The sequence below is a fragment of the Elephas maximus genome, chromosome 20, assembly GCF_024166365.1.
Source record: "Elephas maximus indicus isolate mEleMax1 chromosome 20, mEleMax1 primary haplotype, whole genome shotgun sequence".
NCBI lineage: Eukaryota > Metazoa > Chordata > Mammalia > Proboscidea > Elephantidae > Elephas > Elephas maximus.
The window spans coordinates 56293657-56396249 of record NC_064838.1 but is presented as its reverse complement, the minus strand read 5'-3'; the positions used below and the strand labels follow the sequence as shown (position 1 = coordinate 56396249).

The 102593-nt window shown below is 51.5% G+C and overlaps 1 protein-coding gene across 5 annotated transcripts; it reads left to right on the top strand.

The window, feature by feature from the left end:
- Nucleotides 1-22004: 22004 nt before the first annotated feature.
- Nucleotides 22005-101685, top strand: POC1A (POC1 centriolar protein A). Of its 5 annotated transcripts, none has more exons than XM_049862867.1 (11): nt 22005-22068; nt 36306-36390; nt 37248-37419; nt 37834-38013; nt 39413-39520; nt 39861-39976; nt 46671-46804; nt 57507-57575; nt 60627-60725; nt 83675-83818; nt 96219-97500. In XM_049862867.1, the coding sequence occupies exons 3-11, from the start codon at nt 37274-37276 to the stop codon at nt 96507-96509; spliced, it is 1287 nt and encodes a 428-aa protein (XP_049718824.1). In that variant the 5' UTR covers nt 22005-22068; nt 36306-36390; nt 37248-37273; the 3' UTR covers nt 96510-97500. The 5 variants fall into 5 exon arrangements, with proteins under 5 accessions (XP_049718824.1, XP_049718820.1, XP_049718823.1 ...); XM_049862863.1 differs by lacking the exon at nt 22005-22068 and adding an exon at nt 22098-22421; XM_049862864.1 differs by lacking the exons at nt 22005-22068; nt 96219-97500 and adding exons at nt 22101-22421; nt 100688-101685.
- Nucleotides 101686-102593: the final 908 nt, after the last annotated feature.

The window sequence follows — 102593 nt, the reverse complement described above, 5'->3', positions numbered from 1 at the left end:
GAGGAAAATCAGCACCTAAACTCAAACCCAAGTGTAGCTAGAAGTAGGAATAGGCAAGGATGGTGCTGAGCGCTTTGCCCATCTCTGGGCCTCACTTTCCTCATCTGTGCAGTAGAATCTAATCCCCATTGTGCTGGTCTCACAGGGCTGTTTGGGTGATCAAAGGCAAAGTGGAAGCAGAAAGAACTGGACTTAGGAACTGGACATGGGTTCCATACCTGTCTCTGAATTACACTTGGTGGTAGCCTTAGTTTCCTCATTTATAAAGCTCTCCCACCCCTGTTATTTAATGGTTGGCCACAGGGTTAGGTGAAGTCATGGGTTTCAGAGTCTTATTTTTAAAGCAACAAGGCTCCAGCCCTTTGGGAGTTTCCTGTTTAATAGAGAGAATGGTTGGGAAACAAGGCATACTCACACGGAAAGTGAAATAGAATTTCTAAACAATTCCAGATGGAGGAGGCGGGTATTACTCCAGCAGGCTCTGAAGGAAGGGAGATCACCAGGAAGGCTTCCAGAGGAGAGGCAGGTGCTGGCTGGAAGGGTGGGTCTACTTGAGACTGGGAGGCTGGTAGGTGAAGTCTCTAGTGGGGAAGGCCCAGGCCTGTCAGAGTGAGTGGGGGGCAGTGTGAGTCAGCCCAAATAGCTGGGCTGTGGGGAGGAAGGCAGCTGGAACATGGGGCTGGAAAGTTGGATTAGAAAGGTTACAAACAAGCTGTGGGGCTTCCCGGCATCAGAGCTTAAGACCCACCACCGGGATGCTATTTAAAACACAGATACTGGTCTTGCCCCTTTGATTCTGTCCCATGAATCTGCATTTTAACCAAGCCGCCCTCCTGGTGATGCAGGGGTGGGGTGTCTTCGGGCCACATTTTGGGAAATACTGCCTGAGTGGTTTCCAGTTTGAGACCTAAAAGGACAAGGGCTAAAGCCATGAGTTCTAATCCTGGTTCTGCCACTTTCTGACCCTGGGATCTGGGCAAATTGCTCTGTACCCTAAGCCTCAGCTTTTATACCTGTGAAGTAGAAGCTACTCCACCTGCCTGAGTGATGATCCCTCTCCTGAGTTCAGCCTTCTTCCTCCTTTCTCCCTAATCACTTCCTTTTCTTTCCCTTCCCTTTTTTCCCCTCCCTTTCTCACTTCCCTCTCTCCTTCCTCCCTTTCTCTCTCCCTCATTCCCTGTCCCCAGCCTCAGAGCAGCCTACAAACCTATCTTATCGCCCTGGCCCTGGGCAGAGGAGCCCAAGCGGTTGAAATTTGGGCAAGGTCAGGCCCCCAGTCTGCGTCATCACCAGCAAGGGCTGCTGCACACAGCATCAGCCCAGCAGTCACGGCAGAAGAAAAATGTCAACGCCAGCCCCAGTATTCACCCATTCACCTTGGGCAAGCTTACTGTTATCGTCTGGGTCTCAGTTTCCCCATCTGTTAGCCAGACAAGAAATCCGGCCAGCCTTCCCATCAAGGAGACCCAGGGTAGGAATGAGAAAGCCTTGAAGAGAGACAAAACCTGCAACCCGTGCAGCTCATGCTCGGCATGACCTTGGTTGGGCTCGCTGTTCTCCTCAGGTGTCAGTGCCTGTGTACATAGCACTGGGTTGGTGCCAGGAGACAAGTGCTTAGCCCTGCAGAGTGGCTAGAGGTTCTAGAAACACCTCAGCTCAGCTGTGCCCTGGAGGGTTGGAGTCATAAGCTTCAGGGTTTGAGGTGGCAGGCCAAGGGGTCGTTAGGTTATATGGAGTGTAGAGGTTGGGCAGGGCTGGAGGGTTCTGAGGCCCCCCACATCTGCCTTGTCCTGGCCCGGCCTTTGGAACCCCCTCAGGCTCTAGCTGGCCTGGGACAGCCTGAGAGGGCAGGGCAGGCCTGGGCCTGGGTTTGTGAAGCTAGCTCCTAGAGCAAGGGCTAGGCTCTGGTTGGTTGCGGGAGAAAGGGGCTGGAGTGGAGGAAAACATCAAGGAGGCAGGTCTAGGGTACAGAGAACAGATGCCCCCCAGAAAGCAGGAAATGCCCAGAGAACAAACACTGTCCTCCCTCCCCAGGAACCCCAGGAGGACCCCTAACACCCACAACATGAGGCCCAGACATGTTCTGTTTGGCCCACAGAGTACTTTTTAAAAATGCAAATTAGTTGTCAACATTTAACAATGTTGACAGAGCAGGACATGCTTTCTCCAGTTCTCCACAGGCCCCCTCTTTAGTAGGTCCAAACTCTGAGGGCAAGTGACCGCCAAGCCATGACACCTGCCTGGCCCTGTAGGCATCTGAGTGTATGTCTCCTGCCCTAACCCATTTTAGAGCCAGGGAGACTGAGACCCAGAAAGGAAGAAAACTTGCTCAAGGTCGCATAGCAAGTGAGGTGTGGGCTGCTGTGGGGCACAGTTATCCTGCTTTCTAATCCCCACATTGGGCTCTTCTGCCCTCAGAGCCCCTGGAGGGGGCAGTCCTTGGGAGGGACTGGGAGTTGGGTAGGGAAAGGGTCAGGCTGGCTGTGAGGGGCTCTCTAGGAGGAACTGGCCCAGAGGTGGGGTCCCAAATGCTTGTCCCGTCCCCTCCAGACCTTGCATGCTATCAGGTCAGAGCAGGGCCTCTTGAGGTAAGAGGGTCAAGGCAGGAGACAGGAGCTGGCTGAGCCCATTCTCTGGCTGGGTGCCGGAGGCACAGTGAGAAGGAGCCTTGCCCCTGGCCTCTCAGGCTGCTGGGGAGACAGACATCAGGACAGGAGCCATTACAGACTGTGACCAGTGTTGGAAAGGGCGCCGGGAAAGAGAATGGCGGAAGGGGACCACCTTGGGGCTGGGACATGGTACAAGAAGCTGTTGTCCGGGACAAACCAGGCAAGGCTGAGGAGCCCAGTGTCGGGGAGGAGACAGAGGGGGCCAGGGAGGCTGGAGCAGAGAAAGCAAGGGGAGAAGGGACAAGGAGGGGTGGGGCAGAAGGCCAAAAACCCAGCCAACTGCTACCATAAATCCCAACATTTTCAATGTGATTAACAACCTTTGCCTGGAGACTTCGTTTCTCTCTGGCTCTGAAGGGATTTGAAGACCTACCCAGCAACCCTTCTGCCTAAATATGGAGGGAGTGATGGAGGCTCAGAGGAGGAGGAGTGCTGGGTAGGCAGGGGCAAGGAGGAGTAAGTCAGGGAGGATGGTAATACAACCGACAGGTAATGACAACAATAGTGGCTCTATTCAGATATTCCTTTGAGCACCTACTATAGGGCCTGATGCTTGGGATGACCTTGGGCCAGCTGTTCTCCTCAGGTATCGGTAGTGCTGGGTTGGTGTCCATTGTCAGGTCCCTCAAATCAGCCCTACAGGTCGATGCAATGATTAGCCCCATAGGTGCGATTAGCCCCATAGGTACGACATAAGTTCAGAACGGTTAAGTAACTTGTACGATGTCACACAGCTAGCAAGTGGGAAACGTGGCTGACCTGCTGGTCTTCTGCCCTGCAGCCTAATGCTCCACCCCAGGGAGGTTGGGGAAACTGAAAGGGCTGGAGCTGCTGGGAGAGCCTCAGGGTCTCGGTGGAAGCATTTCTCTACTTTTGGGTGGGAGGTTCAGTTCAGGCAGGGAGATCGGAGTGCCTACCCCAGCCAAGGGCCAGGCTGACCCTTAGGGGAAGTCAGCCATTTCCGGGAACCTCTGGATAGCCAGCCACAGCCTCAGGAGGCAAGGCTCCTTGCAGACTGATGCACTAAGGACACTGTGCTCATTCTCTCTCTCCTGCACCCATCCAGTGGTTAGGGACCTCTTCCCTGCCTTCTTTCTCCTCTGGGGCCCCTAGAAGGAGGGAAGGGGGCTCTGGGGGCTGTAGATTTTCTGCGCTATACCCCAGAACTCATCTCCAAGGGCCAGGGAGCAGCAGCCACCTCCTCCCTGCCTCCTCTCCCCATTTCCACAGCCACTTCCCCCCAGGTTCAGTGTTAAAAGTATTAACAGTAGTACTATTAAAGTTCATCTCCACTGTAGGTGCCCTCCCAGGCACTTACTATGCGTGTGTGTTTGTTTTGTTTTTGTCTATGTGTTTTAATATTCTAACCACCACCCTGTGGAGTAGCTATCCACAGTCCCATTTTCAGAGAGTGGAGGCAGGATGCTACCTGGGTTCACACCCCAGCTCCATCCTCTGTATGCTCTGTGCCCTTAAGCAGTTGGCACCGTCTCTCTGTGCCTCAGTGTCCTCCTGCGCAGAAATGGAGTAATACTCCTCCCCGTGATGTTGAAGCGAGGATGAGACACTGCCTCCATGCTTGGTGCAGGACGAGCACCTGAAGACAGCCCATACTTGGTGCTAGCTGTTGGCTACAGATGAGCAAACTGAGGTCCGGAAAAGTGACCTGTCCCAAGTTTCGGATCTAGAGTCAGATTTCCTGAAGCCACGCCTTTCTCACCGTGTCCTCACCTCCCTGTCAAGACCCTCAGTCAAGGTGCTCAAGGGACCACATGTGGCTCCCCCGCTCCAGGGGTTCTCTTGGGGTTTAATTACAGCCTCAGGCCCTGGTGGAGGAGGTGGGACCACAGGCACCATTGGGGTCGGACTGGTACTGATTAAAGGCTCTTCTGTGACCAGTAGGCTTGTGACACACTAACGTTCGCCTGCCCTGCAACTGCCACAGCCCTGTTGTGGCCTTTGAGGTTGTTGTAACTGAAGCTGAGAGGGAGGTAACAGCTAAATAACAACTTCCTGGCCTTGGGGAAGTCCACTGAGCCCCACTCCTCACCTTGCAGGCCTAGCAAGCAGGCACATCATTGCACTAATCACTTTGCAGCATAAACCTGGAACCAGCAGAGCAGAGGCCAATGGGGGCAGACATGAGAGGGCGGTGGGGGTTCTGGGCCTCCCTGGGCCGACGGGCAGCCACAACTCAGCTCCCAGGAACTTCGCTCAGTGTGGCCAGGCCTTCTTCCCATTCTCCAAGAAAAGCCTCAAGTCTAGGTTTTTATGTGAGCACGTAGATTTATTATTGTAAAAACAGAGTCACTAGGATGGCTAAGATTAAAAAAAAAAACAAAATGGAAAATAAAGTTGGTGAGGATGTGGAGAACTCAGAACCCTCATTCATTGCTGGTGGGAATGTAAAATGGTTCAGCTGCTGTGATTTCTTATCTTTTAATAACAAAAATTTATTTGAATAGATAATACTTGTATATAATAAGAATGCAAATAGTATAACAGAAGTAACTAAAGAAATCTCCTTCCTCCAAGTCTCTCCCTACATACAACCACTGCTTCCAGAAAGTGAATCTTTCCAGAAAGATCCCACTCATCCATTCGACAACCACCCAGGGATTGCCTACTACAATGCCCAGCATGGCGCTTTGCAAAAATACTCCTCCTTGTTTGCACTTTGCTCTTTATACTTAATGCTATAGTTTGGAGAGGGCTCCATATCTGAACAGACCATCTACCCCTTTTTATGGCTGCATAGTACTCTACTGTACCAATGCACTGTGATCCACTTGCCTCACCCCCTACTAGTTGTTTGATGGCTTCCAATATACTGCTTCTATAAATATCCTTGAACATGCCTTTTTGTATGGGGTGAGGCCTTCTGTGGGATAAACCCCTCGACAAAATCACTGTGTTAAAAGGTTCATCTTTTATTGAACTTCCTTATTTTTTTTCTCATAATGAATTGTATGTTTTCTTGTAAGTGACCTTAGATCCTTGAATGGAGTGAGGCAGCTTTCAGGAAATGGGTAAATTGGCTGATTCATTCAGCAAATATTTATTAGGCATCTACTCTTTGTCAGGCGTTGAACTGGTTCCTGGGATGGCAACATAAACAAGACAGATGTAGTCCCTTCTCTTGTGGAGCCGACAGTCTAGTGGGGAAGACTGATGTTCAGTAAATACAAGTCCACCCACACACACACTCTCACTAGGGTGAGAGCTCACTTGGGTGGTCTGAGTGACAAGAACAGGGCCCTCTTTATTTGGGACATTGGAGAGGCCTCTCTGAGGAGGGGATGTTCAGGGTGAGTTCTGAAGGACGAGAAGGAGCCCACCGTGTGAGGACTGGGGTGGTGTGGGCCAGGCTGGATCCAGAGGCTGTAGTCTTGGCTGCCTCCACCTCTGACCACTAGGCCTTGTAACATGAGAGGGTTGGAAATACCACTCAGAAGTGCCCAGTGCCAAGGAGGTACTGGATACAGGTAATGATTACTATTATTATGACTAAAATGTTAGGCAGGAGGCATGGAGGGAAGTTGGGGGTAGTGGGCGGCCCGTAGAAAAGGGCTCTGGGACTTCTGGGCCTCTGGAAGACCCACAGGAGGGGAGTGGGGAAGAGTTGAAAAGCCACTGTCCTCCTAGTCTTGGTGAAGTCACAGAGTCTGGTGTAGCTGAGGGTTGGGAGAGAGAGGGGTAGCAAAGGCACTTCAGGGGGTGGGGGGACTGAAGTGGGCCTTGTTCTGTGGAGTTTGTGGTTGGGAACAGCTCTGAAGCCTCAGAGTTGAGCCCTAGCTGAGGCAGACCTCAGGTTCCGGTCAGATGATTGTGCCAGACCCAGCCCTCGGGAGCCTCGGGTGGGGACAGGGCAGCCACAATGCTTTCCCAACCTCCAGAACCCATCTGACTTAATGCGGGACCTGGCTGTGACATTGGCTTGAGGCTTCACCTCAGTAACTGCAACCAGACCACCCAACTCCTAGGTTCCTCTTTGCTAATTCGCCCACACCGAGGTCCATTGGGACTGCACTTCCATGGCTCCAACCTGGGGGCTGGAGGCAGAGGAGGTCAGTAGCACCAGTGGCCCACAGGAGATATTCAGTGAGTGCTTGTTGAACGGATGAATGAGTGAATGAATAAATGGGGTGGGTGGCTGTGGCCTGTGTGCAAATGGGGCTGTGTGGGTAAGCCCTCGGGCCCCACAGATGTGGCAGTTTGTGGGCAGGTTGTGTCAGAAACAGAAGCAAAAATGAAAGCTGGAAGCAGATGGTGGGTCAGCAGATAGCCCAGGCGGTGGGAGGACTGAGCAAGGCTGTCTACCAGGGACGGGTGCCCACATCCCCAGCACCTGCCACCGCACCAGCACTCCTGCACATATAGGCTCCCTTGGTCCACCAGGGGTCCGTACAGTCCCCCTCAATGCCTCTCCTGCGCCCCCCTGTGGTAGATACCTCCAGTCCTGGGCCCGGCCTGTGGGCCATGGTGTCGTCAGAACTCCACTAAAGCCCCTTAGAGCTGAATGAACTGTGGTGGGGGCTGCGGGACAGAAAACAGGGCAGGTGGCAAGTCAGCCCCCTTCCCTGGCTCCTGTCTCACCCTCCTCATGGCTCTGCAGCGGGGGTGGGGGATCTTTCACTTCATATTTGTGTTGCTACATTTAGAAAATCATATTTTGCACAGCCTGCTCATGTCTTAGCAGACACCGCTGGCAGCTCTAAAGTGACAATTCAGGTTTGGGAACCCTTAGGGCCAAGGTACTTTGGACATGTTATCACGAGGGATCAGTCCCTGGGGAAGGACATCACGCTTGGTAGAGAGTCAGCGAAAAAGAGGAAGACCTTCAATGGGATGGATTGATAACGGTGGCTGTAACCATGGGCTTAAGCATAACAACGATTGTGAGAATGGCACAGAACTAGGCAGTGTTTCGTTCTGTTGTACGTAGGGTCACTATGAGTAGGAACTGACCCTATGGCACCTAACAACAATAACAAGGGCCAAGTTTTCCACGAGGGCAGCCCGCTGGTCATATTCATAGGGACACAAGCTGGATATCTATCAAATATACACACGCTGTCCCAGGCCCAGAGGCTCCCAGAATCACAGACACCCTCTCCCACACAGCCACATGCCTGGTCACTCACTTTATTACAGTGACAGCAACCCACACATACACATACAGCCATATATAACTGCAAAGGAACATTGTTACAGTGGACACACCTTTAGCCCTGGGTTATGACATTGTCACAGAGACACACAAGGACAGCCGATGTACACCCATGGCTGTGATACTCTCACAGAGACACACCAGCACAGCCACGGTGTACCCATGCCTGTGACACTGTCACAGAGACACATGAGTACAGCCACAGTGCTCCCATGGATGTGACACTGTCACAGGGACACACGACTGCAGCCACAGAGCACCCATGGCTGTGACAGTGTCACAGAGACACATGAGCACAGCCACAGTGCGCCCGTGGTGGTGACATTGTCATACATGGTGTCATATGCACAGAATAGGTGTGTAGGATCACAGGGTTGTGCATACTGCTTCCCCCTTCCTTCCTGCCCCCTGGAATGTGGCATCATCCTCCCTCCCCCTGCCTACCCCAAGCCCTGTCTGCCCTCCCTCTGCTGCCTCATCTGTGGCCATCCTGCCCTGATGGCCTGTGCCCCCTGAAAACTACGAAACTCACCAGAGTGTGGGCCCCGGGAGGTCTCTGGGGCATTACAGTCAAGCTGTGTGGTCGAGACTGTCCCTTCTCTCTGGGCGTCAGTTTCTCCACCTGTTTAATGGGGGGATGGGACCTGATGATTGTAAGACCCCTTTGTGATGGGGATGGCTACGATCCTGAGGCTGGCATTTCCTGGGCCATGAGCTTCATGAGCAGGGGCCATTTGGTTCCTGAGTCCTTACTGGAACCTGTGGGCTAGATGCCTGTTGCTAACGAAGGGGCCCCCAGAGGAGTTTCCTTGAGAGCAAGGGAGAGCCCAGTTATCTTTGGGACCTCAAAGAGGCCCTTGCAGCAGTCCTGAAGCCCAGTTACCTGCAAGAGCCAGAGGAGTGGCAATCCAGCTTAGAGGCAGAGGGTTGGCTGGATTGACCTCCTGGGGCCCAACAAAGTCTTCTACAAGCAGCACATTACCTGGCTTAGAGGGTGGTTCTCGGGACAAAAAGAGCTTCTAGAGAAGCTGCCTCGTGACTCAACCATAAACTCAAGCAAGTTGAGCGCTTCATTCTGGGAAGGCCAAGATGGCAGCCCCCTGCCTCTTCCCTTTCTTGTTCCCAGATCCTCCTAGACCCCTGGGCACCCAGGGCAGCCCAAGAGGCAGTGTATGAGGGACTGTGGCCAGGTCTCCCCAAAGCCTGGGGAAATTGGTTTGTATACCACCCAAGTCCAATCAGGGTCACATGGAGAGATGTGTGCATTTTTCAAAGGCAGTTATTGAGCAGTCGCTCTGTGCCAGGTTCAGTCGGGGAGCCTAGAGCAAATAAAACAAAGTGCACCCCAAGTGGCATTTTTCAACATGGCAGGATGTTTATAAGGTGTTCTCTGAAATAAGTGTTCCATGGCCAAGTAAGTTAAAAACCAAAAACCAAACCCAGTGCCATCAGGTCAATTCCGACTCATAGCAACCCTATAGGACAGAGTAGAACTGCCCCACGGAGTTTCCAAGGAGCGCCTGGCGGATTTGAATGGCCGACCCCTTGGTTAGCAGCCGTAGCACTTAACCACTACGCCGCCAGGTTTTCCAAGAAGTTAGGAAACCATATTACAGCACCTCATGGGGTTGGACAAAGGTGAGCCAGTGTCCTCTCTGTGGGTCCTGGCAGAGCCTCTCATAGTTGGGTCCATGGAAAGTGTCTGGGGGCTTGCGTGGGGGAGCCAAATAGCAGGTATCTCATTTCCTACACGTGTCTGACCACCCTTTTCTCCTAAACATCTGGTGGGGGGCTGGGGTTCCACAGAACATTTGGGAAATGCTGGCCTGCAGGAGGCTGTTACAACACAGGTCTCTGACCTCACCCCAGAGTGCCTGACTTGGCAGGTCAGGCCCCAGATTTTGCATTTCCAACAAGTTCTCAGATGGTGTTGATGCTACAGCTTAGGGACCACACTTTGAGAACTGATTGTCTAATCTCACAGCAGCCAGAGTGAACTTTTTAAAGCAAAACTTCTGCTCAAAGTCTTTCTGTGGCTCTATTCCACTCAGAGGAAAGGCTGAGTCCTCACTGGAGTCTGTGAGGCCCGCCCACCTCGCTGACACCCCCCAACACACACACACACACACACACACACATTTTTCTGTCCCCTAAACCCACCTACCTGGCCAACTGACTGGGAAAGATCCATATTTGTGCCCATTCCAGAGAAAGGTGATCCAACAGAATACGGAAATTATCGAACACTATCGATAATATCACACACAAGTAAAATTTTGCTGAAGATCATTGAAAAGCGGCTGCAGCAGTACATTGTCAGGGAACTGCCAGAAATTCCAGCTGGATTTGGAAGAGGATGTGGAACCAGGGATATCATTGCTGATGTCAGATGGATCATGGCTGAAAGTAGAGAATACCAGAAAGATGTTTGCCTGTGTTTTACTGATTATGCTGAAGGCATTTGACTGTGGGGATCATAGCAAGTTATGGATAACATTGCGAAGAACGGGAATTCTAGAACATTTAATTACGCTCATGCAGAACCTGTACATAGATCAAGAGGCAGTCGTTTGAACAGAACGAGGGGATACTAAAAAAAAAAAACAAAATCCAGTGCCGTCAAGTCGATTCAGACTCATAGTGACCCTATAGGACAGAGTAGAACTGCCCCATAGAGTTTCCAAGGAGCGCCTGGCGGATTTGAACTGCCAACACTTGGGCTAGCAGCTGTAGCACTTAACCAGTACTCCACCAGGGTTTCCAAAGGGATACTGAAGGCTGTAGTCTTTGATCTTCATCAGTAAGTGCTTTAAGTCCACTTCACTTTCAACAAGCAAGGTCGTGTCATCTGCACATCACAGGTGGTTAATGAGTCTTCCACCAATCCTGATGCTCCATTCTTCTTCGTATAGTCCAGGTTCTTGGTTTATTTGCTCAGCACACAGAGTGAATAGGTGTGGTGAAAGGATGCAACCCAGAAGCACACCTTTCCTGATTTTAAACCGTGTAGTATATGGTTTTAGTACATATACCATGTAGTATATGGTTTTAGTATATATATAAGGGGATACTACATGGTTTAAAATCAGGAAAGGTGTGCTTCTGGGTTGCATCCTTTCACCACACCTATTCACTCTGTGTGCTGAGCAAATAAACCAAGAAGCTGGACTATATGAAGAAGAATGGAGCATCAGGATAGGTGGAAGACTCATTAACCACCTGTGATGTGCAGATGACACGACCTTGCTTGTTGAAAGTGAAGTGGACTTAAAGCACTTACTGATGAAGATCAAAGACTACAGCCTTCAGAATGGATTACACCTCAACATAAAGAAAACAAAAATCCTCATAACTGAACCAACAAGCAATATCATGGTAAATGGAGAAAAGACTGATGTTGTCAAGAATTTCATTTTACTATGATCCACAAAGAACATGCACGAAAGCAGTCAGGAAATCAAATGAAGTATTGCATTGGGAAAATCTGCTGAAAAAGACCTCTTTAAAGCGTTAAAAAGCAAAGATGTCACTTTGAGGACTAATGTGTGCCTGACCCAAGCCATGGTATTTTCAATCACCTTATATGCATGAAAAAGCTGGACAATGAATAAGGAAGACTGAAGAAGAATTGATGCCCTTGAATTATGGTGTTGGTGAAGAATATTGAATATACCATGGACTGCCAGAAGCGCAAACAAGTCTATCTTGGAAGAAATACCACCAGAATTCTCCTGGGAAGCAAGGATGGTGAGATTTGTCTCATGTACCTTGGACATGTTATCAGGAGGGACCAGTCGCTGGAGAAGGACATCATGCTTGGTAAAGTAGAGGGTCAGCAAAAAAGAGGAAAACCCTCAATGGGATGTATTGACACAGTGACTGCAGCAATGGGCTCAAACATAACAATGTTCTTGAGGATGGCACAGGACCAGGCAGTGTTTTGCTCTGTTGTATATAAGGTCACTATGAGTTGGAGCTGACTCAACTGCAACTAATAACAACAAACTCTTTCAGCAAATGCCCTCCTCAGGCCTTAACTGCTGCTATATCTTCTGCCCTGGCCTTGGTGGGGGCGACTCCCCCCAGACCTCACACTCTTGCTCCAGTGTCATTTGTTCCAGGGGGCTCTCCCTAACCACCACAGCTTCCGCAGCACCTCCTGTCAGGGCCCTCTCCCATCTCCCTCTGTTCTACTGTTCTGCACAGCCCTCCTCACACCTAAGGCCATTCCCTCCTTTGCCTCCCCTACCAGTGTGTCAGCTCCACAAGGCCAGAGCCATGCCATCTTGTTCACGACTCCAACCCTGGCACAGGATTTGGCACATGGGGGTGCTCAGAAAGCACCTGTTACATGAACAAACCTGGAACACCAGGTGAGCTCTAGGCAGGCCTGAACAGATGGTAGCCCTCACACGGGAGGACGAGGTGGGGATTTCTGGTCTGCTGCCAGGCTGAGCACCCTGGTGGGGGTAGGGGGAGCAGAGGTGCCTGGACTGGGGCCATGGGGAGTGGCCCTCTGGGCACAGGGTTTGCCAGCACCTCGGTGAACCTTATCAGTGCCCATCCTGGAGCACCCTGTACTCCTGATGCATCTCCCCAGAGGTCAGCGCAGTGCAGGTGAACTTAGCTCACCCAGCTGCCCACAGTGACCCTGATGAGCTGAGAGGCTGTCTTGTGGCAGAAACCAGAAGGCCCTGAGCCAGGACAGGAACCGGGGCCATGCCTGTCCTCTCCCTCTCCTGCTGGTCCTGCTGTAGACTAGGGGAGAGCTGGGTGGGCAGCTGGGGAAGGGGTGTTAGCCTGGGCCGGTCTGCCAGAGGCCTTGGAGTTATGAGGCGGGAGGATGGCAGTCAAGCCCAACCCTGTCGTCCTCCTGCCTCTGGTTTAGGGGCAGAGCTGAGCACAGGCCCCTGCCCCCAGACCACCTCAGTATGAGGTGATGGACCAGTTCTACGAGTCAGGGTCAGGACCTGGAGGAGAGGATTCAGAGAATTGGTGGGCTTTGCCAACATCCCCTCAGAGCCACCCCCAGCCCTCTGCTCTGATGCTGTGTTCCTGCCAGATGGGCCTAACTCAGTCCTCCAAGCACAGTCCCCACTACAGCGCCTTTGCTTATACCAATTACCCCTCTAGAAATTCCCTCCCTACTCATGCCCTTCTCTTACAGGAAGCTTCCCTGCTGCCGCAGCCCCCTTACCTTCCCCAGCACTCTCGAGGATGACACATGTCCCTGGTCCCCCCAGCATGGCCTGGAGCTCCATGCTCAATGTAAATGTTGGCCAGCTGAGACCCGGGATTTGGCAGCGGGAGGTGCAAGCCCAGAGGATGGGAAAACAGGAGACTCTCTCCCGCCCTCCTCTTCTGTGGGTGGCTGCCCAGGTGACTTCACTGGGCTCCCTGGAGCCTGTCTGATTCCTGCCCTAAGTGTGCCAAGCTATGTCAGGGTAGGGGCCGAGATCTAGTGAGCCTCCAAGCTCCTGGGCCTGTGGGATTTCTGCCTGCTTTGGGATGCAGCTGTGCTGGCTATATTCCCAAGGCCCTCCTGCATCCTGCCAAGGCTGTGGGTTTGAAAAGCCTTGGCTGTAGGGTGCTGTCCGTGAATTTGCATACGATATCATGGCCTTGCTCAGGACTTCCAAGGAACTTTCTGACGAGCGAAGCTTTGACTTCGGAGGCCTTCTCCCTACGGAACTGACATCAGACTTTGAGTCTTGCTCTGAGTGGCTCTGCTGGTGAGGTGGGCTGCATGCAGGCTGAGGTGTGCCATGCCCTGAGTCACCTGTTCCAGCCCTCCTGGGTGTGACTTCCTGAGCAGCCTTTTGCTGCCACTGTCCAAAGAGGGTACAGAGCTGTTTGGGCAAATTTGACAGTGGCCTGGCTCGAATTAGCAAATCCTGGCCTCTCCTGGCATGAGATGGCCTGGTCAGGGGAGGGAAAGGGCAAGGCCAGGGCTTGCTTGATGTCGTGCCGACCTTCCCTTGGAGCAGCAGAGGTTTGCACAAGGAGAGGTCACTGGAGTCCCTGTGTCCATGCAGCACGATAGGGCACAGGCACGCACACAGCATCTCTGTGTCCTCATCTACTTAGTGTCTCTGTGCACACAAGCCTGACTTCCGGCTGCCGATACTGGGGACCTGTGCCTGAGGGCGTCTCTGCCCCAATAGCCCCTGCCTGGGTGTAGTGCCAGCTGGAAGTGCCAGGAGTTACTGCTGCCCAAGGCAGCTCTCAGCCATGCCATTGAGAATGGGTGGATAAACCCCTCTGGCCTCCCTCACCCCTCAGGTGGGAGGACTCTCAGGCACCATCAGCTGTTACTCAGAGCTCCCAGTGGGATTGGGCTGGTCACTCACAACGGTAACTTGCTTCATTCCACACCCTTTGGTGGGTGCTGTCTCATCCCTGTCCCACTTCTCTACTGGTGTTTCCCAGAATCACCTCCCAAATAAACCAATTACACTTGAGGTTTTCTTGGGGTCGGCTTTTGGAGAAACCCAAACGATGATGTACAGGCATAGGCACAGGCACAGGGACAGATCGAGTCTCACATAGCATGCACACACACAAACACATGCATGCAGAGGCACAGCCACACACACACACGCTCACACACACATGCTCACATACACACATGCTCACAGACACAGCCAGGCACACACAGTTGTGCACCCATCTTCATCCTTTCCACATGATCAAGAGAGGGGAACAGGAAGAACCCGATAGGACCCTCTGTCCCAGAGCACATGGATCATCAGATAGAATAAGATCTGGCCCCAGCAGCCACTGGGGAGGGAGGATCTGGCCTGAGAAGGCCTGACAGCCTGTACCCTGTGGGGTCCGGAGAAGGCACAGCTATCTCTTCTGCACATATGGTGGGCATGTGAACCAAGGTTGGAGGGTAGGACTTCCTCTGAGCGCCTGAACACAGGGACCTCCCAGGCAGAGGGTAGAGCAGGCCCAAGGGTGGAAAGGTCTAGTTCATGAGGCAGTCCTAGCAGGCCAGAGTCCAAGGAGAGGGTACAGAGGTAGCAGGGGCAGACTGGGTGGGCTGTGAAGGTCACTGCTGGGAGTATGGCCTTATCCCAAGGGCATGGGAAGCCACAGATAAGTTTGAGCATGGGGCCATGTGGCCAGCCCCAGGGAGGCTGACAAATGCCATCACCCCACATCTATGCTAAGCCTTTCCCCTCATCCAGGACTGGAAGGCCTCCTTCCGCTCTGGAACTCAGCTTCCCCCTGCATAGGGTAGCTACCCTGGCCCTGAGGGCGGGTGATTTGGAGATGAGCCTACCTGGGACCCAAGGATGACTCATATGCCGAAGGGAGGCCTTCGTCACCTGGGTGAGCTTCTTGGTTCATTGCAGCTGGCCTGGGAGGGGACAGTCCCTGTGGGGCAGGGGAGCTGATAGTTGGGCTGGCAGTAGGAGAGGTGAGTCCACACCAGCCAGGCCTGTCGCTGCTCGCTTCACCTCAGAAATCTGTCTCCTCATCCCACGCCTTTCTCCTCTGGGGCCTGGGGTGCCCACGTCACTAAGGAACACTTGCTGGTCCTTCAAGCCCCCATAAATGTCTTCTCCTCCTCCTCCCAAAAGTCTCCTAACCCACCAGCAGAGCCCCCCTTCCCCTACCCTACGCTGAGCTTGAACGCCTTCGAGAACATTCAACCTGCTCAGTGGCAGAGCTGGCCTTTTACCTCTCTGGCTTTCCCAGGCAGGACTCAGGTGTTAGCCACCCTGTCTCTCCCACTGAACCAGGCACAGGGGCTAATATACACCTGGCACTCCATAAATACTTCGCAATTCCAGCACAGGACCAGAACATACCCGGGACTTTGCAAATGCTTGTGGAATTGAATTGCCTGCCCCTGACTCCATGGAAGTTGCTTCCTGAGTCGGAGCATCCCTGGGGAACGGTTTGTTAGGGATTTCCTGATGCTTCTCAGACCCAGTGACTCTAGAGATTGGCTTGTCAGACAAGTCTCTGTGGTCTTTCCCTGTGCCAGCCAGGCTGAGTGCCCCGCACCTAGCAGTGACCAGCATGGTGTGGTCCCTGACCTCATGGAGCTCACAGGCCAGGGGGGAGATGGACAGTAAACCAGCAACATGTAAGCAGACACCGTAATTTTAGGTAGAGATAGGAGTGGTAAGGGGGACGGAGGTGTGAGAGGATGGCTGGGGTGGGGTCAGAGGAGGCACTTCTGAGGAAGGGATGTTGAGGCTGAGACTTGGAAGAACACCTGCAAGCGAAGTGATGATTTGGGGGAAGAGCAGGCTGGGCAGAGGGAACAGCTAGTGCAAAGGCCCTGAGGAGGGCCCAGGTATGACACATTGGAGGGGTAGCAAGCAGGTCAGTGTAGTGTGACGAGGATGGGGACAAAGGGAGCCTGGCTGGGTCTGCCTCCAGCCACATCCTCCAGAAGTCCTCTTGACCACCGCCATCGAGACCAGAAAGGTGGTAGAGGTGATCTATAGATGTCCTTGTCGTACAGATGGAGAAATTGAAGCCTGAGATAGGATCACAGAGCAATTTGGGGTCAGAGCTGAAAACTGGTCCAGCCTTGGGTCCCTGGCCAGCACATCGTAGCTGAGTGAGAATGCCCTTGCACCTTGAAGACAGGGCAGGGCTGTCCTGGGCTGGTTCACTGCAGCACAATTCCAGGCTCCCTGGAGGAGGAAAATTGATTTATCCTCTGGGCTTTCAGGTACCTGGCCCTGTCTTCCTACCCTAAACACTTTGGGGATAGCCAGCAAAGCCCTGCTATGGGGCATAAGAGGTGTGGCCTGCATGCTTCTGTCTTGCCCAAGGCCCTGGAGTTGAGCTGGTATCTCCAAACCCACCTCAGCTGGGCAGCAGGGCATAGGGACACAGAATCATCACAGCTACCATGGACTGGGCACCATGCCCCTCATGGCCCCACGAGGAGACTGACACCTGAGAGGCTCAGTGACTTGCCGAAGGCCACAGAGGCTGCCCACGATAGAGAACTGCACTGTAAATGCAGTAGCCACTCATCACACATGGCTACTTAAATTTCACTTAATTAAAATTAAATTAAATGAGAAATTCACTTTCTAATTCATACCGGCCACACTAGTCACATGTGGTAGGTAGTTGTGATAATGCACAGTGCAGATACAAAACATTTCCATCGTTGCAGGAAGTGCTTTTGGACGTTGGTCTAGAGCAGTGGTTCCCAGCCCTGGCTGCCCACTGGATTCACCTGGGGCGCTTTTAAAATACAGCTCCACCCAGGTCCCACCTGCAGAGGTTCCCTACGGCCCTAAGACTGAAAACTCCTGCTCTAAATCTCCATCTACATTATCTGCTGGGAAGGTTCTCTGCACTGAGGTCAGGCCTTTTATGAGCGTTGGCACCTAGCCCACGCTTACAGGGCCAAGGTGGGCGGCAGGGAACTTGGCTTTGGGGGATGTGCACCCTCATCACAGCTGGGCTTCCTTGGTCCTTCCCCCTGCCCCTGGACAGGGTGAAACACTGCCCAGCATCTCTAAGGGGCTATAAGGAGTGGGGGAGGGAGGAGGCTGTGACCCCAGTAGAGTCATGGGATGTGGGTAGAAGGACACAGCACACAGGGCTTCCCCATCTGACTTGAGTGAGTGGCACAGAGTGTGGCTACTGCCAGCTCTGTGTTCCTCACACCTAGAAGCTGATCCCTGTGAGCCCCAGGCCCATTGACATCACTGTCCCCAGGGCAGTTCTGGTCATGCCATCCATTGCCTGCAACATAGAAGGACAGGCCTGAGCTGGATGTTTTCCAGAGGGACCCCCTAATGTCCTCACTAATGTCCCCAGAAGTCCTGTCGGAATTTGTGGCCTCACAATCTGGCCTCATTCCTAACCCTACCTGCTCTGTCCCTGGTCTCCAAACACTCTATGTTCAGTCTTGTCACCAGACTTTTGCCGAGGCTGCTCCCTGCACCTAACTTTCCTTTGTCTCCTCTCCTATCTATGCCTTACCCATGCTCCAAAGCGCAGGTCTCCTGGGCCCCTTAAAAAAGCTTTCTTTGACTACCCTAATCCTTTTGCCTTCTCTCTGTGGAGAACAAGCCCTGCCCAGCACAGACTCTGTTACAATCTATGAGCAATCTTGAAATGGTTCATTTATATATTCAGCAAATATTTATTGATATAAATAAATATCAGTCCAGGCCCTGTGCTGGGTTTGGGGGTACAGTCATGTCTGTCCCTGGAGCTGACATTCTCCTGTGGAGAAGACAAGAAAGAGACAAGTCCAGGATGTCAGATGGCAATAATTCCCCGGAAGAAATACAGACGGGAAAGGGTGAGTGGTGAGCTGACATTTTACATAGGGTAGTCTGGGAAAGCCACGCTGAGAAGATGGCATCTGAATAAAGACCTGATGGAAGGGAGGAACTGAGTTAAGTGGACACTGGGCCAACAGCCAGTTCAAGAGTCCTGAGGTGGGAGTGTGCTTGGCACATTCTCGTTCAAGGAACAGCAGAAAGGCCAATGTGGCTGGGGCAGAGAGAGCCAGGGAGAGTGGTGGGAGCCAACGCAGAGAGAGCCAGGCCAGATCACTGGAGCAATGGAGGGACGTGATGTGACTGAGGTTGTAGTAAGAAGCCACATGTATTAGGTGACAACTCAACATCAAGCTCTGGCATGAATTTATAGCTCACGGAATCCTCTCTCCTCCACTGTGGAAAACATATTATGCCTGTTTTACAAACGACGACACTGAGGCTCAGGGAGGTGAGGTGACTCCTCCTAGGTCACCCAGCTCAGAGGTGGCAGGGTCTGGATTCACCCCCAGATCTGTCTGACCCTGGGACAAGCCCTGGGCTGCTCTGCTTAGAGTTTCCAACAGTAGTGCATCAGTAGTGCGGGGCAGACTTGATGGCCTTGATGGGGCTTTCCAGGCAGGGAGGATTCCAGATCGGGGTTTACCAGGTTGGGCTGGGCTAGGCCAGCGGGGATCACCCTGTCCTTCCTCCTCTTTTCTCTGCCATCCCAGAGTGACCTTGGCCCTTGGGCTGGGGGCTGGGGAGTGATGACAGGGCTAGAGGCTCTTGTAGGAGGCCTGCTGATGGGCTTTGCAACAGGAAGGGCACATCCTTGCCATGAAGGGTCTTGAAAAAGAAGCTCCCTTCTCACCCCCCACCATGGAGCATCCTCAACATTGAGTCCCCCAAACATGAAGGCCACGGTTAGAACTACAGTCTAACCTGATGGAGGTAGCACTTGGGTGGGGGGACACTGCCCTGTCAGAAAGTATAGGCACTGATCTTGGTTTATAAAGGTTGTACCAGTGTAGATCCTGGATTGTCTATGCGGCGTTGGCAAAGTCAGCCTCTTTGCAATTGTTGGCAAAGAAATGAACAAGATGGGGGGTAATAGAATCACGAGCTCCTTCTCCCTGGTAGGTAAGGGTACAAGACAGTGTGGTCTGGAAAGACGAGGGAGGGTGAGGAAAATCTTCCAGTGCCTCTCACTTTGAGCAAACCTGACATTTGAAAATCATTTTACAGAAGAATTTCTTTAAATTCACCTTTCTAATTTATGAGTTCCTATAGGGCATGTGTTATAGGTTGAATTGTGTCCCCCCAAAATATGTGTCAACTTGGCTAAGGCATGATTCCCAATATTGTGTGATTGTCCACTGTTTTGTAATCTGATGTGATTTCCCTACATGTTGTAAATGCTACCTCTGTGATGTTAATGAGGCAGGATTAGAGCCAGTTATGTTAATGAAGCAGAACTTTTGAGATATAAAAGAGAAGAGAGCAGAAAGACATGGGGACCTCATACCACCAAGAAATAAGAACCAGGAGAACATGCAACCTTTGGACCTGGGGTCCCTGCACTGAGAAACTCCTAGACCCAGGGAAAGATTAATGACAAGGACATTTTCCCAGAGCAGCCAGAGAGAGAAAGCCTTCCCCTGAAGCTGGCACCCTGAATTTGGACTTCTAGCCTCCTAGACTGAGAGAATAAATTTCTCTTTGTTAAAGCATCCACTTGTGGTATTTCTGTTGCAGCAGCACTAGGTGACTAAGATAATATGGGTGTGCCACAGGAACAACTGACAAAAACAAGACAAAATACCACCTAACGACAAAAGAACCCTTAAGTTTAACTGATTAGATTTTTTCTGTACTGTATATAGATTTTTTTCTTCCTTAACTTCCCCCCTTAAATGTTTGGCTGGCAGGCAAGAGAACATCTGAATAAGATGCCAATGTTGGTGGGAAGGCTCGAAAACTGTCCTTTGAGCAGCAGTGAACAGTTTTGGGGTGTGTGTGAGTGAACAGGTGTGCGTGTAGTTGTTTTATGGGGAGTTTCATAGTAGCCAAACATTTCTACGCCAAATCACAGGGAAGATGAGATTAAATGTACCTGTACTTCTTATGGAAACCCTGGTGGTGTAGTGGTTAAGGGCTATGGCTGCTAACCAAAGGGTTGGCAGTTTGAATCCGCCAGGCGCTCCTTGGAAACTCTATGGGGCAGTTCTACTCCGTCCTATAGGGTCGCTAGGAGTTGGAATCAACTCGACGGCATTGGGTTTGGGTGCTTCTTATATCTGGCCCCAGATTTTCCAGAGTCGAATGAGATACCTGCTGCTCCACATACAGCTGCCCCCAGTGCAGGTTCTGAGTTTACAGAACCAGGCTCTGGTTTGCAGGGGCAGGGACACCATCTCAGCATGCAGTAATAAACCTAAGGGCGTGCCAGATGCTTATCAGTGGTGGAGTCTGGCCAACCTGATCTGCCCAGAGGAGGTGATGGAAGGTTCCAGAATCTTGTAAAACATCCGGTCCAGGTCAGCTTCAGGTAGGGAATGTGCCCGGAGTGAGGCCTACCCAGAACCCAGGCCCAGTGTCATAGAGTCGAAGGAGTGAGGCCTAGTAAAGGAAAAGTCTGGGCCGGCCTGCCGAAGTAGAAAGTGAGCAGGGGCGGGCTCTGGTGGCAGGCCCCTGGATTGCCTTCTTCCTTCATTTAAACATCAGAAGGGAGAAGGACATCATGCTTGGTAAAATAGTGGGTCCTCGAAAAAGAGCAAGACCCTCAACAAGATGGATTGACACCGTGGCTGCAACAATAAGCTTAGACATAGCAACAATTGTGAGGATGGCACAGGACTGGGCAGTGTTTTGTTCCGTGAGACATAGGGTCGCTATGAGTTGGAACTGACTTGATGACACGTAACAACAGCAACAATAATTTATCATAGCTCCTCAGGTCTGACAGGTTCCTGGGTGGCCCAAACGGTTTGCACTCCGCTTCTAACCTACAGGTTGGTCTGTTAGAATCCACCCAGCGGCGCTGCAGATGAACGGCCTGACAATGAGCTTCTGTAAAAGATTATAGCCAAGAAAATCCTCCGGAACAGTTCTACCCTGAAACACGTGGAATCACCATGAGTTGGAATGGATTTGAGGGCAAGCGGTTTTCTCAGGTCTAAAGGCTCATGAGTCCGAATCGACTCGATGGCAACGGGCTCGCGTTTTGAAAGGCTCCTTAGAGGGTCAGGCCATATCACATGCCCTCATACTACAAATGGGGATACTGAAGCCCAGAGAGCAGATGAGGTTTTCCTAAAGTCACACAACGAAGCAAGAAGTGGAATCGGAACCAGGGCTTCGAACCAGTTCATTCCAGTTCTAACCCCTGCTGAGATTTGCTGTATACAAGTTCCGAGGCCTTGCTACGGCTGCTGGTTAGGGGCCAATTCTGTCCTCAAAATTTATTATACATAAGACTCACCTGGGGATCTTGTTAAAATGTAAATTCTGATTCAGTACATTTGTGGTGGAAATGTAAATTCTTCCAGGGGTTCAAACCGAACAGGTTTTAAGTCCAGATCAGAACCCAAGTCACTCTCATTCCATGGATGTACTTCCGAGGGACTTGTGCTCTTTTAAATCAACCCTTGTTTTACGCGCGTTAGGACAGGCGAACGATTTAAAGAGTTCCGGAGGGGCGAATAATTGGTTCTTTCAAGGGAATCTTGCCGAAAAACCAGCTGCGCCTGTGCGCATTGGTGCTTTAAGACAACACTAACACGGCGGCCACGTGTCCTCCACTTCCGGGACCCTTAAGGCCCTCGCTTGGGGTCTCGAAACCCGGCCCTTACCTCATGGCATCTCGGGAAATGTAGTTCCTCCTTTCTCCAGACAGGATAATGCGGGGCGGCTTGGAACTGCATTTCCCAGAAGACTCTGCTCGCCGGCATGGCAGCAGGGCAACAGGCAGGTGGGGAAAGTTGTCTTCCTGAGCTTTTTTAATTTTTGTGGAGAAATGAGCAACAGCGGACAGAAGCCTCTAGCAGCGCCTTGTGTGGGCTGTCTGGTCTGGCGCAACTGGGCGGAGGGCGCCGAGACCACGGAGCTGGCAATATAGCGCTGCTTCCGGTCGGGGGACAAAAATCTGCGGGCCGCCTCTCCTTTAATTGCAGTAGGCGGGGAGCGGTGGCGCGACCCGCGTTGCTATTGGCGGCGGTTGGGGGCGCGGAAACTGAACGGGCCGCAACGGCTGCTGCCGCTGCTTCTTAGAGCTCTCGGGGCTCCTCGGGCGACCCCAGCCCGGCGATGGCTATACCCTGCCCGGTAAGTCTCTGCTGGCAGCGGCGGGCGCCCGGTCTTAGTCTCCTCGCTGGGGCAGCGGGCGCCTGGCCAGCGTGATGGCTGCGAGAGAAGCGGATGGGGCGCCGGGTTCCGGGCCGATCCTCTCTTACCTCAGTTTACCCATTTGTGCAGGGAGCGCAGAGTCGGGACACTTACTGAGCGCCTCCTTCGTACCAGGCCCTGTGCAGGGCCGCTGGGGCGAAGAAACCAGTCCATGTCCCAGGGTTTGCATTCTAGTGGGGGATAGCCCGACTCGAGGTGTGACCTGGGGCCAGCGTCGGGCTTCACTGGCCTCAGTATCTCCATCTTGAGCAGTGGGTGGCTGGATGGGGGCCTTGTTGAGGACACGTCCAGCTCGACAGGAGGGAACAGCGGGCAGCTGGGATGCCTGGATTGGCCATCCTCTCTGAGTCCCAGGCTCAGAAAAGCCCCCTTCTTTTTGCGGGTTGTTTTGAACCAGCCTGGCCCTTTGTCTGGGTGGAGAGTCAGGGAGGCTGGGTGGCAGCCTGTGGCCTCCTTCGGTGTCTGGGGATTTGGGCAGAGGGCCCAGACTAAGATCCAGGCCTTTTGACCACTAATTTGGTGCCCCCCCCACACTTGAATAAACCACTGGATTGGGGGAGACGAGGCTGGCCTATGGGGAACACAGAACCTGTGGGATTAAGGGAGGGGGGCTTGAGGGAGGCTTCAAGGGCCCCCAAGTCAGCGGTGCACCTGAACTTGCCTCTGTGCACTGAGCCTAGAGGTGGACACTGTCTTGCTCTTGTTCTTCCAAGAAGCTCAGGTGACAGCTCGGTGGTCATGAGGCAGTTACTTACTACTATTTTGTGGGGGCCCCAACTGCCATTGCCTCTTGTTGAAAAGGGACTTAGGCAGGTGTGTTGGGGGTGCAGCTGGGCACAGCTCTGTGGGGTGGTGGCCGCCTTGGTCTACCCCAAGGGCATCCTTTCCCAAGAGGAGGGCTTGCTGAGCTCCCTGGGGACACCCAAGATACTTCTTTGAGGTTTCTGATGTTTGGGGTGGTGGGACATGTTTTGATGGCTGAGTCAGGAGCTCTGTGTCTCTGGAGAAATTCCCCAGAATATTCTCGCCTTTGTCTGCCAAAGCAGTGCCTGAATGGCCCTACTGCTCTCTGATGTTGTTTAAGTGGCGGCGGCGGCGGCAGCTGTGGTGATGTCACTACGGGCCTGTCCAGGCGTAGCTGATGTTATTGATTGAATTGTGTTTCCCCAAAATGTGTGCCAACTGGGCTGGGCCATGTTTCCCAGTATTGAGTGATTGTCCACCATTTTGTCGTCTGATGTGATTTTCCTACATGTTGTAAATCCTACCTCTATGATGTTAATGAGGCAGGGTTAGAGGTAGTTATGTTAATGAGGCAGGACTCACTCTGCAAGATTAGGTTTTATTTATGATTTTTTATTGTGCTTTAAGTGAAAGTTTACAAATCAAGTCAGTCTTTTACACAAAAATTTATATACACCTTTTTATGTACTCCTAGTTGCTCTCCCCCTAATGAGATAGCACACTCCTTTCCATCCTGTATTCCCTGTGTCCATTCAGCCAGCCTCTGTCCTCTGCCTTCTCATCTCCCCTCCACACAGGAACTGCCCACATGATCTCGTGTGTCTACTTGAGCCAAGAAGCTCACTCCTCACCAGTATCATTTTCTATCTTACAGTCTAGTCTAATTCCTGTCTGAAGAGTTGGCTTTGGGAATGGTTCCAGTCTTGGGTTAACATAAGGTCTGGGAACCATGACCTCCGGGGTCCTTCTGGTGTCAGAGCATTAAGTCTGGTCTTTTTACGAGAATTTGAGGTCTGCATCCCACTGCTCTCCTGCTCCATCAGGGATTCTCTATTGTGTTCCCTATCAGGACAGTCATTGGTTGTAGCCGGGGACCATCTAGTTCTTCCGGTCTCAGGCTGATGTAGTCTCTGATTTATGTGGCCCTTTCTGTGTCTTGGGCTCATAGTTAACCTTGTATCTTTGGTGTTCTTCATTCTTCTTTGCTCCAGGTAGGTTGAGACCAAGTGATGCATCTTAGATGGCCGCTTGCTAGCGTTTAAGACCTCAGACGCCACTCACCAAAGTGGGGTGCAGAATGTTTTCTTAGTAGATCTTATTGTGCCACTTGACCTAGCTGTCCCCTGAAACCATGATCCCCAGACCCCTGCCCCTGCTACTCTTGCTTTTGAAGCTTTTGGCTTATTCAGGAAACTTGTCTGCTTTTGGTTTTGTCCAGTTGTGCTGACCTCTCCTATACTCTGTGTTGTCTTTCCCTTCACCTAAAATAGTTCTTGTCTACTATCTAATTAGTGAATACCCTTTCCCTCCCTCCCTCCCCATCAAAGAATATTTTCTTCTGTGTTTAAACTATTTCTTGAGTTCTTATAATAGTGGTCACAAACAATATTTGTCCTTTTGCAACTGACTAATTTCACTCAGCATAATGCCTTCCAGATTCCTCCATGTTGTGAAATGTTTCATGGATTCATCATTGTTCTTTACTGATGCATAGTATTCCACTGTGTGAATATATTAGGTTGTATTTTGAGTCAAACTCTTTTGAGATATAAAAGAAAATCAACTAGAGAGACAGGGGACCTCATACTACCAAGAAAGTAGTGCCAGGAGCAGAGCAGTCCTTTGGACTCGGGGTCCCTGAACTGAGAAGCTCCTAGATTGGGGGAAGATTGATGGCAAGGACCTTGCTCCAGAGCCGACAGAGAGAGAAAGCCTTTCCATGGAGCCGGCATCCTGGATTCGGACTTCTAGCCTCCTAGACTGTAAGAGAATGAACTTCTGTTAAAGCCATCCACTTGTGGTATTCCTGTTACAGCAGCACTAGATGGCTGAGACAGCTGACCTTTGGGTTCACTGGTCAGTCTGTGGTGAGACTGAAGGTATGGGACCTACTTCCTGAGATGGGGGTTCTGAAAGACCCCCTCCCCTTTTTTCTCTTTCTGAACTTTAAAAAATAACTTTATTGAGATGTTATTCACACACCGTAAAATTCTTTTAAAGTATACAATTCAGTGGTTTTAGTATATTCACAGTGTTGTACAGCCATCAGCACTAATTCCAGAACATTTTCATCACCCCAAAGAGAAACCCTGTCTGTACCTGTCTTAGTCACCTAGTGCTGCTGTAACAGAAATACCCCAAGTGGATGGCTTTAACAAAGATAAATTTATTTTCTCACTGTCTAGTAGGCCAGAAGTCTGAATTCAGGGTGCTGGCTCCAGGGGAAGGGTTTCTCTCTCTGTTAGCTCTGGAGGAAGGTCCTTGACATCAGCCTTGCCTCAGTCTGGGAGCATCTCATCGCAGGAACCTCAGGTCCAAAGGACGCACTCTGCTCCCTGTGCTGCTTGGTGATATGAGGTCCCCATGTCTCTCTGCTTGCTTCTGTCTTTTATATCTCAACAGAGCTTGGCTTAAGACACTACGGAATCTTGTAGACCTCGTCAATATAACTGCCGCTAATCTATTTTATTACATCGTAGTGATAGGATTTACAGCATATAGGGAAATCACATCAGAAGATGAAATGGTAGACAATCATACAAGGGAATCATGACCTAGGCAAGTTGACAGATATTTTTGGGGGACACAGTTCAGTCCATAATAAAAAAAAAAAAAACCTTTTTTTTTTTAATAGTACCCATTAAACAGTCTTTCCCCATTCCCCTCCCCACTCCCAGCCCCTGACAACCGCTGTTCTATTTTCTGTCTCTGTGGATTTGCTTATTCTGGATATTTCATATAAATGGGATTATACAGTATGTGGCCTTTTGTTTCTGTTTTCTTTCAGTGAGCACATTGTTTTCAAGGTTCCCCCATGTTGTAGCATATTATCAGTACTTCATTCCTTTTTATGGCTGAATAATATTTCATTGCATAGATATACCACATTTGTTTCTCTCTTCATCAGTTGGGGGACATTTGAGTTGTTTCCAGTTTTGGGGTTTTATGAATAATGTTTCTATGAACATTCACGTGCAAGTTTTTGTGTGAACACGTTTTTGAGTTTTGGCTCTATGCCTAGGAGTGGAATTGCTGGTTCGTTTGGTAACTGCCAAAGTGTTTTCCACAGTGGCCGCACCATTTACATTCCCATCAGCACTGTATGGGGGTTCTGAATTCTCCATACCCTCACCAACACTTGTTCCCTCCCTGCCTTCCTCCTTCCCTTTTTCTTCTTCCTTTCCTTTGCTTTTATTCCAACCACCCTATTGTTGTTGTTGTGTGGGTTTCCCAGAGCAGATCACCAGATCTTTTCTCCTGCAGAACAGCTGGTGGGCCCACAGCACTGACCTTTTGGTTAGGAACCAAGTGCTTAACCATTGTGCAACCAGGGCTCGTTTCTAGCCACTCTAAAAAAAAAAAAAATTTTAAAAAGTGGGTGTGAAATGATAATCTCATTGTAGTTTTGATTTGCATTCCCTGATGACTAATCTTTTCACATGCTTATATATATCTTCCCTGAAGAAATGTCTCCTCAGATCTTTTGCCCACTTTTTAATTGGGTTATTTATCTTTTTGTTATTGAGTTGTAAGAGTTCTTTTAAATATCCTGGATACAAGTTTATTATCAGATATATGATTTGTAAATATTTTCACCCTTCTGTGGGCTGTGTTTTCACTTTTTAAAAACATAGCTTTATTGAGATATAATTCAAGATATACAATCCAGCCACTTAAAGTGTATAATTCAGTGATTTTTAGTGTATTCACAGGTATGTGCAACCATCACCACAATTTTTTTTAATTAATTTTTTTTATTGTGTGTTAGGTGGAAGTTTACAGAGCAAATTAGATTCCCGCTGGAGAGTTTGTACGTAAAGTGTTTCATGGCCTTGGTTTCGTTCCCCACAATGTGTCAGCACTCTCCCCATTTCTGCCCTGGGTTCCCTGTTTCCTTTTGTCCTGATTTTCTACCCTTTTCCTGCCTTCTCATCATTGCTTTTGGGCAAATATTGCCCTTTTGATCTTGTATAATTGATTTTTCCAAGCAGCATGGTCCTCTCAGGTGTTACTGTTTATTTTATGGGTATCACCACAATTCTAGAGCATTTACATCACATCAAAAAGAAACCCCATGCTCTTTAGCTACACCTGCCTATCCCTTCACCCCACCCCAGCCCTTATTGTTAGGTGCCATGGAGTTGATTTCGACTCATAGCAACCCCGTGTGACAGAGTAGAACTGTCCCATAGGGTTTCTATGGCTGTAACCTTTACGGTCTTTTCTCCAGTGGAGCAACTCGACACACCACAGCAACAGTAATCCTTATAGAAGCAGATGACCAGGTCTTTCTCCCGTGGAGCTGCTGGGTGGGTTTGGTTAGCAGCTGAGTGCCTAAGAGGTGTACAACCAGGGCACATACTCCACACCTAAGCAACCATTAATCTACTTACTCTGTAGATTTCTCTGTTCTGGACATTTCATTTGAATAGAACCATATAATATATGGGTTTTGGTGAATGTCCTCTTTCACTAGCATGACGTTTTCGAGGTTCCTGCACATTGTAGCATGTATCGGTGCTTTACTCCTTTTTGTAGTGAAATAATGTCCCATCGTATGGCTACGCCAACTTTGCCTATCCTCTTGCCAGTTGATGAACGTTGGGTTTGTTTCCACCTTTGGCTGTTACGGATAATGCTGTGATAAACACTTGTGTATTAGTTTTTGTGTGGACATATATGTCCAGTAAGGAGCCCTGGTGATGCAAGGCTTAAATGCTCAGCTGTTATCTGAAAGGTTGGCAGTTCAAACCCACCAGCAGCTCTGTGGGAGAAAAGACCTGGCGATCTGCTCCTATAAAGATTACAGCCTAGGAAACCCTATGGGGCAGTTCCACTCTGCCCTAGAGGGTTGCAGTGAGTTGGAATCGACTCGACAGCACACAACAGCAACAACATATATTTAGTTCTCTTGGGTATATTCCTAGGAGTGGGATTGCTGGGTCATACAGGGACTATGTGTAATCCATTTAGGAACAATCAGGCTGTCTTCCACAGTGGCTGCACCATTTTACATTCCCACCAGCGATGTACGAGGGTTCCAATTTCTCCACGTCTTCCTCAACATTTACTATCTGACTTTTTGATTCTAGCCATCCTTCTTTTTGTTGTTATGTGACATCGAATCAGTTCCAACTCATAGCCACCCTGTGTACAACAGAACAAAACACTGCCCGGTCCTGTGCCATCCTCACAATCATTGTTACGCTTGAGCCCATTGCTGTAGCCACTGTGTCAGTCCATTTCCTTGAGGGTCTTCCCCCTTTGACTGACTACTTTATCAAGAATAATGTCTTTCTCCAGGGACTGATAACATGCCCAAAGTATGTGAGACATAGTCTCGCCATCCCTGCTTCTAAGGAACACTCTGGTTACTTCTTCCAAGACAGATTTGTTAATTCTTTAGGCAGTCCATGGTATTTTCAGTATTTTTACCAACACCACAATTCAAAGGCACCAATTCTCCTTCAGTCTTCCTTATTCATAGTGCAGCTTTCACATGCATATGAGGCGATTGAAAACACCATGGCTTGGGCCAGGTGCTCCTTATCCTTAAAGTGACATCTTTGCTTTTCAACACTTTGAAGAGGTCCTTTGCAGCAGATTTGCTCAATACAATGTGTCTTTTGATTTCTTGACTGCTGCTTCCATGGGTGTTGATTGTGGATCCAAGTAAAATGAAATCCTTGACAACTTCAGTCTTTTCTCTGTTTATCATGATGTGGTTTATTGGTCCAGTTGTGAGGATTTTTGTTTTCTTTATGTTGAGGTGTAATCCATACTGAAGGCTGTGGTCTTTAATCTTCATCAGTAAGTGCTTCAAGTCCACTTCACTTTCGACAAGCAAGGTTTGTCATCTGCATAATGCAGGTTGTTAATGAGTCTCCCTCCAATCCTGATATCCCGTTCTGCCTCATATAGTCCAGCTTTTCAGGTTATTTGCTCAGAGTACAGATTAAATAAGTACGGTCACAGAATACAACCCTGATACACACCTTTCCTGACTTTAAACCATGCAGTATCCCCTTGTTCTATTCAAATAAGTGCCTCTTGATCTACGTACAGGTTCCTCATGAGCATAATTAAGTATTTTGGAATTCCTGTTCTTCGCAGCGTTATCCATAATTTGTTGTGATCCACACAGTCAAAATGCCTTTGCGTAGTCAAAGGCAAACATCTTTCTGGTATTCTCTATTTTCAGCCAAGACCCATCTGACATCAACAGTGATATCCCTGTTTCCACATCCTCTTCTGAACCCAGCTGGAATTTCTGGCAGTTCCCTGTTGATCTACTGCTGCAGCCACTTTTGAATGATCTTCAAAAAAATTTTACTTGTGTGTGATATTAGTGATATTATTTGATAATTCCCACATTCGTTTGGATCACCTTTCTTGGGGATAGGCATAAATATGGATCTCTTCCAGTTGGTTGGCCAGGCAGCTGTCTTCCACATTTCTTGGCATAGACAAGTGAGTACTTCCAGTGTTGCATTCGTTTGTTGAACCATCTCAGTTGGTATTCTGTCAATTCCTGGAGCCTTGTTCTTTGCCAATGCCTTCAGTGCAACTTGGACTTCTTCCTTAAGTACCGTTGATTCCTGATCATATTCTACCTCCTGAAATGGTTGAATGTTGACCAATTCTTTTTTGTATAGTGACTCTGTGTATGCCTTCCATCTTCTTTTGATGCTTCCTGCGTCCTTTAATATTTTCCCCATAGAATCCTTTGATATTACAACTCGAGGGCTTGAATTTTTTCTTCATTTCTTTCAATTTGAGAAATGCCGAGCATGTTTTTCCCTTTTGTTTTTCTATCTCTAGGTCTTTGCACATGTCATTATAATACTTTACTTTGTCTTCATTAGCTGCCCTTTGAAATCTTCTGTTTAGTTCTTTTACCTTATAATTTCTTCCTTTTGCTTTAGCTGCTCGATGTTCAAGAGCAAGTTTCAGGGTCTCTTCTGACATCCATTTTGGTCTTTTCTTTCTTTCCTGTCTTTTTAATGACCTTTTGGTTTCTTCATGTATGATATCCTTGATGTCATTCCACAGCCGCTCTGGTCTTTGGTCATTAAGTGTTCAACATGTCAAATCTATTCTTGAGATGGTCTCTAAAGTCAGGTGGGATATACACAAGGTCGTACTTTGGCTCTTGTGGACTCGTTCTAACTTTCTTCAGTTTCAAATTAAACTTGCAGATGAGCAATTGATGATCTATTCCACAGGGTCTATTTCACGATTGGCCCCTGGCTTTCTTCTAACTGATTATGTTGAGCTTTGCCATTGTCTCTTTCCATAGCTGTAGTTGGTTTAATTCCTGTATATTCCATCTAGCGAGGTCCACGTGTATAGTTGCCATTTATGTTTGTGAAAAAAGGTATTTGCAATGAAGTTGTTGGTCTTGCAAAATTCTATCACACAATCTCCAGCATCGTTTCTATCACCAAGGCCACATTTTTCAACTACAGATCCTTCTTTGTTGCCAAGTATCGAATTCCAATCACCAGTAATTTATCAGTGCATCCTGATTGTATGTTTGATCAATTTCAGACTGCAGAGATTGGTGAAAATCTTCAATTTCTTCATCTTTGGCCTTAGAGGTTGGTGCGTAAATTTGAATAATAGTCATATTAACTGGTTTTCCTTGTTGGTGTATGAATATTATCCTATCACTGACAGCATTGTACTTTAGGATAGATCTTGAAATCTTCTTTTTGACAATGAATGCAGCGACATTCCTCTTCAAGTTGTCATTCTCAGCATAGTAGACCCAACGATTGTCTAATTCAGAATGGCCAATACCAGTCCATTTCAGTTCACTAATGCCTAGGATGGAGCTCTGGTTGTGCAGTGGTTAAGGGCAACAGTGAACTGTGACTGGTAACGAAAATGTCAGTGGTTCGTGGTGAGGAGTGAGCTTCTTGGATCAGATGGAGACTTGAGACTATGTTGGCATCTCCTGCCTGGAGGGGAGATGAGAGGGTAGAGGGGGTTAGAAGCTGGCGAAATGGACGTGAAAAGAGAGGGTGGAGGGAGAGAGCGGGCTGTCTCATTAGGGGGAGAGTAATTGGGAGTATGTAGCAAGGTGTATATATAAGTTTGTGTGTGAGAGACTGACTTGATTTGTAAACTTTCACTTAAGGCACAATAAAAATTATAAAAAAAAGAAAATGTCAGCAGTTCGAATCCACCAGCCGCTCCTTGGAAACCCTATGGTACTGTTCTGGTCTGTCCTATAGGGTTGCTATGAGTCGGAATCAACTCTACAGCAAGAGGTTTTTTAATGCCTAGGATATCGATGTTTATGCATTCCATTTTGTTTTTGACAATTTCCAATTTCCCTGGATTCATTACTTCTTACATTCCTTGTTCCAATTATTAATGGATGTTTGCAGCCGTTTCTTCTCATTTTGAGTCGTGCCACATCTTCAGATGAAGGTCCCGAGACCTTGACTCGATCCACGTCATTAAGGTCAACGTTACTTTGAGGAGGCAGTTCTTCCCCAGATATATTTTGGGTACCTTCCAACTTGTGGGGCTCATCTTCTGGTACTCTATCAGACAGTGTTCCACTGCTATTCATAAGGTTTTCACTGGCTAATTCTTTTCAGAACTAGACTGCTGACTCCTTCTTTCTAGTCTGTCTTAGTCTGGAAGCTTAGCTGAAACCCATCTGCCATGGGTGACCTTGCTGGTATTTGAATACTGGTGGCATAGCTTCCAGCATCACAGCAACATGCAAGCCCCCATAGTATGACAGACTGACAGAGGCATGGAGGCTAGCTATTCTAGTGGGTGTTAAGTGAGATATCAGTGTGGTTTTGATTTTCATTTTCTTGGTGACTAATGATGTCAAGTATCTTTTCACTTGCATACTAGTTATTTGTATGTATTTTGGAGAAATGCTTACTCAAGTCCTTTATCCATTTTTACATTTGGTTGTTTATCTTTTTGCTGTTGAGTTTATTATATATTCTAGGTACTAGAACCTTAGCAGACATGATTTGCATGTGTTTTCTCCCCTTCTGTGCATTCTCTTCACTTTCTTGATAGTGTCTTTTGATGCATAAAAGTTTTTTATTTTAGTAATTTTAACTTATCTGCTTTTTCTTCTGTTGTTTGTGCTTTTGGTGTCTGTCTTAGTTACCTCGTGCTGCTATAACAGAAATACCACAAGTGGGTGGCTTTAACAAAGAGAAATATATTCTCTCACAATCTGGGAGGCTGGAAATTCAAATTCAGGGTGCCAGCTCCAGGGGAAGGCTTTCTATCTCTGTCGGCTCTGGGGGAAGGTCCTTGTCATCAGTCTTCCCCTGGTCTAGGAGCTTCTCAGTGCAGGGACCCTGGGTCCAAAGGACACGTTCTGCTCCCAGCTCTGCTTTCTTGGTGGTAGGAGGTCCCCCTGTCTCTCCGCTAACTTCTTTCTTTTGTATCTCAAAAGAGATTAACTCAAGATACAACCTAATCTTGTAGATTGAGCCCTGCCTCATTAACATAACTGTCTCTACTCCTGCCTCTTTAACATCATAGAGGTAGGATTTACAACACAATGCATAGGAAAAATCACATCAGATGACAAAATGGTGGACCATCACATAATAGTGTGAATCATGGCCTAACTAAGTTGACATACATTTAGGGGGGCACAGTTCAATCTATAACAGTGTCATATCTAAGAAGTCATTGCCTAGTCCGAGATTATGAAGATTTACCCTGTGTTTTCACTTAAGAAGGAGCCCTGGTGGTACAGTGGTTAAGTACGTGGCTGCTAACTGAAATGTTGGTGGTTCAAATCCATCCACCACTCTGTGGCAGTCTGCTCCAGTAAAGATTACAGCCTTGGAAACCCTATGGGGCAGTGCTATTCTGTTCTATAGAGTAGCTATGAGTCAGAATCTACTCTATGGCAATGGGTCTGGGTTTTGTTTTCTCTCCTAAGATTTATAGTTTTAACTCTTATATTTAGATCAGTGATACATTTTGAGTTAGTATTTGTATATGGTGGGAAGTAAGGGTCCAGCTTCATTCTTTTGCACGTGGCTATCCAATTGTCCCAGCACCATTTGTTGAAGCGACTGTTCTTTCCTCATTGAATGTCTTGGTGCCCTGGTCGAAAATCAACTGGTCATAGATGTAATGATTTATTTCTGGATTTTCAATTCTATTCCATTGGTTTATATGTCTGTCTGTATACCAGTACTATACTGTTTTGATTACCGTAGCTTTGTAGTAAGTTTTGAAATTGGGAAGTTTCAGTCCTCCAGTTTTGTTCCTTTTGAAGATTGCTTTGGCCATTCTGGGTGTCTTGCATTTTCATATGAATTTTAGGATTAGTTTATCAATTCCAGCAAAAAAGGCAGCTGGGGTTTCAATAGCAATTGTATTGAGCTTGTAGATCAGTTTGGTGAGTATTACCATCTTAACGTTGTTAAGTCTTTCAAACCATGAACAGGGATGTCTTCCCATTTATCTAGGACTTGAATTTCTTTCAGTGATGTTTTGTAGCTTTTGCTGTACAAATCTTGCACTTTTTTTTTTATTAACTTTTATTGAGCTTCAAGTGAACGTTTACAAATCAAGTCAGACTGTCACATATAAGTTTATATACACCTTACTCCATACTCCCACTTTCTCTCCCCCTAATGAGTCAGCCCTTCCAGTGTCTCCTTTCGTGACAATTTTGCCAGCTTCTAACCCTCTCTACCCTCCCATCTCCCCTCCAGACAGGAGATGCCAACACAGTCTCAAGTGTCCACCTGATGCAAGTAGCTCACTCTTCATCATCATCTCTCTCCTACCCATTGTCCAGTCCCTTCCACGTCTGATGAGTTGTCTTTGGGAATGGTTCCTGTCCTGGGCCAACAGAAGGTTTGGGGACCATGACCGCCGGGATTCTTCTAGTCTCAGTCAGACCATTAAGTCTGGTCTTTTCATGAGAATTTGGGGTCTGCCTCCCCCTGATCTCCTGCTCCCTCAGGGGTTCTCTGTTGTGCTCCCTGTCAGGGCAGTCATCGGTTGTGGCCAGGCACCATCTAGTTCTTCTGGTCTCAGGATGATGTAAGTCTCTGGTTCATGTGGCCCTTTCTGTTCCTTGGGCTCATAGTTATCGTGTGACCTTGGTGTTCTTCATTCTCCTTTGATCCAGGTGGGTTGAGACCAATTGATGCATCTTAGATGGCCGCTTGTTAGCATTTAAGACCCCAGACGCCACATTTCAAAGTGGGATGCAGAATGTTTTCATAATAGAATTATTTTGCCAATTGACTTAGAAGTCCCCTTAAACCATGGTCCCCAAACCCCCGCCCTTGCTCCGCTGACCTTTGAAGCATTCAGTTTATCCCGGAAACTTCTTTGCTTTTGGTCCAGCCCAGTTGAGCTGACCTTCCATGTATTGAGTATTGTCCTTCCCTTCACCTAAAGTAATTCTTATCTACTAACTAATCAGTAAAAAACCCTCTCCCACCCTCCCTCCCTCCCCCCCTCGTAACCACAAAAGTATGTGTTCTTCTCAGTTTATACTATTTCTCAAGATCTTATAATAGTGGTCTTATACAATATTAGTCCTTTTGCCTCTGACTAATTTCACTCAGCATAATGCCTTCCAGGTTCCTCCATGTTATGAAATGTTTCACAGATTCCTCACTGTTCTTTATCGATGTGTAGTATTCCATTGTGTGAATATACCACAATTTATTTAACCGTTCATCTGTTGATGGACACCTTGGTTGCTTCCAGCTTTTTGGTATTGTAAACAGAGCTGCAATGAACATGGGTGTGCATATATCTGTTCGTGCGAAGGCTCTTATTTCTCTAGGGTATATTCCGAGGAGTGGGATTTCTGGGTTGTATGGCAGTTCTATTCCTAACTGTTTAAGATAACGCCAGATAGATTTCCAAAGTGGTTGTACCATTTTACATTCCCACCAGCAGTGTATATGAGTTCCAATCTCTCCGCAGCCTCTCCAACATTTATTATTTTGTGTTTTTTGGATTGATGCCAGCCTTGTTGGAGTGAGATGGAATCTCATCATAGTTTTAATTTGCATTTCTCTAATGGCTAATGATCGAGAGCATTTTCTCATGTATCTGTTAGCTGCCTGAATATCTTCCTTAGTGAAGTGCATGTTCATATCCTTTGCCCACTTCTTGATTGGGTTGTTTGTCTTTTTGTGGTTGAGTTTTGACAGAATCATATAGATTTTAGAGAGCAGGCGCTGGTCAGAGATGTCATAGCTGAAAATTCTTTCCCAGTCTGTAGGTGGCCTTTTTACTCTTTTGGTGAAGTCTTTAGATGAGCATAGGTGTTTGATTTTTAGGAGCTCCCAGTTATCTGGTTTCTCTTCGTCATTTTTGGTAATGTTTTATATTCTGTTTATGCCTTGTATTAGGGCTCCTACCGTTGTCCCTATTTTTTCTTCCATGATCTTTATCGTTTTAGCCTTTATGTTTAAGTCTTTGATCCACTTGGAGTTAGTTTTTGTGCATGGTGTGAGGTATGGGTCCTGTTTCATTTTTTTTCTTGCACTTCTTTTGTTAAATTTATTTCTATTTTTTATGCTATTGTAAATGGAATTGCTTTCTTTTTATTTTTCAGATTGTTCATTGCTAGTGTACAGAAATACAATTGATTTCTGTGTAGTGATCTTGTATACTGCAAGCTTGCTGAACTCACTTATTAGTTTTAGTAGTTTTTGGGGGGATTCCTTAGGATTGTCTATACGTGAGATCACGCCTCAAACATTTTTAAGCCCCTTGCAGCTGCTGTGGGAAGAGTCTTGGCCCCTGGGGAAGCCCCTTCCTCACCCACGCTTCCCACATTTGACCCACACTCTCCCCCAGGAGGACCCCTCGCTGGAGAGGCATTTTAAGGGCCACCGAGATGCAGTTACCAGTGTGGACTTCAGTCTCAACACGAAGCAGTTGGGTAAGAGCAGGCATCTTGTCCGAGGGTCTAGGTTACGAGCTGAGAGGACTGAGCTTCCACCAGGGGAGTGGGCTGGGGGGTGCACAGCATAGCGAGGATACAGGGGCTCTGTCTGGATCTACGTCTTGCTTTAGCCTGCCAGCTCTCTGGGTGCTGGCCTTCAGAGCTCCGTTTTACATGCACAGAGGGTGAGAATCAGCAAAGTTAGAAGCCTTGCCAGATCACATAGCCTCTGAGGGTGGGACTGGGTTCTGGGCTTTCCCTGTGTACCCAGCTGCATGTTGGACCTGATCTGTAGAAGGGGCCTAAAGAATTGCTCCTTTTCCTTGGGTCTTTATCGAGTTTGTCATCCACAAGCAGCACGGGCACACCTGGTTGATGCCCACCAGTGAGAAGGATGTTGAGCAGAGCTGGCACCCTGTCGCCCCCATTGCTTTGTGCAGCAGTTTAGTGGCCCCCCCAGCTGCTTGGGGGCTCATACACAGCTGTCAGGGTGGCAGCTTTCTGCTGCCATGGACGAGGCTTACCCTTTCATTCCACGGCCAATGTCCCCTGCCAGAGGCTGCTGGCCTCGTGGTACCTGTAGATTAAGAGGGAACTGGAGTCATTTTTGGTCTGTTTTGGGGCTCTCCAAATTGAGGCAGGCCCTCTCAGTGATGAAAGGCCCATTGGCTTGGGTAGGTGCCCAGTGTTGGGAGGTCTTGCTGTCTAGTACATGTAGGGTGTGCCTGTGGCCAGTTTGCACAGAGGATGCTGGGGAAAGCAGAGCTGGACCTACCAGGGGCTGTGTGCCACCATCCTGGTGGAGGCTCCAGGCCTGCTAGAGCCAAGGCCCCAGTGTCACCCACTCTCCTCAGCCAGTGGCTCCACGGACTCGTGCCTCATGGTTTGGAACATGAAGCCCCAGTCACGTGCCTATCGCTTCACGGGTCACAAGGACGCCATCACCTGCGTGCACTTCTCGCCCTCGGGCCACCTGCTTGCTTCAGGCTCCCGTGACAAGACCGTTCGCATCTGGGTCCCCAACGTGTGAGTTCAAGACTTTGAGGGGCTTCTCTGAGGCTGGGGTGCCAGTGCCAGAGCCACCCTCACCCAGGTCCACATCCTGGCTCTTTTGACTGGTCACAGGGGGACAACGAGGGGCCATGAGAGGCCTGGGCTGAAGTTGGGGCCCTCCCCTCAGGTCAGGAGGGCAATACTGAGCTGACCTTGGCTGTCCTCAGAGGGATTATGGGGCCTGCTGCTGAGTGCGCATGGTGGGGACAGTGCTCTGCTCCTGATGGATAGACTCTGCCTGTCTTTTGGGGACTGGGGCACTCAGCCTGGATTGACTTTGGGAGGGGCCCCGGCAGGGCAGGGCAGGGCAGGGAGAGCATCTATGTGCCTGTGGGCCTCCCTGTCGCTGCCGTGGTCTCCTGACTCTCTGGCTGCCTGTCCTCCCAGCAAAGGTGAGTCGACGGCGTTCCGTGCGCACACAGCCACGGTGAGGAGCGTCCACTTCTGCAGCGATGGCCAGTCCCTTGTGACGGCTTCAGACGACAAGACAGTCAAGGTGTGGTCAACCCATCGCCAGAAATTCCTGTTCTCCCTGAGCCAGCACATCAACTGGGTCCGCTGTGCCAAGTGAGCATGGAACTTCCCAGAGAGCTTGGGGGCTGGGGGTACAGAGGGACCACCAGGTGTCAGTAGCATGACCCTGGGCAGCCTACATAGCCACTCTTTAACCTCCCTGAGCCTCAGTTTTCTTATCTGTGAGAAAACAATAATAGTTCTACATTGTAAGTTGTTGGGAAGCTTTAGTGAGATGATGCACGAAAAGTAAGTCCATTGCCAGCCATGACACCCATGCTGATGCAGCCCAAGCCAAGTCAACAGGGGCCACTTAGGAACCATAGCAACAAGAAAAGTAATGATAGCGTCAGTACTGCCATTGTACAGTGACTCCTTGTTCCTCACAGCCCTGCAAGACAGGGGGTCAGTTTCCACTTGGCAGATGAGGAAGTTGAGGCTTAGCACGGGACAGTGTTTTACCGCAGGGCACCATGGGGAAGCGGCAGGGCTGGCCTTTGGACTCGAGTCTGTCTGGCATGAAGGCTTGCCTGCTTTCCTCTGGGATGTGCTGCTCCTTGAAGGGAGATTTTGTTCCAGGTAGGGGTTCAGTGCTGGACAGACTTCCGAGAGTGGTTGGCCTGAAGGCTGGCCCTCCCCTTGATGTGGGGGGTGGCACTCTGGAGGTAGGGAGCCAGGTGACCTGAAGGGCCTTTTAAGGTTTGAGAATTGCAGACACGAATGTGCCTACTTCTAGCTTATTCTGTTCCTTTCAACAGATCTTTCTCATGTGTCCACTCTGTTGTGTGGGGGGAGTGGGGTGTGGCTAGGGGACACCGGGAAGCCATGAGAGCCAGAGGTCAGGGGCTGTGGCACTGTGTTGCTCTGGGGACCCTACACAAGTTACCTGTCCCCCTGGGGACCCCCTTTCCTTTTTCTGGGAGGTCCACGGTTGCACTGAGGGGCCTTATGATCAAACTCCTGAGAACAGAAGGGCCAAGCCAGCAAATTGGGAGTGTCAGGGCCACACCAGGCCTTGGTGGTGGGTCTTTAGGACCTTCCTGCCTTTCTGTCAGCAGCTTGTTTTGCCAACTCAGATGCAGAGTCAAAGGTAGGCTTGGGGGATGATCTGGGTACAGGATACTGATGCCAATGGTGGGATTTTAGTCACCTTAGTGCTAACAGTGCTAGCGGTCAGCGCTGGCCACATGTAGCCATGTGCAGTGCTGGGCTTTCACAAAGTATCCTTCTCCATGCCCACCTTGCTCTGTGAGGGACCCCATTCTTGCCTCTCACACACACAGTGTGGGGAAGTCACTTGCCCAGGGTCACTTGGGTTCAGAACAGGGCGTGTGACCAGGGCAGTTGCTGGGGTCAGGCTGTGGGCAGCGCAGGGGAGGGTATGGCATGGAAGATGGCGTGTGGTGCCCAGTTGTCTGCTAATCTGTGACTTTACTGCTGCTGCCTGGTGCAGGTTCTCCCCCGATGGGCGGCTCATTGTGTCTGCCAGTGATGACAAGACTGTCAAGCTGTGGGACAAGACCAGCCGGGAGTGTGTCTACTCATACTGTGAGCACGGCGGGTGAGTACCCCACCCCCCTCCCACCAAGAGGACCCTCAAGCAAAAGGCTCCATCACTGGAAACCCCAAGCTACCCAGCTGCCCTTTGGGTATGAAGGCCACTTCCTCCACTTGTATTTTAAAAAGTGATGCTGGGACTTGGTCCCTGGTGAGTCCACCTCAATTCACAGTGTCTCCTTGGTGCCCCTTGGCCACCTATTAAGACACGTGGCAGGAGGGAGGGTGTTCTGGGCTGAGGGAACAACGTAAGCCAAGGCACAGGGATGGGAGTGCACTGGACGCCTTCACGTCTCTTCGGGGCCAGGGAAGACCTATGGCATGTGGCTGCCCTGTCTTTCCAGCTTTGTCACCTATGTGGACTTCCACCCCAGCGGCACATGTATTGCTGCTGCCGGCATGGACAACACAGTGAAGGTGTGGGATGTCCGGACTCACCGGCTGCTGCAGCATTATCAGCGTGAGTGTCTGCTGGCTTCTTGGTTCCATGGGGCCGTGCTGGTACCAGGGGTCTGATTTATTGCCGTGGTGCTTAAATGGCCTGTGCTGCCTGAGGATGGCCTTGGTGAGTGGGTAGAGTCTGGGCCTGTGGGGATCTCCAGGGGTGGGTAGTCTGTGGCATGGCTGTCCTGGCTTGGAACTGTGGTCACAAGGTGGGCATGGTGCTGCCTGGCTTCTGCCAGGTCCTTTGATGCCCGCCCACAAGCGGCAGAGCCACATGCTCGCTGCAGGGCCAGACAGGGGCCTCAGTGAATATCTGGCCAGGGCTCTTCAAGTTTCCGCTAGGCTTCTCAGGAGCTGCCCATACCATTCACCCTCGGTAATGGAGGCTCTGCCCTCCCCAGGTGATCTGTGGTGAAGGGGCAGGGCTGTCAACAGAGGTCACTGTTGTTGGGACCATGGCCACCTCTGGCCCCATGGTGTCTTCCACAGATGTGGGTCCATGAGCCATTGTGTAAGGGTGGACCTAGCTAGAGGCCAGGTTAGGAGCCAGACCCAGGGCTTTGCCCCCAATTCAGTTGTAGCTCTTGGAAGGCAGGACAGTAGACATGGGCTGCTGTCAGGCTCCAGGTTGGGAGAGGGGGCTTGAGTGTGATGAGGGTGAGGTAGCCAAAGGTGTTGGGGGTTGCTGAGTGAGTATGGCTGGGCAGGGTGATGAGGGCCCCCAATGCTGGCGATGGGATTTGGGTTTAGGAAGCTGGCGAGGGACTATAGGAGGAATCGGGAGTTGTGCAGCGGGCAGAACAGGGATGGGCAGACTGTGCGCTCAGGGCTGAGACCAACCAGGGAAGAGACAGAGCTGGAGTTGTGCGAAGAACAGTGGTTGTTGGCTTGGGACACCATTTCCAAAATTCAGACCTGAAAATGGGAAGGATGTGGCTGGACAAAGGTGTGGGGCTTGAGCTGAGCTTTGCCCGCCCACATACACACCTCCCGCAAGCCCTATTCCTGGCTGATTCTCAGACGCTTGACTGGCAGTAGGAGAGGCTGGCACTTTCTTGAGGGTAGTGGAGGTGAGCAGACCTCCCAAGAAGGTGGAGAAGAGCCCATTCTTGAAGAGCATGTGGTGGGGGGTGCGCTCTGCTGCCTGCTCTGGCATTGCTAGCTGTGCAACCTGGGGCAGGTCACTTGACTCCTCTAGGCTCCCTAGACAGTGATAGGACCTGTCTCACAGGTGGTGTTGGGAGGATTATTGAATAGTCCACATCAAGACCTTAGAGTGCTTGCACAGAACAGGAACCAGGTACAGTGTTAGTGACAATGATGGCACTGATGATGCTGAGAGTCACAGCCCTGGTGTCCAGGACTCTGGTCTCCTGGGGAGGGCAGCCCGCTTGGTCAAGGTTTGCAGTACCCAATACTACCACCAGGTGGCAGGAGCCAGCCACAAGAACCAATTCTTTCTGAAATATTTGGCCCTGGGGTTTGTCACTGAGGCTATTCGTTTCAAAGAAAGGCTTCTGACAGGGCAGCATCCACGTGGAGGCTGTGCCTCTCCCTTCCCTCCTGCAGGCTTAGAGGCCTTTCTTCTCCTGTTCTGGACCAGGCCTGACTTAAGGGCTGGGAGTTGGGGCAGGTGGGCAGGTGCGGAGGAGTGCGGGGTGGGCACGCCAGCCTCTGAGTGTGAGCTGGGGCGGGGGCTTGGACAGGGAGAGGTGGGAAGGGAAGGAGCACAGGCTGCTGTGTTCTTTATCTGTAAAAGGCATGATGATAGTGCCTTGCTCATGAGGTTTGCGTGGAACTGACGGCAGAATCCACATGAGGATCCTAATACAGTGCTGGGCATGTGGTTCGTTCCACATGAGTCTTGGTTGTTGTGGCTTTGGGAGAAAGGATCTCTGGTGACCCTGGAAGGGTCCAGGCCTATCTGATGGATTGGGTCTCTGGTGTGAGCAGGGTGTAGCAGCTGGTACCCATGGGGGAGGGCCTTGAATGCCTTGCTTTGGCCTGAAGTCCAAGGACATGGCTGGAAGGCAGTGCTGGGACTGTTGCCATCACTTGAGGAGCAAAGGGATGAGGGGCGTCTGAGAGGACGGCAGCTCAGATCATTGGCTGGGGCAGAGGGCCAATGTGCCTGGGTGACTGTGCTGGCTGTCCATGCCTGATGTCCAAGTGAGGGCTGGACATGAGAGTGGGGGAGGGGTCAGGCTGGGGGCATGAATTGGAGATTAGGTAGAGGCAAATGCTGACTCTGGGACAAGAGAAGGACGGAGGCCACAGCCTGGCCCCCTGAAATTGAGGGGTCGCGGAAGGAAAAGGTCCACAAAGCAGCCAGAGTGAGGGGTATGGGCCCCATCTCCCAGCGGTGGAGGGCTGGGAGGGACAGAGCTGAGGGAATGAAGGAAAGTGGGATCTCATAAAACTGGTGGTCAGGAGGGTAGTGTGAGGCAGAGCAGTCAAGGAGAGTGGTGGGTGCTGGGGAGAGGTCCCTCGGGCTCTCACAGGAGCAGGCGCTCGATGGCTGGCAATGCCCTGGAGGTCATGGTTGGGTGAGTAAGCACCAGGGCCTTGTCCTCAGTGAGCCCCAGGTGCATGTGGCTGTCGGCTCTGCTGTGAGGGTTCAGCCTGCTTTGCTGCTGTCCTTTCCTCCTGTGACAGATGGAGCCACTCATTGAGCTGCAGCGTCTTGTTCTAGTCTAGACCAGAGGCTTAGAGGGGCTTAGAGTACCCTGTAAACACAGCTGGGCCCCCCCGCAGCCCTGCTTGACAGCAAACGGATCCATAGCCTCTCGGCTCACCTCGAGGGCTCAACGAGAGCCTGGGTGAGCTGAGCTCATTTGCTGATGGAGGTACCTGGCTGGGTCGATCAGGTCTAGGGGCTCTTCTGGAGAGCTCTGTGGCTGAAGCCCTCTCCCTGGAGGCACCCCCGGCCCGATCAGCAACAGCTGTCCCACCCTGCAAATGCAGTGGGGTCTGTTCAGAAGCCGGTTTCCCAAGAAGGGCCCCCAGCCCTCTGGCAGTGACACCTGAGCTGTTTGCTGTCCCTGATCCCTAGGAAACCCAGGAGAGATTTTAAGGACACGGTGACATCCGTGTCACCCCTAGTGACCCTGAATGTGCACCGGAAACTTCCTGAGTGGGCTTTAGGCATGTGAGGCTGATGGGCTCTTCTGAGAGGTTTTTTAGCTAGCGATACTGCAGTGTGTGGCTACAAGCCCCTGTCTGCCTGTGTCCCGCAGCCATGGTCACACTCCATGGAGGGCCCGTCCTGTCCCAGGTTGGAGTTGTTGGAGTCAATGCCTGCTGGGGGCTTTTTGGTGTCATTTGCTCTCAGACAAGGAGTTTCTGGGCTCTGGCCTCTCACTGGGGGGAGCAGTTCGGATCTCCCAGCTCTTCCAGGAGCTGGAGGTGCTGGTGGAACCCTGGGAGATCCAATCCCCATGGGGGTGGGCGAGGCTCCGTATGCTCCAAGCCCATGTTAAGACTGTTCAGACATCTGAGCTGCAGCCCCCTCCCCGGAACCACATCGTGCTCTGTGCTGCACCGGCACAGGCCAGCCCATTGTCCGGTGACAGGCTAGCAGTCAGCCAGGCAGGGCTCCTCCTCCCTAACAGGTGGGCAGCGTGTGAGACTTGCCCATAGTCACACAGCTGGAAAGCTGTGAACCTGGTCACTAGCCCAGGGCCTCCAAGTCTGGCACTGTGTCCACATCCTGTGCCACTTCCTTACACTGTGATGACTCCTGCCATTTCTGTGCCCCGGCTTCCTGGGAGAGGCTGTCTCCTTGGCTGGCTGTCCACAGGGCTTGGCCTGGCCCTCTCCAGAAGCCGGAGTCAGAACTCTTGCCCTTAATGCACCCCTGGGCCCTCACCCCACCCCATATAGGGTCTTGGAGCGTTTTTAGGCAGCTGTGTAGCCCACACAGCCTGACCCTTTCCTTGGAGTTTTCAGCTGGAAAGGGTTCATCTGGAGGCAGTGCCCTGTCTCACCTGAAGTAGTGGCTCGCTGGCTATTTCCTCCCCATTCCTAAAATGGGCACTGACATGCATTTGGAAAGAGGGATATCTTGGGTGTCCCTTACCCCTGGCATCAGAGCACCCTCATTGTATGAATCCAGAGCCCTTTGGAGACTCGAAGCCGCTGTGTCACTGGTGATGCCAGCTGTGCATCACAAAAAGCCACCCCAGGTCAAGTAGGCTGAACCCTCTGTGGCGAGGGCCTGCCCCTGACAGGCATCTCCTCCTCGGGCACCGGCCGGCTTACCAGAGGCATGAGCCTGCAAGGCCAGGTGGGCTAACCGTGCTCCTGCCTCCCCAAGCGCAACACACTCTTAGGGGGTGAGGGTTCTCTTTTAATGACTCACTCAGTTGTGTAATCATATGTGACTGTACTCATGGTTTTTACCGTATTTTATTAAGTATTTTGGAAACAGGCACAGTAAAAATTAGCAGTGCCCCGTGCCTGTCCTCCCCAGAGGCCACCCCTGCTCTCTGTCTAGGGCTTCCCTCCGGATCCCTCTCTGCTTGTGCACACGTGTTTGCACGTCCACTCGTGAGGAGTGATGGCCACTCTATGCATTTCTAATAGTCTTTCTGCTTCTGTCTGTGGCGTCTGTTTGATCTTTGGTTGGCTGTGGCTTTTTTCCCCTGCTTGGCATGCCCCCAGCTTGGTAAACACTGGTGGCTGTTGGGTCCTGCCCCCCTCTGTGGCTCAAGTGCAGTATGAGCATGGGACTGAGGGCCTCTGTACTCAGCCCCCAGGAGCTGGCTGCCTAGACCTGTCAGCCCCTCTCCAGGCGGCCTCCTGGAGTTGCTGACTCTTGAGGGCATTCAGATATAAATATTACGTTAGGTAAGGCCCAAGTGTGCTCGGGAACATGCATCCACAGCCCCCAGCATGGTGCATCAGCTGTGGGCTCTCCTGAGGACTGTCCGTGGCCGACGTGGTTCCCAGTTCTGCAGCAGTTCCTGCAGCTCATGGTGCCAGGACAAGGGGTGGTTTTAGCATTCGCCTTTATGTTTATGGCACCTGTGACATGGCGGGGTCACACCTGTGGTAATGGGTGTGGAGGCCCCGGGGTCTCCCTCTGCAGCTGCTGAGATGCCAACGGCCCTTGTATTGGCTGTGGAGTTACTTTATCCTCATGTGGACCGCCCGAGTCGAAATTAACCCGACGGCAATGGGTATGTTACCTTTAAGGAGCCCTGGTGGCACAGTGGTTGAGAGTTCAGGCTGCTAATCTAAAGGTCGTTAGTTCGTATCCACTATCCGCTCCTTGGAAACCCTACAGGGCAGTTCTACTCTGTCCTATAGGGTTTCTATCAGTTGGAATCAATGGCAACGGGGTTTTTTTTTTGTTTTATTTTGTAGCTCAGTGGGGGCGGAGCCAGGGGTGGTGACGCACAGCGTGGAGACGCAGCGCGATGGCAGCAGTGGTGGCGGTAGTGGTTGGTGCCAGATGAAGGAGGAGAGCTCGCAGGCCAGAGGGGGTGGTGGCGGTAGCCTGAGGCACGAGTGGCGGCAGCAGAGGCAGAGGTGGAGGCAGAGGCAGAGAGAAAAAAGGAAAAGGAGCTCTGGTGGTGCAGTGGCTAAAGCGATCTTAAGTAAAATGGTCAGAGGTTCGAAGCCACCAGCTGCTCCCCAGGAGAAAGATGTAGCGGTCTGCTGTGGTAGAGATTTATAGCCTTGGAAACCATATGGGGTCGCTGTGAGTTAGAATCAACTCGATGGCAGCGGGTTTTGGTAGCTCAGTGATTAAGTAGTTGGCTTCTAACCTAAAGGTTGGCGGTTCAAGCCCACCCAGCAGCTGCGCAGGAGAAAGACTTGGCAGTCTGCTTCTTTTAAGATTAAAGAAAAAAAATCCTATGGGGCAGTTGTACTCTGCCCTACAGGGTTGCTGTGAGTCGGAATCGACTCAGTGGCAACGGGTTTGTTGGTACAGTGGTTAAGCACTGGGTTACTAACTAAAAGATTGGTGATTTGAACCCACTAGCCGTTCTGCAGGAGAAGAGATCTGGCGACCCGCTTCAGTAAAGATCAGTCTAGTGAACCCTATGGGGAAGTTCTACCCTGTTCTGTATGGTTGCTTTGAGTTGGAATTGACTCAGTGGCACCTAACAGCAACCTTTAGAGTTAAACGGTTAAGCAATTGGCTGCTAAATGAAGGTTGATGGTTTTAGTGCACCCATAGGTGCTGCAGAAGAAAGGCCTGGGGATCTGCTTCTGAGAAATTAGCCATTGAAAACCCTGAGGAGCACAGTTCTACTCTGACACACATGGGGTCGATTATGAGTTGGAATCGATTGATAGCAACTAGTATTTATGTTGCATTTGGTTTCCCTAAAGTAACAGTATATAAGACAGATTAAATGCTAGCTTTGAGCACTCTTTCTGCTCTAGTTTGACTGCTCGCTGTAGTGGGAGAGGATAGAGGAATCTTTACTTTCTCTAGCCTTGCGCCACGTGCCTCTGCCTGCCCTCCGTCCCTGGCTGCCTGCCCTCGGCTCTGGAGGAATCTTCTGTTCTCTCCAATCATGCTGCTCTCCCAGGAAATCCTTGTGGGGCTCTCCCAGCTCCTCTGAGCAAAGGCAACCCTGGCCCAGCCTCGTCACAGCCAGGCCCTGAGCCTCTCTTGGCCCTGATTGCCCATCCGCAGGCTCCGGCCATGCTCCCTGGGCATCGGGACGGCACCTGACAGATGTCCTTCCCCCTAGTGCACAGCGCAGCGGTGAACGCCCTCTCCTTCCACCCCTCGGGAAACTACCTGATCACGGCCTCCAGCGACTCAACCCTGAAGATCCTGGACCTGATGGAGGGCCGGCTGCTCTACACGCTCCATGGGCACCAGGTGAGGGGCATTGGACTGGTGCCAAACAGCATGGAGCGAGGTGGAGGTGCCTTCTTGAGGCCTGTGCACCTCAGGTGGCCTTCCCTTGGAGCCCACTGGGGACAGCTGCTGTGGTGCCCTCACAGCCTAGGCATTGATGTGAGATGTGGAAACGGGTTTGCCACCCATAAGACCTGCAGGGAGGAGGGACAGAGGCCTTTTCCCGTGACCTCGGGCAGAAGCGTGGGGCCTGGTACTGGTGCCCCTTAGAAGGAAGTACAGGAGTTATAGTGGGAGAGATGGGAGGGGGCATCTGGGCATGGTTAGCAAACTTCCTCCCAGGGAAGTTTAAATGGATCTGTCCCCTAATGGCCTCAGAAATCCCATGGCCCTGCAGTTGAGTTGAACCCTGAAATCCATGTCCCAAGTCGCCACTGGGGTCCCCTGAGGGTTCTGCGAGAATTAGACATCGATGCCTTTGGAGACAAAGACAATGACAAGTGTTTGGCAGAGGCTGGTGTGAAGGAGTGGAATCTCTTGTGTATTTTTTGTTCGGAGAATTCCTAGAATTGAATCAAGGGAGCAAAAGCTTTATTTCTCAGCAGCCGTCACCAAAGTATCTGGGGCCCTGGACTCTCTGAATGGGTTGTGGCCAGGCTGCGTGGGCTCCTGGGGATCTGAGCTGGGCTGCTTGGGGCTCTCCCTAGCCACTGGCCTGAGCTCAGGCCTCTCACACACACTCCCTCAGGAAGTGTGGCTGAGCCGTCTCCTGCTAAGCAGGAGGCAGGCAGGATAGAGGTGGAGGACAGGCCCTTGAGGGCTAGTGAGGCCAGGTGTGTTCATGGATCCTGGGTGGGGTGGCCGGATGTGGGGAGCCCATCCTAGGGCTCTCTGAGCTGTCGTTGTGGATCCCCTGCCATCCGAGATAGGGCACATGGGGGCCATTTGGCCATGGCTGGGGGCCAGGGCCTTCCTTCCCCTTGCTGCCGTAGGGCCTGGAGGCCACTTTCTGCCCTCAGGTTTGTGATGACCTCAGTCTTCCCTGTCAGAGACCCGTGTGGTGTGCGGGGCTAGTGGGCTGTTTACACTGGGTAGGCCGGCACAGCCAGACACAAGGTACGGCTGGGCTGGAGGGACAGCTGGTCTTGTCACAAGCATGTAATCCCCCTTGCTGGGGAGGTACCCGTGTTAACTCCTTGGCAGGGTGATTATTTAGACTCGCGTTCAACTAGTCTTGGATCTTATTACCAGGAGGGCTTTTGAAAACCATGTGCATCTTGCTACCTCTCCACACTCCTCTCCAAAGAGAAAAAGCAATACACAAAAACAAGGTGCAAACAGATGCACATCAGTGATCCCCTGGCAATTTTTCTCTTCTTGTGAGGGCTCTCTAACCAGCCGCCTCCCTCTGGCCCTGTGCCCACTCGGATGTGCTCTCTAAGGGAGCACACAAAGGACAACGCGTTGACATTGTGCTCCCTGAGGAGCGAAATGGAGGTCCCGGGGCATCTTCTTGCACGGTTGCTTGTCTGCTGTTGAGCCTGGAAGCGTGGAAACACAGCAGAGGGATAGCTGGCATTGTAGGGTGTAGAGACTGGGAAGTGGCTGTGGAAATGCTGGGTTGTTTCTTCAGGGTACTGAGCTCACAGTACCCAGAAGAAAGCAGAAAAAAGTTCATTTCTGTTGGTCTTGCCATCTGTTTGTCCATCCCTCTTCACTCCTCGCCCCATTGTGCTGGGTACTGGGTGGGGTTCCCAGCCTAGGGAGTAGGCGACTCCCTGGGGAGGTGGACAGAGCCGAAGGGAGAGTATGAGGTGAGAGAAGAGAATGGCAGAGGCAGGTTGAGCCTTACAAGGTGCTTGGGGGATGTGGCGAAGAGGCTGACCCTCATCTGTCCCATAGGGTGCAGCTCAGAGGAGAATGGGAGCCGGTGTTCGAGGCTCACATTTTTTTCTGCCCCTACCTCCAAAGTTATTGTTGAATACAGACACTGCAGTGGTTTGCCACAGGTTTTAGGGGCTCTTACTTTTGGGATACCTGTGACACCCTGCTCCACTGCAGGGTACTGCAGGTGCCAGATGTGGGAGCCCCTGGGCCTGCAGGTGATGCCGCCCTACACCAGCTTGCTGAGGGTTCTGCTGACTGATTCAGGAAGGAGGGAGCCCAGCCAGGGCTGCTCTGACTGTACTCCATCCCTGTGCTCACCATAATCCCTTGTCTCTTTCCAGAGAACAGTGATTGCTTCCTCATTCTCCTCATCCTCTCTTCGAGACCCATGGGGAGACTGCTGTGCACCCACGACTGGTGGACAGCTCCGTGTTGGTTCCCACAGCTGGCCCCAGTGGAGAGGTGCCCGACGTAGGCAGACCTGACCCACTTTTCCTTGCTCCTCTGCAGAGCTGGGTCGCTACACTGAGAGCATTTTCTCTTGGGGGCTTACCACTGATGTGGAAGTGTCATCATGATTGAAGAGTCTGGTCTTGGAGCTGGTGCGAATGCGTGAGTGTGTGTGAAGGAGGGCTGGCTGAAAGCCTTATTTACCCCAAATAAAGCCCAGCTCACTCCCTGTGGCCCCAACCTGGCAACCCTGGCACTGAGGTTTGCCAGGATTTGCTGTGGCTCCTTTGTCTGGCCTGGCTCTGCCCCTGGGCTTAGGGAAATTCAGTCACCCGATATTGGCTTCCTAAGGATGGGTAGTACGGGAGAGCGGCCTTAATTTGGTCAGTTGGTTAAAATAAAGAGCCCGCCAGCTGGGCTAAATGCTTAGTGCTTGTGGAGGTCCATGACCAAGAGTAGGGGCTGCTCACTCAGCCCTGAGGGGAGAGAGAAATCCCTGAAGGTGGAGCCACATATGACCCAGCATGTTTGAGGACGTCCAGGACTCATGAGGGTTTGTGAAAGATGCTGTTGGCTGGTTGGCTCATCTCTGGGAAGCTCTTTGAGGCCGCGTTGACCCTTTGGGGGTACATGTCACCTTCTGTTGAGCCCTGGGGGAGGGTCCGACTGGAAGTGAGGCTGACAGTGGGCTAGAGCTGTGCCTGGCTCTGCATTAGTGCTCTGCACTGGTGGCTCCTACACCTGGTAGTGGGTGGGTAGTGCTCATGCACTCCCCACTCACAGAGTCCAGGGAGATGCACAGCTTGGCTGTTTGGTGACTTGGCATTCTGCTCCGGTAGGTCGCGATGTAACGCGGGCCTGGTGACCAAGTGCCTGATAGAGCGTATCTGCTACCAGCCACTTCCTGAATCCTGTGGTTGGGCAGCTGCAGGGCTTCAGAGTGGGTCCTGGGTGTCAAAGGATTGTCTCATAGATAGAAAGGGAAAATTTGAAGGTATTTTTGAGTCCAGACAGGGAAACTGAGGGTCAGAGAGAGGTCTAGACTTACAGAAGTCTCACATGGCTTAGGCCGACAGTTGGAACAAGTACTCAAATCTTTGCCATTTCCACCATGCTCACTTGTTTGCACATATGGCTTTTAAAAGTTGAGTTATGATCTCACTCCTGTTTTTAGATCGCCGGTCTGTGTGGATGCCACCCGGCCTTGTGGCCGCTGTGTTCTGCACGCCCCAGCAGGAGGTAACCTGTGAAACTTTGGCTTGGACTTGGAGGACCTGCTTGTGGGAGTTCCCAGACGGGAGGGAGGGCCGCTGAGTTTTTCTGCCAATGGAGCAGCAGCTACCTCGTACTTCCATTTCCACTCTGTGAGAAGCAGGTTGCGGGGCAGAGGCCAGCAGAGAAGCCAGCCACAGGGAACTGCTGCTGAGGCGAGGCTGGCCTTGACTTGAAATGAGGGGCTCTGGGCGCTGGCACTACACTTCCATGCCCTACTGCAAGGGTGGCCCAAGAGAGCCCACTTGTTGCACATACACCCGGGCCCTCCCCTGGGGGGCGTGGGTAGGAGAGGTGGAGACAGAAGGGTCAACGGAGGCATGCTGTTGGCTGCCACTCTCTTGTCTGTGCTGAGGCTTGACATTTTCCTGACGTTCCTTTTGTTGTCTCCTACGGGCATGGAGGCACCAGGACCAAGGAACTACTGTGTGCTAGCAGGCTAAGGACAGGATCGTCCACCGTGGCCCTGGGTCTCCTGGGCTGGACCTATGTGCTGGCCTTAGGGGTGGGAGGGCAGCTCATCAGCCCAGGGGTCTGACCCTGTGGCAGCTTGGTGATTCTCTGGCGTTGCGATTGGCCACACTTTCCATCAGCCTACTTCAGGGGTCTTTAGACAGGTTTGTTTTGTGTGCCTGAACTGAGCGTCGTTTACAAGTTCCCTGAAGTCATCTAAAAAATTCCGACGCTACTCTCCTGCTATCCTGGCTCCGGGACTCTTAAATTACAAAAGGCTATTGAGGGATGCGGCTGGGGCTGAGAGGGTCTCCTGCTCCCGCAGGCTGGGACCTCGACACCATGTGTGCTGTAGCCAGGAATAGAGCTCTGTGGCTGCAGCTGGGGCACATGGCACTCTTTAGAAGCTTCCACAGGGCGAGTGTGGCTGAGTGATTTGGGTAGTGAGCAGAGAGCTGGAGCCCTTGCTGGCTGACCTCCATGGGTCCTGGACCATCAGCTGCCCTGCTGCTCTGATGGTGAGTGAGCTCAGCACTGGCAGGAGGTGGGGGTGGCTTCAGGTACAGCACACCTTTCCTTTACCAGGGGCAGGACGGGTAGAGGAGCCTGTTGGGGCCGAGAGGTGGGGTGCCCTTCCACCTCTAGCCCGAGTCTGCCTGTCCTGGGTAGAGAATGGTCAGGTCAGGGAGATGCTGCCTCCGTGGATATGGAGCAGGGCCCCCCTCCTCAGCCTTCTCGCCTGGGAACACCGGGGCTGGTGAAGAGCCTGCCCCAGGCACCTTGCCAGCACCTTCTTTGACTGAGGTTGAGTGCCAAGGTACGTTTGGTTGTGCATCTGGTGGGTGGTGATGCCCAGCCTTCTATAGAAACACCCCAGTGTTCCCAGGAACAAACAGCTTGTACCTGCCTGTTTCTGGCTTTGAAAACCCATGGGAGCCCCCATCTTGTGCAGTGGAATCATCCTGACCTCAGGGAGGCAGCCGACTGGGAAGGAGTGATGTGGGCAGTGAGGTCAGACCATTCCCAGCCTTGCCTCTTACTGGGTGACATTGGCAGGATTTTGGCTTTGCCGAGCCTCTTTCTTCATCTCTGAGATTGACATCTCTGTATCTGCCTCTTAGTAAGAGATGACATGTTTAAATTGCTCAGTACCAGACTGGCACACAGTAGGTCCTCACAGCTCTTGGAAAGTGATCTGATGCTGTTTTCGTGGGAACTCTTTATAAGACCATTAGGAGTTTCTTTTTCGGGCGCGGCCCTGCCACCGAGTGGGTGATGGACAGTCAGTGTTCATTACGAAAATGAGTCCGCGGTGGGGCTGTCCATGGTGACTTAGCTGCCCCGTTAATGGGAGAATGCCTGTTTCCTCTCCTGTCACCCACCCATGGAGTCTCTTGGGGAGATGTGTGGCTTTTAATTTTGTTCAGAGTTGATCTCTTCTCCCCCAGAATACTCTCTTGCTTTGGCTTTCCTTTCATCGTGCAGTTCCTGACATCTCTCCTCCTGGTGAGGGGGCTGAGGTGACTCCCCTGACCCAGACACGCTTGTCCCATCAGCTGCCCCCTACCACTGGCTCGAGGGTCATTGTCACGGTTTGTGGCTGTGCCGTGGCTGGCGCCTTGGTCTCTGGGCCTGTCTGTAGTGCCCCTGTGTTAGCCCTGGTCACCAGTCATTTTCTCTGGGGAACAGCTGCTGGAGTACAGGCCAGGGATCAGGAAGCTCAGGTGACAGCCCTGGGGCTGGCTCGGAGCAACTGGAGGTACAAGTACCCTTCTGAGGCTCTGGATCGGTGGCGCCGTGACAAGCAGGACGAAGGGGAGTCCCTGCTTCTTGTGGGTTGAACAGACTTTGGGATGTCGGTGCTGCCGAGGAGCCTCTTCTTCCTGCCTCGCCCCTCATTTTACAGAAGGGAGACCAGCTGGGAGAGGGAAGGGCTTTCCCACCGACTGCAGCTGTCGTTCAGAGCCTCGTGCCTGGAGCGAGGTCCTCACAGTCTCTGTGGCACGCGTGGGGGCAGTGTACTAGAAATACAGATTTATTTTCTGTATTTTCTGAAACATATTCTCGAGCCACGCGCCTGTAGTTTAAGCCCCCTTGAGCTATTTGGGAGAGTTCGGTGGGTGGAATGTGGGTGGGGAGTTAAGTCTGGTGTTTATGGCTGCGCAGTAGGTGAGCGTGTCGCCACAGAGTGAGTGGCACAGGGATGGTTGGGCACATGGCCCACTGTGGTCGGCAGCCATCGCTAAAGACCTGGAGGCTGCACCTGAGCCATGTGTGAGGGACCATGCTCTGAAGCTTGGTGAGAAATCACGGGCTCAGAGGGCAGGACCCCCAGGTGTTTACTGAGCACCAAGGCCATGCTGGCTGAGGCGGGGAAGTAGCAACAAAGGGGGCTCCCCTTGAGGAAGAGGATGGGAGTTGCACAGAGGGGCAGGGGCGTGCAGGCTGCCCTTTGGGAGAAGAGGCACTCCGGGTAGAAAGACACTCTGAAAATGTACCTCTCGTCCCTGTTTGTCGAGCACTCTGCGGCTCTTGTCATTTTGGAGGCTTACTTCGATGCTCAGGCACCTCGTGTCTAGCTTGGATGGCTAGGCATCTCCTGGGAGAGATGAGAGGGCATGAAGGGGGTGGGGTAGCTCTTTCAGTTCACCCTGAGGAACCAGGAAGTCAGCCTGTCCCTCCGTCCCCTGTCAGCAGCGCAGGGTTGAGGGCCGAAGTGAGTGTCTTCAGCCAAGGTTGGGAGAGAGCTTGGGTGTTCTTGGGCAGCAGCTCCTGCCCAGAGGCTGCTTCTTTGTCCCCTGGGCTGTGATGGTCCTGTGGGCCACCACTCAGACAAAACCCCAGCCCCTGGGTCACTGTGCTGGGCACACCGCAGACCTCAGTAGTCAAGTGCAGGAGGAGCACAGGAGCCTCCTCGGTAGGGACCTGAGGAAAGAGCAGCCCAGCGGGCTGGGCTGGGTTTTCTCTGCCTGAACCTGGGGTCAGAGATCAGAGCGTGCATGCCACGACCTCCGGCCTCCTGGGTCTCCATGTCTGCTTGTCACAGCATCAATCGTGTCTACTCCTCGTTACCCCGACTCAGGGATTATGTGGTGTGACAGCCCTGTTTGTTCACTGGCAGACCGTGCACATGACAGCCAACAAAAGAACGTTTTAGAACCCTTGTGAGGGGCAGTAGGGTGGGGGTGCCTGGCTGGGCCTTTTTCAGTGTGGCTGTTGTGGGGAACAGTGGGCAGAATTCAGTTGTGCAGGAGTTCAGTGCATTGCGGGGAGAGGGTGAGGAGAGCAGAGAGGTCTAGAAAAGTGCTGGGGGCAGCAGAGTGAGTGTAGCCAGTAGTTGGTGGGATCGAATCACCCTGGGCTCATTTGTGTTGCTCTTACAGAGCTTGTGTGAGTGAAGAAAGCGGACATTGTGGGTCCCTTGGGATGGAGGGTGGTCAGGGAGAGACAGCGTGCACTGGAATGACTAGGTGTGGGTCTAGCCAAACTCGAGGGGCAAGTGTGGCTGGTTAGGAGGACAGGTGAGGCTGGGCTGCATTCAGGGCTCAGGATTAATGAGGCAGGAGCATCTCACAGAAGACTCTGAGCTGTCCAAGCTGGGGAGCACAGCCCTGTGGGGCGTCCCTGCTGTGGACCTGGCCTGGAGGAGATGGCGTCCAGGGCCTCTGGCAGGAGAGCACCAACCACCGAGAGCTGATGGAATCCACACTGCTGAAAGCCCAGCCAGGGAGCGGGATTGCAGAGCTGTTGCTCAGAGTCAGTCAGGAGTCACTGCCAAGCACCTAGGACTCACCTGTGGGAAGAACCAACTTGGCAACGTCCCTGGCCTGAGCTGGTGCCCTGGATGCATCAAGAATGATGAATGACATGAAAGGAATAAGCCGCCATGAGGCCAGAACCGCCTCAAAGCGTGTGTATCGATCTGGTCACTGTTAGTGATAGAGACTCCCTCAAGCCCCCAGGGTTTGGAAATGGTCTCCTAGATAATGAGTGGGTTAAGGGGGACGTCACAGTGGAAATTACAAAAAATTGGGACGTTAATGACCGTGAAAATATTGCATATTAGGAACTTGTGGGGTCTATTAAGGTGGTAATCAGAGGCAAGATTGTAGCTTTAAATAAACTTGTTTAGAGCTGAGAAAGATTGAAAGGACCGAATTAAGAGCTCGGCACAGGGAGCTACAGAACAGAGAAGGAGGAGAATGTTTCTAGCTTACAGCATTTGGGGAGCAGTGAGCAGTCCAGTGTGGCCAGCATGTTGGTAAGGGGGACAGGAAGGGCGGTAGGGGACTAGGCTGTCTGGGACCTCAAAGGCCAAGCCGAGGGGTTGGGACCGTGATTATCAGGGAGTGTGAAGCACGTTGGAGTGGAGAGTCACGTCTACATTCTAGGCCACATGAGCTCTGCCCCTCAGCGAAGCCCAGGGCTGGCTGGCCTCTTCTTGCGTGTACCCTAGAAGTGCAGGGGCTGGTGTGGAAGGCCGCTCTTTCTAGGAATGCAGAAGGACAGGGTGCCAGGCCCCTTAGTGGTGAACAGGGGTGTTGGGAAGGGCGGAGGCCTCGCATCTCCAGATTCCCCACACGGTGCATGTTGCTCCCTCCATCCTGGAGTTTCCTGGGCCTTGGGCTGCAGCCCCTCTTGCCTGAAGGGCTCCTAGCACCGGCTCTCTGGCCCGGACTCCTGGCGGCCTCATTCTTCAGTGGTTCCACTGCTGCCGTGGCTCTACCTCTAGCATCTTGTTCCCAACTTGGCATCAGGTGGTTGAGTGATGACGGGAAAGGAGAGCAACCCATGGGTATTTGTTTGGTCACTTACTTGCTGTGGCTTCCTGGAAACCTGCCATTATTCAGCGAGCTCTGGGCAGGCAGAGAGCCCATCTTTATTGGCGCTCCACATACTGGTTTCCGTCCCTTTTCTTTCTTCCCTCTTTGCTTTTCCTCAAAATGAAAATAGTTCTGTGGTTTCTTTTTATATTAATGTAGCAACACCATATAGTCATTGTTAAAAAAATTTTTTTCAAAGTGTGGAAAATTACAGATTGTAGAGAATCAAGTAGAAGTTTCCTGACGTTTCATCCCTTGCCTTAATAAGTCCTGTTAACCCTTTGTCGACTGCTGCAGGAAGGGTACCGAGTGACATACAGCCTGCCCCGTCCACACTCAGGCCAGTGTTCAACAAGCAGGGTCACACGGCCCGTGATGTCTTGCACCTGGCATTTTGCACTCCACGATGTTACTGGGTGTTGTTCCTATCTATCTTATCCTGCTTAATGGCAGCATCGGATTCCTGGTCTGCTGGGGCACACCCTCAGCTTCCTTGTGACTCCCTGTGTAGAGAAGGCAGGTGAGAGGCACATGCTGGGAGTTTTGTCTTCGTGTCTTCTCAGGCCATGCTCCCCGCACTTGGACATGTCACTCTTGGGGAGGGTAAATGCACGAAACGTCCTCTGAGGACGAAGTGGGTTAATGCAGGTAAGGTGCTCTGAGCCGGCCCGAGCACCCAGTGGTAGCTGGTGTTGTACTTACTTGTACTTCATCACCTCTATTATGGTTACCTCTCAGAGGGGGAGCAATGGGTGGTTTCTGGAAGTGTAGGGGGCACGTCCCCTCCTGCCCAGTGTGCCTGAGCCCAAGCAACAGCTCTCATCTCTTTTGGGACCTCTGAACCTTCCTCAGGGTCCCTTCTCTAGCCCCAAACTGGTCTGGTATTTTCTGGAATTGGTAAAAGGTGCTTCCCAGTGTTGCTTTCATTCACGGTTCAGCCTCGGCCCCCTTGCTGGGGGCACCTCTCATAGGCCACTGGGGCCCGGGACTCCCTGTGTTGGAGAAACCATGGTGGCCTTGTGACAGCGGCTGTGCTGCTTTATCTAGGGACAAACCTCCTATCTGGTTTGCTTGGGGAATGCTAGGGACTGGCCACAATAAAAGCCTGAGTGGGCGGAAGAGATAGTTGGTAGTGTTTTTGCCGATGGTGGCATGGATTTCAGGCATGGGGAAGGAGCCCCATGCCTGGCTGTGCTCACTGCCCCTCACAGCGCCGAGCGCTGAGCACGGCCTGGCGCGGGCCTGGCATCCTTTCAGATGGTCGTACAGACCTTCAGCCCCTGGGAAACCAGAATAGGATCATCTCCCAGGGCCCTAACATGAGGAAGGTGACGCACACGTCAGAGGGACACGTCATGTCACTCCCTTGTGCAGGTCTCCTTCCCTGCCCTGGTTCTGGTTTCCATGGCACCTGTGCTCCCTGACTTTGCCCTGCCTCTCTCTGAGCCATTGGCTCCTCCTTGGGGCTCTCCAGTTCTCTGCTCAGCAGCAGGGTGGTGTAGCAGGGGCATGGCCCAGGGTCAGAGGGACCCGAGTCCTGGTCCCAGTGCTGTGGCCTGGGGCAAACCAGTGCCCTCTTTGACCTCCAGTTCCTCACTGGGGAAGTGGGAATAGTGCCCACCCGTGACCCCAGGCCTCAGGGCCTGGCCTTTGCTAGCTGGGCTTGGAGACAGAGATCTCAGCCCTAGAACTTGGCCTTGCCAACACGCAGGCTCCTTGGCCAGAGGCTGCAGAGGGCTGTGGGCTGGTACTTTCATTCAGGAGCTTCTAGTGTTCTTCTAGTCATTGAGAATTTAGAGTGACCTTTGGTGTTTGTTCTTTTTTGCGTGTTCTGACAGGGACCAGCCACCACTGTTGCCTTTTCCAGAACAGGGGAGTATTTTGCTTCTGGAGGTTCTGATGAACAAGTAAGTAAAGAATGGTCCAAGGAATTTTAACTGATCCTGATAAGATAAGCTGATTCAGAGGCCATCTTGGGGACAGGCTGGATTTTACCAGCTTTGGCCTTAGGTGGTTTTCCACAGCCTGGAAAGCCCTGATGAAGCTTGGGGTGGGGCACTCAGACCCAGGGCCCTCACCTCCCCAGATTGGGTCTTCTGCAGGCAGTGACCCCGGGACAGCATCTCAAACCCCTCATTACCCAAACCACGTGAGTTAGGAGTCTGGGGCTATCATTGCCATGAATAAGTTAAAAGTTTTTTTTGTAACTTCCTTTTTTCCTGGTTATAAATGAACGATTAAATAATACTGATTAGTACTTACTGCGGGCCTGATAATGTGGCCCATGTGGTGAGAGCTTCCCACGCATTACCTCCTTCGGTCCTCGTGGCAGCTTTATGGGCAGGCACCCTCATCACCCCATTCTGTAAATGAGGAAGCTGAGTCTCAGCAGGTGGCAAAGCTGGTCAGGCAACGGGGCCCCTCTAACTCCAGAGTTGTGCCCCTGACCTGGGAGCCTCTGCCCCATCATCTGCCTCCGTCTGCTCGCCAACAGTTGTGCACTGGCTGAGGGGCAGAGGCCACGTTCTCCCCTCCAGCCCCCAATCATTCTTTGTGCCCTGGTACCTTCTGTCCAGACTGCTGAGCACCAAGGAACCATCTCCTGGGCTGAGCACCCTGCCCCTGGGGTCTAGCCCAGAGCCTAGACCAGAGGCTTTTTGGAAATCTCTCCAGAGTGCCCATCCAGTGCTGCTCATCCAGAGAACTGTGCTGTCTTGAGGCAGGTGGAGGGGTGGCTGCTCAGAGCCTCTGTCAACCTGGTGAGTCACCGAGAATGTTCTTCCCAGTGTACTGGGCCTCATAGCTCTGACTCCTCAGCTCGGGAACATCCCGCTGGCTTTATAGTGAACCCAGCTCCAGCCTCAGATTTACTTTGGGTTCAATTGCACTGGGCAAATCTGCTGCAAAAGACCTCTTTAAAGTGGCAAAAAGCAAAGATGTCACTTTGAGGACTAAGGTGTGTCTGACCCAAGTCATGGTGTTTTTAGTTGCCTCACATGCATGTGAAAGCTGAACAGTGACTAAGGAAGACTGAAGAATTGGTGCATTTGAATGATGATATTGGTGAAGAATATTGAAAGGACTGCCAGAAGAACAAACAAATCAGCCTTGGAAGAAGTACAGCCAGAATTCTCCTTGGAAACAAGGATGGCGAGACTTTGTCTTACATACTTTTGGACATGTTACAGGATGGACCAGTCCTTAGAGACGGACATCATGCTTGGTGGAGTAGAGGGTCAATGAAAAAGAGGAAAGCCCACAACGAGATGGATTGACACAGTGGCTGCAACAATGGGCTCAAACATAGCAATGATTGTGAGGATGACTCAGGACCAGGCAGTGTTTCATTCTGTTGTACATGAGTTCACCATGAGTTGGAACCAACTCGACTGCACCTAACAACAGCAAGGCAAAGGGGGATCTGAGGCCTTTTGAGTACAGCCTGGGTAGAGACGCGGTGTCTTTCTACGTGAGCACCAGCTCCTACGCTAGCTAGCCAGGGGAGGAGGAGGGCAAAGGGGAGACCTTTGGCTCATTGCTTAGAAGTCTGGGGAAACTAGTACAGTAAATGCACACAGCAGATGAAGTCATGGCAGAAGAAATTCACGTAGCACAAGAGGCAGCCTGGTGGAATGTAAGCTTCTGCCCACCCTGGCCCCTCTTCAGGCAGCTCCGTGGCTGCTATTTTAAAATCTGCTCTGAGAGCCTTTTTGTTCACACATGCTAGAAAGCCTTCCACTCCCAGGCATTTATTCAGCACTTAGATTTGCATGTCACACAGGGACCCTAGAAATAAGGTATGTGTTGATGCTCTTTGCAATGGTAAAGAATGAGGGACCTCAGTGCCCATCATTCGGGGCGCAGTGAACAGCGGGCTGCTCTTGGAGTGCTGAGGAGCCTCCCAAAGAAACCAGCTCCTGGACATGTCCCGACGGGGAGTGCCTGCCTGGGTACCCTGAGGTCTCATCTTGTGCAGATGTGGTGGGTTTCTATGGACCTCTGACCAAGCTCCACAATTCCTGTTTTAAAAGGCTCGTGTTGGCCATCTTGGATACAGCCCTAGAAGAACACAGTGTCGTGTTGCCAATAGCCCTCCAGCGGGGTAACTCGTTGCTTCCCAGGAAGATGTGTCCCTCTCGGGGCTTTTGTTAGAGGAGTCTCGGGACATGATCCTGTTTAAAGAAAGATGTTCATGGGGGAGGTACTTTGTGTGGCTGAGGTTAGCCTTTGTGGTCATGGCTTATGTTACTGAGTACTCCCTGGGCACCGGCATCTGTGTCAAGCCACCCTCTGTGAGCCTCACAGCAACCCTATGAGGTAGGAACTAGGACGATCTCCTTTTCAGAGACAAGGGAACTGAGGCACAGAGAGGTCGAGTCACTTGCCTAGGGTCACACAGTAGGGGATGGAGCCAGGCTCTTCACCCCAGTGGTCTGGCCTGGAGCCTGTCTTAACCACTTCTCACAGTGTAAGAGGGCAAGCCACTACCTTCAGGAGCTTCGAGTAGTAGGGGAGACAAATGTTAAATCAGGAAAAGGAAGAAATGGATTAAGAGCTACCAACTTTGAGGCTGTGAAGGAAATAAAGAGGGGCTATGATAAAAGTTAATAGGGTGGTCAGGGAGGCTTTTCTGAGAAGGTGGAATTGAGGTGGAGACCTGGGCCTGAGGGGGAGACAGAAGTGTGAAGCTTGGGGCTCTGAGTACCCTGGGCACAGGGACCAGCAAGTGCAAAGGCAATGACTCCATCTTGGTGGCACGTGTAGATCCTCTTGAGGCCTGTCAAAGAAGCCATGGGGTCGTGGAGGTGGGGTGGGTCCTGCAGTCAGGGTCTCAGGTGGGGCCGCTCTCCCGTCACTGGCCCAGACTTTGGGGGTGGCCCCTGGGCCATTTTGTAGGTGGAGTAGACTGGCGAGGGCCTTTTCTCCTTCTGATTCTGTGTGCTTCTTGGTCTTGGCAGGTAATGGTTTGGAAGAGTAACTTTGATATTGCTGATTATGGTGAAGCTGTAAAAGTACAGAGGCCCCCAGCCACGCTGGCCAGTTCTGCTGGGAATCTGGTAAGTGGCAGGAGCGTCCTGAACCCTGTGACTTTGGAGGCTGGTGAACAGCTGTGGGCTCAGAGATGGTGGGGGTTTAGAGCTTAGACTGTTGAGGGGAGGAAGGGGGCCTGGTAAGATCTTGTCAACTGCCAAACAATACTTTGACATTTGTGATGCTTTGTTTTAAATCTAGAATGAACAAACAAGACATAAAGAGGCTGTTGAAGTGGGCTGCTGGGTGCCCAGGTGTAGGGGTTGTTTCCATGGCACGTGCTGATGCTTGCTTGAGGGCTGAGGAATTGAAAGACCTTTCTCATAGAAGCCCTGGGCTGCGGGGCCTGAAGCCACAGCTGGGACCAGTGGGAAAGGCCATGTTGCTCTCACTTCCTTTTTTTTTTTTTCAAACCTTGAAGAGTAGGAAGTTCCTCAGCCATGAACCGTTTTTAGAACCTTTGTTGGTAGAGGGCATGCGGTGTTCCTGAGTTAAAATACTGAACAATATTTTTGGACGAATATTTGGGGGGAATTGATAACTGCCACGGTCGCATTGAATAAGGCACTCGTGCCTCAGCTGAAAGAAGTATAAAACCGAAGACATTGGAACCTGAGGGTTTTAGATCCTGTGGTCATAGCCTATTGACATCTCTCCCGCCTAGACCTCAGAGGCAGCATGGCCTCCCCCAGGCAAGGACACAGGCCTGAACAATAGGAAGTGGCTCTTCCAAATCCCCCAGAAGTCAAGGCTGGAGCCCAGAATAGAGCCAGGAAGTCTCCTGCGTCTACCCTGGGACTTTCTTTGGCTCCAACAGATTGTATCTCCCTCCCCTACCCCCCATGTAACCCTGCAGGACTGTCCTCACAGCTCCGCCCGCTGGGGATCACCACCTGGGGCTCACATAGGGGAAAGGATGCGGTCTTGAGGTCAGAGAACTGGGGTTGAGGCCTGGCTGTGTGGTCATAGGCGAAGTAGCCACTCACGCTAACCAAGCCTCCAGCTCCATAATGGGACCTAAACACCCCAACAAGCAGGCTCTGAGGACCCCATATGTAACGTAGATGAGCTGTGCTAAGCCACAGCGTGGCTGGTTAATCCTAAATTGTTTGTTTAGATCAGGGCTTTGTCCTTAACTGTCCTATGTACCTTTGAGACTCCAAGTTAGGTGGGCCTCCTGTAGACACACGTCCATGCCTGTACATACACAGCACAGGGCATACTCTTCCGGGGCCTTTTCTGATCCCAGGGCCCTCTCTGATCCCAGGATTCCTAGGTCAACAGGAGACCTTGTTTTTAAAACACTGCTTAGTGGTTGGGTTTCCTTCTGAGGGTGGAAGGGAAGCTGACTTGTGTCCTCACCCTTCCTGCCCAAGGGCTTCCCTGGAGCTGAGATAATATCTGGTGGCTGGCTCCATGGAGGCTAGCCAGGGTGGCTTGGCGCCCCAAGGAGCCCATGAGCACTGCAGCCATGTCCTAGGAGCTTGTGAATCCCATGAGCTTCTGCCCTCTCCAGCTCTGTCCACACCCGGGGTTTTCAACAGTGGCACTATTCCTGTGTTGGGCCAAGTAATCCTTGTTGCGAGGGCTGCCCTGTGCATTGCCGGATGGTCAGCAGCATCCCTGTTCTCTCTTCACTAGATGCCAGTAGCACCCCACTTCCCCAGTTGTAACAACCAACAGTGTCTCCAAACATAGCCAGATGTCCCCTGGGGGGACAGAGTTGTCCCCAGTTGGGAATCACTGCAATAACTCCTGCCTCAGAAGGAAGTCCAGAAATGAAGCTGGTCTGGCAGCAGGAAGAGTATGGCGAGGAGGGGGCTGTCCTAGTGGTAGGAGAACCATGGGTGGGGTGGGACCAGCCATTCCCTGGGGTGAGGACTCCAGAGCGGGTTCCTGGTGGATTGGGCCATGTCTGGGTTCCTAACAGATGCCCGTTTTGTAAGAATGTTGTGTGGCTTGTCAAGCTTTGGGATTCTGCAGAGGTGATGGTAAACAAGGAAAAAGGACCTTTTGCCTGTAGCAGCTTGGTTAGAGTTGTTCTTGCCCTACCTGCCCAAGCGCTTCCCAGCTCTGAGATAACATCTGGTGAGGGGTTTGGTGACTGATCAGGGTGGCTGCTCCAGGGGCTCAGGAATCTGGGCCTCAGGTTATGAAGCCACATTTGGGAATTTTAGGAAGCCAGTTGGGCCAGGTGCTAACTCTTGAATTCCTGGCCACGTGCCAGTTCCAGCGTGGCAGTCGAAAGCCAGTGGGGCAGACCCACCGTAGATAGGACCTGGGCAGCTCTGGGAGCCTGCAGCCGTCCCCGTGCCCTGGAAATGCCCTGCCGTGGCTGTGGTGTCTCAGCGCTCATTCTTGGATGAAGGCTGTCCTTGAGCCCACTCCGCACTGAGCTCCGTTCACTGCACGGTGCTATTTTCAACTGCTGGCTGAAATGCACGGCTTATTTTTAGGCACATTTCGTATTGCAAAGCAAAAGCCACTTCCCAGACATTCAGAATGAGAATAATGGATTCCATTTTCCCTCTATTTTTGGCAGAATTGTGCATGAGGCGGGATTTCAGGGCTTGTGGCTGGGGAGCATTCTCTGCTTTGAAGGTTGCAGAGGAAGGATTGACGCCCGTGCTATAGGCTGGGTGGGCAGGGCATGACAGGTGTCAAGGCTGGAGGAGGCTTGGAGGGGCCACTGCGGCGAGACGGGTGCCCTGCACAGGGCAAGGTGGGGTTCAGGGAGCTATCGGAGCGGGCTCCTGCCGGTGTTTTCGAGGGTGGGTGCCTCCCTCTGTTCTCTGCCATGGCCTGGCTCCTCGCCCCCTCTGTGTATATCCCCACGGGTTCTTACACTCTACTGTTGTCTGTGCCTTGGGTCTGTCCATGAGGCACAGCACCTGCCCCTCCAAGCCCAGCCACCATAGGGCCAACTTCTGCCTCAACCGCAGAAGCATTTTTTGACCACTTTTAAATAACAGTTTTTAAATAGCAAAGATGCATTTGTCTGATCTACTCTTGCCTCCCTCCAAGCATGTGAGGGCCCGTTATGCAACTGGGAAGGCAGGTTCTGCGGGCTGGGGTGGGAGGGGAAGAACGCAGAGTTCTAGATAATTCCCTGAAACTGAAAAACAGAATCGCTTCCTGAGTTCTCAGGGCTGGCTGCCCTCGGTTCTGATGGTGACCTTGAGTTCTGGGGCCAAGGACTTTTTTCCCCTTGGCTCTCGAAAAAAAAAAGACCTCCTCATTTTAAGGGGAAAATCTCATCTGTGGTTAAGAGCCTGGGTCCTAACTTAAGCAAACTTACACTTGAATCTTGCCTTTGCCTCGCCTAGGCTGTGACCCTGGGTGCATGGCCTGACCTCCATGAGGCCATTTCCTCTCTGTCACATCGGGAGGTGCTGGGTCCTCCTCTGGAGATCGCATGAGATGGGGCGTGCCAAGCAGGCACTTGGACTGTGTCTGGCACGTGGCTAGTACTCACCAGGCTTTAGCTGTTTTAAGATGTTCCTTTTCCCTCCTCTGTCTGATTGAGAGTTAGGTGGCCCCTGCCCTGCCCAGTCAAAGTGACTGGGATGAGGGCAAGCAGGTGGGGGTGGGTGGTTCTGACCAGGAGAATTTTCAGTTGACTACTCTCAGCAAGTGGTCCTTGTTCCACAGTGAGCTTTGGACCCCTGCAGGCATCAGTGGTCCTTCCCCACTCACTTCTGTGATTGACTAGGGCAAAGTGTCTGGGGTGAGAACCCAGATCTTGAGCAGCTACCTCAGGTGCCCAGGACTCCCAGATTCTTGATGCTAGAACCATCCCCCAGGAAGGAGATGCGGTCAGCTAAGAATGTCTGGCTTGAGCCTGCAGCCTCATCCTTCTCTGAGGACGGCCTGCTGTTTCCTCGTCCTTCTGGCTCTGAGGGCGAGGCCTCAGCCACCTCTTATGTTCATGCCTCAGGCTCCATGTTTCCATTTGGCGCCACCACAGGAGTGGGCTTGACTTAGGGTTGTTGAACCCCAGCTCCTGGACCAGAGACTCCTGGCACTAGATTTCATCCTGTGTTAAGGATCTAGAGGTGCTGGGCGCCTGTGGTGGCTGTTCAAGATTGGGTCTCACCCCAGGCACCTTGCCCTGGGGAGTCATGGGGGTGGGGAGGTGGGGAAGAGGCTGTTTCCACCCACCACATAGATTTGCTTTCTCATCTGGGAGCACAGAGGACTTTGATCTCTTTCCGGAGAACAGAAGTTTCTGGCCTGGCATTCGCTGACTCTCAATGGCTGTAAAAATGGTGTGGCAGCAGTGTTGTCCAGTCTCCTTGTCTAACTTCACAGGAGGGAGGAGAGAGAGTCACCATAAACATCAGCGCATGACTGATTCCTATGAGGTGGAGGTCAGACATACTTCCACCCTCAGTCTTTTTACCATTTCTGACAGCAGCTGGCCCTCCCGTGGCACTCTCTACTTCCCTGCTGGTTCAATAATTCATTGCTATGGCCACACAGAACTCAAAGACCATACTTATAATTATCAGGTTTATTAGAGAAGTAACAGGTTACAATTCAGGATCAGTAATGACTCAAGATACAGTTATTTGGTCAGGACAGCTCCTCGGCTGTGCTCACAGGCAGGCCTCTCCCTCAATCCCTGGGCCCTCTGGCTGGCCTCTGCTTCGCTTGGGAAAGTGTTACAAAGCTGTTGAGCTCCCTGATAACAGCCCAGAGGCACCCTGCTCCTCCAGGAAGCCTCTTGCCTGAAGGCGCTCAGCTTTCTTGCTCTGTGGTTCTGCATGACCACTGTAACCACCTTGCTCTGTGGTCCGGGAATCCCACTGTGCCATCTCATGCTGGTCTCCTGGTTCTGCTGCCACTGTTTCTCTGCCACTGCTCCCCCTGCTGCTGTTTCTTGCTGTCTTGCAGCATCTCCAGTGTTACAGCTGCCTCTGTCTTCTGGTCTAGGAAATTCTCAGTGCAGGGACCCTGGGTCCAAAGGATGCATTCCACTCCCAGCTCGTCTTTTTGGTGGTAGTGAGGTCCCCTCGTTAGGGTTCCTTACACCTTACTTGCATGGTCCTACCCACCCCCAAGGGTGCCGTGCAGCTTATTTGCATTATTAGCAAGCTGTCCAATGGCCTTGGTGGGCTACAAGCACCTCATTTGCATAGTCCCACCCAGTCATTGGGTGGGAGTCACAAGACCATGGCGAGAAAGGCCATATAAAAGCAACCCAGCACAGAGCAGTGGCAGAGTTTCAGACCGGAAGAGTTGCCTTTTTCTCATCTTTACCTACAAGGAAGTCATGAAAAGTGCTCTGGGTTTCTTAGTTTCAGTGGGAAGAGAGAAGAGACTAGAAATACAGAAGGGTTGATATTTGTTACCAACTACTCATCAGATTTTTTTTTTTTTTTTTACATTTCCCACTTGGAGCAAAGCCTGCTTGGGCAGTGGCTGGTGGGTAAGATGGCTAAGCAAAGTCCAAGAGCACCACAGGCTCCTTTGCTCTTGGCAGAGGGGCCACCCTAGGCCCAGGGCCCAAGTTGGGGGGCTGGGCCCTTCCCTCTGTTTCCGACTTGTCATGTCCACTACTGGGAAGCAGGCAGGGGCCTGTCTTCTTTCCTTCCAGAAGCCCCAGCCGACTTGCCAGGGAGATGGCTCAGAGCCACTGCCAGTTACATGTTCAATCATTACTGTGTTTCTTTAAAGAGAGGGGTTTGCCTTTGACAAGTACAAGGACAGTAGTCACAGAAATACATCAGGAGGCGCTCTCTGGGCACCCAGGCAGTGATCCTGAGGAGACAGGCCTTTTAACATTTGACGTTTGTTGTATTAAGCCTCTTGGAGAGGTTCTTTAGCCAGTGTCACAATCACCCTGAGGGCTTGCTAAGGCACAGCTGGCTGGGTCCAACCCTCAGGGTATCTGATTGAGCAGAGAATTTGCATTTCTAACAAGTTCCTAGCTGGTGCTCCTGGTCCAGCGACCCGCTTTGTGAACTGGTTTATGAACCGGCCGTCTGTTGGAAAATAGTCTAGCGAATGGTGACCATAGCATTCTGGGTATGGAGGTGGGGGGAAGAAGAGTCGCTGCCCCTCCTGGGAAGTTGCTGTGAGTTCGTACGGGCTGTAGCTTGGGAAAGGCAACTGGAGGATTGGTATTTTTCAGTCCCCTGTAGTCTGCCTCTTTTCAGAAGAGGAAAGAGACATGGCCTTGGTTCTAATCTCAGTACAATGTTAAAAAAAATTTTTCAGTGCTGCCCTTTGGGCCCTTTAAACCCAAAGGCACCCAGTGGGCTCTATTTACAACTGACTAAGCTGATGTGTGGTTTTATTACCAGCTGGGGACATCAGTAAGAGACTGTGACTCCCTATAGCCCTCGCTCCTGTACCAAGTCCATCAGTCCTGCTGCCATCAGTCTAGTCCCTTTTTCTGGAAGCCACACTGTCCAGGCCTCCTGCTTTGTCCTTGATGTCTCTCCTGCTGTCTCAGGGTTCCTGCCTCCTCTCTCTCGCCTTGCACGTGGGTGCCTAGGCCAGGAATAGGTGGAAGTCTCTGACCCTAAGCCTGAAATGGTCTGGTGCTATGGCTCCACATTTAACCCCTGGAGGAAGGTCTTATTTGTAGAACCTTTTTGGGAAGTGCCACTAGGTAGCAGGAGTAGGGAAAACCCTGAAACAGCGATGACAGCAACAGCAGCAAGAGGATGGGGCTGTGGAATGGGACAGGAGCTAGAACCCTCTTCTCTGAGCTGCCCCGTGGGTGGGTGGGTAGGTGGGGGCAGATGGGAGTTTCCTGCCACTGGAAATTTTCATCGATTCCACAAGGAAGTACATCCCTATCCAGAGGAGAGCTGCATGGTACTTAGGAAGGCAGGCCTGCTTAATGGCTTAAACCAGCAGGAGGCGCATGCTCAGAAATCCAGGGCAAGGCATATTATCACAGACACAATGGATGAAGATGGAAGAGCCTGACTCTGGGATCCACATGAGACCTGGAGGCCCTCATATGCAGCTGTGGGTATGTCCGGATACAGTTGGCACATAAACCTGGGTACACACACCCCTTTGAGAGCTCTGTTACGTCTTTAAAGAGTCCAGAACTGTTTTTGGTTTTTCTTCTGGCAGTTAAAGCATGAGAATAAATGGAGAGTCCAGGGTAGATTCTCCCATGTCTATTGTGCTTTGGGAAATGAGCCAAAATCACAAGGCAGAAGACATTGGGATCTTGACCTTTTGTTGCTTTAACCCAAGGTATACGTGGCCCCTGGACAAGGGCAAGCCGCAGGCCTCAAGCTCCTGGAACCCCTGAGGTGATGCTGCCATTTTGCTGATGGTGATGAGAAGCAATCTATAGTCCTGTCAAGCCACGTTGATAAATCCCCTCTCCACACAAGAGCCAGCAGAGGCCACAAGAAGAGTATTGAGCCAAGTGTGGGGTCCAAAGCAGAGGGTGGGCAAGAACTGAGGCCTTTGGCGTGTGAGAGTCCTCCTTCCTTCCTCTTTTCCTCTCTCTGTCTGTTTTTGGTTCTATGCTGTCTTAATTATCTAGTGCTGCTGTAACATAAATATCACAAGTGGGTGGCTTTAACAAACAGAAATTTATTTTCTCATAGTTTAGGAGGCTAGAAGTCCAAATTCAGGGCACCAGCTCTGAGGGAAGACCTTTTCTCTCTGTCAGATTTGGGAGAAGGTCCTGGTTCCTTGGTTCCACAGTGATCTTCATGTGGTGTGGCATCTCTCTTCCCCCATCTCTACTTCCTCAATCTGCTTCTTTTATATCTCAAAAGAAATTGACTCAAGACACACCCTGCAGTGATCCCACCTCATTAACATAACAAATGAAAACCCAGTCCCAAATGGGATTGTGACCACAGGTATAGGAGTTAGGATTTACAACACATGTTTTGGCGGGACACAATTTAATCCATAACACATGCTGTTTCTCAAACCTAGAAACCAAAAATGGAAGATATTGAGCCATATGCAGAAATAAACCCAGTTGCTAAGTCTGACTGGTTCTTTGGACCACCTGCCCCCCGTGTTCCCCAGCCCAAGTAGTGCTCATCCTTTCCCTCCCTGTCCAGAAGGCCCTCCTCTGTGCAGCCTCCCGGGAGGTCAGCAGTCTGTGAATGCTTCCTGCTCCACCTACACAGAGCCCTCTCCTTCCTGGACTAGCCCCTCTCCCCTTGTCAGTTATTTGCAGGCCTAGTCTGTCCCACTGTGGGGCTGGGGTCTTGCTCTCCCCACAGTGCCCAGCAGGTGCCTGGTACACAGGATGCTCAGGAGAGTGGAATTATGTGGACATAATGCCTGCAGTCTGTGGGGAGCATGGCCTGAGTTTTTGAGGCTAGAGGGAGGTTCTGGCTCTTTCCTTTTGGCATTTTCTGTGGTCCCAGGCTAAATGAAGGAAGCACTTTCTGGCCTGGTTTGTCAGTTTGGAGGTAGGTGGCATGGGGTGGTGTGGGCAGTGACTGGGCAGCGGGCTCAGAAAGAGGTGGTAGAATGTGCAGGTAAGATTGGCATGTAGGCCTAGACTAGAAGTTTAAGATACCTCTTTTCATCTTAAATGGGAAAGAGCCCTTTGGAGTTTATATTTTTCCAGATTGGATGGCAGCGTGGCCCATGTGGTGTAAGGGTGTTGGATAATTCTTGTATTTATGTTCCCATTGGTTACCATGGAAAAAATCAGAATAGATGGTTTCCATGGAGATTATCTTAAAATTAGTTTCTTTGAAGGTCCAGACTTTGCTGCAGGGTTCGCTGAATACTCTCAGTGCCATCAGGGCCTTTTTCTGTGGCAGTGCCAAAGGCTGATCTGCAGTTTCCATGAATTTAGGTAGTCATCTGCCTCCTATACTTGAAAATACCAGGGTGCTGGTGGGTGGGAGGCTCTGTCTCCACTTCCTTTTGGGGTCCTGCTTGCCTGGCCTCAACTCCATAACTCATTCAAGTCACCCAGGAAGCTTTTTTTTTATTGAAGCGGAACAAAATTCCTTTGTATTATAGACATTTTCAAGCTAGCATAAAAACTAGAGAGAATGATACAACAAATTCCCGTTGACCCCCTCACCCAGCTTCAACATTTGGCCCCCCATATTTTTTAGAGGAAGAGTTAGAATATTACTTTTTACTCCCAGAGAATGTCATTTCACCCTAAATAAGGATTTTTCTGGGTTAAATAACCGCATTCAACAAAACTAAGAATTTTGTTATCACACCCAACAAAACTAATAATTTCTTATAAGATACCTAAGACATGTTTACAACCTCCTTATTGTGTCAAAACTGTTGTTCTGTGATTTTGTTCAAATAAAGCCGTGGGGAGCTTTGAGGAAGCCCACATACCTGCCTCCTGTTTGTGGTTCTGATGCTCGGGGCGTTGCGGTACTTGCCCCGGAGCCGCAGTCGAGCTCAGCACATGGGCAGCATTTGGACTGGCATCACCCTCCCACTGTCATCAGGGCTGGCTTTGTCCTATGAGCTCCAGGATGCCCTTCCTTGTTGCTGCCTGAAGCTGTGCCTGGCAGGTGGGCCAGCTACTGCCAGCTGTCCTGGGGACAGGCCTCCTCTGGGGGGAGCTGTCCCTCTTCACAGCTGGGGGAGGGGGGGAGGTGATGTGACCTTGGTTCACAACATCTGTATTTGACTTCATTCCTCAGGAAAAGGGAGGCCGGAGATGCCAAGAGACGGAAGCAGCCTCCCCTGACTTCTCCCTGGGCAGCCTGGGATGGTGGGGAGGGGCTCTGGCCCTGGGAGGCCCTCGGGTTGGGCAGAGCCAGCCCAGCTATCTGTCAGCAGGCTTTGCTCGAGTCCTGTGATGCTGTACAAAATATGAATTACAGAGCCTGGGAGTGATGCCCAGGGTGTGGTTGGTGGCTCTAACACTCTCCATTGAACTAAGTGCAAGGGGAGTTTAAAATAGCCAGCCTTTGTTCCCGGGGTTTTAAAAATTCAACTCCAGTAGTTACAATGAGCTGTCTTCAAGTGGATCTATAAATAAACCGCTTCTGTTCCTCTTTGTCACCGAGAGCTTCAGCATCTTCCCGAGAAGTCAGCTCTGCCGCTCATCTTCATTAGACGCCTCTCATCTGTGGGGCAGCTGCAGCCGTCAGCAGGCTGGGCTGACACACTGAGCTTGTGATGACAGCAACCTGTTTCCTTTTAAAAACCCACAGTACCCCAAGATGCCTAATAACTACAGAGAGGAAGGTAGCGACTTCGCAGTGAAGAAACCTAGCAGAACAGTCGGTGTCACCGTTGGTCAGGGTCAATGCACCAGCAATAATAAGTCATGTCACTGTCACGAACCCCATGGTAGGATGCACATCACTTTGGTGGTGTTCTTGCGCATAACCTCAATCCTGAGAAAACATCAGACAAGCCTAAATTGAGGGGCATTTGACAAAATAACTTCGTCTTCAAAAGTGTCAAGGTCATGAAAGACAAGGGAAGAATTAGGAACTGACATGGATCGCAGGAGACTGAGCAGAAATAACTAAATGCAATGAGATCCTGGATAGGATTCTGGAACTTTAAAATCCAAGGATATTAGTTAAAAAAAAAAAAAAACTGGTAAAGTTCAAATGGAGTCCTCAGTTTGGTTAATGGTATTGTACCAATGGTAATTTTCTGGTTCTGGTCATTGTATTACGGTTATGTAAGATGTTAACACTAGGGGAAGGATATATGGAACCTCTCTGCACTATTTCCAACTTTTTTCTAAATTTAAAATTAGTTTGAAACAGTTTAATTTAAAAAGAAAAAAAAAAAAAAAAAACGACAGTTAACACTGGGCTTTATGAGAATCCTTGGTCTTCTCCCTCCCAGGGTGCCATAGTCCAGCCATCTGTGCTGGGGAGGGGACACATTTCTGTGTCCAGATAGGGGTAGGTAACCTAAGGCACTCAACATCCAGCCTGCAGGAACCCTGGGTAATGTTGATGGAACTGATTGACCAAGAGCCAGCCCTGAGGTGAATATGGGCTGTGCGCAGAGGAGTGCTTTTACAAAAATATTTGTCACCAGCATGGGGGCTGCGGGTGGGTTTGTCTGCTTGTAGATGTGGACATGTCTGAGAATGCTCCAGGGCGCATCTGCTCTGAGAACTCTAGGGCAGATTCCAGGCCATGAGCAGCCGCCTCCCAGCAGGGGTGTAGACCTATGAGGGACCCACTGCCTCCCAAGGCTTCTGTGGACTGTGTAGGGTCCTGGACCCACCACCCTCCTCACTCCTTCTCACCTGTGGTCCCTACCTGCTGAGCTCTACCTTGCTGCCCACCAGTGTTATTATGTCTGTAACAGGTGCAATGACCTGGTGGGCTTCAGCCCCTAAAGGCCTGGGGTCGTGCTCCTGCCCCTCTGAGCCCCTCCAGGAAAGAGGGCCAGGGACCTCCTCTGTGCCCAGGATTGTTCTCACTGTATGATGGTTGTGTCTGCTTGCTTCCTTGCAGCTGCCACCGGTTTGAAATTGCTTAGCCTTCCTCTCACCTTTCCGCTTTGCTCCCTTCTTTTCAAGGCTACCTTCACCAGTGCATGTCATCTCAGTCACACAGACACCCCCACGCCCTCAGCTCCACTTCCTTGGGCATATATGGCCACTGGGATAACTTTCCATTTCCTGCCTACCAAGGCAATCCTTTCATTCCTTTGAAAATTTTAGCTTTTTAATCTCTCTGCTTGTATGGGGAGATACTTAGAGACCCTTGGAGAGTGAGGCTGGGGAGTCGGCAGAAAATTGCTGGGAGTTGAGCCCAAGTGTGGCTTGAGCCTGTCGCAGCCTTGGGGCTGGGGCCCCCTGTCTTGGCCTTGGGCCTGGGTGAGGAGAGTGGGACTCCTTTGTTTGTTCATTGTAACAGCTCCCACATGCGAGGCAGGCCTGTGGCTGACACTGTGATAAGGGTGGGGCAGGCATCTGTGATCCCTGCCTCAAAGGGGCCACCATCTGAATGAGCCAACCATGAGATGAGGAGGTGGGCCAAGCTGCCTGTGCCCCTGGGACCTGGGTGGCTCTGGCTCTGTGTGTGACAAGGCCTGGAACCAGGGTGGGTCAGGTATGCAGATCCCTCCTCCTTCACTTTAGACCCACCCTCTATTTCCCATAGGTGGGGCATGTGGTCCAGTGACTCTGAGACCTGGCTGTGATCTGTAGTCATGGAGCATCTGTTTCAGTTCAGAGGCTAGGTGGAGGGTGCTGTGTGGCCACCCAGCCCTGTGTCCCTGAGTCTCTTGGCTCCCTCTGTATGTCACAAATGGCCCAGCAACCACCCGACTCCTGGCATAGGGAAGGTGTGACAGCACACTTGCATGTTCATACCCTCTAGATAAAAGCCAGCAGCAGTAACCAAACCCCATACTCCTACTTGGGCTGGCTTGGAACAATGTTGGCCAGGTTGCCAAACAATTAGATGATTTTAAGAAACCAGAAGGCCTCTTGGGTTCAGGGCTATGTTTAGAACCAGAGGTTTCCTCTCTTCTTGGACTCTAGGCCTGAAGCCTGAATTATAGGGCAAACAAGGCTGTAGTAGATCTATTCCACAGATAAGTGTGGGGAATGCAGTACCGGGCTTCTTTGGAGCTTTGATTTGAAAGAATGGCCCTGCCTGTTTCCACTTCATAGCCTATTCACTTTTAGAACATTTAAAAAATTTTTTATATAATAAAAAATTTGCCATTTTAACCGTTTTTTGTGTACAATTCAGTGAAATTAATTATATTCACCACATTGTGCAGCCATCACCGCTATCTTTCCAAAAGCTTTTCCTCACCACAAACGTCAACTCGGTACCGCTTGGGCAATGCCCCCTCTGTCCCCAGGCCCTGGTAACCACTAATAAACTTTTGTGTCTATCCATTTGTCTATTCTAGATATTTCCCATAAGTGGGTTGTACAATATTGGTCATTTTGTGTCTGACGTATTTCAGTCAGCATGATGTTTTCAAGGTTCATCAGTATCGTAGCATGTGACCCTCTGGCTTTCTGCATTTGGAAACCGTAATCCCCAGAACTCTCTTTCTCATGACTGGGTAATATTCCATTGTATGGATATGCCACGTTTTGTTTATCCATTCTTGTGTTGATGGACATACTTTTAGCAGTGGAATTGCTGGTCATATGGTAACTCTTTGTTTAACTTTTTGAGGAACTGCCAAATCGTTTTCCGCAGCGGCTACACCATTTTAGATCCCCACCAACAGTGCATGAGGGTTCCAGCTTCTCCACATCCTCACCAGCACCTGTTAGTTTCTGGTTTTCTGATAATAGCCATCCTAGAGCATATGAACTTTTCATGACGGCAAATCACTGAAGCCAAAGGCCTGGGATAAGGACTTGGGTCTATCAGTCTCCACCTCCTCACTTAGCAGACTAGCTGGTGAATAATTCAATGAAAGATTAGGTTGAAAAGATTTAATTATGGGGATGTACGTGCGTGTATGTGTGTCCCCATCTCTCCACTTTTGTACTCAGCCCTGCTTTGGAAACAGTGATGTGCTTTGGTGTTTTTAGTAGCTGAACAGGCTGCCTACCTGGGTATGTACAAGGAGGGTACCAGTAAGACAGCTCAGCTCTTGGCCTCTCTGGCCCAGACTCGAGCCCATGGACTTGTTCCTGGATGCTTTTGTCTGTTACAGAGTTTTAATTTCTGGAGCTGGCCAGGCAGAGGACAAGGTCCAGTGTTGGAAATTAAAAGAAAAGGGGAAATTTCTACCTTGAACAGGTGTTAATAATTGACCATCCTACCCACCCAAGAGAGATGTTCTGTCAAATCAGCTCATATCTTTATGGTAAAGCTCCAGCCACCCCGCCTGCTGGCCAGGTGTACACAGACCTTGCCCGTGACTGTCAAGGCTCCTGTAAATGGGATCGTTTTCTTAATTTTTATTTCAGATTGTTCATTGCTTGTATATAGAAACACAACTTGTTTTTGTGTGTTGATTTACTGAATTAATTTATTGGCTCCAGTAGCTTTCTTGTGGAATCTTACAGGATTTTCTATATATAAGACCATGTATCTGCGAATTATTGTTAGTTGCCATCGAGTAGATTCCAACTCATGTGACCCCTTGTATCCCATTAGGGTTTTAAGGAAGTAGATCACCAGGCCTGTCTTCTGGGGTACCTCTGGGTGGGTTTGGACCACCACTAGTTTATGGAGATTTTTTTTATCATGAAAGTGTTGGGTTTTGTCAAATGCCTTTTCTGCATCAGCTGAGATGATCATGTGGTTGTTTCACTCCGTCCTATGAATGTGATATATTACGTGGATTGATTTTATATGTCGAACCATCCTTGCATTCCTGGGATAAATCCTATTTGGTGATGACATATAATCCTTTTAATATGCGGCTGGATTCTGTTTCCTAGTATTTTGTTTAAGACTTTTGCATCTATATTCATAGAGAGTGTCAGTCCCTAGTTTTAATTTCTTGTGATACCTTTATCTGGCGTTAGTATTAGGTCAATACTGACCTTACAGATTGAGTTGAGAAGTGTTCCCTTTTTTTCTATTTTTGGAAGAGTTTTTAAAAGGTTGATATGAATTCTTTTTAAATGTTTGATAGAATTCGCCAGTGAAACCATTCAGTTCTGGGTTTTTCTTTGTTGGAAGGTTCTGAGTACTGATTCAGTTTCTTTACTTGTTATAAGCCTATTCAGATTTTCTGTTTCTTCTTGAGTCAGTTTTGGTAGTTTGTGTATTTCTAGGAATTTGTTCATTTCATCTGGGTTATCTAATTTTTGGAAACCCTGGTGGCGTAGTGGTTAAGAGCTACAGCAGCTAACCAAAGGGTCAGCAGTTGAAATCCACCAGGCACTCCTTGGAAACTCTGTGGGGCAGTTCTGCCCTGCCCTGTAGGGTCGCTATGAGTTGGAATCAACTCAATGGCAACGGGTTTGATTTGGTTTTTGGTATCTAATTTGCTGGTATACAGTGGTTTACAGTGTTCTCTTACAATCTTTTTTTTTTTTTAATTTCTGTAAAATTGGTAGTAATATCTCCGCTTTAATTTTTTAATTTAGTAATTTGAGTCTTCTTTTTTTCTTAGTCTAAGTTTGTCAATTTTGTTAATCTTTTAAAAGAACCAAGTAATAGTATAATCGATTTTTCTCATTGTTTTTAATTCTCTATTTCATTTATCTTAACACTATTCTTTATTATTTCCTTCCTCTGCTAGCTTTGGGTTTAGTTTGTCTGCTGAGATTTTGATTGGGATTGTATTGAAGATATAGATGATTTGCGGAAGAGCTGACATCCTAACAACTTTGAGCCTTTCAATACATGAACATGGTATGTCTCTTCAAATTATGTAGGTCTTTGACTTTTCTGGAAACCATGGTGGTGTAGTGGTTAAGTGCTACGGCTGCTAACCAAAGGGTTGGCAGTTCAAATCCTCCAGGCGCTCCTTGGAAACTCTACGGGGCAGTTCTACTCTGTCCTATAGGGTCGCTATGAGTTGGAATCGACTCGATGGCACTGGGTTTGGTTTTTGGTTGACTTTTCTTAGTGGTATTTTATAGTTTTTAGCATACAGATTTTGTACATACATTGTTAGATTTGTACAACACCTAACATGAACATTTCATGTTTTGTGATGCTATGAAAAAAAATAATGGCCAAAAAATTTTTTTTAAATAATGAAAGATATCAAACCAGAGATCCAGGAAGCCCAGAGAAATGACAAGCAGGGTGTTATATATTGAATTGTGTCCCCTAAAATATGTGTTGGAATTCTAACCCCATACCTGTGGATTAACCCTGTTTGGGAATAAGGTTTGCTTTGTTACGTTAATGAGGTCCTATCAGTGTAGGGTGTGTCTTAGGCCTAATCACACTTTGGATATAAAAAGAACCGATTAGGTACAGAGAGAAGCAGGCACAAAGGGGAAAGATAGGTGCCACATGGAGATTGCCAAGGAATGTTGAGAAGACTACAGAAGCTGAGATGAGAATTTTTTCCCAGAACCGACAGAGCCTTACCCTAGAGGCAACATCCTGAATTCAGACTTCTAGCCTCCTAAACTGTGAAAAAATTAATTTCTGTTGGTTAAAATCACCCACTTTGGTATTTCTGTTATAGTAGCACTAGATAACTAGGACACAGGGTGATAACAAAACAAAGCAAAACTCCAGACATTGTATTCAAACTGCTAAAAACCAAAGATTGAGAAAAAAGCTTGAAGGTAGCTGGGAGCTGGGAGAACGTATCACCTACAGAGGAGCAAACGGAAGAGTTACAGAATTCTCAGATTAAACTATACAAGCCAGAAGACAGTGGAGTAACATCTTTAAAGGACTGAAAGGAAAAAAAAAACTGTCAACCCCGAATTCTATACTCAGCAAAATTATCCTTTAAAAATGAAGAGGAAATAGAGACTTTTTTTTTTCAGGCAAACAGAAGCTGAGAGAATTCATTACCAGTGAATTTGCACTATAAGAAATTTCTGTTTTCTTGTTCTCCTTTCTGGGATTCCAGTTACATGCATGTTAGATAATTTGGTATTGTCCTGAATCTCATATATGCCGTTTTCTGTTTTTTTTCTCTTGTATTTCAGTTTGAGGAATTTCTGTTAATTTATCTTTAAGGTTGTTGATTTATTTTCCCCAGCTGGTTTGAGCCTACTACTAGCCCATCAGAATCATTCTTCATCTCTTGTTACTGGGTTTCTTATTTCTAGCATTTGCATTTGACATTTTCGTATGGTTTCTACCTCTCTGCTGAAATTCCCCATCCATGCATGTGTGTGATCCATTTTTTCTAGTCGACCCTTAACAGGTTAATGATAGCTGTTTAAAATTTTATGTCTGATAGTGCCGATATCTGGGTAACCTCTGAGCCTGAGTCTGTTGATTACTTTTCTCTTAACAGTGAGGTTCTTCTCCCCACCCCACCCTGCCTTGCTTTTTTGTATCTTCTATTTTTTTATTGAATGTCTGACATTTTATTTAAGGCAGTAGAAACTAAGGTAAATATATTCAGTCTTGTCAGGAGTTGAGCTCAGTTTAATGTTACCTTGTACTTCGGCTGGGGTATGGGTACTGAGTTTTTCTCAATGCTCCTGCTCCACCCTCAGCTTTCGGCCTTCCCTGTGTATCTGCCCCTTCAGAGGGGGTCTGTTTTCATGTCCTAGCCCTTCCCCCTTGCAGTAGGATGCTGTTGCTTGTTATTTGGTGCTTGGTAGCTCTGCGCTGGAGGATTGGGGAGGTCTCTTGTCCTGGGTCAGCTTCAATCTTGGTCAAGTCCTATGCCCCTAACTCTCAGAAGTGGGGCATTCTCAGTTGTGCTGTACCTCTTCCAGCCATAGGAGACCTTCAGTAATCTCAGCTTAGAATGGTTTCCTGACTCTCCCCCAAGTATCCTGGGGTTTTTTTATATTTGCCCTTTGTCCAGTAGCTTAAGGCATTTGTTCGGTAGGGGAAAGGGCCCTATCGAGACTTCAAGGCTTTTCTGTGTCCGCTTCCCTCCTCTAAGCCTGTACATCCAAGGAGGATTTTCTTTGGTCTGCTGCTTAGCTCCCAGTCTTTCTTGTGAGTGCCCAGTGGAGACCTGTGGTAAAGAGCCTGCAGGTGGGTGCAAATTCCCTTTGGGTGCAGTAACCCTACGCTTCCCAGGAGTTCTGCACTCTCATCCCAGCCCACACTCAGCTTTTAGTAACTTGTTAGCCTTTTAACTCACTTCTTAACCACTTATATGGCGCTTGGTGTCTCCTTCCATGCTTTGCTCATGTCCTATTCTCCTTGGAGGTATCTGTCTTTCCTCAGATTTCAGGCTCATTGGTTGCTCTGTGGCCTCAGCTCCCTGATTCAAGAAAAGTTTGTATCCTTTTATAGTAACAGTCTTTTTCTTGTTAGGGTGGGGTTAACACTTTTCCAGCTTTCTATATCCTAGGTGGAAGTTCCTTGTCATTACCTGCATCTTGATGAAAAAGCGAGACCACAATCAACTCAGAGACACACGGGTTGGTTTCTTGTCACAAGGAAGACCTGCCAGCTGTTCTGCCTTTGTTTTTAAATGAAATTTTCTGAGTGGGCTACCCAGGTGTTTGAGTGGGCTGAGCATCAAACCACTGATATTTATGAAACTCCTGTTGTGTGCAAAGCACTGAGCTCCTGGTGATCTACAATGGGCTGGCAGCAACAGAGGCGGGCAGAACATTAACCTTCTGGGGCAGTCCAGGAGCCCACTCAGGGTGGGGTGAGAGAGGAGGACTGCGGGCCCCAAGTAAGATTTCCACAAAGCTCAAGAGATCCATCTATTCTGAGATGTGCTTTTTTCTTTTATTTTGTTCCTGTTGAAAATATACACATCAAAACATAACACCAATTCAACAGTTTCTTCACATACAGTTTAGTGACGTCGATTACATTCTTCAAGTTGTGCAACCATTCTCACCCTCCTTTTCTGAGTTCCTTCCTCATTAACATAAACTCACTTCCCCATAAGGTTCCTATCTAATCTTTCAAGTTGCTCTTGTCAGTTTGATCCTATATAGATAGTTCTTAAAAGAGTATAATGCTCAAGGCAGCTTTTTTTTAACTAGTTAAGCTAAACTGTTGCTGGATTTTAAGATGACTTCAGGGGATGTTTTTGGTTTAAGGTTTAAAGACTATCAATAATTTCAGAGGTTCATCTATCCACCATGAGTCCAGAAAGTCTAGATTCCATAAGAATTTGAAATTCTGTTCTCAGATGTCCCTTTTGATCAGGATTCTTCTGTGGAACCTGATCAGAATGTTCACTAATGGTATGCGGGCACCATCCAGGTCTGCTGGTCTCATGGCAAGGGAGGCAGTTGTTCTTTCAGGCAGTTAGCCACACATTCTATATCCTCCTCCTATTCCTGACTCTCCTTCTTCTTCCGTTGCTCCAGGTGAGTAGAGACCAATTGTGCCTTGGATGGCCGTTTGTGAACTTTTAAGACCCCAGACATTATACAGCGAACTAGGAGGTAGAGCAGAAGAACTAAACATGTTGTTAGACCACGTAATTGGGATGTTCCATGAAACCATGACCCTAAACCTCCAAACCAAGGAACCAAATCCCATGAGGTATTTGGTTGTACATAAGCAATCTCAGCAGCTACCCTTTTTTTTTGTCATTGTTGTAAATATATCACACAGGTTTTGCCAACTCAACTTTTTACAGGTCTACAACTTACTGACAGCAGTTACAGTAATCATCTGGACCTCTCTACCCCTAATGTGATTTTTCCATCACCATTGACCCTCCCCCCTTTCCCCTCCCTCCCGACCCTGGCAACCACTAATAAAATTTGTTCTGTATTCATTTGCCTTTTCTTGTTTTTATATAGTGAGATCATACAATATTTGTCCTTTTATGATTGGTTTATTTCTCTCAGCATAATACCTTCAAGCTCCATCCATACTGTAGCTTGTATCAAGACTTCATTTCTCCTACTGGCCGAGTAGTATTCTATTGTATGTATGTACCCCATTTTGTTTATCCATTCATCTGCTGGTGGGCATTTAGGTTGTTTCCACCTTTTGGCTATCGTGAATAGTATTGCAGTAAACATTGGGGTGCAAATCTCTGCTTTCCTCCTTTGACGTTGAGATATTTTGATGTTAAGATGTTTATATTTGGCAAAAGTGAAAAGCTGTCGACTTAGTGTCAGTCTGTATGTGTGTGGAGGGGTTAATCTTTATGGGGATTTTACTAACGATATATCTAACTGAGAACCAAACACCAGGCAAAGTCTTTGATACCCTTTGACGCTGAAAAGACAAAGCACTATGTTTGGTTTTTTTTCCCTTAAACACTGCCCAGCTTATTCTACCACTGACATTACTCACTGCCCTGGTACATGCGTCTCTCCTCACCTCTTGCCTGCCTCTTTCTTACCTGTGCTTTATCATTTATTTGCCCAGCTCTCAGGGAAATGCCACATCTCCAGAGTGCTGGAGTGCAGGTGAGTGGCTGCGTGCTGTGGGGTGCGGTGCAGACATTGGGAAGGAATTTCACCGTGGCGGGCTTGGTTCTTTGAGGCATCGAGTGTTTGAGGAGGGCCTGCCCGGTACTAAGCTCTGGGTTGGGCAGGCATACCGAGTTGGGGGTGGGGGTGGGGGAAGTGAGGCCATGAATGTTAGACTAGGAGCTGGGAGCCCCTCTCGGGGTGCAGGACAGGAGCTGTGCACACATGGAAGCAAAACTGCAGCAGACGTCTCCTGCCAGAGGCTGCCTGATGTTGGAAAGAGCTGTGTTTGCTGGGTGACTGAGGGCGATTTGCTTAACCTTTCTGAACCTCTGTTTTCCCTTCTGAAAAATGAGGTTACTGCGAAGTAACCTTACTGCGAAAATCCATTGTAAGGATTAAATGAGGTGACGTGTAGAACCCTGGCACATAGTGGGTGGCAAGTAAACAGCAGTGATTGTCACCCTGACATGCTGGACTGGTGATGTGTTAAATGCTGCATTGTCTGCCAGTGAGAGTTGGCAAGGAGTCAGGTAAAGGCGTGTCCTAGTGAAAGTGGCCAGAGGAGCAGCCCAGGGCACAGCAGGACCCTGGACTTGTGAGCGAAGCCGGGGCTCGTGGCTTGGCACCCTCAGATGGTCACTCCTAGTCCGAGCCGCAGTTTCTGTCGTTAGGAGATTTCAGCTCAGCCCCTTGCAGCTGTGAAGGCGCAGTGCAGGTGGGAAAGCAGCGCCAGTCCTGCAGCCTCTCTTACAAAGGCCGCCTCTCCGGCTGGCCCGGAGCACCGTGGCTGCCGTCTCGTCAGCACTTCCTTGGAGCTGTCTCAGCAAGAGGGTTTCTGTTGTTAAACTCCATGGTGCTCACCCCACTGCACCCCACTGCCCGTGCTTCCAGAGACTCAGCTCAGCACTCAGTTTCTGGGCCATTCTGCAGAAGCACTCAGAATTTCCGTTCCCTCCTTCCCAGGAAGCACCCAGCTAGCCCACTCCCAGAGGATGCCGGCTACGGGGGCGGGGGGCTGCCTGGCCCCCACCCTCCACCTGGTGGCCTTTCTTGGGGGAGCAAAGGGGACTTTGGCCAGGGGAGGAGCATGTGTGTCTGGAAGGGGGTCGTCTTCAGAAGGAGTAGACGAAGGACTGTAAGTGCTTCTCAAGAAAGGCCTGGTGGTGACTTCAGACGAGCACCTCCCACAGCTCTTTGAAGGACAGGCTAACTCATCACCCTGTTTCACAGATGTAGGAAGCGTCTTCCCCGACTGCCTAGCTGGTCGGCGGTAGGGCTCCGCGTTCAGCCGGGGCTGGTCTGGCTCCCGGTTCAGAGCCAATTAAGCGGTGAACCATTGCTCTTCATTGCTGCCCTCTGCTGTGGCTCCCGACAGGACTGCCTGGGCTTGGGGTCACTGTGGTGGGGTGAAGGCCACCCTGGCCAGGCTGGTGCCGTGGTGGGGCTTTTGAAATATCCCCTCTTGGGATGGACTTCTGGGTGGGCCCTGAGATCTGAAGCACACGGATTCCTGGAGGCCTGGTGGGCTGAGGTTGTACAGAGTGACTATGGCGCCATGGCAGCGGTGCCAGTCATACCCACCACACTCCCCTGGCCCTGACTTTGGGCGGGGGGGAGATGAATGGTTTAGCCTAGTTCCATGATGCATGGGTAGCTGGTACACGTTGAGACCAGTGATGGCCTGGGTCCGGAGTGGGGGAGTGATGAGTGCAGGCAGGAGGAAGAGACACACAGATGCACATGAAAGGGTGGTAGGCCTGGTGGGCAGGCTGGCCTGTGTTCACTCCACTCATGTATCCTGGCCCCAGAGGTGTAGTGACCAAAGGAACAGGGCGGGGATGGGGCAGGCCCAGGTGCTGCAGGAGCACGGAGAGGGGGCTCCTGATGGGAGTTGGGCCTGCGAAGACAGGGGAAGATGGGATGCTTGGAGTGGGGAAAGGAGAGGTGGTGAGGGCATCCCCCAGTGGGAGGGCATCCCCGGTGGAGAGGGCCTCGCAAGCTGGGCGTGAGGGTGCAGAGGCAGGAGGGGGCTGTGTACAGAAGTGCCAGGCCAGGGTGCCTTGCCCCCATCCAAGGGGCTTGGATTTCCTCCCAAAGGCAGCAGAGAGGCCTGGAGGCCTGGCAAAGCAAGGAGTGATGTGGTGACATTTGGAATGTCCATTAGTGAAGTCGTTGTTTGAAACCCTGAGCCCCTAGTGTGGCTGTATTTATGGATTACTGAGACATTGGCTAGCCAAGGGTGTGAGCCACCACAGGGAATGTCCTTCCCACAGGGAGCAAGTCCACAGAGGAATTGCAGGTTTCGAGACCAGACCTGGGGCACTTCCTGGCTTTGTGTCAGGAAACCCAGTGGCTCTAGAATTCCACCCTGCTGAACATGTACATGGCTCTTCCTAGGTCAGGAGAAGCCTTTCTGGGCTTGAAATGGTGGCCGACGGGGGCAAGTGCTAGACTGGAAATCACTGCCCTAGGAAGAGGGTCTGCATTTGAGGGCTGAAGGACCTTAGGCACCAGCTCCAAGCCCCTACCATTCCTGGAGTTAAGACTGAAGCTTCCCTGGGTGAGCCTGTCCTGTAGACTGATTCTTGCCAGCTGTCTGGCCAGGACACTCACAGAAATCCTTGTTTTCCCAGGGGGCCTGGGCCACGCAGGGTCAGAACATGGCCCCAGTCAATCCACAGCTGACGGGTCCTTGGGGAGGCTTTAGCGCAACCTGGGAAAGCCCCATGCTGGGAGATGGGGAAGTAAAGTTGAGCTACCCAGGAGGAGAGGGAACTTCAGGGCAGGTGAGGGCTTCAGTGTCTCTGGGCTCACCAATATGCCAGCCGGAGGGTGGGGCCTGCCTGAAGGGTCGGGAGACAATCCTGCTGCCCAGCCAGGCCAGCCTGAGGGTCTCTGAGAGCTGCTGAGAGCACCCACCACATTGCTGTCTCACTGATGCTGAAACTTGTTTTTTCAAGTTTTCTGCTGGTTTTCCATTTCATTCTTTGGAGGGGCTATTTCTCACTCAGTGTTTCCTCTAGCACTGAATGAGGGCTAAGGGGCTGTCTTTTTTCTTTGTCTCTTTTGAAATAGCCAGAAGTGGACTTCCCCATCCCATCCAGCAGAGGCAGGAGCCAGGAGTCGCTGCAGAGCCAGCCCCCAGAGCCCATCAGCGTGCCCCAGACGCTGACCAGCACACTTGAGCACATTGTGGGCCAATTGGACGTCCTCACCCAGGTAGGCCATGGTGGCGTCACCCCAGTGTCTGCACTTGCCTGGCATTTGGACCATTTGAAGTTTGCTAGCAGGTGCTGGATTTTTTAAAAGCATAATTATAATGAACCTCTTCTCCAGCCCAAGTTAATGAAATAGCTGTGCCTGCCCCTGGATCCTGGTTCTCAGCCACCCAAGTGCCTAGGAATCACCTATGCTGGTCCCCACAGAGCTCTGAGGAAGACTCTGCCTCTCTGTCCATTCATCCCAGTCTTTGCTGGGTGGCTGGATCGGCACTCCAGGAACACGTCAGGGAGCTGTGAGCGACAAGGCCAGGCAGCCTAGACCCCGGCTTGGGATTGAAGCTGGCACTGTTCCTTGTCCTCTGAGTGCCCAGCCTCTGTGTGATGTGTGGGTGGCTGTGGGCGTCACGTTTGTGGTGAGGATTAAGGGAGGTGAATCTGTGTAAAGTGTCTGGCCTGTGCCCAGCCCCAGGTAGCAGCTGCTCAGGAAATGTTAGCTGTGGCACGAGCAGCCTCAGCAGGAGGTGGATGTGGGCCCTGCCCTCTGGGGCTTATGGTCTGGCAGCTTGTAACGCAGACCTGTAACAGCAGTTTCAGTTAGAGCAAAATGCATGCACACTGATGAGAAGTGAACAGCTGGGACTAGGGGCTTGCCCAGCAGGGGTCTCACCCTGGGGCGGGAGAGTGCTCCTGGCAGAGGGAGCAACCTGCCTACAGGTCTGGAGGGGCCACAGGTACATCCAGGGAACGTGTGAAGCTAGGGGTGGCTGGAGTGTGGTACCTAAGGGATGGGGGACCAAGTCAGGATGTAAAACGCTACAAAAATGCCAATGGAGCATTTCTGTAGCGGTCCTCAAAACAACCTGGGTTCCTCAGACCCCTTCTCTCCTTGGCTCTTGGTGTCAAGCTGCCACCCCCGCTCCTGTGCCAGCTCCTGTACTTCGCAAGGCCATGGGAGGAGCACATGCAGCCCTCGAGGAAGGAGGGAGGTGCTAGTGCAGGCGCAGCAGTAAGGGAGCGCGGTCCCCATTTGGACTACACAAGGGCACAAAGGACCTTTGATGTCCTAGTCAAACGGAGCTAAAGTGGCGGCACCTTTCCTCACCTCGGCTCTCACCCTGAGTGAGGAAAGGTCATCCCTATTGTGCCATGTCGTCTACAGCACGTCACAGTGGCCCAGATGGGACTGTGCACATTGGACCCAGTCAGGGAAACATATTTGAGGGGAAAAGCGAGGTATTGGTGTCTGGAGGATTGTGGTTTATAGAGTGTGTCCAGACATTTGTGAAAGCCAGGTAATCTTTCAGAAGAAGGCATGTGGTAGGAGAGAGATGGGAGGAACATGCAAAGGCTTCCAGCCCTGTGAGAAGCTGCAGAGCCTGCCTAATGTTCTTCACAGCCTTGTCAAGTGAGAGATCAGGGGAAGTGGAATCAATTAGAACTTTATAGGATAAAATTGGAAATTGAGTCTGAGACGATGGTAAAAATAGCTTTAATGGATCCAGAGGAGTGTAAAACTAGAAACAGTTTCTGTCACTGTTTTAGGGGTGTGCATGGAAGGTTTTGCTATGTGTTAGCAGTTAGGAGTATGGTAGTAACTTTGCAAGCAATTTGTATCACAAAGAAAGAGTGAAGACTCTCTAAGTTGGCCTGTGGTTGGCCCTATGAACTTGTCTGGGTATCTCCCTGGCACTCTTGTCCTACCTCACACCACTTAGCCCCTTTGCCAAGTCCAAACAGCATCCACCCCTGCCCAGATGTCAAACACATCAACCAGTCTCCTGTTTTGCAAAACTGACAGTGTCTTTGGGCCCCTGGATGCCACAGGGTTCCTGGTAGATTCAATATGTTCTGAGGAAACTTGGATTCCACAGATGACACCTTCATTGAGGCCTGAGTACACACTCTTCTCAGAGCTGCCCAAGGTGGAGCTGTGTCTGGCCATGCCATCCTTGGGTGTGGTGGTCACTTATCTTCCTGGCCTGCCTTCCTCTCCTGGAGTTGGGGCTCTGGCTGAGGTGTTCCCGCCACAGCCTGACCTGTCTCCACCAGGGGGTTGGAAAAGGTCTCCCCCAGCCCTTCCTCTTGGGATTGGCCCACAACAGCCCCCTCCCTGGATGGTCCAGGCTGACCCAGCCCTCTCCTGGAGCCTAGAGACAGGCCACCACCACCATCCTTCCTTCCCATGCGGGTTGCTCAGCAGGCTCCCTCCTTGACCTGTGGACATTGCCTCCGGTGCTGCCCCCTCAGCAAACATTCTTTACCATTTGCCTGGTCCTGAAGTGCTTCTGCTCTGAAGTGCTTCAGAGTCTCCACCCCACCCCTGCCTCATTGCCCCTTCCTCCCCAACAAGGACATCCACTTCAAAGTGGCCTCTGAGAAAGAAACTCTCCCTTCCAGGTCCTTCAGGCCTCCGTCCTAAAGATCATCCTTCCAGGGAAGAACCACAGGGACTGTAGTGGGCAGTGGCCAGGGGTGTTTGCTGGGGGAGTAGCAGAGCCGCCAGCCCCTGGATGACATGAGCAGGGCACCCCATTTACAAAGGTTTGCAGTCCTCAGAGCCCGTCTCCCTGCTCAACAGGCTGAGTGTGACCGAATGTGGTGAGGCCTCCTCTGTGGATGTTTGTGGCCCGTTTGGTACTAGTCTGGGGGCTGAGGACCCACGTACATGCCCAGAAGTCAAGAACTGAGGAGAGGAGTGGCTCCGACCTTGTCTAGGTACAAAAATCTCGGCTTTACTAGTCTGGAGGCTGAGGACCCACGTACATGCCCAGAAGTCAAGAACTGAGGAGAGGAGTGGCTCCGACCTTGTCTAGGTACAAATCTCGGCTTTACCGCTTCCTGGCTAGGTGGTCATGGACAAGTCACTGAACCTGTCTGTGCCTCAGGGTCCCAATCTGGAACCCACTTGGTAGGCCTCTTGTGAGGACTGAGTGAGTCATCCCAGGTGGAGTTCATTGACTGGTGCCCAGCAGTGTCACATGCTGTCGCTGATCTGCACGACAGCATCAGAAATAGCCCTCTCCCCCAATTTCCCACCACCACCTCATATAAACTAGGCCCTTTTCTGCACAGAAGAGCAATTCCTCCGTCCCCTCCAAGCATACTCCGTCACTGACCCATCCCATGTGGGGGCCTTGTGTGAGGCCAGTCCTTCCCCCAGGACAGACTCTGCTGCTGTCAGAGCCAAGGCTCCCAGGAGGAGCGGGCAGCTGGGACCCACATGCCAGGCGGGAGCCCAGCATGCCAGGTCCAGGAGGCTGCGGGGCCTCTGGTGCATGGTCACAAAGCCTGGGCAGGGTGAGCGTGCCGGACCTGCGGTGGAGGCCTAGGCACTTGGGCTTCATCCGGTAGGGACACTAAGCAGGGCAGAGTTGGGGCCTATCCTGTGCTGAGGGGCAGGACTCCAGAGAGGCTGGGAGCTAGGCTTCTGTCATAGCTTCTGCAGCTGCCCAGGCTTTGCATCTGCCTTGAAGCCAAACTTCAGCACAGGAAGGAGGATGAGGGGTGCCGAGAGGAGCAGGAGCACTTGGGACTTTGCCAGGCTTCCGGCCTCCCGGAGCAGGTGGGCTCGTCCCCTAGTCCTCCCAGGCCAGGAGCCTCCCAGATTAAGAGGGCAAAGCAGACTGCATTGGGGCTCGTGCAGCACCTGAAACCCAGTCAGCTAATTCCTGAATTGGGATTTTACTACTTGATAGGAATGATCTGTTACAAAAGGTGTGAATTATTTTTCAAAGGTGTATTTACATGGGGAAGGTAGAATTTGGAGGTGACCCTCAGAGGCACACTGCCCTCTGCCCTGTCTCCAGCCTGGAGGTGCCCTCTCGAGCAGATGCGGCCTCCGCGGTGATGGTGTTTTAGATAGAAAGTCCTCAGTGTGAGGAGCACGCCCTCATCGTAACTACACCGTCCTCCTGAGGTTTATTCAGGCTTGCAGCCTTCATTTTGTCTTCCCACCTGGTGCCCAGCAGCCAGCATCATGCCAGGTGCTGAGAGGCTGTTAATAATAGCTTGTTGTACCTAGACCAGCCCAGGGCCACCCAGCCTGGGGCTTCTCCAGGGTGCCAGGTGATCCTGATCTCAGTGCACTGTGGGCCTGAGGTCCCCAGCTTCCTCCCTTGCTCAGCAGTTTTGATGTAGTTAGTGATGCTTCCGTTAGATGATGTCTTCTGCTAACCAAATTTGACCTTCTTGAAAGTTAGGGCCAGAGGTTCTTGCTTTATGATCACAGATCCCAGTGGCCAGACCCTGGAGGTCACCCAGCCAGAGAGCACCCTTTGCCCTGGCCCTTCTTTGGGTGGAAGAGACCCCTTCCTTCCTTCTGTGAGGTTGCTCTTTGGGGCTTCACTAGTTCTCCTCTGAGCCCCTCAGGACCGTGATCCCAGCTGGACACCAGGTTTTGACCAACTGCGGTGTGTTTGGCCTCACATGTCCCGACCAGGCTGTGGAGAGCAAAAGTTTCCCTTAGGTTTTGGAACTGCTCTGTTCAGCCCAGTGAGCCCCCTGCCCATTAGCCTGAGCACCTCTGACCCCTGAGTCTGAGGGCCAACTCCACCCTTCACTGACTGGGGACCTTGGGCGTGTGATGTTGCTCCCCAGGACCTGTTCCCTCCCTTGTAGACTGGGATCTGTAGGGCCTGACTCATCCCCTCTGGGCACTGTTGTGGGACCCCCTGAAGTGGTGGGCATGGAGCTCTCTGTTAACTGGGTGTGCTAGATGGGGGCTAGCTGTTTTGTGAAGCACAGCATCAAGTCAGGTATTGTCCAAGGGCAGTGTGGGAAAGTCCTGGGACATGGGAGGCGGGGGGCATGCCACAGGGCTCTAACTGCTGCACTTGAGTCCCAGGATGTGGGAGGCGGGAGTGGGCATGTCACAGGGCCCTAACTGCTGCACTTGAGTCCCGGGACGTGGAAGGCAGGAGTGAGCATGTCACAGGGCCCTAACTGCTGCACTTGAGTCCCGGGACGTGGGAGGCAGGAGTGGGCATGTCACAGGGCCCTAACTGCTGCACTTGAGTCCCGGGACGTGGGAGGCAGGAGTGGGCATGTCACAGGGCCCTAACTGCTGCACTTGCGTCTCAGGAATGCGTTTGAGCTGCTGCGAGACTCTAATGGATCTCTTAGCAGAGATGTGAAGCCAAACCAAGCCCGTTGCTATCAAGTCAATTCCGACTCATAGTGATGCCATAGGGTTTCCAGGGAGCAGCTGGTGGGTTGAAACTGCCGACCTTTTGGTTAGTGGCCATAGCTCTTAACCTCTATGCCAGCAGCAGAGATGGAAAAAAAAAAAAAAAACCCTTTGCCATCGAGTTGATTCCGACTCATAGTGACCCTATGAGGGGGAGAGAAATAAGGGGCCTTTCCCCAGGTCCCAAGGAGAAGGAGCTTACTGGTGCTGTGAGGAACAGGGTTGGGTCATGGAAGATAAGATCTGTTGGATCAGAGCCTGGAACCTGGGCCCAGACACCGGAGGCCAGGATTGAAGCTCGTCAAAAATGTGTACTTCTAGTGATGGCCATTCTTTACATTGAGTTAACATAATGGTTTTTTGGGGAAATGAATTTTCTAACCATGAAATTTAGGTTTTTCTTTGGGGGGCTTTTTGCTCCACAAAACCCGTCCTGGATATTCTCAGGCGCTAACAGGGCCGAAAGGAGTCCTGGTGGCGCAGTGGTTAAGTGCTTGGCTGTTAACCAAAAGGTTAGCCATTCAAATCCAACAGCCATCCCTTGGGAGGAAGATGTGGCAGCCTGCTTCTGTAAAGTTTACAGTCTTGGAAGCCCTATGGGGCAGTTGTACTCTATCCCATAGGGTTGCTGCAAGTCACAATCAACTCGACGGCGGTGTGTTTGGTTTTGAATGTGGCCAAGGTCACGAGTGTGCAGTGGTGCGCCTGCCTCCTCCTCTCATGAGTCCGCAGAGAGCTCACATCCATCCCTCGAGGTGCAGCGGTTCTACTGTGAGCTTGTCCCGAGATCCCCTCCCCAGCCCTTCCTGCTCTGGAGAAAGCATGTGTCTGTCCCAGGGCTGCCCCAGAAGTCACTGACTGAGAAAGTTGGCTCAGCCTAGAGGCCTGCAAGGTCCAGGAAAAGCCCCTACCCAGGTGCTGTGGCCCAGCTTTGCCTCATAGGATTTGCATGGATCTGGACAAGCCTTGGTTTCCTCATCTATAAAGTAGAGATTTAAGGTACTCCCCATCTCCATTTATCCTATAGGTGTGGGCAGCAGAGGTCAGCATCTCGGGTGGGACTGGGGCCTTCCTTCCTGGTCACCCCTCACATCCAGCAGGGGCCAGGCCTCTCCCCTCTTGACCATACCTGAGGGACTGCAGGGTGGACCCTGCTTGGTGATGGGCACTCACCTCTGTTCACACATAGGCCCTGACTTGTGTTCTTGTAGGGATCAGCGACATAGCGTCCTTTTCACAGACACTGGGAAAGCTAACCAGTAGGCAGGGAGAGGCTGTTTTCCACAAATAGCATTCCTGACATGAGCTCACCTCCCACATTGGCTCCCTTCATTTCCTTAATGGACTCTCAGAGGCCGGGAGGGCTGCCACACAGTTCTCGGCTGCCCTCTTGAGTGACAGGAGGTTCCAGTGATGTCTGGATGTTGCTGAGGCCCTGGGTCTGCCTCGAGTGAAGGGGAGTCGGGGGAGCACGGGGATGAGAACAGTAACCCTGGGGCTGGGGAGGCTGCTGTGAGGGTCCAGGCATGGGCCCAACAAGCGGCTTGGCGGTTTTGCCTCAGAAACCCACAGCACGGTTATTTTTGACTCCAGTTTCACATCTTGCAGCTTTTTAAAAATCTCGAGCCATGGAATTACTGCCCTGACTATTTTGGTATGGCACCCAGTGCTGCAGGCTGGCCACAGCAATGCTGTGATGTCACGTTCAGGTTCCTGTGACTCACGGAGGCCGCTGGGCGCCAGACTTGAAAGCACATGCAGTGGAAGCAGGCAGGGAGCGGGCCCCCCAAGCCCTGCTGGTTTGGGTCTCTGACGTTTGCGTTTGTTAAATGTCCACGACATTGTAACGCTGCTGACCTAACTCAGCGGGCCAAGGATGTTTGCCTGTTTGCTTTGGGGAGTTACAGAGGATGGCTCATTCACTTCTAAGAAACCCCCACACACAGTGGTCCTGGCAGTTCCCCATCTGGCGGGCCGCTCAGGTGAGCAGGGAAGGTGGAAACACTGGGCCCTGACATCACTGAGCTGCCTGACCACTCTGAGGGGCTCTTGGTGTCCTTCTCCTGGCTATTGTTTGTGGAAATGGACTCCAGATTTTTAAAACAGTTATGTCCTTTCCTCAGAAGCGGGGTCTTTCCAGTTGCCCCAGACCAACATTGTTGGGAATGTGTGGAGTAGAAGTGTCCCTGCACCCCCTCCAGTAGTCACTGCTTGCATGGTGGACAACCGTCCTGGTGGCGCATGGACGCACTCACACACAGGGAGTGCTGTGGGGGGTGTTTGTCTCCACATCAGCACCTCCAGCTCCTGTTTTCACATCTCTTCTAGGGTGGATTGAGCCAGTATCCTCTTTATGGACGTTCAAGGGCTGCCTTTTGGCCAAAGTAGAGTTTAGGAGGGCCTGAGATCCCACTACTTGGAGTTTGGAGACAAGAGGCTTGTTTTTCTCTGTAAAGAGTCTGCTTCCTGGGGCATAAGGGCTTGAAGACACTCTCTGGTCTGTGCTAGGGATGTAATTTGTTCTTTTTTTTCTAGCCCACAGGGTTTCAAAACGGCCTGGGGAAGAACATCCACATGGGCCCCTGGCCTTCCTCAGTCCCGCTGTTTATTTTTTGGCATTGTGCCCACAGGCTGCTCTGGCTTTGCAAGTGCAGGGGTCGAGGAGGCTGTGTCTTCCCTGAGTACCATGTCAGGGCTGATGCCCAGGCCTCCCCACGTGGCACACAGCCGGGCTGAGTGAGCTCGTGTTTATTTCATGGGGTAGGGGGTGGCCAGATGGCAGCTCATGTGGGTCTGGTAGAAAACTCATTTTTTCCATTTTCTGTCCAGTCTACAATTATGGCAAAAAGCACCCCCTCCCCAAAGGAGCTGCAGATCGAAGGCCTTGAGCCAGATGGGCTCAGCAATGGATGTGGTTAGCTCTGGGGCCTGGGAATGTTCACAGTAGTATGAGATTTCTCCCGTAAGGCTCCATGCGGGCCTGGAGAGAGGGTGGGGTGGGGGTGGTGTAAGGGAGCGAGGCCCTGTACAGGCACATCTTGTCAGCGCTGACCCTGGGCTTGCTCTGAGAGAAGGGAAGAGGGAATGCCAGGTACTTTGCTCCTCTGGGGAACCAAGGCCAGTCAAGGAAGGGGAGCACAGGGCACAAGAAGGGGATCTGTGAGCTGGTATTCTGGAGCTCCCGTGGACCTGAGATTAAGCCACGCCAGGACACTGACACGTTCTCCTCAACGAAGCTCGGTCACAGTAGGGCAGAGAAGGCTACAGGTGGGCCTGCCGCTTCCCTCGCCTTGCTCTGTAGGGGGCCCTGATGCAGGCCTCCTCACTGCACCCATAGTAGTCATGGCTAGGTGGAGGAGAGGGGAGAAAGCAGAAAGAGTCTTTGAACTCAGCAGGGCACGAGATTTGAGGGAGCAGTTCTGTACCCTCCACTCTGATCTGGGCCCGGCTGTTGACTACAGAAAGCGGCCCGGGTGAAGGGCCAGGTTCTCCCACTGTGAATCAGTGAAAATTCGCGGGGCAGGGGGAGGCCTTTGAGACTCTACCCCTGGTGGCCCATGTGCTTCCCCCTGCCCGAGGTGGTCCTGTAGGGCAGGAACCACAGTCTGACTTGCCAGGCTGTACTGAGGGTCTCCAGGCCCCTGACAAGCTACTGAGCAGTTTCTCTGGCTTGGGACAGTAGTGTTTCATCTGGTCTTGGTGAGTTAATAGTTTATATGGATTGTTGGAAGTTAGCCTCTGGAGGAATGAGATGTGAAAGGTGGCCAAGGCCAAGGTTTGCGTCTCACTCTCGGTCCCACTTGAACTCACCCTGGAGTCAGAATACAGCAGTCGGTGACCAGGCAGTGACTGGCGCTCCCTCCTTGGGGCCCGTCCCTGTCAATACTCGGCTCCCCTGGTGGCCTGCACGGGGCTGGCGAAGAGATGTGCTTGAGCCCCGTGTGGGCCAAGTGGTGGGCCGTCATTTGCACAGGTCCTCCCTCCTGTGGGGACAGTGCCCTGCGGTCCCAGGAGCATCCCAGGGTGGTGAAGAACGGACCTGCTTTCTATAACTTCTCCTTTGGGGGAAAGCAGTGATATGGAAAAGCCTGTGTTTATTTAAAAGGAGTTGATATAAAGCCATGAGAAAGGTAAATTAGCCAAGATTCCTTAATCCTGTGGCTAACCCACCAATAGCAAATAGCGTTTCATGCACTTCCTGAAGAGAACTAATCCTCAGTAGGGGCCGGGGCTGGGGAAGGCAGTAATGTCAGAGAAATCCTATATCCCTGAGATAATCTGAAACAGAAACACGGACCCGCAGACTCGAGGGACCTAAAGCTCATTTTGTGTTGTTTGCACTGACTGTGGGGGAGGGGGTGGTTAAAAAGACCTTTCTGAGCCCAGAGAGGTTGGGAGGAATTGCTTTAGAAATCTGGTTTTTTGTGGATGAGCTTATATTTGTGTGATGCTGAGTGAGTTAGCATGTCAGATGTCAGTATAGCTGGGAATCTCTACAGCTTCCCCTCAGAAGTGTGGCCTCGAAGCTTTTAATCATCATCAGATCAGGCCTGAGGCGGGAAGGGAAGGAACAGGTTGCTTCCTTGACTCCCACCCCCACTTTGCCCACCCCTTCCTCCTGAAGCCCGGAGGCTTCCTCTCTCCCAAGGCCAGCTGGCAGGGACTGACCCCTCCTGCCTGCTCACCTCCCCCCCTCCCCATTCCCTCAAGCTGAAGGGTCCCAGTCCCAAGTTGGGGTGAGGGTTCCTCACTAGCAGTCTCATCCCCAGAAGGAAGGGCTGCCCTTTGGCTTCAGGGACCTGGCCGAGCTGGCAAGCACCAAACCTGTGTTCCTGCATCCCCGTGGTGCTCAGGGTGGGCATTTGTCAAGCCAGCAGTCAGTGTGCACCTACTGTATGCCAGATGCTGTGCCTGGGACTGGGGATAGAGTAGTGAGCAAAAAAAAAAAAAGCCAAAACCCCCGTCCTTGTGGCATTAGTATTCAGACTGACGGTTGTCAGCAGGCCACTTGAGGGCCGGCATTTACTTCCCCTGAAGGCTGCAGACCATTAGGCATTGGGCAGTGGCTGGGGCCAGGAGGCAGAGCTTTGGGTTGTGGGAGGGGCTGGGCTCAGACTAGGAGCCCCTGCCCTAGGGAACTGGGCTGGCCTCTCTAGCCTACAGTCACCCCTGACTCACAGTGACAGGCTGGCCAGGGCACCATCAGCAAAGCAGTCTTGTCAGGGTTCTGTGTGCACACACACACAGACATATGCTAAGAGACAAAGATGGAGCTGGCAGAAGACGAGGCAGAGCTGGGGGTGGGCGACGGGCCCAGCAGCTCTGCTTTGTTTTGATAGCTCACAAGACCCCACAGCAAAGAGATTCCCCTTTTATTGCATCTGTTTCAGATCTTTAGATTCCAAGTCAAAACCACACTACAGGGGAGATTAATTCCACATTTTCCATCTTTGCAATGAAACCAAAAGAAAGTTAGAAATTCTTTGCAGTGCAGCTGAGACCAGGGCCATTGAGCCAATGGCCAACCCGAGACATTTCCCATGGCCTGGCATGAGTGCCCTCAGTGGTGTGACTGGCAGCCTTTCGCTCTTTCTGATACCCAGAGCAACTGGAGGACCCCGTCATGTCTAGCTCCTGTACTGGGGGAGAAGGACTGGAGAGCCCCAGTCCCTCCAGGGAGAGACCGCCTCGGGGAGCCCAAATCAACCACCAGCCTGGAAATGATTAAAAGGAACTTTCCATCACTGGAGAGCTTTACGAAGCAGCCAGACCACCACGTGTCCTGATGGCTCAGACCCTCCCAGGCCTGACCACAGCTGCTTTCCTTGAGGTCTCCTCAAGTCCCATTTGTGCCCTAGGTTCACTCACAGCCCAGAGCTTGGCCATGGCCCCCAGGAGGGCAAGGGCTGGGAACGTCATGTTGACCACGGTGTATCCCTGTGCCCAGCCTGGCACAGAGCAAGTGCTATATAAATATTAGCTGTTAATAGGAGTAATAATCCTTACAGCAACTCTGAGAGATTCCTTCGTATGGGCTTCCGCTGCCTGGCACCTTCCCTGCCCCAACCATTTCAGCCCTCTTGCCCCATGCCCTGTTTTGCCCCATTCAGACACTGCTGCCCTAGTCTCCTGGCTTCCCAGCTAGACTGCCAATCCAGGCTGAAGTTGCTCCCCTTGCCACTGTGCCCCTGCCCAGCAGAGTGCTTGGTGCTCTGTAATGCTTTCTTGGTGTGGCACACAGCTATATGTCAGCTCTCTACCTCTTTCCATCAGTCTGTCTCTGTCTGGCCAGGCACCCCTGCAGCCCGCCTGTCTTCAGTCTCACCGAGGAGGCCCAGGAGGGAGCCTAGACCATAGACAGCAATACCACTAACCACCTTGGGCTCTGCCTGAGCAGGAGAGTAGAGGTGAACAGTGCCCTGGGCAGGGGCTGCTGGGAAACAGGGCCACCCCAGAGCTGGCCAGGATTGCGGGTGCAATGGGGACATGTCTCCTAAGGAACTAGCCAGCTAGCTGAGAAATACAGATAGAGGGGGCTCATCTCCCGTCTTTCTTTCTCCCTCCAAAATACCATTCACTGTTAGTTATGGCAGAGCAGATTTGCCAAAAGCTGGCCCGGACAGGATTGGTACTGCAGCCATACTCCACGGGCCAGGGCTGTGTGTCTCTTGTCTGCTGCATGTGGTGTGCACGTGGCAGGTGGGTGGGATGAACGATGTTGGTGGATGTCCGTAGCCACTCAGGTACTGTGCCCCACCACCTGGCTGGGTGGTTTTGGAGAAGTTACAGCTCCAACTCTCCTGCTACATTTGCACGTGGGATACATGAGAGAGGCTGTCAGCAAAGGTAGTAGCTCAGTGGCTCTGGGAGGTGGCACAGCTGCTGGAAGGAAATGAAAAAGAGGCCTGAAATGAGAACTGGGGGGAAAGAGCTGAGGAAAAATGCAGGACGAGCCCTTCTCAAGGGGAAGCCAGGCCAGGGAGAAAAGAAGCCAGCAAGGCTGAAAGCAGAGAGCACCAACCCATGAAGAAGTGGGAAGGCTGGGAGGGGGTTGGGAAACAGGAGAAAGGAGGGACAAAGGTGAGGCCCTTATAGCCAGAGGAGGGCGTCGGGGAGAGAGTGGAGGGGAGCAGAGAATGTGGCCGGAAGGGCTGCATGTCACTCATGGGAAGTCGAACCTGCCCTCATTCTGCCATCCTCCTACTTTCTGCAGGGTGATTCCTTCTGTCCTGGGAGCACTGGGCTCGCCTCGCCCCTGCGACGCACAGAGAGCCCTTCCCTGGGCCGTGCAGAGCCCATGGGAGTGTCGCGTCCCAGCCACACTGCCGCTTGCCAGCTGGGGAGTCATGCACTGGATACCCACTTACAGCCTCCTACAGGGCCCCCAGATGCCAGACTCCCTGGCATACATGTCAGAAGACATGAGGTCAGCCACTTAAAGAGGGCCGGCAGAGATACAAACCCAGGCCCCATCTTGTGCAGGGCACCCGCATGGCCAGTTTAGATATTGGAGGGTGTAGGGGGCGGTGTGGCAGCTGGACTCAGCACTGTTCGGATCCTGGAGCCCACGGGGCTGCAGCCAGCATCTGGTGGATCCCTAATTGCTGGATGACAGTAGAGAAAAGGGGCATCTGAGGCCGTGAGGTATAGAGGGGAGGGCTGTTTGTCAAATGTCCCCAGTGGTATGTTCCCCTCCCACTTGGAGTTGGGGGCCTGGGCGCCAGACGTGTCGCCGAGAACTGGCATTTGGGTGCAACTGCTTTGTGCACCACTTTAATTCTTAGGGAACTAAAAATAAAAGGCTGCTACTTTAAAATTTGTTATTTTTGTACCATACTCAGAAGGCCCTTCAGGGTGTTGCATGAAACGTCTTACACGTCTTGAACTGTGAGTGAGAGAAGACACATGCACCCTGTTACTGTTGCCCCAGTAAGAGGCAGATCACAACAGTTTCTCTCCCCTGAGCAGGAAAATGATGCTTCACATAAAACGCCATTGTTCGGCCTCTCCTGGGAGGACTTTCCCTGGAGAGCTTGGGCAGATGAGTCAGGCTGGAAGCCCCACCCCAGGCCCCAGCTCCTAGACCCGCTGTCCAGCTGCTGGAAGCAGCCCAAGTGGGCTTCTCACCACACACTTGGTTTTGGCCTCCCACCAACTCTACTGGATTGCCTGGCAGGGCGCTGAGGGGCTGCGCCACTCCAGTTGCTTGCAGTGGGCCTCACCAGCTTCATCTGAGCCTAGGCTGGGCCCTAAGCTCGCCTGTACCGGCTTCTCCTCTCTAGTATCCAGGGGGCTGTAACTTCACTGCCCGCCCCGTGTTCCTGCTGCCCCCTTTGCTGCCCTCAGTGGTGAGGGTGAATTCAGAAATGCAAGAGAGTCCTGCTGCTGGCCAGACTTCTTCCCAGAGATTAGCCTCAGCCCAGACCACCCCATCTAGCTGACCTCTCAGGTGTCTCAGAGGACAGGACTCCACCTCTCCAGTCCCAAACCTGTCCCCTGCCCCTCACGAAGGATCGGTTCTGGTCCTGTGTTCTCAGCTTGGGGAGTGTCTCTTCCTCTCTCATGCCCTCTATCTGACCCACCACGTGGTGGGTGTTGGTTCCTACCTTGTGGATGTCTCTCATTTTATTCACCTTTCTCCCTCCACTCTTTCACAGTTCTTTCTCATTCTCTCTTGCCTTCATCTCGCCTCCCCACAGCCACACAGCTGCTCCCCACACTGACCCCGTGTAGCAGCCAGAGAGGTATCATCCCCCCTTGGCCTAGGATCCCCCAGCAGTTCCCCACTGCTCTAAGGGTGAAGGTGAAGCTGCCTAGCATGGCCTGCATGACCTGGCCTGTCTCCTGCCTCTCCTTGCTCCGGCACACCGGCCTTTTCCCTCTTACCTCAGAACCTTCGTGCACACTGTTCCTTTGGCTCGATGCTCTTCCTGCCCCTCTTGCCTGATGAACTCTGCCTCGGCTCTCACTTGTTCCTTACTTCCTCAGCCCATTCCCCTGGCCCCCAGGCAGGCCAGACCCCTCCATTCTTGCTCACTCCCCTAGTCTGCGATGGCTTAGCATTTGCTTCCTCAAACCAGTGCATTCTGTGCGGCCTGGCTGTGTCTGCCTGCGCCGTGGTCACCCTGGGCCAGGCACAGGTTGGCTCAGGAGATGCTCAGTGAGTGAAGAAAAAGTCTGGGGCAGAATCAGTAAATCTTTTCTTAAATAGTAAATATTCTAGGCTTTGTGGGCCATAGTGACTCTGTAACAACTACCCAACCCTGTCTGCACAAACAATCCTTTTCTCCCTGCTCCACAGTCATTGAGGGGTGGGGTGGATCAGATGTGACTGGGCAGTGCCTGGTGGATTTATCTTGGGTGGTGACCACCACCCAGCACCTTGGCAGGGCAGGCTTGGGGGCAAGGCGATGGGGAAGCGGAGACCAAGCACATAGGTGACTCTTCCAGAAGTTTGACTGGGAGGGGAAGAAGCTGGAGAGCAGTGGGGAGAGGAGATGTAGGTTTGAGGGGTGGTGGGCTCTTTTTGAAAGCCTGTTTGCCCATAATATGCTATGAAGTGTACCCTCAAAGCTCTAGAGGTATGAGACCCCCCAGCTGGGCCAGCACCCTCCATTCAGCAGCTGATTGTGAGATAGGCATTGCTTTTCTGTTCAGAGAAGTTTAATGTCAGCAAGCAGCCCCGTTCCTATTGAGCTGAAGTACACCCTCACCCCCCACGGAACTAACCGTAGGCCTCGTGAAATGTGTGAGATGCGGGCAGCACCAGTAGGTGTTGATGTTGGCCTTGGCCGGCTGAGGCCCCCCTTGGCCCCAGAGACCCAGGTTAGCTGAAGGCCGGCGGGGGCTGGGGATGCCTGTGGCCATGCACACACCTTGTCCAATGTGTTCTGAGACCACTGCCTTCACGTTTGGAAATTGAGTTAAAAAAAGGTGGGGGAGGGGGCAGAAGAGGGAAAGCAGCAGACTTGGCTTCACTGTGGCCTTGAGTCTGAGGCCATCGGAAAAAGCCTGGATGAAAAATGATTTTGGAGCTTGGCTTGGTGTGAGTTTCACAGCAGCCAGTGGAAACTTCCAGGAACGCTGCTCCAGGCCAGCCGGGGGCTGTTTCCGCTGCCACTTTTACAAGCTGGAGACCACGCTCCCTTGCTGGCCGGCCGGCAGTGGGGAAATGTGATGGTCTCTTTCGGCCAGCTCTGCCTCTCGGTGCAGTTCGTATTCTGAGGGCAGCAACTGCTCCAGGCGCTGTCCTGTGACATGGAGTTTGGTGCCGTGGAAGCCCCAGCCAGCTCATTTAGAACGGGCCGGCTGCCAGGCGGAGCGACCTCCCTGAGCCGCTGACATCCGTGTTGGATGCTGTGGGATTTATAGCAGTCTTAGGGGGAAATTCCCTCCCAAAAAGTTTCAATGTTTTATTAAACGTATGAAAGGAAAGTTTTTTTTTCCCACTGGGCCAAGGCCCAGAGCCTTCACGGAGCCTGTGGGAAGTGGCGTACCTCTTGGGAAATCCCATAGTCCAGTGGTTGAAATTAATAGAGTTTGGTCCCTTCATCCGGCCGCTTCTGATGCCGTAGACCGACGTCAGTCCTGGAGGAAGGCCATGAGATGAGAGCCCATTCATCATAGTGGCCAGCGTGGGTGGGCATGTGATTGGGGTCAGGCCTGTAGTGGGAGTGCCCAAGGGCAGTGGGCGGGCCTCTCTGGGAGGATGGGCGTGAGGCACCTCTGCCCCTCTGCCGATACCCTGTCCAAAGCCAAACAAGTTTGGTCAATTTTCAGAGCCTCATCTGGGAGCCATGTCTGCAGTACGCCTTGGCCCATGAGGCACATGGGGCCCCCAGTGGCTGGGACATTCAGCAGGCCAGGCACCCTGTCCCCGGGCCAGCCATCATGTGAGAATGGGGGAGTGGAGGGGAGAGCAGGGCTCAGCCTTGGAAAGGCAACATGGCGACCAGCACAGTCAGCACGGCCAGTATGGGGCCCCTTACTCAGTCCTCAGGACTGCCATGAGCTAGGGTCTTCCTCCCACATGCAGAGAGAACGCACTCAGACATGAAATCGTCACTTGTCCGTGACCTCTTAGCTTAGCCCACAGTCAGTGGGCCTCTCTGCACTCACCTCCCAGCCTTTGTCTCCTGCCAGCCTAAGGGTCCCTGCAGGTGTAGAGGTGACATGCCTGAGTCATGGGCAGGACCCAGGTGGAACCCCTTCATTTGGGATGACTTTTTCTCACCTCTGAAATGGGTGCTTGCTCCCACAGGTTTTGATGCAATTGTTTATGAACAGGGCCTGGCCCAAAGGGGGAACCTGATTCTGTTGTAGAACACCACAGTCTGATTGGCAGACCACCACGTCTGGAGACTCCAGGCCCTTGGTTGTCTTAGGGGACAACCAGGACTGTGGAACCTGCGGTCTCTTTTCCTTTCCCACGTCCTGCCCCTGGCCACAAATGCCAGAGACCAGCCATCCAGAGCCAGGAGGAGTCAAGATGGTAGCAAGGGCTGTCCCTACAGACACCACAGACAAGGAGCCAGGCAGACCCCTGGGCAGGAAGAGCTGGCACCTGGCATTTGGGCAGTGGCTCAGGCTGCCAAGCAGGGACTGGCCAGAGGGGATCCCCAGGGTAGCCTGGCACCACCCCCTCCACCCCCGACTAACCCTAACCCGCCATTTATTTTGTAGACAGTCTCCATCCTGGAGCAGCGTTTGACACTGACGGAAGATAAGCTGAAGCAGTGTCTGGAGAACCAGCAGTTAATCATGCAGAGAAAGACACCGTGATCAAAGGAGCAGAATCAAGAACTCGGTCAATTTGCGGGGTGGCAGGCCAGGGATTTGTAGTGGGACTTGGGTGAATAAATAAAGGGGACTCAGCTCTGTGGGAATCACAACCCTACCCAAGCCCCAGGGCTTATGCAGGTCCCCCCATCCAAGTGGAGGGCCCCCATGGGAGGGGCCTGCATGTGTGAAAAGGATGTTTACAGCCTGGCTGCCAAGACCACGTTTGCTCCTGGGAGCCTGAGGATTGAGTTCAGTCCCCCTTCTGGAGGTGGTAGCCCAGCTGCCTTGCTTCTCGCTCACCTCCCTGGTGGGTTTTCCACCTTCTCAGCCATACTCCCAGGAACGGTTTTCTCTAAATCTGAGAAAAGGCCCAGAGTGGACCCACCTAAGCCGGGATTGTGCACCGTGGCCTGGGGGCTCCGCCCCCGGTAGGTGCACCGTAGCCTGGGGGCTCTTCTCCACGAGGGTGCACCGTGGCCTGGGAGCTGCTCTCCACGCGGGTGCATTGTAGCGTGGGGCTCCTCTGCTCCTCGTGGGCGCGCTGTGGCCTGGGGGCTTCTCTGCTCCACGTGGTACGCCATGGCCTGGGGGCTCCTCCTCACGTGGGTGGACTGGGGGGCTGCTCTCCACGTGGGTGCACTGTGGCCTGGGGGGCTCCCCTGTTCCATGCCAGTGCACTGTGAACTGGGGCCTGCTCTCCACATAGGTTCACTGTGGCATGGGGGCTGCCGTCCACGCAGGTGCACTGTGGCCTGGGGGCTTCTCCTTGCACATGTGAGGGCACAGACTGAGAATTAAAGTTGACTTGGCTTGTTGTTGGTGAGACCTACTAAGTCTTTCCATCCCCAGCCTGTAAAGGAATAATAAAAATAGCAACTTGGGAGGGCCCTGTGGGGTTCACCTCTGAGGGCCAGGATACCGTTGTTTGTAGCCGTTCAGAGTGTTGGGGGAGCAAGGGCAGCTGGAGCCCCTGTGTATGATCCGCCTCCCGCCTGCTGGCCCCAACTGGCTCTTCCACTGGGATCTGGAGCCCCAGAAACCCCCATTTCCATTTGCTCATGAGGGCTTCCCTAGGAGCCGCCCTCTGCATCTGTGCTGGGAAAGCCCGGGCAAGGGTGTTCTGTGCATCTGGGGTCCTCTGTGCCTTCAGCCTTCAGTGCTATGTTGGGGCAGGTCCTCAGCAAGGTCTCCATGGTGTTGTGCGGCAGTTCTTGCTCACAGGCCAGACCAGGGATGCTGCAGTCCTTGTGTTCGTTTTTGAATTTCGCAATCTTTCTGAAATCCACCTCTCTCTGCATTTGAGGGCCCATTCAGGATCTTGGGGAGTGGTCTGGGAATGGGTGGTGTGTTATTTGTCCCCTGGTTGTGTATTGTCAATGGAAGTTCCACTTCTCCGGGTACAGTTATCAGATTGCAGACTGTCAGGAGGGTACTTACCCCCAACCATGCATGCCTTTTCTTATAGAATGATGCCAGTGTGTCCTGGGACAGCCTGGAAATGTCAGCGTTGGGCCTAACCCGACCTGGGCTCTCCAGACATAGGCAGGGGGGAGCAGCCAGGGAGGGCTTGACTAGAGTGGCTGGGCCGGGCCCTCCAGGTAGTTTCTGCTCTCACACACCAGCCTGGACACCTGTGGTCTCAGTGCACAGAGCCACCAGCCAGACCTGGAATCTGGGGGAAAGGTGGTTCTTGGGGAGCTGGACTTGTCTTTTACAGAGATCTCCAAGCCTGGGGGTCAGTGGGTATCACCATGCCCAGGGGAGAGCTACAAGGGGCGGTGGTTCTCATTTTGAGCAAAGTTCTTCC

Excerpts from the sequence above, each read along its gene's own strand:
- POC1A (XM_049862863.1), top strand. Across the intron at positions 37,420-37,833 it reads CGCATCTGGGTCCCCAACGT|CAAAGGTGAGTCGACGGCGT; the intron begins GTGAGTTCAAGA and ends CTGTCCTCCCAG. Across the intron at positions 38,014-39,412 it reads AACTGGGTCCGCTGTGCCAA|GTTCTCCCCCGATGGGCGGC; the intron begins GTGAGCATGGAA and ends TGCCTGGTGCAG.